Here is a 115,358-nt window from a genome sequence, read left to right as displayed (position 1 = left end):
ATGTCATGAAACATGGCATAAAACGTAATAGTAAAATATGTCATAGTATGATAAATAAGTCATAATATAGTATGTTACAAAACGTAACATACAAAAGTAATGGTATATCACGATATTAAATATGTGATTACAGCCCTGATTATTGTCATAGATGTGTTTAAAGCCTGCCTATACTGCATGTAAACCCTTTATTAGGATAAGCAGTGCCCTCTGCTGGAAAAGCAGGCAAAAATAACTGTCTTGTGGCTTTTGGTTACACTGCAGTTTTGCAAATAATACATGGACCATGGACTGCTGTAAAATACTGAAGTCATGGCTCTCAGTTAATCTCCCACCTGAAAGTCCTTATGGACCTGTGAGTTTGTGTTTAACACACAATTTCTAGTTGGTCCTATCTGTCAAAAAGTGTAACACACGCACTACCCTCATTTACAATCTTGTGTCTCTGGACAAACCAGGTTGTTAAATCTCAACACAATTTAATACAGCTCACAGTCTGTGTTCTGGCACTAGCAGCTGTTTTAAGTTGAACATTCTGTGGCTAGTAGCAACCCCACCTGGGACAGTTATTTTTTTTAAATTACAATAATAGCCAGATACATACACAATATGTCAGAGAGCAAAAACACATCACATAAAATATACATAAAAACCTATAAACAAAAAATACATAAAAGATTCGGATCATAAAAAGAAAGTAAACAAATTTAGAAAAAGATTGCAATAGGATACACAGTAAATTTGTAATAGGATACACAGTAAATCACACTACAAAAGGGATACATTTATTATGCAATAAAAAATAAAAAGAGGATAAAACTGGTATGGTGTCAAGGTTACTTTAATGTCAAGCAGTTACTGCTTGACATCTTTCATCTTTACTCCCCAAATGCCCTTTTGTTGATTGGAGTTATTGGAGTTTAGTTTTTTGATCAGCGTACTATATATATAGCCGGCAGGCCTACTAACCAAGCTAGCGTTATAGCGTTACGCTGCTAATGCAGGATTTTAGGTCTTTGTAAATTATAGAGTGTGGTCAAGACCTACGCTATCTGTAAAATGTCCTGAGACAACTCCTGTTATGATTTGACAATATAAATAAAATTGAATTGACATGAATTGAAAAAACAGCTGCATTTGCTACTTGATTCTCGGTTTATCTTTCCCACACTTTTTTTCAGACATCCACAATTTCTGCCTCCCTCCAACTCCGCCACAGATTCCTATTCCTTCATTGGCTAGGCAAAGCAGTGTTAAACCTCAAAAGTATTTAACTAAAAAAAATAGGAGCATGTCTTGCTTGTGATCTACTGTAAAGCATTAGGTCTCCTCTTGAAAACTAGTACATACATGCTTTATTTTGTGTAGATCATAAAGCACACAGCCTAGGCTAGTTAATTATAATTAGCCTATAGGCTAATAACCTGCTGTGACAGTTCATTTCAGGATGGATTGTTTAGCTATCAAGTGCTCTGAAAGTGTTTTAGGTGTTTCAGATTTCAAACATTCTTCTGCAGTATTGGTTAACTGTTGCTTTCTGCTCAGCTGGACCAACAGGTGTACGCCAGTGTAAATGTTAAATGAGGATTCAGTTACACTGCTGCCTCGAGCTTGCCTGTAAAAACCTAATGCACTGAGAAAATGTGTGTGTGTGTGTGTGTGTGTGTGTGTGTGTGTGTGTGTGTGTGTGTGTGTGTGTGTGTGTGTGTGTGTGTGTGTGTGTGTGTGTGTGTGTGTGTGTGTGTGTGTGTGTGTGTGTGTAAATGAGATTTGGGTCTATGACACTTTTCAGCTAGAGTCAGTGGGTGAGCTAAAGAGCCAAAATCCTCTCTCCTTTCCTAAACTCTTTTAAAATTATAGCTTGTCTGAAAAGCTGAAACATGTTTCTGGGATTCTCAAAATTCAACCTTGTCATTCAGTTGGTTATTATTGGAATTATTCAGACTGCCCCTCCCCTGACAGACCACACAGATTGACAGAGTTGCAGGTCAGAAAAGGTGATTTAATCTTTGGACAACAGTGTAGTACTTTATGTGCTTGCCTCTAACATCTGATGATCTCACGGGCAGAGATGTTCTTGTTTCTGATTGGCCAGTCGAGGACCACAATGGAAATAAATTTGTAACTTTCTTGTGTTATCCTCGGCAGTTCTGATAAATGTACAATCTCACTGTGTTGGCATCTTGTTATGCATTTATTTCTGTTTGTCTAATAAATCAATAAAAAAAAAAGCTATCCAGATGATGTAGGAGATGTCCCATTCATCACTGTAGTGAAGGCCAAAAGGAAGCAGTGGGGTGAATAATAATCCTTAAAACAATTTTATTTTGATTTCATCTTTTGAGGCTACATTAAACAATATTAGGGCTAAATCTCAAGATGGGTGATTGTGATGTTTTTATGCAGAGAAATAAATAAGACCGGTTGTTTACTTTCATTATGTGTAGATGTTTAAGAAAGAAAAGATTTTGGAAAAGTTAAATCAATCAAGAATACTGTTTAAAACTATTACTGCACAATCATAATAAACTAAAGTAAAATATTTGAATGAGACTTTATGATATCTTTAGGATCATCTTTCCATAATAAACTAAATCATACTGAATTTCAAAGGACTCGTCTACTCTTTTGTGTCGAAAGTCAAATAGTGTGTGTCAACGGGGTTACTTCAGGCCAGTCAAAGCAAGTGCTCTCTCATTTAATTAATCTGTGCTAAACCTCTTTGAGGCATGAAATCACCCCAACAGCAATCCAAACAAATCTCTGCCCTCACGCGGTACGGTTAAATTAGCCCACACGCACGTGATATTCCACGTTCTTATAGCCTGCTGTCTATGGTCCAGGGACGGATTGACAATCTGTGCAAAATTACGAATCCCACTATGGCCACGCCAAGACCCGCCCTACGAAGCAGCTCGACTGGTTGGGATTAGGCATTTGACCTCGAGTGGTTAAGGTTAGGTTTGGGTTAAAACGCAGCGCCCAGGATGAGTGCTGCGAGGGGCACGGGCACAAGGGTTAAGGTTAGGGTTAGGGGATTGGCGTGGCCATAGTGGGGAAAGAAATATCGCGTTCGGGAAAAGTCCAGAACGCACCCAGAACGGCCGTCGGCACAAACGAAGTATAATAAAGCGATATTAACAGCCAAGAGCAGGGGGCGCTAATACGATCACTTATATGCTACGTGTAAAAAGAAAAAACAACTGAGGAAGAAGAGTAGGCCGATTTCACTTCTTGAGCTCACTTTTGCTGCTAGGATGAAGACTATGGTATTGAATTAAGCGGGAAAACATCAGACATGCATTGGTACCACTCTAAACGTGCTAACAAACAGGGAAGGGGGCCAAACAATTCACCAAATGTAACCAAAAAAGCCTAGCTTGCACTTTCGGTCTGTGCAGTGTGTGAGTGCAGTTTTCCCTTGTCTTTAATATTTGCGTTTACTATTGTGGAACTGGTAAAGACTGGTGGTTGTTTGTGAAAGCTTCACAGACAAAATTGATAATTGATTACAAGTTTGTGTAATTTGGGGTTTCTGTAGCCAGTGATATTTCATTATTTGTATTTTATTTTCAATACAGATGTAATGGCATTGTACATTTTTTGTTTTTATTTGAAGGCTGAGGCTTCATTAATAAACACAACCCCAATTATCATCATTGGTTTTAAAATGTTACTTGCTGTGAATACCTTGTCTGATAGGCTACAGTAGGCTATTGTGGCATAGTATCAGGACATCCTGGCTAGTGTCTGTCGTGTACGGCTAGGGGTGAATGAGGATGATGGGCCTATTTGGGTAGGCCAGGTAAAAACTAATCCTAATCTGTCATCACATCTCAACATCTTTTCCTGTTGAAGGTTAATATTGATATAATTAGTCTGCCTAATTCTCATCCAATCTGTCATAAGAACATCGTCACAACATACTAATCACACAGTGAATATCAAAAATACCAAAGATTTTCTCTTATGATGAAGGTGTGGGAAATATACAAATGATTGCTGTCAACACCCTTAGCTGCTGTTAATCAAAATTAGTGTCTAATTAAAATGTGCACAATGAAAAGCTGCAACTGTACAGATTTTTCTCGCTCTGAACTGGGATGTTGTTGGTGATGTGACTGTTATTTAAAAGCAGGGGATTTAGAGACTTTGGAGACATGTGCACACGTGTTATCCTACTTTTAGACGACCACTTTACAGTATGAGATCAGAGAGAAAGAAGAGGAGGAGACTGCAGGAGGGACAAAAAGGTCAGCATCTTGCCTATTGAGTTACATTACAGTTAGCGCTGTTGGACAAACAGAACACAAAAAGCTGTGTTGCCAGGGTTACTTTGACTGCATCATTTATAGTATCGGTATTTAATTTATATTGCAAAAGGTTGGAAGAGAAAAATAGGCATCATGACACAGCAGGTCAGTGCCTTACCAGTCCTCAAGCCCTTCTTTCTGAAGACGACTGGCAGAGTGGTTAACCCTCTGCGACAGCGACGACACACACTCCCTGCTAGCGAGTTTAGAAACCTCACGCCACAGGACGCAATCAGTGTGTTTGAGATTGAAAGAGAAGGTAAGTCAAGGGTCTGCTCACCTATAACTTACCTGATGTTTTTTTTAACACTATGTATCATCAGGTACCAACTTGGCTGACTTTCTATGTGTATTTGATAAAGTATAATTCCCACTGGGGAAGGATCACATAATCACATCATATCTTTTGGGTGTTCAATATTGTCCTAGTGCAAGTTTTACCTTGAAAAAGAACACCTTTCTTTCATCCTGTAGTATTTTCCTGATCTTCATGATCATTACTCCCAGCACCCAGTCAACTAACTGGTTCTTTTAACCCCACAGCATTTGTCTCTGTGTCTGGAGAGTGTCCACTTACCCTGAAAGAAGTGCTTAACTTCCTGGGTCAATGCCCTGAGCTGTCGCTGGGTTGGTTTGAGGAGGGACAGCTGGTAGCTTTCATTATTGGCTCTGGCTGGGACAAGGAGAGGCTTTCACAGGTATGAAAACATTTTTGTAAAGAATACAATGTGACAAACCTTGCTTTTCCATGCAAATTACTGATTTTGACAAACTCATGCATGGGAATTTGGGTCATGGGTGCTTTGAATTCATTTTTGCCTCTATGTAATCACTTTTCTCCAGGAGGCAATGACTCAGCATATCCCAGACAACTCCACTGTGCACATCCATGTTCTGTCAGTGCACCGTCACTGTCGGCAGCAAGGCAAGGGCTCCATCCTCTTGTGGCGCTATTTGCAGTACCTGCGCTGTGTGCTGGGCTTTCACCGAGCTCTGCTGATTTGCGAGGACTTCCTGGTGCCCTTCTACCTCAAGGCCGGCTTTAAGGAGAAAGGACCATCAGCCATCTCCATACCCAACATGCAATTCCAAGAGATGGAGTACATGCTCGATGGGCAGGTGTACGCACGGCGGAACAGTGGCTGCTAGTCCATGAGCCCCTGCCCTATTCTACTCCACTTACTCACCTCTAACATGGACTCAGGGCAGATAATGTAAGATTAAAGGTCCCATGACATGGTGCTCTTTGGATGCTTTTATAAGGTGGAGAGTGGGGGTGTGGCCTTGACCAACTGCCACTTTGCTCGTTTGAAAGCCATCATGTCTCTCTCTCATGGGTTGGCCAAATTCTCTGGGCAGGTAAAGCAGAGAAAGGGGAGGTAACCTTGCCCCTTATGACCTCAAGGAGCAAGATTCCAGATCGGCCCATCTGAGCTTTCATTTTCTCAAAGGCAGAGTAGATACCCAGGGCTCAGTTTACACCTATCGCCATTTCTAGCCACTGGGGGACCATAGGCAAGCTGGGGGAACTCATATTAATGTTAAAAAACCTCATAATTTTCATGCCATGGGACCTTTATCAAAACAGAGCCAACAGAGGGACAGATAAGGGTGCAGGGCCAGTATGCACCAGGGGACTGAGTTCTGTATTGGCAACAAGGTCTTGACCTCCTAATGCCAGCACCCCACAGTATCCTACTGTGTGAGGACAGAGGGGACCAGAGTGGATTCATTCAAAAAGAGGAACCAGTGGCTTTGCAGTTATATTGACTTATCAGACATCAAATTATACTCTGGGTCACCATAAGAATTGTGGCTTTTTGAGCTTCTGTTGTTTCTCCATAATTGTTATTTGTCAAATCACTCACAATTTACTATTTGTAATGTAATCGAGGCAATTGATTGTAATATTATATAAATGTAAATTTTGAGCATTACATCTAGAGTTGTGATGTAAATACTATTCTATTTTTGTAAACCATATAAATCAAAAGGTGTGATGAATTCAAGTTTGTACATACTGATCATGCAGCCACTAGCATCCAAGCGTTTTTAACTTGGATTGTCAATTTAATATTTGTAGGAGATATTTGGTGTTTCTTTGTTGCATAATTTGAATAAACTATACAACATCCTTCAACTGGCATTTTCTGGTACTTGAGAGAAAGTCACAGACCACTTTAATTTTTTTAATTTTTTTACTGTTGTTTTCAGTTACATGTGAGTAGACAGGTAGCTAAAACACTACCATGTTCAAAACAATCATCACTTCTTAAGAAGCAATACACAAATAAAAGAAAACATTCGAGTGCTCAGCATAATGTAACAAAAATATGGCAGTAGTTGGTACATTTATCAACAAGGCACCAACGGTATCACTATTGGATTTTTGTCCCTGCTTCTGTATGAGGTTGCCTGAATAATAAAACCTATGTTTCGAGTGTGAATGTAAAAAACAAATCCTTCTCTCTGTACCAGTGCTGGCTCTAATTCCTGCCTTACATGTTAAGGGCAGCTGGGAATTTTGATAAGGTTCAGAAGTGCTTTTGTTTCAATGCACAGTGAAGGAGTGACAATGACTGCCGGTAACAGGAAGGTGATTAAAAGAAGTGTTTAAGATGAGTGGCATAGGTATTCATACTGACAGTAAAAAAAACACAAGTATATTGTCATTGTTTACAGAGAAAGGGGCAGTCCCCCAGTCACACTGAGGCAGAGTGGAGACAGACTGGCATCATCTGTTACTCCACATCTTTTGACATGATGCCATCCTGTTGTGCTCAAACTGTCCACACTTCAGTGGAGGTGAGCGTTGAGGTCGTACTTCTCGCAGAATTTGTCCGTGAAGGGGATGCAGGTGAGCAACTCGCACCATTCACACTTGATTGGGTAGACATAGAAAAGCACCACAAGGCCCGAAAAGAGCCCGACAAACACCAGCATGAAGACGATAATCTGACAGCGTTTGCGGTAGAGGTCCATGCGGCCAAAGCTGATGTAGGGTAAGAAGGCGAAGGACAGGAAGAAGCCAGAAATGAAGCCAGAAATGTGGGCGAAATTGTCAATCCAGGGCAACAGCCCAAAGGCAAAGAGGAAGAGCACCACACACAGCAGCTTGGTAAAGGCCCTCCAGGGCTGGGCAAGGATCTGCCAGCTCTGAAACAACTCCACGAACAGGCAGGCCAGGATCCCAAATTGAGAGCCAGCTGGGCCCACCTGACACAAAGACAGCAGAGAGAGGGGCGTAAGCCTACAAAAACATGTTTACAAACATTTATAACTTCATTTGAAAGTTCTTTGCATTGTATGGTTTTCTTAGTAAAGCTGATGAGCTCCCAAATGGGAAATCGCCCACAAATAATATGACTTATAAATGCACTGTTCCGCACTGGTATTTTGTGGGTGTTAGACTGGTGATCACCTCTGCTCTATAGGGCAAAAAGATGGCTGAAGCTAAGTTGCCAGTGATGCCACTGAGAATGTAAATGATTGAGATGCGCAACCAGCCCGCTAGCTTCTCCAGGTCCCTCAGGATGGTCATCTGGAAAGCCACCGACACCAGGCAGTGAAGGATCCTGGGGGAATGGAAATGGACAAAGTGCTCATGTGTTTGCAATGTGAGGTGTGTAGGAGAAAAGCTGCACGTGTTGGGAAGATAATTCCTCTGTGTAAAGGAGACAAACCCCTCAGCAGACCGATGACTTTTCCCATCAACAAAATCGGTCTCTATCTCATTGAAGCTTAATGAGTTTATGTAGCGAGAGCACTTTGTTTAATTACCCAGGAGACAGATAACAGACAGCATGAAGATGAAGCACTACTCCTTTTAACAGTGAGGTCAGCTCTATGTGCTGATTGACTGAATGACAGGTCTTAACTACGTCAGTCTAAAATATACAGTGCATAACTGCAAATAATGCATCTGCATAGTATATTTAACATATTTGTGACATACAGTACATAAGTACATTGAGAGCAACTCCAGCTATAAGTTAATAAATAAGTTGATTCACTATATTGTACCAAAGTATCTTTATTTAGCCAAACTTATATCAAAAGAAAATGGAAGTACTTTATTCTATTAGACTACCTATATTATATTTATTCCAACAATTTGCAACATTTCATGCACTCTTGCATTTCTATTATACAACCAGTTAACCACCAATAAGCTCACCTGTGCTGTGTGCTTTTTCTTCTGCTGTTGTTTGTCCTCAGTTTTCTCTTTTACATATTTGCTGAATGTCTTTATCTTTCTATGCTTTTGTTTTTTTGTGATGCAAGTATGAATACACCAAGAGCTACTGACAGCTGCAATCAATTTCCTTGTACTGTATGTGCCAAACATATTTGGCCAATAAACCTGACTATGATTCTGATCTTTTAATCATCCTGTTCCTCACCGCTGGGTGCAAACACATTCCTTGAAAACACTGATCTAGTATGCCAGGCTGAGACAAAACTGAACTGATTTATTGACTGATAGGCTGAACTGATCTGCTAAATTGTGCTTCTGGTTAGCAAGGTTTGCTTTCATTTGTACCATTTTTACACAAATAGTGAGTTTTTTTTCCTTTTTTAACCTACTCATGTTTGAAACTGACTTTAAAAAATAACTACACAAAACAACTTAAATATAACTTTTAATAGTACGATCAAATACATGAGCTATACTTTTTGTCTGTTTCTTTTGCCAGGCAAATTTTAGCATAAGCAGAACTACTTGCTGACCACTACTGACTCACCCAGCATGCAGGAAAAGTGAGAGCCAGAGCCTGTAAAACTGATCTGGGATCTCTGGGTTGAGGAAAGGCAACAGTCCACACACATCATCCATGCAGTGCACCTGAAGAAGGACATAGCACAGCATCTTAAGTAATGCCCCTCATTCATACACTATTATACTATTAATGTGACAATCAAAGATCACTAATGACGATGCAAATGAATAAAGACTCATATTGGTATTCAGGAAGTTTACAAAATAGTAAACCAGATTAATAATAGCAACAGATGCAATGCAAATTAAGTTTAGCACTTTTTGCATTAAGTAACTTGTCTCCTTTTTTTTCCCCATGAGAAAATTAAATGTCTAATTTGTGTATATTAAGGAGAAAGTTGCTTACTTGAGAGCAGAGAGTAGCCTCCTCATGAAAGTAGCCTTTCATGAAGTCACAATATTCCCGGGATGTGATTTCACACCTTTAAGAAAACAAGCAGCAATTATTAAATTAGTCAACTAGTCATACATCATGTTTTTTCATGTTTAATAGTCCAGGATAAATGTTTGTCATAGGTTCATTAGCCCTCCTCACCTCCCTTTGGTTCCAATGCAGCAGGGTCGGCCTGTGATGGTACAGTCTATATGAGGCAGGTTGGTGTGGTTCCCTGTGTTGTACCTGGTACAAATCTGAAAGCCAAAGCAGTTTTTTTTGGAGCGATTTAAATTTTTTTTTTGCCATTAATGTATCCCAGAGTTCCATTGATATCTAAATAGTGCAGTATTGACTCTAACAATTCTGCTATCCCCTCCACCCCACCACACACACACAAACTAACTGTATTGTATATGTATATTGAGAAAGAATACTTTTCAAATACTGGAACTAATTAATTCCCCCAAGCATTTCATCAAGGTCCGATTATATGTAAGTGATGACCAGTGACATAACTTTTTAGACAACCTTATTTTTAATCTCCCTCTTTGTCTAAATAAATTAATAATAAATACATTACTGTACTCACTGGCCACTTGCTGATGTCATCAGGCCATTCATGAGGTGATACTGAGGCAGGCTCCAGACAGATCCTGTAATGAGACAAACAATAGACACACCTTATATGTACCAATCAGTATCATTTAATACTGTGCAATGAAGGAACTACTAGTGTATCTACCTGGGATCCTGATGGCACACGGAGCCATACTGTCTGTCTTTTCCATTTAACTGGGGTGTACTGGAATGCCTCGGCCATTTTACCCACACAGCTAGAGTACTCTAGAAATAAAACCACAAAAGAAGGGGTTAGAAATTCCCACAGCCTCTATCTGTAGTTGAATTAAAAAGTTTGAGGAAGACCATTTTTTTTTTTTACAGACCGAGCATTCCTCCTCTGAGGTTTGGACGCAGCCGGAACGATCGTTACGCACACAGCAGGCAGAGTTGCGTTCGATAGCTCTCTTTTCCCTGATAAGATCATGCACCTGTTTGTCCTGCCGCATGCATGGAGAGAATTTGGCCCCCAAGTGGATCAGAGCTTCCTAACAATGCACAGATAAGGGAAAAATCTAAAATGTAGTATTTATTTAAAGACATTTACACATGATTGCTGGTATTCTTGATATTCTATCAAGAGAAGAGTGCTCACCGACCCCGGCCCGATCCAAAAGTTCTCCTGCTGCACAAACTTGACATTTTCATACACACCTTTGTTTCTTAAAACCTACATCAGAAGACATCAAAATCACAACGAGTACAATAATTATGAAAGGAGTCATAATGAGATTAAAATATTCTGTGTTGACAAATCATCACAACTGAGCTGTTACTCACAGAATCAACTGTCTCATGCTGGGAAAAGCCCACTGGTGCAATACCATAGATGCAAACAGCCAGGATAGTGATGAGCAAATGGACAACGGTGATCCAGTATGTAAAAAAAGGTCTAGAGGAAATAGAAAGTATGTATTTCAAAGAACAGCAGCACTCATCATCCATCACTGTCATCCACTGAGGAAAGCAGAGAGAGAGTGTGCTCATTAGTCAGATATGGGAGAGGTGCAGTACCTATGGTCATCCATGTCCTCTATCTGCCTCTTCACGTAGCTGTCAATGCGCTTGCGATAGGTTCGGTTTGTGAGCTTCCCTACCATGCCCAATCCATAAGGCCTCTTCTCTCGGGCAAAAAGCTTCTTGACAGGTACAACAATGCGCTGGCCCCGCCGCTGTCCGGTAACACTCACCACCTCCTGCCGCAAGGGCACCTTTGGTGGACCTGGAGTTCCTTCTTTGGCTTTACGCCACCCTCGCTCCAAAGGTCTGGAACAGTTGGCAGAGGAGACAACACTTGATTACTTTTAAGGGTTCAGGGGCATCATCTGGCTAAATCACCAACGGGATCAATAATATTCATCTTTTTGTCAGATGGGTTATCAATAGAGCTGTTATGTTTACTCATGCTTAGCTTCTGAGTTTGATCAGTGCATCCAATTAGTGTATATCATATTTTCTTATATTGTACATTAATGGTGACTCGTGGTTTGACATTATGTGCAAATCTCATAGTGAAAACTGTTTTCCTGTAACATGGATCGTTATTATTTTAAAAATGTTGGTATCCGCGTAGCCTGAACGACTAACACGTGACCACACTACAGTAACTTACAGCATGAGATGACTTCTCTCTAGCTCTGTCTTATCTAGGGCACTGCCTGTCAGCTCCGTCTCATCCTTCTTGCTGCTGGGCTCTACTTCTTTCACGGCCGCCTCAGACAGTGACTCAAACACCTCATCTGCGTACGTGGACAACTCTTCCTGCATTAAAATATCCTAGGAAGAACATTGTGGCAATAAAAATAGTAAGTAATGCCATGGGTTTTCAAAATGAGAATTATTATTCAATTATAAATAAACATGGTTACACAGTAACGACAACATAACAACATTGTTGTTTTTACTGTCTTACTCTGGCAAAGAAAGATGTGTCTAGTTCATCAGGAAAGTCAACCATGTCCTCCTCCATGAAGCTGGCTGGGGTGAAGCTGCGTCTTTGGGTCCGTCTTAAAGTAGTGCTTTCCCGTATTGAACGCCCCTGAGAAACACACACACACACACACGTAATCTTTCCATCACAGCAGTTTACAAAGTAATACAGTATCAATAATGTCCAATAAAGTACAGTGTTTTAATAAATGTCTTTTTCTGTTTATTTATCATGTTATTTTTGCAAGCATTGCATACATATGTGTATTGAATCTGTTCAGTGGATCTCATCCCTCTCACTCACCTTGACCAACGCTGCTGCGGCCCTAAAGCTCATCTTTGCCACAGACTCCCTCTTACGTCGACGAGGCAGTCGGTTGAGACCTGAGCGGGAGCTGGTGAAGGAACAAAGCGAGGCGGCTCCAGGGGTGATGGGGGTTTGAGGCACGCTGAAGCCATCCACCTCCTCCACCATACGGAAGGCTCGTCCTCGTGCCAATGGGTCCACAATCTGAAAACCAATGGGTTCAACAAGTGGAAGTTATAAAGTATGTGAATATGAATTATCAAGAGACAGACATATTTTACTATTCAACACATGCTGTAGCCTACATAATGTCAATTCAACACTAGAGATAGACTCAAAATAAGGGGAATTTTTGGTCATAATGCACCTTTGTGCAAAGTTCATGTCCCAGTTGATATATTCAAGAACATCAATCTGTAATTTTTTTAGGTTAAAATACATGATTGTCCACTATCTGCATTACATTTTGTCATTAAAAATATGGATTAAAATTAAAACAGCAATAAGCAAAGCAACCCATACATTCCTTTACCTTTTGCATGCCATATTGTGAAGAAGGGACATAGAGAGGAGGCGGGGTCTCCGTGCTCGTTAAGGAGATGTTGTCCTGGCTGGGCAGATCCATCTCTCGGATCACCTGTGGTTTCAGCTTTCCGTAGCGCAGGCTGCAGTGGCGCAAGCTTTTCCTCTGCCATTTCTGGGTGGCATCTCCGTCCTTACTGACCCCAAACCAGTCCGCTGTTCCCCTAACACCACAAACATTGACCTTTCAGCTCTGGTTTGCCAAACACACACACTTTTTTTATTTCTCCCAGAGAGATTAAATGCTATATGGTTACGTGAAAGTTGAGATGTAGATGCACTCATTGATGACCCTCTTAAGAGGCCTGCATAAGGAGGAATGGGTCGGCAAACATGCGTCAAACTGATAAGACTGCACTTCACTAGATAGTGCAAGAAATAGGCACAGTAGAGGGAACAAGTCTGGGCATGTTAATGTCCAGGAACACTGGGAAGGACAGGGAGGCAGGTACACACACACACACACACACACACACAAACACACAAACACACACACTGAATGCATCTCTCCCAAAGTCTATAGGTTCAAAGAAAAAGAGAACAAGAGAGGGATTTACTGGATTCTGATGCTGCAAATAAAATCAAACTTATTCTGAGTTTCCTGTTTTTAATTGACACAAGCAGACAGAGAATTAACAAAGAACTGTGTTTTTTTTTTAGGTTTTACCCATGTTCTACTCCACTCCCATTGAAACATACCTTGATGAATATACATGCAATCACATTGTTGAAGTTGAAGCCTAATAAGTAACAGAGCAAACAATGTTACTGCACCCCGAGGGCAGGAAGTGGAAGTGGAACAATTCTTCAAAGGAAAGCTCAGGGAAGCTAGCTGTTTCTACACTAATTACCAGCTGCAGAGTGAATATTCAGTGAAGTTCAGTTACAATCTATTTCTCACTAGCTCAGCTCACTCTTTCTGTCAGTAAATACATTTTGCTGGTTGTCTGGTTCTCTGCTCTTAAAATATGCCTCAGTGACAAGATTGAACCTAAGATTGTAGCTAATATTCTAGCATATGTGTGCCTTTCTTTGCAGCAGTGGACATGCCCTCGGTAACCTTAGTTTCTATGAATATGATTACGTAAACATGGCCCAGACTTGTCTTATCAGTATCCACAAAAGAAGCCTTCAGACCTGGCATGTCAGCATTAAAACACTGGCCCACTAACAAGTATACTCAGAAGCAACAACTTCTTGTGATGAATGCTGTTTGACAGATGTGTAGGGAAATGTGTAGCCCTTCTCACTGCCTGGCTGGGTCATTACTGGAACATGACAGCTTTTAGTTTCAGGTCTTCTTTTGACTCCTTTAAAAAGAAATCTTTGTGGCGAAGATATGACTCACAGCTGCAACAGCTGATGACTGAGCGAGAAACAACAATTCTTGTGAATCTTTTGATGTGTGTCTCATATGTAACTATCTGTGACAAAGTGACAACATTGGCAAAACCATGTCAGAATTATCATTGTAAACTGTAAGCTAAACAACATACATACAGTGAGTATAGTCCTGACTCCTGACCCTAAACACTTGGAGTCTTGTGAGGGACTTCCTGCCGTACCTGAGCAGGGTTCTGGAGAGAGAGTGGTGTTTCCTGATGCTGCGGCGAGCAGCCCGCTGCCCCTTAATGGGAACCGTGTTAATTCGCTCAAAGTGCACCCTTCTGCTGCTGTGACCAGGCAGAGCAGGGCCGGAAGGTGAGAAGGGACAGAAGGAAGAGAAGAAAACAGAAAAGACAACAACAGGCAGTGAGAAGGAAATATGCAGCTGGACAGGGCTGTAGCCATCATGCAGAGAGAGCTAAGCAGACTGTTGGGTTAAGACTTGTTTTTTAAGAGATTTACAACATTAGTAAAAAAAATTACCAGGCATAGATAGATGATAGAAACAGTCATGCAATTTGGAAAAGGTAAGGAGAGCAGAAACACTGTAGTTACATTGAAAAGTTATTTATTTACATGCCATGGGAAACAGGCTGCTAAAATCTTCCATTTAACTACTGTAGCATTTCATTCCATAACCTACAAACTGCAAAATGTGCAAGTTCTTCATATTTTAATCTTGAAGCATGCTACAACCCACTTATATCAAGACATTAATATATAAATTCAGTGTATTGCTAGCTGTGTTTACCTCTTTATGGTCTGAGTGATGGATGATTGACGTTGTAAGACAGGCCGCCGGGTGTCAAAGAGGTCGCGGGGTGGGGACTGGAGGTGAGAGGTCTCCACTGGCATGCTGATACTGCGTAGGAACCCCTGCCTCTTCACCGGCTAAACAGAAAAGGACGCATAGGAAAAGTGTGAAAACAAGTCATGACAAAAATGACAAAAAACAAGAAGGGGATTCAGCAAAAAAAAACACCTGAACAAAAGTGGGTGGCTCGTCTAGTGACATCTGAGCCGTGGGAATGTCCAGTCTGAGCCAGGGAGGTTTCTTCCTCTGCAGGCTGCTGGTGCTCTCGCGCCGTGGTTCAGCCATGTTCTCTGTCCCACCCCAGGCCTGCCAGCTACACAGATAGAGACGGAGAAGACATTATCATGAGTCTCAATGAATCACATGTAATATTGAGTAACAACACATAATCAAAATTTAAGGGCATTGTTTGCAGTTATAAACATGATGGTTACAAAGATTTTGTGCTGCAAAATTGTTTCACAAGAGGGTGCTAAGGCCCCTTATTTGATGCAGGCATGGGCGTTCACATATTTCTGTTCATTGGATAGTTAAGGGAAAACCACTAAAAAACAGCCTGCAGCTGTTTTACCCCTTCCCCAAAACAGTTCACAGAGCCATTTAAAAAAGCCATAAATATGTGTACTGGATAGTGGGGAGGTTTGCAATCTTAAAAATAATCCCTTCATTCTACAGTTAAAATCAAATGTAATCCCTCTTTGTGGTTAAAAGTTGCTCTGCATCCAGCAGACATCCATCAGAGACTAATGACTGAGTATGCATTCCCACGACGAGGCCTGTGGACCAAAGGAGGTGCACAGTAAACCACCTAAACATCAGACAGCCTGCCTGTAGCTGCAGCCTTGTTATCACCAGGACCTCATTTTATTGTCCCACCATCTAACCTCATTTCTCAGGGCCTGGTGGTTCATTTCCTGTCATTTACTTAATTCCCATTATTCCCATGGAAAACTGAATTCCTTTACCCCTTACTCAGGCATCATTTGCACTTCAAATGATCAAGTGTGTGTATGCATATTTATGCATGTATCATTGATTAAAGCAATCATTCATTCTGCAGCCATGAGGAAGGTGCAAAATAATGACCACCTTTCTGCAAAGCTCAAATGTGTAAACTTGCAAACGAGAGTGTCTCCTCAACTATGGAGCTGTGACAAAACCAAATTAATTTGAAGAATCCCTTTCTCATTTTTTTATTATTTCTGTTTCACAAGATGGAATCGTTACACACTCAGTCTTAATGTCACATCAGGGGCTTTGAGCTTTTCAGCAGGTCATGTCCTCACTTTTCTTGTTACAGATGCAGCTCCTTGAAAAAAAGTCCACGGCTTCTAGTGACCACATCTGCTTCCCATCGCAACGCACCACAAGCTTCTGTTTTAGCCCAAGTGGTGATGGGAAGTGTTGTCAGTGGATCTCAGCAGAGACGCAAGGAAAACCTCAGACTGAGGGCAGCTGGGGTCATCACCAATGTGTTAATATTCAAACACGGTCTAGCTCTCACTGACAGGCATTTTTTAATCTACCAGTTCCCAGAAGGACACTGGTATAGTTACTATATCATATGCTGACATTTCTACCACAAAAACAGTATTGAGCATGCTACAAGAGGCAGAAAACCCTGATGGTATGTTTATAAAACAGCTGTGTGCATTGTATGTTATAGTGGTTTCATATTTCCTTCACTGTCAGTCTGGAAGGTTTTTGGCCTTTTGCACCTACTAGGCTTTTACATTGAATGTTGTCTGACCTCCAGTGACATGGTCTGGACTGTGATACCAGATTAGCAAGGCAGACTGGATCAAAACCGGCTGGTATAGAGTCAGAGACTGCCGAGTGTGGGAAAACGAGAGTGATAGGTGGATGAGGACCAGTAAACAGAGTGCAAACTGATATTTGACATATTCTGTTTCACTATGCTCTACTTGTATTACTAAAGAAAGGCTGTAAATACTGAGTCACAGAGAAGACTCATCACAGACTTCCTCTCTCTCATGGGCCAGCTACTAACATTAGGGAACTGCAAATCCATTATCTCAGCTTGTGCACAACAGCCCTTTCTCTTGCCTCAGGCTAAAACACCCTAACATTTGATTACTTTCACCATTAGTTCAAACAGCGGGGCTCCTGATATAGAGCAGATCAGTAAAGGGATGAGGCATCTGCTTCAGGGTAACATATTTGAAATGACTGGGACTGAACTAAAAGCAGACAGCAAGGGAACCTAATTTTCCTCCATGCTAAACATTGTTTGATTGCTTAAGCTTTGGCACCTCCTGATTTAACTAAGTTTGCCCTGAATGCTGTGTTGATGCTGCTCTGCCGCCAGAGAACGAAGGAGGGACGGGCAGAAGCAAACTAAACAAATCTCAATGTTCCTGTGCTGCGCTTCTCCTCCTGCTTAGGCTTTTTTCCTGCCTACGGTCTCTCACTCCTCTCTTCCTTGTATGCATGTGGTCTAATTTACAGGCAATTAGAGCTTCATAGTTTCTTTATGCCTGCTGTCTACTTGCTAGCCAGATTAAACCCACACAAACTTTAAAAAAAAACTCCAAACTATGTAAATAAAGTGAGAGGGTGGCTGGAATATTTCATAGCTTTAAATGACAGTGAGTACTAAACATCTGTATCTCCCACAGCAGCAAAAACGGTTTTCTGATCATGCCAAATACAAATGAACACATATACATCTAAAAGTAGCCTTGCAGAAGATGCCAGCAAAACATGATGCATCAAATGCCATGCTGCTATTGTTATGGTTTTCCATTAGCTCACTGATCAGTGGGTTGTAAGAGCATTTGGTCACAGCCCAAGGTAAACCTCCAACGTTTGACAGACAGCCAAGCCAAGTGCCTCAGAAGTCTGTCTCTCTCTTTCTCTCTCGTTCTCCTCCAAAGTCAACATGGCAACTAAACTGGCATGGGCCTTGCAACTAGTGTCTCAGGAGGAGTTTAGCTGGAACAGTTGGCATAGTCATTGGTCATACGCAAGCGTGGCTATGAGCGCCGACTCATTTCTCACTTTGAGGGAGCACTCAAAATATCTCTCATCCCCCATTGAGTGATGATTAGAAATCACTGCACAGAGAAGGAGAGACTCAAGGTTGGTGCCTGTCTGAATAAGACAGTTCTTCATAGGCAGAGAGTACTTCTGAAGAACAAATATCCTTGGGGGAAGGAGAGTTGATTGAATTTTGTGTTTGGCAATTATCCAGGCTGGAGGATTAGCCCTCCCTTGGCAGTTATCTGTTCATGGTCAAGTTTGACGGTTAAAGAAAATCAGTTGTAATATAATGGCTTAGTGAGACAAGACTATTCTATTGAATTCATTCAACCTGACCAACTGCTTAGCTAATGCACCACAATGTCTTATCTTACTGTCAAGGTAATTGCGTGTTTTTTTGGTTGAAATGTCGTACAGTATGGCAACAATTCAAAGCGTGTAATAGTTTCCTACAGTGTTTACATTCCCAGCACTGATTTCAGGTTCACATTCTTTAGACCACAATGATTTAATCTAGTTTTTCAAAAAGATTTGTTTTTATTTCACGATACACATCTGAAGAGGGAAAACACCCACACCCATAACTTTGTAATGCGCCTCACAAGATTGGCTTCCTGCTGTCGATTTTGCTCCTTGTGAGAATCTAACACTTCCTACTCAATTACAAGACCCATGGAAACCCTGCATGGATTGTTTTTAATTCTGGGGCTGACATTGCTTCTTTACAACACTTCTTCTCTCCATTAGGCAGGGGAAAACAGACAGGCAGACAAAACACAGAGGACAAACTGACATCGCTCCAGGTGCAGGGACATCCAGCAGGCCATAATGACGGGTTGACAGGCATAACCAGCACTCTTTTTCTCTGTCTGGGTAGCTGCAATCTATTGTATTACCTTCTGCATACAAACTCAAGCTCAATGATGTTTTCCATGCCATCATTTAATATAATCACTTGGTAATGGTCTCCAGTCATGCAGAAAAAGGCACTGGGTTATAGGCACAAAGCCACCTTGAACATATTCAAGCCGAAGTAAAAAAATCTAAGTGAGGATGGGGGCCGTGCTACTGTTTCATTTTGTGCTTGTTCATTGTGCACAACATAACCAGTTTTCTCTGACCACTCTCACGCTTCAAATATGTGCAGAGGCTTGCAAGAGAGCATTGCCCTCCTGTTACATTCACATTCATCATAAATAAAATATTACAGTAATCTGGTCATGGCCTCTTCTATATTGAATCTTTTTTTGCAGATGCCTTGTTTAAAATGTTCAGTCTTGAATTTATTGTGGTACATGAAGAGAAATTTAGAGAGCTATTTAAACTAAACATGTATAATCTAAAATCGACACATGACTTAACATAGCATGCATTTTAGAAAAATAATTTATGGATTAAACATTTCTAAGATAAAATATTTGTACATTCTTGAAATCTTCTACGTATATCCAGGGCCCTTTCGAATCTCAGTGCATGCCATACCCACATTCCTCAAGATCTCTGGCTGAAACTGAACCAAGCTGAAATGGCAGAGAATGAAACCACATGAAGTCTAACCATTACGGACAGGAGCTGGCTGGTTTCCGGGTACTCTGTGTACTCTACTGCTATGCGCTACTCTACAGGAGGCAGGCTAGCTGCAGCCACACTGAGGGTGGCTGACAGAGCCGTGTCACTGAGGCTGACAAAGCCTCAGGTGGCTGGCCAAGCAGGGCCCTGCTTGCTCCCAACAGGGAATATAAAGTCAGGGCGGACAGTGGACAGGAAGAATTGTTGCCTAGCATGCACAGGCAGGCGCCATGATGGATGACCTCATTCATCTGGTAGTAAGAAGGCCGGATACCTCATTCTTGAGAGCTGCAGCGCTTCCTCGCCCCAGGCCTTCTTTTCTCCTTTCCCTTTTCCATCCTTCTTTTCTTCCTGCATGTTGCTTCTGCTTCTTTCTCCACTATGGGTCAACCGTTTGACCACTTTGGCTCAAATAATTATTGTGTTGTTATCTAAACACTTTTCCATGTATTAGCAAGCTTTTTGATATTGAGTGCCGTTGATACAATTCTATGTAATGTATGCAGGTTTCAGATTGATTAACAGATTGCTGTCTTCCTGAAAACCTAATGGCACAAACATATTATGTTTGGTTTTCCCCATGCTCTAACAGTTAGTCATTCACTATAAATGTTCCTACTATCCATTGTTTTCTTATGTTTCACTCCATGCATAGGCAAGGCTTGACACTGGAAACAATGGAGGGAAACTAGGCTATTCAGACAATCACTCTCCCTGTTATTCTCTCACTAATATAACTAGAAACATTCTTGGTAAAGCCTCTTCTCAATATACAGCACAGGCCAAAAGTTTCGACACACCTTCTCATTCAATGTGTTTCTTTATTTTCATGACTATTTACATTGTAGATTCCCACTGAAGGCATCAAAACTATGAATGAACACATATGGAATTATGTACTTAACAAAAAAGTGTGAAATAACTGAAAACATGTCTTATATTTTAGATCCCTCAAAGTAGCCACCCTTTGCTTTTTTGATAGCACTGCAAACCCTTGGTGTTCTCTCAATGAGCTTCATGAGGTAGTCACCTGAAATGGTTTTCACTTCACAGGTGTGCCTTGTCAGGGTTAATTAGTGGATTTTTTTCCCTTATTAATAAAAAAGCAAAGGGTGGCTACTTTGAAGAATCTAAAATATAAGACATCTTTTCAGTTATTTCACACTTTTTTGTTAAGTACATAATTCCATATGTGTTCATTCATAGTTGTGATGCCTTCAGTGAGAATCTACAATGTAAATAGTCATGAAAATAAAAGGAAACGCATTGAATGAGAAGGTGTGTCCAAACTTTTGGCCTGTACTGTAGGAAGAAAACATACAAAGGAAATCAGACTTCTTTTTTTTATAAATGCCATCTAGATCAGACTTACTTAATGCTGCCAATATGATATCAATCTCAATATACAGTAGCTGTAGTTCCCTTAAATGGGATTTCATAATGATGAGCAGGAACCCATGACCACATAGTCATTCTAGGGAATGGGTGGAGGCATGTGGGAAACAAATGAATAAGCAACAGATCTGGCAATTCACCCAGCCAGATGAACTAAACATAAATCATTTGCACTTAAGGCATGTGTCTTGTGTAGTTCTTACAGGCATCTGAGGCCCATCTGTGCATTAATTGCAAAACTATGCTTTTGATCTTTATATAGCACACTGTGCTTCCGACCGGGGTTAAATTAAGAAGCTGAACAAACTACAAAGCAATACACTTTCATTTGTGTGAGGAGAACAAAAACTGAGAAGGAAACAAAGCACTAAAATAAACGTCTTTTACCGCAGAGCCGACATTAATGCAAGGTGACATAACAAGTTGCCAAAGTTGATTTGGATTCAGAGTTACATCTATGATTAAAGAGTAATTAGAGCATTTCTCTAATAAGTCTTTTCATTTCTGGCTGCTCTGGCAAAAATGGAAGCTGTGTGACTTAAACACATGGCTTCCACACATATTGCTCTTCAACAAAAATAAAATTGAGCTCTCTATCTCTCTTTCTGCCCATCTTACAAGGAAGAAAATACTCCGCAGGCCAAAGAGTGAAGTGCAACTGAGCATCAGTAAAGCGGCAGTCATCTGAATTGACCCTAGTGACATGTGACAGGCTGTCACACCAAACCAGCCCTTACGACATTAAAAAACACACAGAGAGACAGCAGAAATATCTGTCGCAGCTGAACCTGAGATCAAGTGTCACAGCTAGCGGAGGGGCAGGCATGGTGGGTGGGTGGGGCTGCTGTGACAGGCAAAGTCAGTGGTTGAGGGTGGTCATGGCTGACGGACCCAGCCTAGGAGGGTGGAGCAGCTCATGCCTTTTCTCATGTTTTCCTCCGTTCTTTAGCTCAGGCTGTCAGCACTCGGTGGGATTTTACAATGAAGACTTAACCTTTTAGTCTCTGTGGTTTGAGTCTGGACTGACAGATTTGTATTGGGTCTATTGCCAGGCTCCCTCGCTGTCATAACAGTGTTTACTAAATGACAGGATCAAGTGCCAGAGATATGAATAGCTCATGAAAGTATAAATGGCCTCCTAACAGCGGGCCGTGTGCATGTGGTATATTTATAGAGCTCAATTGCAAATGTACGTCTGGATGAAACTGTAGACCAACATGAAAAACATCCTGCTCCATATCTCTAGGCAGTGGGCTGTTTTCTGTCAAAAAAGTGCAACAACACCTCTCAAAAGCTGTGCACATCAAACTAGTTTAATGGAACTGGATGCGTTTATTTATCTCTGTGCAAGAAGTAACCACCACCAGAAGCAATATCCGTATTCACCATCTTACTGCCTGTCTGCACCGCTTCTCGTCTTCCTCAACAAAGCCTGATATATTGCCAGGCGAAAGCAGGTCCTAGAAAATTGTGCTTGCTTATTTTATCAGCACAATCCCCATGCTTTTCTACGGGCAGCAATATCCTGCACAGGAAATCAATATGAAGAAGAGGTGAGATGTGTTAAGAGTACACAGGAACAAAGATATACAATTACTTTAATCTCAGTGTGTTGACAAACAGCCGACTGAATATGACCTCTGCCTAGAACAAAGTTTTCCTCCTTTTTGCTGTACAGGTGAAACATTATTACATGCATGGCTAATTCAGCACTTGAATTATTTAGTCATTCTGCGCAGGTGAATTATTTACTACATACTTGGTACTTTCGCGGCTGTGCACATGGCCAAGTCCCCTTAGCTACGGCATCTCTGTTCTCAGGGTTGGTAACGGGCCTGTTTTAGCTCACAACAGATAGTAAAGGCTTGTCTTCACTTCTGTGGAAAAATAAGGTTCACTTAGTAAATCTGTGTCATGTCTCAGTTCAGAGCTGTGTTTGTGTCTCTAATCTTGAGGAAAAAGCTCTATTTTTACTTGGACTATTGCAATGTATTGTGTTACTGCTATACTACTTAGACATCACATTGCACAAACTGTTTAATGACTCTATATTTGGTCTGTATTTTTGGTGGACTCGTTACTGTATTTTGTATGTTTATATTTTGCGTATTTAATGTGTAACTCAATTTTGTCTTGAACGTTTATGCTTTGTCTTGGCCAGAATACAAATGTTAATTTGTTCTCAATCGACATACCTGGTTAAATAAAAAAACTCAGCGTGGGCTATATATATCTCACAGGCCAAGACAACTAAATTTGATTTAATACAATAACAAGGGAGTTGTGTGAATATTTCGGGACCACCTCAGTTAGATCAGGTAACACCCTGTTGAATCGGCTCACAGTTAAACGACCTTCACCACTTAAAGCAGTTGATAAGAAGTTAGTTTTAGTTTAAAGCTGGGACTCCAGCAGCCAGACCTGAAACCTCTTTGTTTACCGTAGAAGCTTATCTTCAACTTACTGTATCTCCAGCTGTACCCTACAAGGAAGCTTGGTGCCTAACACAGAGTGAGAAAATCTAGCAGCCCCTGAAACTGTACAACTCCACACTGATCTAAAAAGAGTATGTGCATGACAAACATGGACAGTTAATGAAATTCAACAAGACTGTGATACTCCAGAGGACCTGAACTCATCCCAGAGGCTAACAGAGACCTGTGGTAGATGTTTAAAACCAACAGCCCCACAAAGGGTTTAGAGTGATGAGAAGCAATACAAATTAACTATTATGTTTGCATATTACCAGGAATGAATAATAAGGAAATTAATATAATTTGATTTAAACGACTCATACATCTGAATTAATTTTCCAAAGCATGGAAATGCTTTCATTTCCATATTCCATCCATCCATCGTCAACCACTTATCCCGCGCAACAGGGTCGTGGGGCTGGAGCCAATCCGCAGCATACGTCGGGCCTGAAGGCGGGTACACCCCGGACAGGTCGCCAGTCCATCGCAAGGGCCACACATAGACGAACAACCACTCACTCACACATGCACACCTACGGACAATTTAGGGACACCAATAAACCTAGCCCGCGATGTCTTTGGTCCGTGGGGAGGAAGCCGGAGTACCGGAGAGAACCCACACAGACACGGGGAGAACATGCAAACTCCACACAGAAGGAGAAGGGCCAACGGGGTACGAACCCACAACCTTCTTGCTGTGAGGCGCCAGTGCTAACCACCGCACCACCGTGTCCCCTTCATTTCCATATTAAATTCCCAAATTAGCTGAGCTGTCAAACCAGACCAAAATAAGCCCTTGTCAAAGCTAAATGTCAAAGATCTCTATTTGCACTACTCGCCATTATCAGGAGATCAATAACATGAGCATCAGCCTTTCTGACAATATTGTAGTGTATTACTCACCCCTTGATCTGCCCTGGTTTGATGCAACATCTTAGATGTATGGCTTACTATGGGAAGACGCTTTAGACAACAAAGGGAAGTAAGCCATCTTTCTAGCAGGGCCCAGTCCTTCCAAACATGTCCTGAGAGTACAATCACCTCATTGTCTACGGGAGGTTTGACATTCTCTCTTTAAGTGAGTAAGAGGAGAATCTCAGAAACAGTGTGCCCTAACAACATGTGATCCCCATCTAAATAGTTTCCAGCATGATATCAGCCTGAATCAAGCCTACAAAAAGCTGCATTGTATGGCCTGATGTGGACTGGGCTGAACGAGAGTCATTGTGCAGCCTGATCGTAGTCAAAAAAAGCAAGAGCAAGCTGAAGTTTTCATTCCTCCATCAATGGAAATGGCGCACTAAGCAAATTCCCAGCTGACATAATTACTCAGGGTGAGGCGCATCTATAACTCCATTATAGTTTAGCAGAGATGTCGTATTGGCGTGCACGGTTAATGGACAAAAGCTAGATAAGCATTGAGTCATAAAAACAGAGAAAAAACAGCACAGTGTCATGCTACTGTCACAACTGTTTAGGTTTATCTTTCTGATCTAATCAATCAACAGGATTAAAAATACTTCACAAAGGAGAGCCATCAGCTCTGTCATCTCACATCCTCTGTGGGAGACCACCAGCATGGAGAGAGGTCAGGTTACTGCTTATTTTACAGAGGAGTGCTGGAAGGAAGGAAGTGCAGAGCAGAGGACGGGGGAGACGTGCAAAACGAAGGCAGGAAACACACTGCAGACCGGGCGCATTCTCCGTGTCCGGTCCACACAACCACGGAAACAACATACACTTGCTCACATGCACAGGAACACAACCACATTGCATGTGTAAACATACACATCCCATCCCTGTCCATGATGAGCATATGTCACTGTATGCAGAAAATGTTAGGCCTTAGGCTTGTTTGAGTCAGGCCAGCAGCCAACTCCGGCCTGGCACAGAGCTGCCAGAGAGAGAGATCTGTGTGTGTGTAGTGTGACATTGAAGTTGACACTTCTATTGAAGAGAGCAGATGATGTGTGGCCTGTAGCCCTGGCACAAAGGGAATTAGCAATATTAGCATGGATTCAAGCAGAGAGAGATTGGCTGTCTGGTTTTTCATGACACAGAGCTCTACAAAGTCAACCCCTAAGTTGGCGGTAAAAGGGGTTTCCAAAGGCAATAAGGAATAATTGAATTCTTATTATCTTACCATTACTATAAAATGTAGCTTCTCAAATGACAGCATCCACAGCATGATGATGATGGACTTTAGAGGTTAACAAATTGCCTAATTCAATTTTCCAAAACACTTTCATTCCACTTCAAAATCATTGGACCAACATATTACTCGACATATTACTTTACTACAGCAAATATCTTCAGGATTTGAGGATTAAAATGTAATTTATGTTGCGAAAGATTTTAATTAACAATATACTTTTTTCTCAAAATTGGTCAAAGAGAAGTGAACAAGTTGGAAACCCCCTCTTCAATTAATTTCTTCCAAGTCCAAAATCGCTGCTAAATGTCTCTAAAAGCACACTAAAGTGAACCTGTATCAACAAGAGAGGAGGAAGAGCCATATCAAGGATTGTGAGATTAAAATGGCATACCATGGCAATAAAAACTAAACACTATCTAGTCATGTTCAAGATAATGAATCATTCAATCTAATATTCTAATATTTAAATGTTTTACTAATGTATTCTTTTGACATGACTGTATTAGGAATGTATTAGGAATTTGATTCAAAGCCTCTTTCGTTTTTTTCATGACTCAACCCTCATAGCAAGGTCTAATTAAAGGTTTTTTACCCTTTCAATCTTTTAAAAATTGCTTATGATACACTGAAATCACTAAAATAAATAAAATTCTCCTTGACAGATTTGCAGACCTGTTACAGCCCAGAGTACAGATTATTGACTGCATTGATTTCACCACTGCAAGCTGTGGGCAAGTGTGCGGTGTGTATATGTGTATAGCCAGAGTTCACAGTCAAGTGAAGGACGGGGGATTTCAATTGAGGTTGTTGTGCCAGCAACCTCCTTTTGCGCCATAACACATTTAGTGTCACAAATCATTGTCACATAGAGGCAGATTTTCTTTCAGAAAATCTGTGACTTGATTTTGTCACAGGTAGGAGAACTTTATTTTATTTTTGCAGAGGCAACAGCCACAGAGACCTATTTAATCTTTAGGTTCCCCTCCCTCCAATACAGAGGGGAACCTTTTGTTCAACACACAACTCATTTGAATCTCTTTCATCTGATACACAGGCAAATATGCGGATGAAAGAAAAGCAGAAAAGGCAGAGAGCCATCATTAAAATGAAGTTTATCTTATTGGGAATGACTTATGGAAGATCAAGTTTGACCAACAGATAAGCGCTTGTTCGTAGCTACAGTAAGTGCTCTAGTTCCCAGCACTGCATGTGGTGGGAAGAGCACACAAATCAATCCCACATAAATCAACTACAAACTACCCTCTGCTCAAACTATAGTGTAGAAAAGAAATAAAATAAAGTTCACCAACAGTGTATTTCTGATATAGTCTCCAACATTTCCAACCCACAGGCGAAATCTGTTGGTCTGACAGTTACTCAGCCATTGTGGGAGGACATAAATGTGGGTCACAATGCATTTTGGCAGGGGCTGTGAACAATGTAGATGGTGGAGCAATGATTCAGATAAATGTGAGATGAGATTTGGGTCTGTGTCAAAGCAAGTGAGAATCACTCATAAAGGTGGCGCCATTTCTATGACTGGTTTTCAAAAGACAGTTCTCAGAAAGACCTTGCAGATAAATAAGAACATTCACAGATACATGTGTTTCTCTGCACATGGTAAATATTTGACTTGAATTGCACTGGATTCTGACTGGTCGCATTAGACACACTAATTCCTATAAGCATCAAAATCATGTTATACAATTTAATCTCATTTGCTTTTTTCCTAAACAATTGAATATTTCAGACTCAAGGGTAAAATAACAGAATTTCTGTTTAGTGTAATTTCACTTCTTTTAGAAATTCCATAGCCTCTGTTATAGGCTACTTTGAGGAAGCGAGGGGGCACCCAGGGGAACACGCAGAGGTGAGTCCAGGGTCTCCGAGCTGGGATCAGGGAGATGTAAAAGCAAGGATGATGGGGGCGGAAGGAGGAAGAATGAAGCTATGCAGCTGGGCCAAAAGATCAGTGGAAAAGTCCCAACAAAAGCACAGGAAAACTGGGAAGGCTCAGGGGCAGGTCCTGTGGGACAGTCACAGCCCCAGTAAGGGGGAGGCCTCCTCAATCCTGATTTAACTTATTTAACCCACCAGGTCACATACACACATGTAGGGATGCTTGCTTACTCTGCTCATGGTTTGACAACAAGCAAATTTTGTCATGCAAGAGTGACAAATACTCAATTACTTACTTGCTTATAAATGATCAGGAAATACAATTGGTAAGGAGACAGAATGTCTAGTTCAGACAAGATGAGAGAAGTGAAACAAGAAAAAAACTACTTCCCAGAGTGGGAGTACAAACCCTGACAGCGTCCAAGAATAAATTACTTTTGATTTGCATTACCGTTTGCCGAGTTCTGAGTGAATATGCTTTACCACATATTACGCTTCTAGCATGATGCCTTCACTATAACTGGGCGTGATCAACTGGGCACCATAAATGAGCAGCTTTACATCATTTTCCCTGGCAAGCGTCATTACAAGCTCTGTCAACTGGCAAATGGAAGGCTTGGCATGGGTGTGAGGAGAAGCAGAGGCAGTAGAAAAGGAAAGTTAAGAGTTACAGGATCAGGTATATGTATCTGATAATATGCCAATGGCGCCTGGCTAGTAAAAAAAAAAAAACAGCAGATTAACCAAAATCTATTTGTATAAAAGCACAACTGAAAAATTGAAATAAGACTTAAAGGTCCAATATGTAATATGTTTACTGTAATAAATCCATAAATGACCCCAATGTGTCATCAGGTATTAAGGAAACATGCTTAGTTGAAATACTATCTTTTCTGACAACAATGCTAGAAATGTCCATTCTGTGACGGATTTTCTGTTTGTGTTTTGGCCTGTGTGTTGTTATCAACTGCCCAGTTTCCCAACCAGGCCGGGTTGCCAGATATACCTGTAAAAACTTAAACCCAGCGCACTACAGCTGTAACGTTAGTACAGCCATGAAAGCAGCAAACAAACGAACGAATGGGATCAATGGAGATAGATTCTACCCAACATAAAAAAACGGCATGTTTCTAACAGTTGTGTGACCAGAGACGTTACAAACCCCGGGTAAATATTGGAGATGTATTTGAAAGATGGAGACAGCTTAGAGCCCAAAAGGACGCAGAGTTGGCTAATTTCCTCCTGAACAGGTAAGCATAGCTTCAGGCTAATTTATCACAGCTACTAGGGACGGGCATTTTATGTCATTTCAACATTTGTGTAGCTACTCACATTGAATTATATAGCTAGAGTACCCAAGTTGGTTAATCGCAAAAACAACTGAGACACAGCCAGTAAAGTGATCACGACTGGTCCTGGCTAACACCTCCATGCTAACCCTGTTAACTGCTAAAGTTACCGAAAGACCAGGCAAGCGGGCCACGGCTGTTTACAACGTGTAGCCTCTTCAGCGGCTGTAGCCGACAACGGTGTGTTATTTGAAGCCAAAAGAGGGGGGCTGTGAATCGGGAAGAGAGGACCTTGACTTTGCAGTGTGTTTAGCGATTGTTGCCGTAATTCTAAGCCAATAAAGAGTGTATTTCAGTCGGGTGGAAAAGGACGGCAAGGCAGTGGTATTTTTAGCGGTTCCTATCGTAATTCTAAGCCAACGAAGTTTCTGTCTGGCGTGTGAAGAGGACGGCAAGGTTGTGGTTTTTTTAGTGGTTCCTACTGTAATTCTAAGCTGAAAAAGTGTGTCTGTCAGTTGGGTACAGAGCTCTGCGTGAGCACGGACTGTCAATATAGCCAGCATCTAACGTTAGCTACTCTGCTGTGCTATGGCGTAATGTCAGGCTTTGTGTGACAAGCGTCTAGCAACATTGTTGGATGCTCCGGTCTCAGCCTGGCAACCAACGTGAACTTTGAGTCTGGGGAGGAGGTGGCGGGGGAGACGACTCGCTCAAGTATTTTGAATTTGTACTGCAGTAACTATTTTAAACACTAGCTGTCAGTATTACATATTGCACCTTTAAGATCCACCATGGGCATATTTTAGTGACACAATGAAAACACTCGTATTTCAACACTTAAATGGTTGAAGTTCAGTCAAAAAATTGCATTCAAACCAACTAAGATCCACCTCTTCCGAAAAAAGCCAGTAAAAGAAAAGTCACAGAGGATTCCAAAACACACCCTCATTTCTGGGAAAGTTGCTGCAGTGAGTTTGGCGCATGGTATGTGATGTTGGTGGGACTGTTGAAACTGTCCAGATATAACTGCATGTTCCATTCAGGGAACAGTCAACTTGAGTTTAGCAGTCTGGTATACAATGAGGATTCACAGCTTCTAGGTATGACGACCAACTGTGCCAAAGATAGAGGAGGGGGGGGCTATCCTATTTAAAACTGCACCCTCATCGCTGTTGTAAAAGTACTAGGATATGGTGTTCCTTGAGTGGGTTTCTGGTCTGAGAAAAAGTAAACAGAATACAACACAATGTTGTCATTACAGCATGTCAGCCCTGTGCTGCACTACAGTCTCCACTGTGGATTAGCAAGAAAAAACAACAACAACATTTTCTGGATATATTTTGAATATTATGTTCTGGTCCGTCTAACTCTTCTGTAAAAAAAATCCAATTTTAGAAAGGTTTTAAAGGTTGTAACTAAACGCTTTATCGATTAAATCATTTAATTACGAGGACAAACCAAGAACTTTTGGGTTGGCAGATTTTGAATCTTTTGTCTTTTTAGGTAGCTTTTTAACTCTTGCAGGACAACCCATCTCCAGTGAACAATCAAAAAGCAAAGTAATAATATTCATCTGGACAAAACTCAGTGCATTTCTAACAATTACACTGCAATGAGTAGCCCATCAAGTTGTACTACTGTTTTTTTAAGCCTGTGTGAGCTTTGAAACAAAACCCTCTGTCAAGTGATTTCACCCAGGTAAGACTACACAAACATATTTGACATATATATTCCAGTCTCGAGGCACTAGGTTAAGAAAGATATTTATTGAGTTATCTGTGGACACACCCTCAAACAGCTCTTCACACTTAAAGAGGAAGATCAAAGTTCAAGGAGCCATTGCTGCTTGTCTATAAGTGCTAGCCTACTGGGAAAAATTCCCACATCCCTGAAAATTAGCATTGTCCTGAGGTTAACCAGACTCGCACAACATGTCAGTGAGAACACAAGCTACGGGAACAAAAATTCCCTAAAAACCCCAAATTAGATGTTTTCATCTCAGCTACAGCCTAATGTTGGCCTGAACCAAATAACTGTAAAAACAATTCATAATAACCTGTATTTTCAATTTAGTCACTTCTCCAATTTTCTCCAAACCTGTGCTTCAAAAGTTTCTAGTAAATTCTGTGAATGCTGGTTCATGTATGGCCGTCTGGCTCATGACAGATGAGGTGCTGACTGAGGGAAGGGCAGAGTTTCATGTGGGCAAATGGAGGCCTTGGAGGCTCACAGGTAGCCCTGAAATAGCCCTGTTCCTGCATTATAGCATTACATCACAACTGACTTCCCCGTCATAGCTGCCGCTGCATCATGCCACCACCAAGATGTCATAGGATGGGTAGAACGGGATTCAACGGCTGCGAGTCACACAACAGAGCCGTCAACAGGGGAAGTTTGCAGGCAAACAAGCAGCCATAAGATGATGTATGAGCAACAAACACACTACACGTCCTGTATAATTAAAACCAATGCACCACAAAAATACATGTTTTTTTCCCTCTGATAATAAGGCAGAATGTGCTTACATTCCATAATGCATATGCATTACGGACACAAGAGACACAACACAGTTTCTGTTTTTCCACAAATGCCATATTATTTGACATGCGAGACAAATCACTGTTCCTGCGGCTGAAAACTTAGTCAAAACTGTAACCACATCAAAGTAAAAAAGGTACGAGCTGAGCGAGTACCAGCGAGAACTAGATCAAACACTGCCTGTGGGATCTCTTACCATCAATCCCCTGTAAAAACATACCTGACATGCTTTTAATGCTAATGTCTGTTGGAGCTCAGTTGTGGGAACAGTTGTAACCAAAATATTTAGCAAGAAAGTATGCGTATTGTCTCCAAAGTAGCAGAACAAGTTGGTTAACATGTTTGACCTCTCCAGATACTGCTGCCATGCCCCACATTTACAAATCAACCGATGAGACAATCTTCAATGTAGCAGTTTTCACACAAAGCTGCCCATGATGACAGTCTCAGAAATATGTAATTCAGCTATATATTACTTAAACTCATTAAGCTTTTACGAACACTTAAACAGTAGGTAGTGAGTAGGTCGATCACAACAATATTAGAATAAGTGGATAAGCACTGTTTAAACCAACAGAAACAGGTTTTATTTTAAATTATATTCAAGACCCTAAAGTTTCCAAAGATAATAAATATCTTGAGCAGACTTTTTGCAAAGGGAGAGTAAAAAAAGGCACACAATATAATATAATGATTCCTGAAGTATAAGGGTGCAGCAATAAAAAAAACATGGTTTCTTGTGTTTTGATATATTTTAAAGTAAGAATCATTTAGGCTCACTGAAGAGTTGGAAAACTAGAAAAAGAAGATACAGATTATAGAATATTAAATGATATTGTCATACAGTTTGGATTTTTTTAAATGCTGCTTAAGGGAACTTTATGTGAAAATCAGCATCCTGTCAGGGTTTAGCAGAATGTGAACATGTGAAATGCTTATATGAAAAGCACGCAGAATCATGAGATTATTCCTAAAGGATAGATCCATATAGTGGACTCATTTATGGAAGTGCCCATTAAATAATACAGAAAGAGACAGACTTAATATGGTATGTTATACCATCATATTATTTATTATTATTTGTTTAACATATGGTCAGAGCAACTTTACCTGGTCAGTAATAAATGTAAACTTCAGGTCGCACCCGAAAACAGGATTCTCAAGTGAACAAACTTTTGACACGTGATACAGATGTGTTTGTTGGAGAAAGAGCCTAAGGTTATTTAGAGAAGCATGTGCTCTGCACACATGGGACTGTTCAACTGTAACGCTCATTTCGCCTGAACTCAGAGCAAACTGTGTCCAGAGACTGAAGAAAATGACAACAATCACAGAGAGTACACCCATGTTCGGGAATAGGCAGATTTCAGATTTCAGAGGGCTTCTTCCAGGAAATCTATCGCTGCTTTGTAGTTGTGCGTCATCTCATCAGAAGAGCATCAAATCTACAAAGAAAGACCATTCTTGGCTAAATGACGGTGTCCTGCTTGAAGGTGGAGCATTCCCTCAGAAATCAACCAGTTTCTGACCTCTGGATTTAAAGGAAAATTCTCCTGCATGTTAACCTATATGAGAGAGTGTTAGAACGTGGTTTGATTAACCAGAATGACCCATATTGGACCACCACCCTGCCTAAAGACACAGATGTCTAAAAAAAATTTACATTTCAGTATGGTCTTTTGATTAATGGACAGCTTACAAACAAGGTTATGCACAATTTCAATACGTTTGGTCCATAATAAATACATCCTTGTCCTTAAATCGGAATTGCAAAAAATGTGTATAACAACAGCACTCATTTATAAAATTAAGGATTCATGTGGTAGACTGACCTACCCACCATACACTCAGACTCAGTCTGCTGAGTTCAACCAATAGCAGGCACAACATGAAAACTGAGATGTAAAGGAGTGTATACCATATAGCATATAATGCATATGTACAAATATGTATAACATATTAACAAAAATAAAACCACATTCTTACACTCTCTCATAGGTGAACATGTAGGAAAAGATTAGTTCAAATAGAAAAGGGTGAGGTCAAAAAGAGATTCAATTCTGATGGAAATGCCCCAGATGCATCATCTTGAAGCGATTAGGCCACATGTGAAAAACATCACTATGGTGCTACTGCGTAGTGATGCATGCTTTGAGATGTATGGCAAGAAATATCTATTAAAGAATGGCAATGAATGAAGGTTGATAAAATCATGCTCATTAGCTCTTTTGAAGGCAACACTGTGAAGAAGTTGTACAGGATTGTGAACTTGGCCAGACTGACAGACAGACAGATACCGCGCCATGAGTCATGCAGGCATGACTACAGTTTGGCCCCCTCAACAGCCCCCTGGAAAACTCACATACCAGCTAGTCAACACAGGCCAGTCTGGATGGTCCACCTGCCTCAGCAGAGCTACTCCCAGCTCCCTCCAAGTATCACGTACCCACATGCACCCACATAAACATCCAAACACACACACACACACACGCACACATTGGGAATACTCTCTCTGGGGTCCAGTTGGATCAGATACAGAGGATGAGCATGACTGCCACTATCACACATCAGAGCCCTGCTTTATTGGTGTGATTACATCATCCGAGCAATGATCCCCCTCCTTCCTTGCGATAAGGTTTCAGGAACACTGGGCACACAAACCAGGCCATGTGCTCCTATGTCCTGTCTGCCAAAATAACTCAGCAGTTTCTAATACAGTACGTCTATGGTTTCACTTCAGTCTGCCCAGGTATTGTAGGACATTGGAGCGCGTAACCTTTCCGATGTCAACAAGTTTGCAGTTTGTTAATATGTGAGCTGCCTTCCTGGAGCATTCAACCTCTAATGAGTCAAATCTAGACATTGAGTTAGCCCCTCCATTTGTATGATTTTGTGGAATTTGTGCCCTTCTGTGACTGTCTGTCATGAGTCACTTTGAGTCAATGTGTGTTAGTGCAAAGGAAAAGAATACTTTCAGGATCAAAGGGTTCGAGTGCAGGGAGATTATATGAGAAGCGCATGCTGTCTGCTGCTCTTTTCATCATAAATTATGTAACATTTGTGTGTAGTCATCAATAGCAAAGCAAATGTGTGGTGCTGCTATTTGTTAATTTAAAGAAACATGCATAAACATTCATTATTGCCTTTGATGAAAATGATGGTGATGGTGCTGATAATAACCAGGAGAAGGTGGAAGGGGAGGAAAAGGAGAAGGACTGGGAGAAGGATGAGTGAGGTCATCATGGTGTGACTTTATGCATGATGTATTGCATGATTAGTCAACAACATAGTAATTTAGGTAGCCTACATTCCTTTGGACAAAATTACAATTAGGCCAGGCCATCTTCCATCAGCCTCCAGTCACGTGAGCTCATGTTGCCTCAACTTGGTTCTAATGAAAGTAATCTCTCCTGAATTTGGCAAAGTTTAATTAAAAAATAAAAGTAATTTAGCTTCTTAGCCTGTGGCTCATTTTGGATATGAGGGTAATTTCACACATTGCCATCTCTTAAATGTTTCACACTTTGTTTTAAAAAAGATGATTGGGCCTAAAGGTAGCCCCAATTATACTACATGAGCACTATAAATAGCCTACTACTTTCACTATGATAACTCCACTACAAGCAGGGCAAACGGCACTGCACCCTGTAACCTAAACTATGCTCTGCTTACTATGTCCAGCCTATATGTGAAGGATTCCCATGTCGACCAATTGACCAATAATTCTATCTACTAGTAGCCTATAAACTCGTTTATCCTCCTCGATCACGACGCGTGAGCGCTTCCTACGCCTGCTGCCTTCCGTATGGGCGACCACAGGAGACAGTCATCAAATAATGACACAACTTACCCTTACAACAACCAGCTCAGATGATCTCCAGCAGTGGAAAAAAACAAATCCGGTTTCACAGATTTTTTTCCTGTCTGGCAGCAGATGAGTGATTTGTCACATCATCCTGATAGAGGCGCAGGAATAAACGCGCTTCTCTTTCCACCCTGCAGATGTCTTTAAGCCAAGCCCGGTGCCGTGGAATTAAATGTAGTCACTCTTGATCACACCAGCAGCAGAGGCAGCCCAGGGCGGTGTGGCCGAAATGTAGGTAGCTGCCGTCCGGTTCTCTGCTTCCCACCTACGGACAGGGCATTCCCACACTGCTCCATGAATCGACCCTGGGTAAGTTTTCTTCTGCCGGTTGTAGCCTAATTCAGTTGGCGGAGAGTCAGCCCCGCCCTGGACTGGAGACGGTCTGTGGAGAAGGCAAGCCCGTCAAGATCACTAACCAATCGGTGTGTACACAGGGAGGCGCTGCTTCTCCCGGTGAACTCCGGTGACTAAGCGATATCCTCAGCCAGAGTTGGGTCTGGGGACTGAAACCGGGGTTTAAATTTCTCCATTTACAGTGATTCTCCCAAAAATGTAAAATCCTCAGTTGGGCCCTTAAAATGGGCTACATGTGTAATGTATATACACTATAGTATTGAAATTGTAGCCTTATTAATTCAACAATATGTTTTATAATAATCATTTCATAATAATTTCGGCATCTGCAGTGGGAGGAATTGGAAAGGATACTTTTAATTTGTTGTGGATTACTTTTAAAAACTGACATAGCCTAAACCTTTGTGACTGAAAATAATGTAAAAATTATTGTGTCAATAAAATCAGGACCAAAGAGGCTACTTAAACCTTCTGCTTGACCAACGTAACAACAGCAGTCACATCACCAGAAGCACCGTACGAGGTGACCTTCTAATTCCATTCAGGAATAGCACATTTGGCCAATTATCATTTTCTGTTACGGCATTACAAAACTGGAATTCATTGGCCACTACAATCAAAGATATACATACATATTCCACCTTCACAAAATACCTTAAAACATGGCAGTCTGATAACTATTACTGTACACATTAATCTATGTGAGGTGTGTTTGATGTGACGTAATCATTGTTGCTGTCGCTCCATCTCTGCTGCCTGCCTCTGTTATGTCTTGTATGTGCTTTCAGTGTGGCCTCTTGAGACTCTTTTCTTTTGTCTCCTTTATATTGTATTAACTGCATGGACTGATTTAATGCCATTGCCACTATCTGTGCTTGTCTGTTTGTGTGCCACTTTTTTTATATTTTTTAACCCTTTTTGTTTAGGCCTGCTGTTATTATAAATGTAATGTAACTAATTTTAATATGTTAATCATTGTATTTTAGGATGCCTATTGTCAGCTGGCCGGGGACTACAGCTGGAAATTAGCCGTTGAGGCTGAAGCTGCTCCTTTTACTGTATAGTTCATTAAAGGGGACTGTCCACAACATTATAAACTAATAAACTAAACTAAACTAAACAATAAGATTGGAGCACTGTAAAAGCACACTGGGTAAGTCAAATTACTTGTTATAAGCAGCTTTTATTGTGTCTGCCCTATCCTCAGCCTGGGTCACCACTGCACCTGTTATCTACACAGATCTATTTGATTAATATGGGCCTAATGCGTGTTTTATGGCGTATATGAATGAGCAAACAGCATGTTGTAACAACAACATATAGGACGATTTCAAAATAAAAGTCTCAGTGACATGCCATGATGATGCACCATTACAAAAAGGTGATATTTCTTATTTTGTGATTTTAAAAGCAGAATTACTTTTATTATATTGGAATTGCTTTTCTTATTTTCTAAATGTTTGCTCTTATTTTAATTATTAGTAAGCAATTTATTAAACATTATAGCACAGCCTTAAGAATATGCCACTCTGCATTTCACTGCACATATTACATAAGCAATAAAGTGTGCAACAAAACCTGGAGATTGGACTTTTTCAGTCACCAGTTGGAACTGTAGGTACATTCAAAGCCTAGACAATACAAAACAATAAGGCACTCCATTTGGTACAAAGGTAAATACGTAGGCAAGTGTTTGCACTCAGAACTTTGTCCAATAAACGGCTGACCTGCACAACCTTATTAGTGTCGTAATCAAAGACCAAAAATAGAATAAAATTGTGACTGACTTCATGATTGTTTCATAGATGGGTACATACTGTACAGAAAAATAAACTTCCCTCGATTCATTTGAGGTTAGGTGTATCACATTCAGCACACTTGAAGGGGTCATCAGATATTTGAGATGTGACGATCCTCCTCCCCCACTTTGCATACTCATCAAATATGTTTATTCTGGGCTTACTTCTTAAATTTAGGGATTTATTTTGTCATACAACCCCATGTGATGGATTTTCTAATATAACTGTTGAGCATCATGTAATCTGTAACCACTTAAAATCATATTTCAGCAAGCCTACAACTACAACTGTGTCTACAACTGAAATGATGAATATAAATAAATAGATGTTGATAAATACATTGTGTTAACATGTCAAAGGACTATTACAAATGTATAATGTAAACCTTCATGTTTTTCCCCAATTGTTGGTCCTTTCCTAGACAAATCATGCAATGTTGCCACATGACATGATGATGATCATTGTGCCACATGATATCACTGAACTCTGTGCTCACATTACATTTTAGTTGAATTATACAGTCGTGCTTTACTTCTGAGCCAATGAAGAAACTGATTGTCTATTAACTATTATATGAATCCCACACATTTTCTTCAAATCATGAGCATATAACACCAGGGTCATATGAGCCTAGGTTTTGGGTCTGCTGATGTTAATATGGCTGACTGAGGCCTATTAAACTAAGCCTGAACACTTGTTTGCTGCTGCTACTGGTTTGTCTTGTTTAGTTTGTCAAGACTTTTAGTATACAACAACATGAAAATAACTCAAAAAAGAATGTGATTGTCAATGTCAGGATATGTTCACATAGGTAGATAGATAGATACAGTATAGATAGATAGATAGATAGATAGATAGATAGATAGATAGATAGATAGATAGATAGATAGATAGATAGATAGATAGATAGATAGATAGATAGATACATACATAGATACATAGATACAGAGATACATAGATAGATACATAGATACATAGATACAGAGCTACATAGACAAATTAATCTACCACAAATGCACACACAAATGAGATTCACGTGTGTGGTATGCCATTGTTGCTGGGATTCCTCCCATACTTGGCTTGTAGGATTCTGCAGTCATGTCTTAATCATCAATTCACACCCAAACCTCATGGGCATTCCCAAGTGTGAGACCATGTACAGAAACCGAGTCAAAGGCATTTTCATAGCAATTATCTCTGTGACTGTATATCTATACATTTTGAATGTATTAAAAAAAACTCTGTTTACAGGCAATGTTCCTCTGAGGAGTCACATCCATTTCTGGGTTTTTGATCTTATTTAAATCTGTTAAAAGAAATAACAAGAGCGCACACACTTAAAGAGTAAAATAATATTTTCAGTAGAGGAAATGGAGCCACTCTGCATCAGGTAATACAGGTGTAATACAATGCTGCTCAATCTAATAAAAAAAGACCATCACAGTGCATTTCATGATGATTTCAGTAAAAGCTCAGATCCACCTGGGAATATTCTCTAGGAAAATGATGGATGTTAGGAAGCTGAAGGTTTCTGAGGTGCTGACAAGGGGCAGCAAGTACGCAGTTTCCCTCAGATGAGGTCTCGGGGCAAAAGTGGCTCAGGTTCCTTGGTTACTTTGATGTAGTTCTTGATTAAGACACTCACCACTGAACAAATATAGGAAGACATAATATGATCCCATTTTTATGCTGAGAGGGCAGGTACACAGTTTTTCCAATATAATAAATGTCTAAAGTGTGGTTGTGAAATTTTGTAACACCTCCTCCGCAGCAGTGAGTAATATCTGTAGCAAGAAACATCCAAAACTTATTTTTTATCAAGACTGTTCAAATGTGAGGGAAAACCAAAATATACAGGCAAACATCCGACAGGTCTCGCAACTGGTCTTGTTTGTAGTTCACAGTATGAAAGGCTAGAGCTTCCTCTCAGCTCATGTCTCCTCTCCGTCTTGCACCCACAGGTCTCGTCCCTGCCAGCATGACATAGGCCCACTGAAAATCAAGCTAATTCAGAGACATGGTCCTAAACTAGGCAAAAGACAGTATATCCACCACAGGAGTTTATTGGACTTCATCAACTCTTTTACATGTACTCAGCTATGTAAGGACCCATCAGTGGCCTACTGGTAGTCTCTGATTGATATACCATGAAGTTGTTCCCCTAGGATTGAGGAGGGTTGAAGCTGGGGCAAAGGCAGCAATTAGGAAGCAACACAGGACCTGTAGGAGCACTCAATGCTCCCTGAAGCCCCATCAATCAGACACAGATAAAAGGGTTGAGTGCAAGGGTAATGTTTAAGCAAAGAGACATCGTCAGACAGTCCATAAATTACTTCCTCTTTCTTCAACCAAGCAGAGAAGTGGAAGGGAGACCATCATTTCTGGGTTAAGACCAGAGAGGTTTTTGCTTGTACATGGTGACATAGTTTACCAAACCAAAGAAATATTCAAAAGAAGCCAAATGCAAGCATGGGACTTATTTATGATGCTTTTAGGGGTCCATTGATAGTATATAATATTGGTAATTTAGGATTTTGTTTGCAACTAGCTATGATCACACAATCAATAGTTGGGTAGAACTGAAGTCACCGAGTTAAAATGCAGTGCATGCTGGTTTACATTCAATGACAGAGCACATACTGTGCATTACTGACAAAAGGCAACCAACTGTACTGCTGCTAAATACCACAGCAGAAGTAGGCTGTTGAAGAAATCAAAGAGGGCAGATTGTTTTTCTTTTTTTTTTTTGCTGCGTGGTCATGTTGAGCAGATTTACTCCCTTGTTTTTGTGATAAGACCAGTGAGCTCCTGCAGACAGCCCTCCCCCCGCCTAAGTCAACGGTTGTTCCCTCAGAGAGCCACAGGTATGAGCTCAGACAAGGAAGCTGTTATCAGACTAGACTGAGAAAGGTCAGGGGGCTGGATATTTTAGTGCAGGCTCAATCAATAAACCAAACAAATGGAAGGCTAAGTTTTTGTCATTTAATGATCTACTAAAACAGCTCTCAAACTGTTATTGACTATTTTTTGTGCTTTTTATGCTTTAAAACTACTATATGGTTTAAAATAACTAATATGGTTACTACTTCTTAGTTTTAAAAAGTAGATTCTACACAGTTGTTTCTGTTTCTCAAGTGTGTTTCTACTGAATAGGTGGAAACTAAACTCTAAACCCAAATCTCAAGTCACCTGATGCAGTTTTATCACATCTAGACTATTGACCAATGATATGGTCAGGTGCTGCAAAGAAGGATCTAAGAAAACTGTAGCTGGCTCAGAACAGAGCAGCTTGTCTTGCCCTTCGATGCACACTTAGGTCTGATGTAAACAACATGCATGTCAATCTCTCCTGGTTGAAAGTTGAAGAGAGGCTATCAGCATCACTCCTGGTTTTTGTTAAAAACATCAATGTATTGAAAATTCCTAATTATTTATTTATATAGTCAACTCACATTCAGCTCTAACACACATACATACTCCACCAGACATGCCAACAGAGGTATTTACACAGTTCCTAAATCCAGAACACAATCAAAGCAATGTACAGTATTGAGGAATGGTTGTATGGAACTCAATTCCAGCTGAGATTGCTAAAGCACAAAATAAAGCAAGCTTTAAAAAACAAGTAAAGCAACATCTAATGGCCCTATGCCTGTATACTTTTTATGTATAGGAATATTTACATGTATACTAATATGTTGTAAGATTTCACTTTTGTATATTGAGTGCTTATGAATTTAGTGTCATATATATACGTGTATATTCAATTCAATTGTATTTATAGTATCAAATCATAACAAGAGTTATCTCAAGACACTTTACAGATAGAGTAGGTCTAGACCACACTCTATAATTTACAAAGACACAAAAATTCCAGTAATTCCCCCAAGAGCAAGCACTTAGTGTGACAGTGGTGAGAAAAAACTCCCTTTTAGGGAGAAACCTTGGGTAGTGAGAAAAACTCCCTTTTAGGGAGAAACCTCGGACAGACCCAGGCACTTGGTAGGCGGTGTCTGACGGTGTCGGTTGGGGGTGTGATGAACAGTGGCAATAATAGTCACAATAAAGATAATGTAACTATAACTAGAAATAGTAGTTGTAGTAGTTAATGTCGTAGCAGGACATTGCAGGGCGTTACAGGGCATAGCAGGGCGTAGCAGGGCACTGCAGAGTATAGCAGAGCGTAGCAGGGTGTAGCAGGGCGCATAGCAGGACCACGGCGACAGCTGCAACCACGATTTAGGTTCCAATCCAAGGAAAACTGCTGGGCGAAAAAACATAAGGACTCGGGGGAATAAGCTCCCCAGAGCTAAGTTAGTAACAAGCATTTCTGGGACATGGATGCACACAGATGGAAAGAGAGAGGAGAGAGGAGCTCAGTGTGTCAAAGGAAGTCCCCCGGAAGTCTAAAACTATAACAGCATAATCAAGAGCTGGTGCAAGGCAAACCTGAGCCAGTTCTATAAGGGAATGATGAATCTGACGACTATGAAGAGAAGCAGAGAAGAGAAGAAGAGCAATATGTATTGTTATATGTTTGAGAGAAAGAATATTGTTAGTTATACTTTTCTTATTTTTATTTCATGTGGTTGTTTTGTTTGAAAATGTTTTATCTGTTGCCATGTTTTGTTTGTATGGACCCCAGGAAGAGTAGCTCCTGTTCTGCATCAGCTAATGGGCATCCTAATAAAATAAAAAAATAAAATCACCAATTTTCTATATTGCAGAACAAAACTATACATGTGGTCTAGACAAATACAAGGAAAGCACATACATACAGTAGACACATGCATGCATGGTATTCCCTAACCTGTTTAAATGTGGTTCTGTTAAAACCTGTGGGCATGAGATCCCAGATGTTGAAAAAGACATAAGTTTAAGCATAAGTTTCTCCATAAGCATGACGTCTCTGTTGTGCAGATGTGTGAATGGAGTCCCCCATGGAATACCCCTCCTGTTTCCCCCTCCCAGTGAGAAACCAGCCACCTGTGCAGCACACACCACACCTCTGCAGCAAACAAGAAAAGAGACTCATGAATCATGAATCGTCAATGAATAATGAATCCCACAAACACTGAGGCTACAGATGACTACCAGGCTCTGCTACTCACTGGCTTGGTGAGGAAGAAGGCTCCTTTGTGTATGAGAATGTTACTTGTCACAAAAATGATTGCAATTAAAGTTACTACTGGAAAGGTTTCTTGGAAGCTATTTCTTTGGAGGTTGATATGGAGTCTTGGTATTTGAAGTATATCCTACCGAAAACTGATCTTTGTGTTTATGCTTTGGTATTTTTAAACACGCGTCATTCAATCAATCTACTTTTTTCCAGACATGTGGTCCAGAAAATGATAAAAGAAAGAGAAGATAAAAGAAGAAAAAGACATATGATAGAAAATTAAGAATGCAGCAATTCATGGTGAAAAGACCTCTGAAAGTGTTGCTGAAAGACCATTTAGACTATCATAAGAGTCTTTACTGCTGCACCTTGTAATGGAATGAGGATGGCTAACACTAAAATCTGTTATAAATATGATGATGTTGTGTAAGCAATACAAATTTAAACACAGTATGGAGGTTATCTCAGCCGTTCAAAAGCTATGACACATCGCCACTAATAGTTTACAGCGTTTATTTACAACCAAGAACATCCGAGATGTCCTTTTTTTAATTACGACTGTCATATAAAAGAAATGCAACAGCAAAGTCTCACATAGTTATGATTACAGTACCTTCTGCTGAAACACTACCACTGTACTACTATACTTGTAGACATGCTGTATGTCACAGTTTATCCGTTTGAGGACGTTAATGCCACACTGTTGCAGGTAAAGGGTTTGTCATTCTTGTAAAATGTGTTACCACAGAAGAAATCTGTAAAAAGTAAAGCTTTAAAGACAATAAATAAAATGTTGGCATTGTGCCAATTTACTTAGGGAAAGCATTTTTCCTTTTTCACTGATGGTACTGGCATTCAGACTTAAGATATCATAAACATGGCAGGACAAAATAGTGACATTATTTTGGTCAATCCATTTCAGTCATGTGTTTGATGTAATGTTTTCATACAGCCAGATATAAACCAAAGATAGCAATGCCAGTCTGTCTCGGTTTTCAAACTATATACAGTACTTGAATATATATTTACAGAATCTTGAAAAGTGAGAAGAAATTGAAACATTTCACTGTGTACATTTTTATTTACATAAACTTTATCAAAAAAATCACAACTTTAATAAAACATTTTACTTTCTAAACACTGCATGACAAGAGGATATTATACCCAGAAGATCAACTCTTATTGTTCATAGGATTCTCTGACTCATGGTGTAGTAAGATATTTTCAGTCTGCCTGCATTCTGTTCGTCCATCTGCACACACAGATGAGTCTCTGGAGTCCCTGCTCAGCGTCACTATCACTGCGGTGACTGCTGGAATTGAAAGTGATCCAGAATGCAACGCTACAGCCAAGTTGTGGCTTCTAAGATTATCAGTGGCAGAAACAATGAAAGCTGCACGGCCCAGACCTCAGCATCACTGCTGACAGGCAGTGGAAACAGTCAAAGCAAACAATGGCCTTCACTGGTCCACCAGCAATGACAAAGTCAACAACCCATGCTCGGACTGTTCTACCAGACATGCTCAGCAGGATTTTTTGTCTGGATCATATCCTGGCTCAATAATTTATGCCATTATTTTATCCATAATTACTACACAACTTCCCTAATCCTACAGTAGCATACTGTTACTTACTCTTATGATTTAAGAATTTGATTTTGAAAACTTTTACCATTTTGACAAAACAAAAGCAAGCAATAAGAGATACTACATAATAGGTGCAATGACATCAAATAACTAGCCATGCAAATATTTGAACTGAGAATTTTTATGGCACTTTTTTATGTTGCTGCAGTATATCAACTTACCCTCATGTGCCCTTCACCTATTTCTGCAATGCAACAGGCATGTATGCATGCACACACACAGACACACACACACACACACACACAGACGGCTGCCACTTCAGCAGCATGCTGCATTTTCTGGCACCTCTCTGAAGATCTGACTGACCAAAGGAGAGAGGCCTCTATGGGGGGAGAACTATTTTTTGTAATATTGCTATCTGTGTTTCTGTGTTTTCCTCTCTTAAATGAATGAATAAAAGACTGAGGAAAATTCCTTATTATACTAAATGTAATACTTCATTAGCAGTATAGCAGCAAACAGTATACAAAAATAGCATAATGTTTGGAATATTAAAAGTGGAAATGAGAAAGATTTCTTTTTCTTACCTTGCATTCATGCTCTTTGACTACACACACAATGTGGCACTAATGCACATGAGGCCTGCTATAAAGTGTGCTCTTTTGTAATCATAGTTTTTGATAAATCAAGTCCACTAACAGACTACTTCTTCCAGATAAGATTATTGTTGACGTGGTGAACAAGTAGCTGCAGGAGCTAAAGCAGAAAAAAAGGCTGATGAACATCAGAACTAAGAAAGCAGGCATAAAGCATTTTAAATCTAACCAATGTGTAAAGCTGCAGCAGCAACTGACAATATGTTGCCTGCAATGTGGGGAACAAAGCCACCTTCCAGCAGGCCAGGTCTGTACAAGCAGGATAAATTGAAAAGGTCAATCTCCAGCAGAAAAGCCTAAAATAAAATACAGCTCAAAATGCTTGGAAAGGAGAAAAAGGCCCCTACAAAATACAAGTGGTGCAAAACACATAAGGATAAATAACTGCAGAATGATGAACTTAAAGAAACCATGCACAACCAGTGTGGGCTGCAGCTACCATAAAGCTCAGCAGGATGTCCAGAGGACTTATTTTTGTTAAACTTTTAACTTAATCTGATGGCTATAATTAGTTCAGTAACTAGAAGTTAAACATGTAAATGAACCAAACAAACCACAATAGCCTGCATGTGAAATATTTGCAAACGACCTGCAAATTGTGTCCATTTTTAAAAATGTAACCAATATTTTTGGTTTCTGTTCTCAAAAACAATTTCAATGGCACAATAAATCCATCTATTTTAAATATAACGTCACTTAATCTATTTTACTCATTTACGCTCTGCATTTATCCATATATCTATAATCAGCCTATCCATCCACTCTTATAGTCAATGCATGCAGTCATGAGCTTAGGGTCAGCGCAGTGCTTAGAAAAACAGCACAGCAAACTTGTACTTTCATGATAAAGTTGTAGTCTGTGACATAACACACACTGTTAGTCTTCCAGAAAGCCACATGGACCCACAGTGCCTGGAGCCAAACTGGCGCCATCCACTTCCTGGGCACAGGCAGGCATGATGAGCACACCAGCTCTATTTATAACCTCTAGAGCGGAGTGTTTTCAAATGAGGCTGAAAAGATAAGACAGCAGCAGGAAAAGGCCACTGTTAGAGGGATTTAACTATCAGCAAATGTGGCTGTTATTTGTAGCAGGAAGAACACGTCGGGCTGCAAAGTCACGTTTGATAATTTTGTGGAAAAAACACAAGTTGGACATTACTTCCTCCTTACAGTGGATAGCCACCATTAACCGGAACCACTAAATCTAAACATAATCAATTAATGATTAACGTTTAACGTTACAGTGATTTACAGTAGGCTAACGTCCGTCAGGAGAAGCTTTCCGTCAGACCGAAATGGTAGCGCTGTCCCTTTAAGAAATACAAAACAATAGTTTACTTCCTGTATGTTAGCACTAGCATTGATCTGCTATGAGCGTGGGATGAATTATAAGACTCAAATAAATAATTAAGTAAATGGTTTAAAGAATATGTAAAAGTGTTGCTGAAATTACAAAAGAGACGTGAGGGTGTCATACATTTTTTGTTATTTTTTGTGTTTCGCGGCAACATGATGTTAAGGAGAAAAAGAAAGATGCTAGCATTGACAACGTTAGCAGCAGCACCCGAACAAGCAGTAAATAAACATGAACACCGGACGGATTTGACACTGAAGGTGTCACCTGCAAAGCTGAAGAAGAAGTGTGAAAATGCTCAAAGTGCTGAGACGGAGCAAAGCAATTATTTAACCAAGAGTGACCTGCAGCACAAACTGGCAGAGGATTTTTTCAACCAATCCTGCATCAGTTTGGCTAAAGCATTCCTCGGCAAGGTAATCTGCTATCTCACCTTAGTTTTACATCCAGTTATTTTGTAAGGATGATTTCTGAAAGCCATATAACGTTAATGCTCTACAGGTAGACATCTTTTGTCCAGTCTGTCAACACTTCAATCTATCAAAGCTACAGGACCTGAGACAACAAGGCAGCCTTATATCTGAAAATCTTGCCTCATATGGTTACTTTGTATGCAGGAGCTTCATTAAGTAACCTGTCAGTTCTCTTCAGTTCTTCTTTGCAACACTGAGACATTGTATTTCATTTGATTACACTTAGCTACAACGTTGCAAAATCCACAATGCATCCAGACCGTTCCCTTTATGTGTAGGACAGCATCTAATTATTATTTACATGCTTGATCGATTAATCGTTTGGTATATTAAGTGTGTGCAAATGTACAATTTCCCAGAGCCCATGGTCACATCTTCAAATGTCTGGTTTTGTAGGATCAACAGTCCATAACCAAAAGATATTCAGTTTACTATCACAGAAGGCTTAAAAAAACAAAAACCCATATTTTTGCCATTTTGGCTTTATCTATCAAAATTGTTGCCAACTAATCTACTGTTGATTGACTAAGTGATTAATAAATTAATCATAATAAAACATAATCTGTCTTGTTTCTTGTCCCTGCAGGTGTTGGTCCGCAGGTGTGCAGATGGTACTGAGCTGCGAGGGAGAATAGTAGAAACTGAAGCCTACCTTGGAGGGGAGGACAAAGCATCACACTCAGCAGGAGGCAAACGCACTGAGAGGAACACAGCCATGTTCATGAAGCCTGGCACAATCTATGTGTATACAATCTATGGCATCTACCTCTGTATGAACGTGTCTAGTGAAGGTAAAAGCATTGCCCACCACAGGTGTTCATTATGATAGCCATTTTGCCTACTGATGCATGTAAACAAAATAAATCTTTTTTGGTTTAATGTGCCCTCCTACAAGTGTTGATTATTAAAACATTAAATCAATACAGCAGTGTTTTTCATCATCAGTGGATAAAAGCCGAAAGGAAGGAGACAGAGTGGAGCCTTGCTGACCGATGCATATTGTGTGCTGTATTCCCAGGGGAGGGTGCTGCCGTGCTGCTGCGCTCCCTTGAGCCCCTGCAAGGGCAGCCCGTCATGAGGCAGCTGAGGGCAGCCAGACGCAAAGAGGGAGCCCGACAACTTAAGGACAAAGAGCTCTGCAACGGCCCTTCGAAGCTGTGCCAGGCTCTAAATATACCCCGCTGTTTTGACCGTCGAGACCTAGCCTCAGACCCAGAGGTGTGGCTGGAGAAGGACCCCCACACAAATCCAGTAGAACCCCACGATATAGTATCAGCACCACGCATTGGAATCGAGTCCCATGGGGAATGGGCCAAGAAGCCCTGGCGGTTTTATCTTCATGGGCACCCCTGTGTTAGTGTAGTGAACAAAGAGGCAGAAAGACAGTCTCTGTCTGGAAATGTAATGAACAATTTAGGTCCCTCAGATGTGCAGTCTGACACAGGACAGCACAATGTCAAAAGGACATAACAGGAATATTCCTGAAAACTACTCTGCCATCTGTTCCCTTTGTGGACTTCACCATTTAGGCACTATAAAAACGTAAAAAGAAAGTCAAGGTGGTAGAATAACTTCTGTGACTGGTTGAATGTCTGAATGCCAATCTGAATAAATTATACAACATATTTTTTCATTTATTGTGTAAGTGTTTTTCAATAAACATACTTGGGAAACTCTCTTCTCAGTGACTCAGTAATTTCACAGATGTTTGGAACGCTCTGCTTCTCTCAAAGCAAAATCAGCCTGTCTGATGTTTAGAGTCTGCCCTTTCTTGCCGTCTTTCTCTTCCCACCTCTGGGATTCCTGAGGAGAGGTAGTTGGAGGTCTGGAATGATCATTACTCAGTGTGCGCCTCTGTGGTTAGTACAGATGAGCTAACACATCTGGGACAGGGGAAGATAAAGTTAAACCCCCAATACACCAATATTGAAAGTAAATACTTGAGGCATTTCTGGTATGTACAAAATAATTTAATATTGTAAACAAACATTTGGCTCATAAAGGACAAACACTTTATTCATTTTGTAAATCTGCACTCATTAACACAATCCTGTCAGTTCACATTAAAACACCGTTGAGCAATAGCACTTAGCTGTGAGCACTGCAGGCTATTAACTCCTCTCAAACAGACATATTTTCCAGTTTGTGAGAGCTGATACCGTCTCTGTGCCTCTACTCCATGGGTGACTGAAAGATGGAAATAATGGGATCCTCATGGTTGGTCACCACAAGGACACTGCGGAACTTGTCAAACAGCGTCTTGAGCTGCGAGCGCCTCATGTTCTCATTGTACATAATCTCTTCCAGGTGGTGATGTCCCCTGAAATAGTGCAGCAGCCTGGAAACACAACAGGCAGACAAATGGGTTGAGAGACAGAGTTTCATTGAATCATTAGCTGTGTAAATCAACCATGCAACAGGACTTTTGCAGCTCTGATGACATGTTCCCTTACTGTGCAGTAGGTAGTACACACAACTGATATTGGATTAGGAAGCTTTCTAAACATTTCCTCTTTTTAAACATGCGCACAACTAACATCTCATAAATTATCTCAATTCTCCAGCCAATAATTTCCAATTCAATTTCTGTGAATGCAAATACAAGAACTTTATTTTCAACACCAATGCATGAATATGTTCTTATTTCCCATGAGTCAAAGCATTAAATGTGATTTATGACATCATGAATCACTGGATCCTCACTTAAAGGTATTCCATCTGTTAAGGCGCCTTTAGACTGTACACAAACAGCGATTGTGTAAGTTTATTGCAAGTCACATGAATCTAATAAAATCTTGGTCGCAATCTGTCAGATTGTTCAATATCAATGAATTGATGACTAAAGATTTCTCTCACGATTGTTAATTTTCTTCTCAGATGGCCAAATATTGTACAGTGTAAAGGGGCCTTTAATCTGACAGAAGCAGACAAAGCAGAGAGCAATGGAGAGTTAAGAAACATTTAATGCACTAACAAAAAAGCACACAATATGCATTAGGTTTCTGGCTTAATTACCTGGCAAACATCCGAAGATCCTCTGGATTTTGTGCCGCAGGGATGTTAAGAATAACCTGCCTCTCGTGCTCTGACAGGCTGGCAAGTAGCGTCTCGGTCATCCTCTTGTTAAGCGGAGAGTCCCCACCAGGCAGTAGCTCTGCACTAGAGTTGTCCATACTGGGACTGGTGAGGGTCATGTCATCACTGCTGGCTATACACAGGAAGCAGACATGATCATTGATTATCTATAACCCTTTTACACCTTTTTAGAGGCAGGCAGAGGAAAGAGCTCAGTGAGAACATACTTGGGGAACCGAAGCTTAGAGCGCTAGGGGTGCTGAGACTGCGGCCTCCTACACGGGCAGCCAGTGGAGGGTCTTCATCCCTCAACCCGGGTTCATCCTCGCTGGGCGGCACTAACAGGCAGACATACGTGTGCAGCTGGATCAGCAGGCGCCGCTGGAGCATCCACACAACCATCTGGATCAGCTGGGCCTGATCAGGAGCAGAGCAGCAAACTGCATCACGGCTGAGCACAGGATAAACACTGAACAAGTAAAGCTGAACACGCTTATGTCCCTAACCAGGTCAAATGTTTAAAATCAGTCGTGGGTACCATACAAGCTCGAAATAGAGCCCTGGCTCTTATGTTGTTCTCATGAAAAATGGAGGCTGCAGACACTAGAGCTGATGTCCCTTTGCCATTTATAATTCATCACCGACGCCCAAGCAAGCAGCTATGCCAAAACAAGATGGGTCGGAGAACACCAGATGGTCTGCTCTTACAATACAGTATCTAGTACATTTACATGAATAGCCCTATATGTACAAGGGATTTACCAGGGAACTATAATTTCCTTTTTGTTTAAATTGTACACATATCTAAAAATGGTATGATTCTTTAAACTAGAAACATTTATTATACTTTTTTTGTCCTTTCTGTGGAGAAAACAATACATATAAATCAAATTATTTCACCAACACAGGAAAATAAAGTGGATTTGCATTTCAAATTAATTAATATACTGTTGTTTATTTTATATTCTACATATAATCAAAAGCAAAAATCATTTAAGGACTTGATACTAATTACTTGCTGGCTTAATACATGTGTAGTGTATGTATGTGTTCCAGTGTGGAGGGGTAAGGTTATTTGTTATCTGATCTTGAATAAAAGTCCTACCTCCTGTGCAGGAGCTTCCAGAGGGTTTCTGAACTCGGCCAGTGAGACAGGCAGTGAGAACTTGGCTAACATGGAGGGCAGATCATGACCATGAAACTGCTGGGCAAACTGCTCAGCCAGTGGTGAGTATCTATCCAGGGAGAGATGGCAGACATTATTCTACAACAGCGAGCTTTTCCATTAACACAGCTTTTTTCCACAATGTTGAAAAGGAAAGGCTATTTAAAGTTTTAGGTATAGAGAAGAAAATACAAGTACTGCCAATGGCCCAATCCAGTTCTTTCATAAGAAAATGTTGAGGTGGTTTAACAAGTACAAATGTGAATTTAATAACCATAAATACATGTTTTTTTTAGACCTATGTATATGAGGCAATGGCATGGATAGGTGCTCAGCAATATTATGGTCCATAAGCTCTCCAGTAATCAGTACAGCCAAATAGCTTACATCACATCATAAACACTCACAGGCAGATGTTGGCATGAGGGGACAGCATGTAGACGTTGTTCTCACACAGTGGGTATATGATGATCGCTTTGCCCCAATAAACCAAGTGAGCAGCAATTTGAAAGATCTGAGAGGGAGAATTATTTGCAAATAATATAAATGATGTGAAATGAGATCTAAACAACAAAATTCTATGCAGTTAAAAACCAACTATAGAAGAAATATATAAGCACTTGTAGACAAAGAGAAGGACTTACTGTGCTGGTGGTCTCGGATTTTCTTTGAATATACATATATTGTCCACTAGATGGCAGTAACACACCATCAACACAGTAACCTCTCTGGGTAAACAACATTTACTGCTATATGTTGTAAGAGATTAGACATCTGATGATATCACTCCAATTGTTGCACTTTTTTCACCTTTTTTCTTTTTCTAATAGTTTTGTCCAGGTGCTACATACAGCTAAAGGGATCAAGATCTTTGATTCTCCCCATGTTATAAATGTACTGCATGTATAACCTTTAAGGAAAAAGTTTAGATGTTAAAATAAATGCACTTTTAAAGTGCAGTGGTGACACAGGTGGTGTGACTATTCTCCACCTGAAGTAAGGCCAGGTCAGCATCCTGTGAGAGCTGCTGCAGGTTTTTCACCGCTGAGCAGGTTTTGATGAGGCGCACCATCGCAGGTGAGCAGTCCAGTGGAAGCTGGCCCAGCAGTGCCTTCTCACTTTCCAGCAGCAGCAGAGCATGATAGGGTCTGAAGGATCAAACAACATAAGATGCAGCATCTGAATCAACAGACCTCCTAGATCTGAGACTTCTTTTTAAGAAAGTCAACCTATGGGTCATCTAAGTGTGTGTTAGAGTAATGAGTTTATCACTCGTTTTTTTTTTCTTAACCATGTTGACTTATACCTTTTATATTCTGAACTGACAAACACAGACTCATTATGCAGTTTTGCATAACTAACTTGCAGCCAAGTCAGATTAAGAAATGAACACTCTGTTGCTTTAAGGTTCTATTATAATTAAAGCAATTAAGAAGAGAATAACTGAAAAATATCCAAATGACAGTAAATAAATGTTGCAATAGATGTTGCATTTGTGGGCAGAAGAAAAAGGAACGTATATTAGCAACTTACAGTAAATGTTATACATTTCTTAGATATTAATTAAAATGTGGAAATGTCTGTGATATCTAAACCTATTTTTAAACATATTTTAAAAATGGATGAGGCTATATCTGCAATAACACTTGCAATAACCCTTCATACACAGGTTTGTGCTTTGAGAAGTTTGGCAATGGGTGGAGTATGTGTGGTCAGTTATGATAGACCATTTTCAGTATCATGCTACAAAACTGCAGATTGAGGTGTTGCCAGAAATGTCAATTTAAAAGTTTCAACCCACATAGAACAGTGTAGAAACTTTATATTCTGCATATAAAAAGTAAAAACTAACCTTATAGCCTTAAGGCTGCGCTCTAATGCCTCAGGGGGGATATAGTTGCCGCCAATCCTGTGGATCTTGTGTGGTAAACAGAAGCTCACCTCAAGCCAGTTGTTAATATGTAGCCGCACCACGCCAGTTGTACAAAGGCTGCAATAACACAACTATTAGAGTCAGCTATATGAACAAAATGGTAAGACAAAGGGAGAAATAATAAAACTAAAATAACAATATATAATGTGCTTAATCACACACCTGTCATAAGCCTCCTTCAGGTCCCTGGCTAGTTTACATTTGGGAAGAATTTGTCTAAATGGAGACTGGGGGCTTCCATCCGCTTAAATCAGGAAAAACAAAGAACACTGTCAAAATATACCTTCAAATATCAACTATAATACATAATCAATGTTAGTATACTGACAAGGTACAGTATATTGTAATATAATAAATAAGCCATTATATACGCTGACTTCTATGAAATCTATGAATTGATTGAGACCAGAGAAGGGGAGCAGTACATTGCTGTCAAATGTGAGGTGTGTCAAGTATCTATCTCACTCTCAGTCATAGTGGTTATCTCATCCTGGACGGCCAGCATCAGTTTGGCCTCTCTGGTCAGGTACTGGCAGCGTCGTTCCTCGTGCTGAAGGGCTATGGCGATGCGACGTGACAAGTTGTGCATGCAGCTGATGACAGATGGGTCAGCATTTGCCTATACAGGCCAAATATGAGAGGGAAACAGTGACATTTTGACAGAAACATGTTGCTAATATGTATACAGTACAACACAGCAATTACCAATGTCACTGAATTCCCAATATCAGTGCTTTAATTTGTGGCTCAATTAAAATTTATGTAAAACATTACCAGCCTACTAACTGCTGAACTGTCAAACATGTATGATCTTTTAATAATTAAATGTCTTTTGAACTCCTTTATGTGAGGTAAAGATCTTAGCATGTAACACACTTATATATGAATGAAAAGATATGAATTTAACACAGATTTCAAATTATGCTTACACTAAATATCTAAGTGTATTTTTAAAACAAAATGATAATAATTTTTATGTTTTTTAAATATTAATATTTAGCCAATGTTAATTGACAGAGTTAACAGTTTATAAGTGTCATCTTTTCAATCATCATTTGTAATGATGATTGAATGCCTCAGCTCTGTGGTATTTCTGCAGTTTAGTGGTGGCCTTTTATTACAATATACAGAGAAGTATTATTAATATTCTGTTCTCCTCAGGTAGGTAAATGAGGTTGGACAAATATATTATGTAAAATGAGTGCTCACTCTTGGTATTGTAAAGTAGATCAGCTGCCGTTATATATACACTATATATATATAGTATTTTGTATGAATGAACATGTAGAAAAATATAAAATACAATAATTTATTAATTATATTTGTGAATCAAAATAAATATGAATGGTTAAATCATGTACCATTAATTATAAAACACACAAAAACAATCCCTATTATTAATATATATTATAATAATATACTGTATACACACACACACACACTAATTTCCAGGGTACAAATTCCACAGTTGCTTGGCAGATATTGTTGACAAAACATGACTGAGCACTTCATTTCCCATTTGAGCTGTATTGGGACTTACTGGGTACAGTGACTCAGCATGGGCAGGAACAGGCTGTGCCTTGTTGGGCGACATGATTAAGCAAAGTAAATTGGCATGTACTCCCTCTGAGTTCCCATGCTCTCACAGATAGAGTATACCAGAATATTATCACTCACACACACTCCTCCCATTCACTGGACACACAGATTAACAGAGCACAAAATATAAGTGTCCCACCCACACCCAGCTGCCTTAATTGTGCCATCATTTAAAATAAAAAAGTTAATTTGTAATAATAATATTATTAACATTTATACAAAACAAAACACAATTTAAAAAAAAATTGTAAGAAGTATTTTCATACCCTTAGTGCAAACACCACATTAAACAAGATCATCGTAGGCATTTCTCTCTTAGGTGAAGGATCTGTCTTAGAAACCTGCACAGACAAGATGTTACATTACAAATGTACAATACAACAATACAAATGGTAACCTACAGTGTGTAGATTTATAATGTATGTATCAACTTAAATAAAAGCAGTTTATTTCACAAATATAACCATAAAAGCTACACCAGCACAATGTTATGCAAGAGAGTACAATAGCTCTGCAATAAATCCACCTTTGTCAAACATGAAATGTTGTTTTGTTGAGACTGTCAACTGAAAGTGTTGATTGAGCGTATGGTTAATTTTAAGTCATGTGCAGTAGGTGTTGTTGTACTGAATTACAGTATAATAGTAAGTTGTTCCTGTTATCTTGTTTTTTTCTCCTTTTTTATTTCCACAGAAGCACCTTATAATAAAATGTTATTGGATTGCAGTGTTTATTACATGTTGTTGTCATTGTATATATGCCTTTTAAATACCTTCATCTTAGCAACATGGGCAGTGAATCATCAGACAAAAAACTGCCTGTAGGGGGCACTCCTGAAGTAAAGACTAATCTGCCAAAGTTCAAAGCTAAGATAAATTTAGAGGGTCACGGTGGAATTAGAAATGGCCTTTGCCAGCTGCCAAGACACATCAATATTACAATAATTGTATTAATAGAATTCCAGATGGGGTTATACTAGGATTATAATATCTTAATTGGCAAAAAGAATAGAGGGACTTTTACCACAGATCATTAGCATAGACCAGACAGCATTTGTTCGCCACAGACAAACTCAAGATAGCATCATAGCATGTAGTTTGCCACATAACAGAGTATAATTTAGAAGCAGTGTTGGTGGGGCTAGATGCGGAAAATGCTTTTGATTGTGTGAATTGGTCATTTTATGTAGAATTTTGGATACATGTAGCTTTCATAGTACTTTTATTAAAACAAAACAAGCTCTTTACGACAAACCGAGAGCAAGAGTTAAGATAAATGGAATAGTGTCCAACCCTTTTGTTTTAAAATGAGGTACAAGGCAGGGCTGCCCAATTACTCCTCTCTCTTTTTTTTATTGAACCCCTGAACTAGTGGATCATGTGATAGATACAGTATTAAGAGGGAGAACTAAATATTTCCTTATTTGCTGACGATGTATTGGTGTATCTGTCCAACCCGGAAGATTCACTTGCACAGTTATTCTCACTAAGTAACTAACTAACTAAAATTAATATTATGCCAAGATTGTTGTCTCTTTTCTAGTCCTTTCCAATGGATTTACTTGACAAACAATTTCAGGAATGGGACAAACCCATTTTGAGGTACAGTTGGCAAGGGCAAAGATCTAGAAGTAGATATTGGAGTCTACAGTTGGCAAAAAAGAAGGGAGGGGCCGCACTCCTGTGTGATTATTATATTGCAGCCCAACTAAGACCTTTGATGTTTGTGTAATCCAGAATACTTTGCTAGGTGAAAGGAGATTTAGGAGGCTATAACAGAGGGTTATCCAATTTAAGATGTAATTGGGGAGGTTTTTACTGAATAACTTGATTTGGGAAATCCATGGATGTTTTGCCACTTAAGCTGTGGAACAATGTAATAGCCCAAAATAATTTAAAATAGGCAATCTAAGTTTTGAGATGGTGAGCACATGACACAGATTTTGTACCTAAAATTAATTTTAAGGTTGGGTGACTCAAGAATTATCTATTTTAACTCAGTTTATTACCTTCTGCTACAACTGTGTTTTACAGAAGGCTCGTATAGATAAAACTATTAAGCCCTATGAGAATGATTACATTCTTTGTATGGACCTTGGTATAACTAAAAAAAAAAAGAATAAAAAAATGAAGAGAGCACATTTTAATTGATAATATCATACAGTTGTCTATTACAGTTTATAAAAACAGCTACTGCAGAATAAACATCCCAAATGGTAATATCTACTAATTATGAACTTTTTAACATAGTGATTCTCCAGACGACATATCACACTTGTTTGTTGTCCTCGTATACTGTCATACTGTCAAACAATTCCTCTTTCACATAAGGAAGAGACAAAATATACTGATTTTCTTAACAAGCCAGAGGAAAATTGCACATCTTGTTTACATTTGAAGTTTAGTTCAAATCAAGAATGACTTTACATGATTTAAGTGGGACCTTTTTTTTTCCTTACCGGAATGATAGGAGGATGCTGAAGGAGAGTAGGGTGACCCACAAATCGAACATTGTCTATCTTCAGTTCAAACTTCTTTCCACATATATCTGATTTGGTGGCCAGAATGGTGGCGAGGATGATGTCAGAGAACCTTAAAGAAGGAAGAACAGCCTCAATAAGAAAAGTGTGCAGGGTTGGATGAGAGGTCACAGCATAGCTGGGACAAGTAAGAAAGTTTAAATTAGCAGTTTGTTTGTTTTTTGCATTTTTCACATTTCAGTCTAGAAGAGGGGTTGTGTTAATCAGATGCATCTGCCTGTAATGTAATTCAACAATGACAATATACGTAAATAAAAAAGCTTGTGTGGCTACTGGAGAGGAGAAAAGAGAAGGAGGCCTCTTTGCAGAAACAGTGAAGTCGCTGTATGAATGAAGAATGTGAAAGACACATGCTGATTTGACTTAAGTAACTCATGCTGCAATCAAAGGGATACAAATCAAGGCATTAACTTCCAGAAAAAAATTAAACACACTATAGACTTACCTCACCCACACAATTTGAAAAGAATGTGCAGTAGTTGCTTTATTGTAGTTTGCATTTGATTTATATTTTGTTTTGTTAATGCTAAGTCTAGTGGTAATATAATCAATGTGAATTAAAATGTAATTATATTTTTAAACTATTGGATTGTTTTTCTTCAAAAAGGCATACAGTACAGAGGACAGCAAAACTGAAACCCTGAATTAACCAAACCACTGATTCACTGGATCTGCTACTAATACTTTACAAGGATTTTACTGAGATTAGGGTTGGGGATCCATATAGGACACAAAATAGGAAAGAAGGGGATAAAAAAGACAGGGGTGATCTAAGCGAAGGAAAGGTGGTTTAGAATGATTTGGTCTTACCCTGCTACCAACTGTTCGTCAGTTAGTGGAGATTGTTCTCTGAAATGGGAATTGGGCCATAAAAAAGAAGAAAAAAGCAAACAAAAGGGAAAATGCAACACACAGTTGGGCTGAATGCATTAAATGGACATCAAAACAACCCGAACAAACATGTTACTGTGATGTGAAAATGTTGGTCTGCATGTTGATTCAAGTTAATTACCAGTTTATCCTGACTAAGTCTTAATGTCATTAATGTTGAAAACTGTCAGTTAATATAGATATGTGAGCTTAAATGCAAGCTTAAAAACTGGCAACTAAAAATGTTATTTTATGCCATCATAACCAACTACTTAAATATTGCAAAACACTTTCACGCCCACTGGTCTTTATAAATCTGTTACTGCATGTATGCTTTTAAACATGTTCAAGATGCTGCTGTCAGGTTCTTAACCAAGCCAAATATTACAGGCCATATACGATATATGGCCTGTAATATTTGGTATTATATTACCGTTTTAGAACACCCCAATTATTTTAGTTTTTTATTGAAATTTTAGCAGTTCAAGTCCAATGAATAGCTTGAAATGGTACAAAGGTAAGTGGTGAACTGCCTGAGGTTAAAAAAAAGTAAGGTTACCCAAAACTGAAAAATGTACATTTCAGTATTTTACAAAAAGGCCTTTTTCAGGGAACAAGAAATGGGTTAACAACGTAAAGCTGTTGGAGCTTGAAAGTTGGTGCTACCAATTCCCACAGGTGTTCCAACTTGTCTGGATTACTTACAACCCCCTCTGTTTGTATAAAAGTATTGTTGGAACACACTGTGGTACCATACCCTCGTGAGCATTATTTGAACAGTATTGTACTGCAGAAAGTAGTGTGTTGTCATAAAAATGGTGGGAAAAAGGCAATTAACAATGGAAGACAGACAGACCATCATAACACTTAAGAATGTTGGTCTTTCCTACAGAGCAATTGTGAAGAAAGTCAAGGTGTTAGTGAGTACAGTATTCTTCACCATCAAAAGAGGCACTTAGAAACTGGGGGAAACTCTGACAGGAAGAGGTCTGGCAGACCCAAAGCCACAACACAACCAGAAGACAAGTTTCTGAGAGTCAACAGCTTGCGTGATAGGCATCTCACAGGACAACAGCTTCAAGCACAGCTTAATAGTGGTCACAATAAGCAAGTCTCAGTTTCAACTGTAAAGAGAAGACTTGGAGCTGCAGGTTTGATAGGTCGAGTTGCAGTAAGAAAGCGATTGTTAAGATGTCAGAATAAGAAAAAGAGGCTTGCCTGGGCCAAGAAACATCGTCAATGGACTACTGAAGACTGGAAGAAGGTGTTATGGACTGATGAATCAAAATTTGAAATCTTCGGTTCATCACGCAGGATTTTTGTACGCCGTCGAGTAGGCAAAAGGATGGTTCCTCAGTGTGTGACATCAACTGTCAAACATGGAGGAGGAAGCGTCATGGTCTGGGGCTGTTTTGCTGGATCCACGGTCTGTGATTTGTACAGAGTGAAAGGCACTCTGAACCAAAACGGCTACCACAGCATTTTGCAGCGCCATGCAGTACCCTGTGGTATGGGCCTAGTTGGTCAGGGGTTCATCCTAAAGCAAGATAATGACCCAAAACATAAGTCCAAGCTATGCCAGAACTACCGTAGCAAAAAAGAACAAGATGGTAAGCTTAAAAACATGGAGTGGCCAGCACAGTCACCAGACTTAAACCCCATTGAGCTGGTTTGGGATGAACTGGACAGAAAAGTGAAAGCAAAGCAACCTACAAGCGCCACACATTTATGGGAACTTCCGCTACAGAGTTGGGAATAACTTTCTGAAGAATATTTGATTTCCATTGTAGAAAGAATGCCACGAGTGTGTTCAGCTGTTATATCTGCCAAAGGGGGGCTACTTTGATGAGTCAAAAATTAGAATACATTTTGGTTTATTAAATTGATCCCATGATTTCTTTTTTAACTTAAATTGTTCATTTGTTCTATTCTTTCATTTCAGAGTACAATAAGACATTGAATTGCATGAATTTCAATAAAAGCCTGGAAAAATTGGGGTGTTCTAAAACTTTTGATCGGTAGTGTGTGTGTGTGTGTGTGTGTGTGTATATATATATATATATATATATATATATATATATATATGCGACCAAAATTCGTAAGGGTGCGACTAAGATTTTTCCTAGGTTGCACCGGTGCACCTAACGTCCTGGCATCCGTTGCCTCTCCACGAACGAAGCGATGCCGTTTAAATGAATATGGTTTAATGTTGCGTTACAGCCCCGCCCCCATTCACACGGCTCCCCTGCAACATGGAGAGACACAGCGCCGCCGGTCCAAACTGCTGACTTTGTCTACAGTTTTAATTGTTATTAATATAGCTGTATATTGTTAAGTATGAGAGGGAAACCTGTATTGGTACCAGTGTTTCCGCTGGTAACTCTGTTATTGCGGCCGCCACGGCGAAAAACACATTAGAAGTTATTAAATGCAACTAACTTCAGTTCGTTGAGTAATAGCGTGTACAAGACGGAGCCTACTGGATTATAGTTCATAAAAATGCAGCGCAGTGATGATACAGACATTTCATAGCCTACACAAGACGTGTGTAACGCTGCTAATGAGTCAGCCGTCACTCTCTGAGTAGCATATGCTTCAGTCCATCACACTTCCCCTGTCTTTCGGTCTTTCTTTTTTTTTATTTTTTTATTTAAAGATTTCGGCCTTTACTTTGATAGGAAAGCTGAAGACATGAAAGGGGAGAGAGAGGGGGGAATGACATGGAAAGGGCCGCAGGTCGGAGTCAAACCTCTATATTTACCAACTGAGCTATCCGGGCGTCCTCTTTCTTTTCTGTCTGTTATTGTTGTTGAAAACAAGTGAAGGAGCTTTCTCATATATATATATATATATATATATATATATATATATACACACACACACATACATACATATATTTATATATCCTAGGCTATTTATTTTAGAAAACTTTCATTTACATGTGTTGCAGCTGTATATTTTTAAACTGGTAAAGGAAACTTTACCAGTTTGCGTTTTATTTTAATCACAATCTGTTTTAATAAAAGAGCTTGTGAAAAGTGGCTTTGACTTAAAACTGAACATTCAGCCCACTTTGTAAAAAAATACAGAGCTATATATCGTGTATCGCCATTCAGCGTTAACGGCGATGCGAGAAAAATTTTGGGTTCACCTAAATTTTGTGCTGGTGCACCTAAATAAAAAGTTAGGCGCACCAGTGCAACCAAGGCAAAAGTTAGTCTGGAGCCCCCACACAACACAAAAACAGTATATATATATATATATATATATATATATATATATATATATATATATATATATATATATATATATATATATATATATACACACACACACACACACAGTATACAGTGAGTACACCCCTCACATTTTAGTAAATACTTCATTATATCTTTTAATGGGACAACACTGAAGAAATGACACTTTGACCTAGAGATTGGCATGGGGTACTTTACATAAAATCATCTCTCTATTGCAAATCAAACTAGCTATTAGACTAACTGACATAAAACCATGCCAATCTCTATGTATGGTGAAGGGTATGTGATGATGTGGGGCTATTTTAATTCCAAAGACCAAGGGAACTTTATCAGGATGCATAGTATCCTGGATCCATGAAATAACTGGCCTTTACAAATAAAAATCTGCCTGCCTCTATGGGAATTTAACATAGGGGTGTACTGACTTTTGTTGCCAGCGGTTTAGACATTAATGGCTGTATGTTGAGTTATTTTGAGGGGACTGCACATTTACACTGTTATACAAGCTGTAAACTTAATACTTTACATTGTAGCAAAGTGTCATATCTTCAGTGTTACTGAAGATATGTTACTAAAATGTGAGGGGTGTACTCACTTTTGTGAGATACTGTATATATATACACATATATATATATATACATATATATATATCCTATCCTACTTAACTCTCGAATCATTTTTATAAGGCTCTGTTGAGCGTTCTTCAGTTCTACATCCCAGTATAATCTTTCTCTAAAAGGTCATATATTTTTTTAAAAGCTATAAAACTTGAGTAAACACTATAAAAGCCTGTTTGAATTGGAGTCAGTAGGGAAAAACTGAGCAAAAAAAAAAAGACTTGTGCCAGTTTTATCTGCCTGGTGAGCTGAATTGATAAAAAAGACGAATTATCTGCTTCTTACAGTCCTGTAACCAAAGTAATTTCTGCCAACCAACGAATGATCAGCATTACCATCCACAAAGCCGAAGAATGATGAAAATTAAATGCTGTTGAAAACAGACAAGACTGATAGGTTCTCATATTTTTTCATTAAGAGATATCAACATCTTTGAGTGTACAAACAGGGAAGAGTTTAAATGATGTCAATGTTTCATTGTACTTCTGCTACAGTCAGTACTGACTCTAACCTACACTTGGTAACTTGTGTCAATTTGTGGCTATATTCAGGTTTTTCTTTTACATGCTGCATGATTGCATGTTTGTACTAATTGTATTGATTATATTAATTCTCATCTGGCTCACCACCAGCACGTTTATACTATAAACAACAGATGAACTTTGTGTTAATATAATTATGACCAAACACATTTGCACACATGATATAGTGATTGTGGACTGTTCTGAACATTACTCAACTTAATTAGGTCCTGAGCACTGACAACAAGGATTGTTATTCTACACCCTAATAATAAACCACTAATAAAACCAATAATATGCCTGAGCTTGTATTTTGGGTTAAGCTGCATTGCTTTGACATTGTGGAAAATAAAATAATAGAAACAAAATGTATTATCCTTTTTACCCGTTATTATCAATCTAAATTAATCTACTGCGAAATATAGGAGACTTTGAGATTTTACTGGGACGTCACGTCACATGCCCCAGTTAAAACACCCATGAGTTGAACGTCATTACCGTCACAATTCAGCGAAAAGAAGACAAAAATGCCGAAGACTTCATCTGTGTTGGAGAACTTCAAATTAAGTGAGGACAAGACAAAGGCAGAGTGTCAAATATGCAATTTGAAACTGGCCTACCACAACAGCACATCAAGCTTGAGAAATCACCTGAGTTCTGTAAGTAGAATGAGCTGCTTTTATCCGCCATTTACACGTGATAAAAATGTGCACTTAATTTTCATGGAAAATAACGTGACTTGCGAATAGGCTACGGCAGTTAATGACGAACAGTAAAAACGTAGTCTACTGTAGTAACAGGGGACTGTGTCCTGCAACAACAAAGCAGTTGCTTCATCTCGCTTGTCTCTTTTACAGTGAAAAAAAGCTGCCTTCAGGTGCGGTTTGGAAATGTTGGTTTCCCCTGCAGCTGCGGCCACCACTGAAGCTTCGAATATTCGCTGTTGAAAAGCACCGAAGCTTCGAAGATCAAAAACTGGTATTCGGTACAGCCCTACTTGGCACTTTAATGGATTAGCTCCTATTTGGCCAACAGGAGCTTCTCTGTAATGATTGGTGACCTTTCCTCGTCACCTGCCCCTCTCTCTTGCGGGGTACCACAGGGTTCCATTAATGGCCCCATCCTCTTCTCTTTATATATGTTACCTCTGGGGCAATTATAGGCAAAGAAAACCATGAAATGATGCAGCACTGCCACAATCCTATATTTGCCTCTATGACCAATTTCTGTTTGTAATCTATGATTGACAGCTTCCTGTCCCAGCATTCATGTTCAGCTTAAAAATAATTTGATGTGGTTTAACTTGTTTATTTAAAGCATGTAGAAACAATCAGTGTTCCCCTTTCTGACTACTAGAGCTAACAAAAAATAGTCATATAAAAGGTAGATTTGTTTTTAATTACCTGTTCAGATAAGCAAGCATTTTCAAAACGCAGCTGGTGCTATAATAAATTTCAAGGTGGTGAGGGATAGCTTTAGTTTTTGAAGCACCGTACAGCATTTGTTTTAGTTTTTTAAAGTAAATTAAAGAGTTTAATGGCTTGAATTAAATATGGGACAGCTTCCAATTCCTCTTGAAAAATACAATGAGGTTTTTGAAAAAATAAAATAAGATCCAATGCCATAGGGAGCAAAAACATTATGAGAATAAGTGGCTCAGGCAGATCTCAGAATTGGCTCCACTCCACTTACAGTCGATTTTACTTTAATGACTTTAGGAACCCAGTAATATCAAATGAAGACCAATAAAATACCTTGAATCACCATCCTGATCTTCAAGACCATCCCCAGTTGTGTTCAGAGCATATGGACTCCGTTGTTTTGCTTTTGGGCAGAAATAATAGTATTAGTTCACACGGTTATTGGTGCCAATTAAAAAAAACTCATTGGTTGTGATTCAGCCCCCTTAAGAGCCACAAAAAAACAAGATGCTCTGAGTTACTACATTTCGCGTCAGAGATGTACACTTAATGCTCTTTTACTGTAGCCACAGTGAGGGTCTGTCTGTCTGTTGGCAAAAGTCTATTTGTCACCATTGTTGGTCTTTATCATATCAGGCGTACCTTCCAAGTTGCCAATTTTGCCATCAACACTAACTTATATAAAAGTCAGACCTCAGATATACTGCGACTTTGTATTCAGCTAATTCAGATAACAAGCAAACAAAAACGGACATTATATTTGAAGTAACTAGCTAAATCCCAGTTTATAGTAAGCTCAAACAACCCCAATGACATATGCAAAACCACAGGAAAACTGTTTCTCAGAAAGGGGAACAGTGGACACAAGTAGGAATTACCAACAGATACTGAAAGAAACGTCATATTTGAAAACTTACAATAATTATTAAAACGGTAAGAGGTTACAGTCACATGATTAATGCAAGCAACATAGAGGTCAAATATATTTCTAGGATGTTGTATTATATTGGAAGGTGTTTGTAGCTGTGTCCAGCTTGTGTAAATGTGTCATTATGTGAAAGTGAGACCATGAAGGCACAGAATTTATTCCCTGAATAGGAAACTGAACTGTGATTCTCTGGCTAATGCTAACGTAGCTAATAGTACGCCTACCTGTAAGAGATGACGGACATTCAGCCAATCTTTGAAAAGGGTATCGAAAAAGTAGTTTGTTCCCTCGGCTGCCAGAGGTAACCAATATGACGCTAATAGGGCTGGTTTTATCGCCAGTTTTGTACACGCTGTTTTGTGACTGACTGTACATGGATTTTCGATCCTCTGGTAACCCGGCTAATGGGTTGAACATCATGTTAACTACGACCAAACAGTGGTCATTAGCTTATTGCAGACGTATTAATGTATGCCATAAAACAAACACCGACCCTGAACAAATTACAGTTTAACTGGAATTCATTTGGAGGAGAAATCCTCCCTTCCACACATCCGGTACTGCAGCGATTGTTTTGTGTCACCTTGAAAAATGTTCGGCTGGAACAGAGTAGACTGTTATAGGACCCCCCTAATAAAATGTTGTCCTACGTAAAAATACACTTGCATTGGTTTGTGTTAGGTTATTTACGTCGACCGTGTGCTTTAATAATATTATGCTCACGGTAAACCATAGCTATTAAATAAATCAAATTTCTTATTTAAAATCTTAAATTTTATTAATTTTAAAGCCTACCTAGCCACGTTTTTGTAAACTGTTCAGTCATAATAACTTCCAGATTTTAAAAAACAAAGGATGAGACACAGTCAATCAAATAAAGAAAGAGACTTAATTAGTACCTAGGCCTAATGACAGTCGGTGTTCCACAATTTGTAGCCCTCATGTCAGGCCGATGCGTTCTCAAAGTGTGAATGTATGTTATTGTTATATTTTAGGTGGTTAACTTTCCATATCAAAGCTAATGTTTTTTTCCTTGGTTCTGAGTTGAATTTAAATGTGTTTCTTGTAGCCTAGATGTTAGCCCGCAACATCATCTTGGTTGTGGCCATGTTTGCTACTAGACAATTCATGTTGGCACTACGTTGCTGTAGAACCTTTGGCTCTTCCGAGAAATAGTCTACCGTAAACGGGCAGAAGCATCGACTGCAGTTGTCACTTTTTTATTCTTCTACTATTATTATTCTACAGTGACAGTGGATAGACAGGAAAGGGGTAGAGAGATGGGGGACGACACGCAACAAAGGGCAGCATGTTGGATTCGCCACGGCAGGACTCAGCCAACATGGGGCGAACGCTCTTACTGGGTGAGCTAGAGGCCACCTAGCATCCCTTTTAAAGGCTTTTATAGTAATTAAAAATGTGCCTAAAATAAAACTCAAATCATTATTACCCAAATATAAGTTGATTATTAATGTTTTCATGGTAACAGAGTTGTATTATAGCCTGATACTTATATAGCTTAATTATTTATGTTAGCCTATTTAGGGATTTCTTTCAGTAGGCTAACATGTTGTATGAAATTGATGTTAGGTGTTTACCTAATTCACCGTTCAGCCAATCACATATGCCTGCACACTCCCTTGGCTCAAATCTTATTCGTCAAACATATCAGTGCAGGGATTGTGCCTATGCAGAAAATAAGACCTATGACCTTAACAAGAATAATGTTGGCAGGATGGAGAACTTGGGCAACTCATTATTAAATCGTTACTTGCGAATTACGTTGTGGTGATATTCAATGTTTTAAAGACAATTGATATACCGGTATACACAAAATAACGTAAATAGCCTACTTTAAAGTGTTTTATTTTTTAAGTCGATTTCATTTTCAGACACGACTATCATCGGGCTAATATCAAACAACAATGAAACTGCATACAGAGAGGAGGTGCATAACTTGACAACATGGTGCGACATCAAAGACCAAAGAGATCATTGTGGACTTTAGGACCACTAAAAAGTTCAGGCACTCACAGAACCATCAGGGGAGCTGATGTGGAAAGAGTCTACAGCTTTAAGTTTCTGGGAGTTACCTTCACAGAGGACCTCTCCTGGGCTGACAATACCTTGGCAGCAGTAGGAAAGCACAACAACGCCTTTACTTCCTGAGACAGCTGAAGAGAGCTATAACCTCCCCCAGAAGCTGCTGGTAAACTGTACGATAGAGAGCACCTTGGCAAACTGTATGATAGCCTGGTACAGTAGCTGTACCAAAGCCAACAAAAAAGCCCTGCAGCGTGTCGTGAAAACAGCAGAGGAAATTGTGGGAACTGATTTGCCATCACTTGATCACCTCAATAAGACCCACTGTATGATAAGGAGAAGCAGTGGCGGCAAAACACTGTCCGGTGACTCCCATGACTGTCCCGGGACAGTCAGACACTGTCCTGTGTCACTCCTCAGGACACTACTAACAGGACAGGACAGTTTTTGCTCCCACTGCTGCTGGAGAAAAGGACATTGACAAGGACACTACCCACCCTGGAAATGGGTTGTGTAAGCTTCTCCCATCAGGCTGGCCCTACAGATTACCCAGGATACGCACTAACAGACTGAAAAATAGCTATTTCCCAACTGCCATAACACAACTGAACTCTGGAAATGGCATATAACAATAATCAGGAGGGCAATGTGCAATACAAATGTCGTTGCTTATTTATTTCTACTGTGCAATATTACCATGTGGCAATAAGAAATCCTGATGCTCTAACGCAACTTTGCACTTATGGTTAGCTGCTACTTATATAATGTTAGCTTTTATTCATATATAAATATCATATACATTTACATATTTCAATACTTAACTTTTATCTAATATTTTCAGCTCATTATATATTATAATCTGATGTTGTTATTTTATAGTATATGTGATTCTAGATAAACTTACATTTATTGTATTATTATTATTATTAGACTTGTTGTTTCACTACAATCAAACATGTATTTTATCACTTTCAGCGCACCCTCGGGCTGTCACAAAGTAATCTCGTTGTGCTACACAATGACAATAAAGTGTATGAACTTAAACTTAAGGATCAAACACTGTTATCAGCTGATATGTTGTGCTGTTTTGACAGGACAGTGTGAATCTTTGATACATACAACATTAATATTAGCTAAAATTCAGTTTTGCCGAATAATGCATATCAAGTCACTTTTATTTATTTTAAGCTGCCATTGTGTCCAGATTTAACCATTATTTAGGATACAGACTAAAATAAGCCACTATTCTGTTATAAGAGTCAAATTCAGGGGCAGAAGTATTATAACAGTATTTCAGGCCAAAGTAGCCTATTAACATCAAAATATATTACTTAAAGCCCCAGAAGTAGGTTACTTATTTTAAAATGGCCCACTCAAGAATATTGTATAGTTGTTTACATGGTTGGATTATTGATGCATTAATGTGTACATCACTTTAATGTTGCAGCTGGTAAATGTGGAACTAATTTAATTACTTTATACACTGCTAGTGAATGCCTCCCCTTATCGTATCTTAATAATGGACTACAAGCTATTTATTGTTTATTGCATTTTGTATTATTAATCTGAATCTGAAAAGTAACTAGTATCTAAAGGTATCAAATAAAGTGGAGTAAAAAGTACAATATTGACCCCTAAATTGTAGTGGATTAAAAGTATAAAGTAGCAGAAATGGAAATAATCAAGTAAAGTACAATCAAAAAACTGTACTTGTACAGTAGCTATTGGAGTACTTGTAGCCTATGTACTTAGGTCAGCCAGAAATAATGTGGATCCCTGACCTTTATGCCAAGATGTTTTCCAGGGCATTGCTGTGGCACATCCATCAGGTCCTTACATCAAAAGTGAACTGGGAATAACAATTTGAATTTGGGGATGACGCTATATAACAAAATAAGACCATAAATATAAGATTTCTTTGTGTAGAATTTCTTTTGAACATAAATGATTACAATGCCGTCGTATCACGTACGCCTATAGGCAATACAGAAATTGTTTAAGTTATTGTGTAAACTGTGGATCTGCAAACGTATCACAGTCTAATAAATGCATATACTATTGAGCTCGAAGAAGGGCAATTATCGATTGTGATTTTTTTAAACACGATTTTATATTAACTGATAATATTTCAATGTAGTAATATAGACCATATGATTCTCATCATGAGCAGATTGATACATCAAGTCCAGTCATGCAGTGGTCAAGCTTCCTGACGTGTAGGAGCACCCTCTATTGGATGTATTCCTTTATACACTGCTAACCTGTGAAACGCCCCCTTTATCTTATATTTAATACATGCTATTTTATTCATTGATTAGCTTTCTATTATTAATCTTAATAATAAATATTAATACAATTAAACTTGTAACTAAGTTATCAAATAGGTGTAGTGGAGTAAAAAGTACAACATGTGCCTCTGAATTATAGTGGACTAGTATAACGAGTATGCAAGTATAACGTTGCAGAAAATGGAAATACAAATACCTAAAAATGGTACAGTAGGCGATTTGAGTAAATGTATTTACCCTACTTATGTTACTTGCAGTGGAGTAAAAAGTACTGATGGGAAATATTGTCATTTAAATTCAAGCTAAATAAGATACTGTATATTTAAAAAAATAGTTTATTAGGCTATTGAGCCTACTAAAAATATTTGAAATGTAAAATTGAATCAAATCGGTCTGCATTTTTGGGGCTAAACACTAGAATTCGTTTTGAGTAGGCCTACTGCATCCCGTCTTCTTTTGACTGCAATATTTTCTTTATTTCTGATAATGGAAAGTTGCTTAATGTTATTGCAGAATACAGCTTTGTACACAATCTAAGTATTGCAGATTATTTCTTTCCTTATCATTTTTGGCAAATCCGTAATAATTGGCCAGCCCACTTCCCCCACTTCATCCAATGATTGGATTGGATTACAGTCGTATATTTTTGGGAGGAGTGAAACGGTTCTTTTAAAAGTTGCATCTGGTAGGCTACTGACCAACACAGGACTAGTGGAACAAACCTAGAGCCAGCAAAATGGTCGTATGGACAGACTTCGAGCGCGCCACCATCGCGGACATCTTCTCCAAACTAGACTATGAGGCCGTGGGCGGTGCAACGCTTGCCAGGTGAGTCTTTGCAACTTTGCATTAACAATGGTGTGCTTGAGACATGTCATGTCCTTAAATGCAGACAAATAAATAATTTGTTTATTCATTTAAAAAAAAAAAATGAGTGTGAATAGGGCTAATGCATATGTTTACGTGTTCCCTCAGGTGTCTGATCGTCTACCCCTGGACTCAGAGGTATTTCGCCAACTTTGGAAACCTCTACAACGCCGCTGCAATCATGGGAAATCCGATGATTGCAAAACACGGAACAACTATCCTCCACGGTCTGGACCGGGCTGTGAAGAACATGGACAACATCAAGTCAACCTATGCCGAGCTGAGCGTGCTGCACTCTGAGAAACTGCACGTGGACCCCGACAATTTCAAAGTAAAGTTCTGGAACTAATGCAACTCTTGTTATTCATATTCAACGATTATTCAAAAAAAAAAACGGCCAACCTTTCATGTTGCTGATGTTTCCTGATACTTGTTGTGTTGCAGCTCCTGTCCGACTGCCTGACCATTGTGGTTGCATCCCAGTTGGGTAAAGCCTTCACCGGTGACGTCCAGGCAGCTTTCCAGAAGTTCCTGGCCGTGGTGGTGTCCTCCCTGGGAAAGCAGTACCACTAGAGAGCTGCAACAGAAGACCGGCACATGCTGATCATGAAAAGCTCTTTTTTGACATGTCTCCAAGGCATAAATAAATAAAGCAATACGCATATTTAACAAGTTTGTTTGTCTGTGGTTATGGTAATAGCAGGACGATGTAAAATTGATATTGTGAAAGCCCTTTTCACAATGTGTATATATGTATGTTTAGAGGATTCAAGTTTTAATACCACAATGTAAAAACAGGATTCAAGTAACACGCATTAAAAATGTACTTAAGTAAAAGTAGGCTACATTAGTATTATCAGCATAATGCACAGTATCAAAAGTAAAAAATAATCATCATGCAGAAAGTAAGTGTTACAATAATGTATTATAATAATTTGCCTTTATAATGTGGTATATGTATAATGATTACCTTTTATAATAACATTTCTCTCTGAAATGAAAATATTCAAGTAAAGCACAAACATCTTAAGCACTGTAGGCCTACTTGTAAATGTATATACACAAATATGAGCTAATAAAATATGACGCATTATTAGACCATAAATGAAATGCTGATGCATCAAAAATAATATGAATATTTTTAACATAATAACAATAGTGTGATTAATTAATTCATTCTTATAGACATATTAATAATAATAATACTTATAACAATCAGAGTCATAATGTTTTTATTCGCCAAATGTACAATACACAACAATTTGACTTGAAAAAATAATAAAGATAAAAAGAAAGTTAACAAGTTAAAGAAAGTTAAATACAAGAAGGAATGATATCAATATACACATACAATAGATACAAATATAGCCTATAGTTAAGAATGATTATTATTATTTCAATATACTTTAAATAGGGGAGACCAGGGACAGTTGTAACACTTTTTGCAATTTTTAGCAATACCTCAAAAACCATTTACACTGGAATAACCAATGTGTTACATCATAAACTTCAATCTGTCAATTGCTGAAAGAATGTATTTAATTGGTTTTATGAAATATGTACAGGTTGCAAAATGGATTTGAATACAGTCTCTCCGCTGTTACAACTGTCCCAGTGTACAGGGACGGTTGTAACACATGTCAGGGACGGTTGTAACATGTCTAAAATATACACAATGAATCAATCATATACTCAAAATGGAAAATATAATTTATCAGTCATGTTATTATGACTATTCATTTCATGTGTTTAAGTAGTGATTACTTTTTTTTCATACTACATGACAAAAAAGAGGTAAAGCCATCAAATTAGAATGCAATAAAATGATTTATTGGGTAGAACACCAAAATAAAGTTTAAACATGAACTCAAACATTCTTAACAACAGCGAGAGGGGGGATGGGGGGCTCGGTAGGCCTAGTCCGAGTCACAGTTGTGGCAAGTGTAGAAATCACGTCCATCTGTGCAGTCCTTGTGTGCCCAGGCTTTACAGGACCAGCACTGGAGCCAGACCTCCCTTGGCCTGGAGAAGCTCTCCAAGCACACAATGCAGTATTCATTTTCATCATCAGACGAGTCCTGAATTTTCAGCTTCTTCGGTTTGGATTTTTTGTTGTTGCCGAAATTCACTTTTCTTTTAGCTGCAGACCTGCTTTTCTCAGCCTCCAGTTGTTTTTTCACGGGAGTTTCTGTTAGGACAGCGGTTTCCCTTCTTTTCCTGCCCTTTGTCGTCTGCTTTCTTGGCCCAGCTTTTGGGTGTGGACGGATGGACACGGGTGAAAAAGTTGTGTCCATAGCAGAGGAGGTTGGCTCAGGCTCAGACACCATAGGTGTGACAGGGGATGATGCTCTAAGTGGCATGGAGGATGCCACCGTTGCCACAATGGGTGAAGGAGTTGTAGAGGTTGACAGAACCTCTGGTGTCACAGCAAAATATGCAGTTTTTTTAGCTTGATAAGTTTTTAAGATATAATAAGAAGTTGGTTGGTGATACTGGGACGGTTGTAACGTGGCGTTACAACCGTCCATCCAGTATCACCAACACACTTATCTCATGTGAGCTAGCTAAAATGCTAGTTTGACACTTGTTAGCCATTTCTAATTTTAGCTTACAAAACAGTGATCCTAATAATACTTGTATGAATTCATGGACACTTGATCTCATAACAGCATCCAAAAAGTACATCACAAAGAAAAGTAGTTTTTTACCTCAAAAACAACTTTTGTTGATAAGTCAGTCAGGAAGTTTCAAATGTGGCTCCCTCTTTGGGAGAATGGAGGGAAACTGACAGAGCACAAGCACAGTGAGTGTCATCACTCTAGGTTGTTTCTGATTGGAGGAATTCAAGGTGTTACAACCGTCCCCTGTTACAACTGTCCCTGGTCTCCCCTACTTTTGTCTTAATTAACGAAAATTCAAATAGCCTAGGTTTTTAACCCAAACAGCTATACTGCTTCTTTAGATGCTGTACGAAAAACCTTGTACTCTGCATTTTTCTATAGGATTTTATGCATGGATTAATATTGTTGAAATATGGCTGACATGCGTTTTTCCAAATTTAAATTCCAATGAAATGATAATATGCGTGCTGTTGACCGGACTTAAACATTTCAATCTATTCCTGCACGATATAAATTCACTCCACCACACACTGTTTCATTGCATTTGATCTTTTATTTATATTTATACAGACAAAGAGTATCCAAGCCGCTGCAGTGTCCGTCATCTGCTCCTGTTTGCAGTTTATCTGTATTTTTCAGACAGGGCACGGGCCAGAGCAGCCAGGAACTTGTCTAGAGCGACATGGACCTCAGGGGTGAAGTCGTTGGGGAACTTGATGGACATGACCACAAGGATGCAGTGAGAGAGAATCTGTAAAAAGAGGATAAAGGCATTTACTCAATCGTTACTTAAGATTTAGCCTACATGATGACTGTAGACATTGGACCTTGTGTATAAACCCCAATATAAAAATTCTAAGTGACTTTTTTTAATTGGATTTTGAAAAGGACAACGAACAGCATGTTCTGTGCATCACTGATATCTAACTTTCTCCTCTGCTCTCTCCTCTCTACTGCCATGTGTTAATCATCATCAATTAGCTACCTTGAAGTTGGCAGGGTCCACTCGCAGAGTGAAGGCATGCAGCTCACTGAGGGTCAGAAGACCCGCATTCAGGTCGTCGATGCTGGCCACAGCTTGTCCAACTCCAAGCATGATGGTCTTTCCATGCTTATTCACCGGCGCAGAGCCGGGGCTCAGATCCTTCCAGTGGCTGAAGTAAGTCTTGGTCTGCGGGTACACCGCCAGCATCCTGGATAAAAAATATGAGTAGCCCCGAGTAAGTATTTACATGGATAAAAAAATGAAGAGGTATTTAGGAGCAGGTTACATCAGTCATTTTGGGATGGTATTTACCTGGACAGAGCATCAGAGCCGACCTCCTCTGCCTTGTCAGCCACTTTAGCCCAGAAGAGCTTGACTGTGTCCTTGTCCTTAGCGCTGAGACTCATCTTGCTTGCTGATTGCTTGGTTGAATTGTGATCAACCCTAACAACCCTAACCGTGTGTTTTATACATGAAACATGGCATGGGCACACCCGTGCCAACTCCAAGATAGGCTGCAAATGTATTTGGATTGGTTCCAAATAACATGTTGCAGCTTGCAAGAGATAAACTTATCGGGATGGTTCTGAAGACTAGTTTGAAATACATGACCACACCAAGTCACAAGTAATTTTCAATTTGAATTTAATAAACTAAAACTTTAAGCTTATATTATTATTATTAATTATTATTAACTATTATTAATTATTATTAATTATTATTATTATTATTATTATTATTATTATTGTTGTTGTTATTATTATAATAGCCTCCTGTGTGCAGCCTACCTAATAAGCTTTGTAAGATTTATCACAAAATCTAGAGTTAACAAGAGGTCTATGTTGTTTAAACAACTTTTAATTAGCAGCATATCCCAAATTATTTGGCTTGTGGAGAGAGAGAGAGAAAGAGAGAGAGAGAGAGAGAGAGAGAGAGAGAGAGAGACACCACAACTACAATAATGGCGAACTATAATAATTAGGCTATAGAAATATGACTAATAGTAATTATAGCAGTGGGTATAATGGAATTACATGATGAACAGTGGCAATTCTACAGTAAAGATAATAAAACTATGACTAATAATAATATCCAGACCAGGTGCCACCTCAATCCAAGCAAATCTGCGATTCAATATTCTCATAGGCTTCTCTCATAATTCATATGAGAAACACTTATTTGGCCTTTAATATCTATTGAGCCCCGTAGAACACAAAATAGAAGGTATTGGCTTGACACAATCAATTGTGTTTTTCTTACAAACTATTAGCAGCTCAACCATCTGTTACGTGTTCTCAGCAGTATCATTGTGATCCATGAATTGTTTTTTTCAGATTTACTGCATCTGCACTTATAGTAGCTATTGTTCATATGCTTGATACTGTTTATGATGGCTCAACTTCCCTTGAAGAAAACCTTGGTTAGAGAAATCAAAGTACAGCATTGCACCATCACCATTCAACTCAACAGTGGAACCACAGTCCAGTCACTAGCTCCCTGGTGGTGTGCAATTAGGTCATAGGACGCACTTTCATCAGTTGCCTTTATTTCACCTTTTCAAACAAAGCCATGCGTATCAAACATCTCAATTCTCAACTGGCAACCTTTTTTTAAGAGCAGCAATCTGGACATTTGGGATTCAGTTGTAGTCCTTTGGAAAATGAATGACATAAAAGCTCCACATCCATGACTTAATGCATTGATTTACTTCCAACACCTCACCTACTGTGAAACAAAAGTCACTATTAAAGTGCTCTAAAATAGCTTTATAAGTATATTTGTAATCAGTGTAAATACCCTATAGAGAACCATTTGAGTATCATGGTTATATGACTGTCCGCAGTCTTTTGAAAACACTGCACAGTGAACACGTGGAATGGTATCTGAAAATACAATATACAAAATAACTAAAATAATATGATTTATGTAATACGAAATATTTAAAACTGCTCTGGCTTCTCCACATACATCGACATACTGTAGAAGGGAAGAGTGGTGAATAAATACAGCATCAGCTGGCTTATGCTGCCCTCTATTGGATGAACATCAATGCAGGATAAATATGGAAAATGGTGCCGAAAACAACAAAGAATAACCTAGATATGAACTATACAAATACCGAATAGCCTATGTACAACACAAATTGATCATGTAGCCTAGCTAGCCCTCTCCTGTAAACACTATGGTTTGTCATTAAACAACATATTATTATATATATTACGTAACGTGTTACTTTTTATTGAATTTCTGCAGCACAATGGAGGGAAGGACCGGATGTGCCACAGGCAACTCAGTCCGTCTGTGGACCTCTTAACATGGTGCAAGACTCCACTCTACGTGGATTAATCACTCTGTGGATATAGGACCTCGGGAGGTCTCCAACCAGCAATTTAAGAATCACTAAAAAATATATTAAAATGTCAAAGCTGCAACTTATTTTACCGTTGTATATTGACGTTGTTATAACATATGCAAACTGTATTTTTAAGCAATTACTCAAAACTGAAGAGATATTTAAACTGCTTCAGGTGACTACCTTGCATGAATAGGCCTGCCTGCCACTAAGACAAACACACATCAAGATTTATTTTATCTCTAGCTGTTTGTTCAGCTCTTCAGTAGTAGCCTAGCCTACTGACCTCAGCAGATCAAGGGTTCAGGACGCTCCCGAGTTTGCAGGCGATGGCAATTGTGATGCTGTCAGCCAACAGCTGCGGACAAGACAAAAGAATATGATTTAGCTTTAACGTATAAGTATAAGTAACATGTGTTTGCTTTGGATTCCAGTGCCTTTAAGCAACACCTTGCCATGGGCTTCAACTTTGGCTGTTATTCAAAACAGCGCAGTCACAGTGAAGATGTCCCCAAATGTACTGAAATACCGTCCATGGGTAGATGATCAAAACCATGTCAAGCAGAGCGATATAGTTATTTTGCATGCAGGGTTTTTGTATGGTGATACATAATTGTCAGACCATATATGGTAAATACAATACAATACACAATAGACCATAAAAATTAAACAAAACAGATTTGCCAAACACAAACGATGAGATATCATTAGTTTTTAACAGTTGTGTTGCAAAAAAAGACAACCTGCCATAGAGATTAATTATAAAATAACTTCTTAATTTAAATGTTAATATCATATAAATCCTGCATTTTATATTGCCAACCAGACTTTTAGATTAAAACAAGCCTCATCCTACATATCAGGCAATAAAAAGCACAGCCGGTTTGTAATTGGTCACTTTTTGCCTCCACACGTTTGCCTCCACTCATTAAACCGAGGATTCATCGGCTCTTCTGTTCAATGAATAAGCCAGCAGGGAGTCAGAGCTCATACAGAGAAAAAATATGTGTTATAAGGATTTGGTATAAAAAAAACGGTTGTAATTATTGGAGCTATAGTACTTTATTATACTTTTTATTAGTCTATATCCTCGACTGAAGCGCCCTGTGCTGGTGATTTGATATGAACTTGGGTTGAAGTTGAGAGCTCAAGTCGACGAATTGCAGTCATATTACTTGATTTTGGGGCACTACATTTGTGAACTGCTGATGTAAAACAAACCCTATAACATTTCCTATATGCATATCCCTACCCTATCCATTTCCATTGTCTTTTTTTCTTTTCATTTCAAACTGCACCATTAAGAACAAAAATATGAATTGTATGTTGACAGTGGACAAAAATAGTTAATTGTTCTGAAACACCACCACTAAACCGTTTCCATTTCTGTCTAGAAAATTCTAGGCGGTGCATATAGGCTACCCTTATCATAGCTGCAAATCCATGACACAGTACCATGCAAGCCCACCGCCCATACAATCGCTTGCTTATGGGAGGGGAGAAGGGTTGCTTTAAAAGTAGCATCTGGTGCCGGGGATCTGCAGACCTGCACAGGAAAACCTAGAGCCAGCAAAATGGTTGAATGGACAGACTTCGAGCGCGCCACCATCGTGGACATCTTCTCCAAGATGCAGTATGAGGTCGTGGGCCCTGCAGCTCTTGCTAGGTGAGTCTTTGCAATTTTGCATTAACAATGGTCTGCTTGAGACATTTTTGCGGATGTACTGTTTTCTGTCATTGTGCATGTTAATTTTTTTGCACACAGATTACATCCTCTCCTAGTCCAAGCCTGTAACATGTATGTGCTTACGTGTTCCCTCAGGTGTCTGATCGTCTACCCCTGGACTCAGAGGTATTTCGGCAACTTTGGAAACCTCTACAACGCCGCTGCTATCTCTGGAAATCCGATGGTTGCAAAACACGGAACAACTATCCTCCACGGTCTGGACCGGGCTGTGAAGAACATGGACGACATCAAGTCAACCTATGCTGAGCTGAGCGTGCTGCACTCTGAGAAACTGCACGTGGACCCCGACAATTTCAAAGTAAAGTTCTGGAACTAATGCAACTCTTGTTATTCATATTCAACGATTATTCCAAAAAAACGGCCAACCTTTCATGTTGCTGATGTTTCCTGATACTTGTTGTGTTGCAGCTCCTGTCCGACTGCCTGACCATTGTGGTTGCAGCCCAGTTGGGTAAAGAGTTCACCGGTAAAGTCCAGGCAGCTTTCCAGAAGTTCCTGGCCGTGGTGGTGTCCTCCTTGGGAAGGCAGTACCACTAGAGAGCTGCAACAGAAGACCGGCACATGCTGATCATGAAAGCAAATAAAATAATAAGCAAACCAAACAAGCTCTTTGTCTATGATGATGTCCAAAAATAAATTATATCATGACAATATACAAACAAAAACAGAGACTTTTAGACACATAGTTTAGAGAGGAACAAAGGTCAAATTTAAAACTGTAACAGAGCAACTATGTTTAATCATGCATAGTCTGTTCTGTTAGTGTTTATAGGTCACAGGATCACGTAATATCAAATCTATTATTTTAAAAATAATTAATGACGTTTAATTTCCATTACAAATCATAAGAACAATAATACAAGTATTTATACAACAAAATTTAAATTGGGTTTGATTTACAACATCAAATATGAAATATCAGTTTAGCCCTTGTAAATATTTAATACAAAATATTACTGTAGTTTATGTTTTTTAAAAATATAATTATTATAATAATTTGGTAGGCTAATATTTATCATATATTATAGGCATAACATTGAATCGAAAACACGGAAAATATGAAATAACAGGTTATAAGAGGTAATTTTGTACAATTTTTTTTTGTGTGAAAAATATAGACTACGACTTCATGTAGTTTACACAGACATCAGCTCTTCTTCACAGCTGCATGCGGTAACACGTTATTCCAGAGTGAATACTTCCAGAGTGGAACTTTCTTGCTGTGAGGCAGAAGTGATAATCACTGAGCCACCGTGCTGCCTACAGGTCATATTTTTGTCATATGTCACATTATGTGTTAATTGCAACAGTATGCAATTAAAAGATTCAAATATTCACCAACAATCAACAAAAGTACATTTTCTCATTCTGATTACTGTAGTAGTTGCCAAAGGCAGGGTGCTACATACTACAGGTAATAGTTTTCTCATATGTCACATTATAGTGAAACAGTATGCAATTAAAAGATTACAATATTCACCAAAAATCAACCAAAAGATATTTTCTCATACTGATTGCTGTAGTAGTTGCCAATGGTAAGCTGCTACTTACTACAGGTGAATTTTTGCGGATATCTTGCATTATGGTGAAACAGTATGCAATGAAAAGTTACAAATATTCAACAAAATTCTATAAAAAGACATTTTCTCATTCTGGTTGCTGTAGTAGTTGCCAATGGTGGGCTGCTAGTTACTACAGGTGACATTTTACTGACATGTCACAATACATTGAAACAGGATGCAATCAATTGTTTAAAATTCAATGAAAAGACATTTTCTACTCCGCTGTGCTGTGGAGTAATGTCTGGCTATGTGAGACTAGCATCTAACGTTAGCTACTCTGCTGTGCTGTGAAGTAATGTCTGGCTATGTGAGAAAAGCGGGGGAAACGACTCTCCAGTATTTTGAATTGGTAGTGCAGTAACTATTTTAACCGCTAGCTGCCAGTATTACATACAATATTACATATTGCACCTTTAAAGATCGCTGTCCAAGGTGCTGATGCTGGGACATCCAGGAATGTGGAAGCGGTCCGAGGTACCCGCTGTTTTAATGGGCAGGATTCAGGTTCTGCCGCGTGGGATATTCAGCTATCATTGTGCCAATGTCCTTCTCTGGGTAACTAACAGGCATTTGTTTTTGTCTTGGTCATCTATGTGCTTATATCAGGCTGTGGCTCCCTGCCAACAATTTGTGATCTGAGGCCCTTTGTATTACTTACAAACTTACTCACGAATTGTTGAATGGAGATTCGCCCTTCTCTTATCATTGTTGCAAATCCATCACATACTTGCCAGGTCCATGCACCGCCCATCCAATCATATTGTTTTAGAAGGGGAGATGGGTTGCTTTAAAAGTTGCATTTGGTGCCGTAGAGCACAGAATCTACTGAGAACCAGCAAAATGGTTGAATGGACAGCAAAATGGTTGAATGGATAGACTTCGAGCGCGACACCATCGTGGACATCTTCTCCAAGATGCAGTATGAGGTCGTGGGCCCTGAAGCTCTTGCTAGGTGAGTCTTTGCAATTTTGCATTAGAGACATTATTTTTGTGGAACTCTCGACCATATTAATGGATCATGATACATACTGTTTTCTGTCATTGTGCACAATGCGTTCAGACCATCACAAATGTTCATTTTCTCTCCTAGTCCAAGCCTGTAACATTTATGTGCTTACGTGTTCCCTCAGGTGTCTGATCGTCTACCCCTGGACTCAGAGGTATTTCGGCAACTTTGGAAACCTCTACAACGCCGCTGCTATCTCTGGAAATCCGATGGTTGCAAAACACGGAACAACTATCCTCCACGGTCTGGACCGGGCTGTGAAGAACATGGACGACATCAAGTCAACCTATGCCGAGCTGAGCGTGTTGCACTCTGAGAAACTGCACGTGGACCCCGACAATTTCAAAGTAAAGTTCTGGAACTAATGCAACTCTTGTTATTCATATTCAACGATTATTCAAAAAACGGCCAACCTTTCATGTTGCTGATGTTTCCTGATACTTGTTGTGTTGCAGCTCCTGTCCGACTGCCTGACCATTGAGGTTGCAGCCCAGTTGGGTAATGATTTCACCGGTGAAGTCCAGGCAGCTTTCCAGAAGTTCCTGGCCGTGGTGGTGTCCTCCTTGGGAAGGCAGTACCACTAGAGAGCTGCAACAGAAGACCGGCACATGCTGATGATTTGTTTAAAAGTTATTTGTTATGTCTCAAAAGCAAATAAAATAATAAGCAAATCCACCAAGTTGTTTGTCTGTAACTATACCCAAAATAGATGTAAACATGAAAAATAATGAAGCCTATTTGAGATAATAAAAAATATCAAGACTGACCTTTAGACACTTGAAGAACAATAGTGCTGATAAAATGTGCTAACAGTGGATCAATTATCTCAAAAAAGATAGCTCAGATAAAAAAACATGAAGTCCTGAAGATTGCCTAACCTATCATTAAAACTAATAAACAATGTTTTGATTATAATGCTGTTGCTGGTATTGTTGTTATAATTAGCCTATAGCCTAGATGAAACGTAGCGCAGGTTGCCTGTGTATAAATGAATAGCTCCCATTAAATGCCCATGATTTGGCTTTTGGTTCGTCACTTTAATAGATTACAAAAACAAAGTAAAATTTAAAGAAAAAAGACAAAAGTGTCAGTTTTATCTAAAGTCACAGCTTTTCTCTTGCAGGTAGTTCATGTATTCCACTATTCTATGACAAAATGTTTCACAAAAAACTGTTTTTGAAACTTTTAAGATTTGTACAAAGAAACAATTTTATTTGTTTTTTCACTCCCTTTTGTATTCTAAAAAACTGAAAAATATGAAATGTCCCTATAGGTTTAACAATACAACTGCAAAAAGCCATTGTTTTCTTTATGATTACTCTGCTGATTGTTTTGTAAATTAATCAATTAATCGTTAATTGGACAATAACATGTCAGAAACAATAGTCTGAGGTGAGGTCTTAAAATATCTTGTTTTGTTATATTATACCAACAGATATTCAATTCCCAATGATATAAAACAGAGAAAGGAAACACTTTCTGACATTGGAGAATCTGGAACCAATGTTTGGAGTTTTGCATAAATGTTAGGTGTAAAATTTGACTTGCTTGACTGCTCAGATTTTGGCTGTAGATGTGACTTTTGATCTACTCTCACTTAAGACACAACTCATCACAAACAAACCAATGGACAACAATTGCTTTGCTTTTGGCATGAATGCATTTATTAATCATTATGCAATGTAAGCTCATGCTGCAGTCTCCTTCATCTTCTCCTGCTGTTTATCGGTATTTCTCAGCCAGGGCCAGAGCCAGAGCAGCCAGGAACTTGTCCAGAGCGACATGGACCTCAGGGGTGAAGTCGTTGGGGAACTTGATGGACAGGACCACAAGGAGGCAGTGAGAGAGAATCTGAGAAAAGAACACAATCACACAGATGTTACATATATGGAGTTTTTAGCTCCCCATTCACTTATCACACATCTATCACTGAGTTTTGCTGTGACAAGTAATGTTCAGTATTCCGATGTTTCATAGACCTATTTTAACAACAACAGGTATAACTAACTGGAACAGCATTATCTACGCTGTACATGGGGGCATCATGTACATGGTAATAACAGATGGACCTGTTGCAGGTCTGGGAACCTCTCAAGGCCCTAAGTTGGAGGAACATTTTGTTTAAATGACATGCTATTATCTTGGGATCAGTTTGGCTCTGCACCTTGAAGTTGGCAGGGTCCACACGCAGAGTGAAGGCATGCAGCTCACTGAGGGCCAAAAGACCTCCTTTCAGGTCGTCGATTTTTGACACAGCATCTGCAACTCCTTTCATCACAGTTATTCCATGCTTCCTCGCAGAGGGAGAGCTGGGGCTCAGGTCCTTCCAGTGGCTGAAGTAAGTCTTAGTCTGCGGGTATACCGCCAGCATCCTGGGTAAACAAATGGGAGTGATATATAAATATATATAGCCTGAATGAATCAATGAATGTTGGAGCAGGTTACATCAGTCAGCTTTGGTTATATTTACCTAGCCACAGCATCGGTGCCGATGTCCTCCTCCTTTCCAGACACTTTAGCCCAGAAGGTTCTGACTGCGTCCTTGTCCTTAGCAGTGAGTGTAGTCATCTTGTCGGTTGGTTGAGTGTTGCTGAATGCCACAATGAGGCCAAACCGAGAGGGGTTTTATGCTTGAAACCGAGCATGGACACACCCAGAACCTCCTCCAAGATAGATGGTGAACAAGGCGTGTTAGGATGTAGCCTCCATGAGATAAACAAACAGTCTTATCATGATGACTCAAAGCTCAACCTCAAAGCGAGTCGTGACACAATATTTTCAAATCATCAGCATGTCGATCTATGTGTGTATTTGAAAATCCAATCTAAAAGTTCCACTAAAACTTCATGAACCAGCCACTCCTGGTGATGTGACCTGAAAGGCTGCAGTCCGTCTTCTGACATAAGGCACTTAAATTAGGAAGGAGATCTCCACCAAACAAACGGGGTCCGTTTTTTAGAATACACATAACTTATGTTGCTATGTTATAAGGATGGTCCAGTCACTTCTATGGCCGGTCATTTAAACGTATTCATTATTGCCTCTCATGTATGAAATTGTAAAGTTGAAAACATCATTCAAAATAATTGAAGAGTTGCATTACTCAGTATAGAAGACAGTCAGCATATATATCTATTATTTTTTAATGCTTCACACTGAGACACACATCTTAAGTAAATAAGCTCACGCCTAAATTAATTTGGCTATTGTTTCTAATCCACGATCAGATAAATGTTTTAAGATACAGTGACAACTTTTAATATTTCTAAAGGAAGAGTTTAAGCTTTCATAGAGAGCTGTGTAGTTTATTATAAATCTCACATGGGGGAATCTTATTTTCAAGAAGGATCAGGTATAGATTTGACTTTATTAGGTTACAAGTTCAACTAAGACAACATTTAAAGTCTATCACTCAAACAGCCTGCAGTTTTGCTCCGTCCTGAGTTCCTGCTCAGCTCAGCACTCAACATTCTGCTCTTAAATTTAAGGATCGCTGTCCAGGATGCTGATGCTGGGACCTCCAGTCCAGGGATGTGGGAGCTGTTCAATGTACTCGCTGTTTCTATATGATTACTGTAACAATTGCCTCTGTCGATGAGATAATCAAGGTGGAGCAGATACGCCCTTCTCTTATCATTGTTACAAATCCATAACACACTACTTGGCCAGCCCATCGCTTGCTTATGGGAGGGGAGAAGGGTTGCTTTAAAAGTAGCATCTGGTGCCGGGGATCTGCAGACCTGCACAGGAAAACCTAGAGCCAGCAAAATGGTTGAATGGACAGACTTTGAGCGCGCCACCATCGTGGACATCTTCTCCAAGATGCAGTATGAGGTCGTGGGCCCTGCAGCTCTTGCTAGGTGAGTCTTTGCAATTTTGCATTAACAATGGTCTGCTTGAGACATTTTTGCGGAACTCTCGACCATAATTATGGATCAGCTATGTACTATTTTCTGTCATTGTGCACAATGCGTTTCAGATCATCACACACACATGTTCATTTTCTTGGCACACAGATTACATCCTCTCCTAGTCCAAGCCTGTAACATTTATGTGCTTACGTGTTGCCTCAGGTGTCTGATCGTCTACCCCTGGACTCAGAGGTATTTCGGCAACTTTGGAAACCTCTACAACGCCGCTGCTATCTCTGGAAATCCGATGGTTGCAAAACACGGAACAACTATCCTCCACGGTCTGGACCGGGCTGTGAAGAACATGGACGACATCAAGTCAACCTATGCCGAGCTGAGCGTGCTGCACTCTGAGAAACTGCACGTGGACCCCGACAATTTCAAAGTAAAGTTCTGCAACTAATGCAACTCTTGTTATTCATATTCAACGATTATTCCAAAAAAACGGCCAACCTTTCATGTTGCTGATGTTTCCTGATACTTGTTGTGTTGCAGCTCCTGTCCGACTGCCTGACCATTGTGGTTGCAGCCCAGTTGGGTAATGATTTCACCGGTGAAGTCCAGGCAGCTTTCCAGAAGTTCCTGGCCGTGGTGGTGTCCTCCTTGGGAAGGCAGTACCACTAGAGAGCTGCAACAGAAGACCGGCACATGCTGATGATTTGTTTAAAAGTTATTTGTTATGTCTCAAAAGTAAATAAAATAATAAGCAAATCCACCGAGTTGTTTGTCTGTAACTATACCCAAAATAAATGTAAACATGAAAAATAACGAAACCTATTTGAGATAATAAAAAATATCAAGACTGACCTTTAGACACTTGAAGAACAATAGGGCTGATAAAATGTGCTAACAGTGGATCAATTATCTCAAAAAAGATAGCCCAGATAAAAAAACATGAAGTCCTGAAGATTGCCTAACCTATCATTAAAACTAATAAACAATGTTTTGATTATAATGCTGTTGCTGGTATTGTTATAATTAGCCTATAGCCTAGATGAAACGTAGCGCAGGTTGCCTGTGTATAAATGAATAGCTCCCATTAAATGCCCATGATTTGGCTTTTGGTTCGTCACTTTAATAGATTAAAAAAACAAAGTAAAATTTAAAGAAAAAAGACAAAAGTGTCAGTTTTATCTAAAGTCACACCTTTTCTCTTGCAGGTAGTTCATGTATTCCAGTATTCTATGACAAAATGTTTCACAAAAAACTGTTTTTGAAACTTTTAAGATTTGTACAAAGAAACAATTTTATTTGTTTTTTCACTCCCTTTTGTATTCTAAAAAACTGAAAAATATGAAATGTCCCTATAAGTTTAACAATACAACTGCAAAAAGCCATTGTTTTCTTTATGATTACTCTGCTGATTGTTTTGTAAATTAATCAATTAATTGTTAATCGGACAATAACATGTCAGAAACAATAGTCTGAGGTGAGGTCTTAAAATATCTTGTTTTGTTATATTATACCAACAGATATTCAATTCCCAATCACATAGAACAGAGAAAGGAAACACTTTCTGACATTGGAGAATCTGGAACCAATGTTTGGAGTTTTGCATAAATGTTAGGTGTAAAATTTGACTTGCTTGACTGCTCAGATTTTGGCTGTAGATGTGACTTTTGATCTACTCTCACTTAAGACACAACTCATCACAAACAAACCAATGGACAACAATTGCTTTGCTTTTGGCATGAATGCATTTATTAATCATTATGCAATGTAAGCTCATGCTGCAGTCTCCTTCATCTTCTCCTGCTGTTTATCGGTATTTCTCAGCCAGGGCCAGAGCCAGAGCAGCCAGGAACTTGTCCAGAGCGACATGGACCTCAGGGGTGAAGTCGTTGGGGAACTTGATGGACAGGACCACAAGGAGGCAGTGAGAGATAATCTGAGAAAAGAACACAATCACACAGATGTTACATATATGGAGTTTTTAGCTCCCCATTCACTTATCACACATCTATCACTGAGTTTTGCTGTGACAAGTAATGTTCAGTATTCCGATGTTTCATAGACCTATTTTAACAACAACAGGTATAACTAACAGGAACAGCATTATCTACGCTGTACATGGGGGCATCATGTACATGGTAATAACAGATGGACCTGTTGCAGGTCTGGGAACCTCTCAAGGCCCTAAGTTGGAGGAACATTTTGTTTAAATGACATGCTATTATCTTGGGATCAGTTTGGCTCTGCACCTTGAAGTTGGCAGGGTCCACACGCAGAGTGAAGGCATGCAGCTCACTGAGGGTCAGAAGACCTCCTTTCAGGTCGTCGATTTTTGACACAGCATCTGCAACTCCTTTCATCACAGTTATTCCATGCTTCCTCGCAGAGGGAGAGCTGGGGCTCAGGTCCTTCCAGTGGCTGAAGTAAGTCTTAGTCTGCGGGTACACCGCCAGCATCCTGGGTAAACAAATGGGAGTGATATATAAATATATATAGCCTGAATGAATCAATGAATGTTGGAGCAGGTTACATCAGTCAGCTTTGGTTATATTTACCTAGCCACAGCATCGGAGCCGATGTCCTCCTCCTTTCCAGACACGTTAGCCCAGAAGGTTCTGACTGCGTCCTTGTCCTTAGCAGTGAGTGTAGTCATCTTGTTGGTTGGTTGAGTGTTGCTGAATGCCACAATGAGGCCAAACCGAGAGGGGTTTTATGCTTGAAACCGAGCATGGACACACCCAGAACCTCCTCCAAGATAGATGGTGAACAAGGCGTGTTAAGATGTAGCCTCCATGAGATAAACAAACAGTCTTATCATGATGACTCAAAGCTCAACCTCAAAGCGAGTCGTGACACAATATTTTCAAATCATCAGCATGTCGATCTATGTGTGTATTTGAAAATCCAATCTGAAAGTTCCACTAACACTTCATGAACCAGCCACTCCTGGTGATGTGACCTGAAAGGCTGCTGTCCGTCTTCTGACATAAGGCACTTAAATTAGGAAGGAGATCTCCACCAAACAAACGGGGTCCGTTTTTTAGAATACACATAACTTATGTTGCTATGTTATAAGGATGGTCCAGTCACTTCTATAGCCGGTCATTTAAACGTATTCATTATTGCCTCTCATGTATGAAATTGTAAAGTTGAAAACATCATTCAAAATAATTGAAGAGTTGCATTACTCAGTATAGAAGACAGTCAGCATATATATCTATTATTTTTTAATGCTTCACACTGAGACACACATCTAAAGTAAATAAGCTCACGCCTAAATTAATTTGGCTATTGTTTCTAATCCACGATCAGATAAATGTTTTAAGATACAGTGACAACTTTTAATATTTCTGAAGGATGAGTTTAAGCTTTCATAGAGAGCTGTGTAGTTTATTATAAATCTCACATGGGGGAATCTTATTTTCAAGAAGGATCAGGTAGATTTTACTTTATTTGGTTACAAGTTCAACTAAGACAACATTTAAAGTCTATCACTCAAACAGCCTGCAGTTTTGCTCCGTCCTGAGTTCCTGCTCAGCTCAGCACTCAACATTCTGCTCTTAAATTTAAGGATCGCTGTCCAGGATGCTGATGCTGGGACCTCCAGTCCAGGGATGTGGGAGCTGTTCAATGTACTCGCTGTTTCTATATGATTACTGTAACAATTGCCTCTGTCGATGAGATAATCAAGGTGGAGCAGATACGCCCTTCTCTTATCATTGTTACAAATCCATAACACACTACTTGGCCAGCCCATCGCTTGCTTATGGGAGGGGAGAAGGGTTGCTTTAAAAGTAGCATCTGGTGCCGGGGATCTGCAGACCTGCACAGGAAAACCTAGAGCCAGCAAAATGGTTGAATGGACAGACTTTGAGCGCGCCACCATCGTGGACATCTTCTCCAAGATGCAGTATGAGGTCGTGGGCCCTGCAGCTCTTGCTAGGTGAGTCTTTGCAATTTTGCATTAACAATGGTCTGCTTGAGACATTTTTGCGGAACTCTCGACCATAATTATGGATCAGCTATGTACTGTTTTCTGTCATTGTGCACAATGCGTTTCAGATCATCACACACACATGTTCATTTTCTTGGCACACAGATTACATCCTCTCCTAGTCCAAGCCTGTAACATTTATGTGCTTACGTGTTGCCTCAGGTGTCTGATCGTCTACCCCTGGACTCAGAGGTATTTCGGCAACTTTGGAAACCTCTACAACGCCGCTGCTATCTCTGGAAATCCGATGGTTGCAAAACACGGAACAACTATCCTCCACGGTCTGGACCGGGCTGTGAAGAACATGGACAACATCAAGTCAACCTATGCCGAGCTGAGCGTGCTGCACTCTGAGAAACTGCACGTGGACCCCGACAATTTCAAAGTAATGTTCTGGAACTAATGCAACTCTTGTTATTCATATTCAACGATTATTCCAAAAAAACGGCCAACCTTTCATGTTGCTGATGTTTCCTGATACTTGTTGTGTTGCAGCTCCTGTCCGACTGCCTGACCATTGTGGTTGCAGCCCAGTTGGGTAATGATTTCACCGGTGAAGTCCAGGCAGCTTTCCAGAAGTTCCTGGCAGTGGTGGTGTCCTCCTTGGGAAGGCAGTACCACTAGAGAGCTGCAACAGAAGACCGGCACATGCTGATGATTTGTTTAAAAGTTATTTGTTATGTCTCAAAAACAAATAAAATAATAAGCAAATCCACCAAGTTGTTTGTCTGTAACTATACAATAATCAAGCCTATATGAGATAATAAAAAATATCAAGACTGACCTTTAGACACTTGAAGAACAATAGTGCTGATAATATGTGCTAACAGTGGATAAATTATCTCAAAAAAGATAGCCCAGATAAAAAAACATGAAGTCCTGAAGATTGCCTAACCTATCATTAAAACTAATAAACAATGTTTTGATTATAATGCTGTTGCTGGTATTGTTGTTATAATTAGCCTATAGCCTAGATGAAACGTAGCGCAGGTTGCCTGTGTATAAATGAATAGCTCCTATTAAATGCCCATGATTTGGCTTTTGGTTCGTCAGTTTAATAGATTAAAAAAACAAAGTAAAATTTAAAGAAAAAAGACAAAAGTGTCAGTTTTATCTAAAGTACCAGCTTTTCTCTTGCAGGTAGGCTAGTTCATTTATTGTAGTCTTCTGCCTCATCAACAACATTATTAATTCAGTGACAAAAGTTTAATATTTAATTTTTTTTAATTGAACACTTAAAGTCCAACGCACCTGCACAGAAGAATTGTTTGGATGTGCAATTTTTTTTCTGTTAGTTAAATTTAACAACAACAATAAGAGGCTAATACTAGTACTACAACTAATAACAATAATATTAAGAATATTACATTTATTATATATATATACATATATATATATATACATATATATATATATATATATATATATATATATATATATATATATATATATATATATATATATATATATCGTCACCTTCCTAAAATAATTGCCCAGTCATTTTTTCTGGTTTTTCAGAAAACACAAAAAACTAAAAGTCACATAGGCCACATAGTGACATAGGCCATTATACTAAAGGTGTAGAATCACATGACCTGTTCAACTGAGGATGTATATATATATATATATATATATATATATATATATATATATATATATATATACAATGTTTTTGACAATTTAAAGATTTGTACAAAGAAACTTTTTATTTGTTTTTTCACTCCCTTTTGTCTAAAAAACTGAAACATATGAAAATGTCCCTATAAGTTTAACGGTACGACTGCAAAAAGCCATTGTTTTCTTTATAATTACTCTGCTGATTGTTTTGTAAATTAATCAATTAATCTTTATTCGGACTATTACATGTCAGAAACAATAGTCTGAGGTGATGTCTTCGCATATCTTGTTTTGTTATACCAACAGATATTCAATTCCCAATGATATAAAACAGAGAAAGGAAACACTTTCTGACATTGGAGAATCTGGAACCAATGACTGCTCTGATTTTGGCTGTAGATGTGACTTTTGATCTACTCTCACTTAAGACACAACTCATCACAAACAAACCAATGGACAACAATTGCTTTGCTTTTTTGCATGAATGCATTTATTAATCATTATGCAATGTAAGCTCATGCTGCAGTCTCCTTCATCTTCTCCTGCTGTTTATCGGTATTTCTCAGCCAGGGCCAGAGCCAGAGCAGCCAGGAACTTGTCCAGAGCGACATGGACCTCAGGGGTGAAGTCGTTGGGGAACTTGATGGACAGGACCACAAGGAGGCAGTGAGAGATAATCTGAGAAAAGAACACAATCACACAGATGTTACATATATGGAGTTTTAGCTCCCCTGGGGCTTGGGGCATCATGTACATGGTAATAACAGATGGACCTGTTGCAGGTCTGGGAACCTCTCAAGGCCCTAAGTTGGAGGAACATTTTGTTTAAATGACATGCTATTATCTTGGGATCAGTTTGGCTCTGCACCTTGAAGTTGGCAGGGTCCACACGCAGAGTGAAGGCATGCAGCTCACTGAGGGCCAGAAGACCTCCTTTCAGGTCGTCGATTTTTGACACAGCATCTGCAACTCCTTTCATCACAGTTATTCCATGCTTCCTCGCAGAGGGAGAGCTGGGGCTCAGGTCCTTCCAGTGGCTGAAGTAAGTCTTAGTCTGCGGGTATACCGCCAGCATCCTGGGTAAACAAATGGGAGTGATATATAAATATATATAGCCTGAATGAATCAATGAATGTTGGAGCAGGTTACATCAGTCAGCTTTGGTTATATTTACCTAGCCACAGCATCGGTGCCGATGTCCTCCTCCTTTCCAGACACTTTAGCCCAGAAGGTTCTGACTGCGTCCTTGTCCTTAGCAGTGAGTGTAGTCATCTTGTCTTTCCTTGACTATTGTTGACTAGTCCGCCTAACCGTGGGGGTTTTATGCTTGAAACAGAGCATGGACACACCCAGGACCACCTTGATGATCGAAGATAGGCTCCGTGAGACGGTCCACATGATGAGTTGCAGTTTGTTTTTGAGATAACATAAAATAAACTTCCTACTGCGGCTCTTGAACCGAACCTCGATCATTGTCAGCAATGATTATAGGCAAAATCTGAAATTACTAGCCCATTTAAAATATATTTCAGATGTATCCTAATTTTATATGAGCAGGTCAAAGCATTAGGCAGCACATATAGTATAGCCTATTTTATTTTCATGAACAACGGATCTTGCAAAGTTTCAGCAATCGCTCCAGAGAAATAGCCTATGTTTACTCACTACCCCCAAACTGAAATAAATAAAATGTTTCATTTTAGTGACCGCAATTATTATTGTATTGATTTATTTTGATTTGATTTATTTTGCACAATAAAACAAAGCATCAACAACACAAGTAAAGTTCTGCAGATAAGTTTAAAAAAAAAAAAACCTAGAGGCTTGTAGAAAGAATCTCACCTCAGTAAGTATTATCAAATACAAAAGTCATGTAGAGTAATCCTTAAAAGTAAACAAATATGCAGAGACCAAGTCAAATCCAGGCTCTGCAATCAAGTAATATTATTTTTTGATTTTTTTATCAGTTGAAACGCTTCCAACATGATGACTTAAGTCAAGTGTTTCTTGCCATACATGGTGTGTGTCTAGCTTATCTAACCCACCAGCTGTCAGGGTGGATCCATTCAAAAAGAAGAAATAGATAAGATGTTATTCCAGGGTGTTTTTCAGCTAATAGTGTATAGTTACACAATGCTGCCTAACATAAATGGATATTGGCCGTTAATTGTAACCAAATGAACAGAGTAATTGTTTTAGGGCTAAAAGCTTTTCAATGTAGACAGAGTTAAGAGCTAAATAAGGCCACTGTTCATTTTGTTACTGTACAGACAGTTTGGCTTTACATACTCATAGTGGTCATGATCCTGATTAGTCCTGTTAGAGAATATAAAACTAATCTAAGAGAAGTGATCTATCATTTAACTGACATACTGTCACACAACAAAGGCTGAATCACTGAGGTGTGCTTGCTGTAAAGTCAAAGCTGAAGTGAGTGGACATTTTGCCTGACTAGTATTACATATAGCCAGATCTTTTCTGATTGGCTGATAGATGTGTCCTCTAAAATGTTATATTGTCTCAAACATAGTTCATAACAGCACTGTCATGGTGCAGACTAAAGGAATTTCTTTCATTGGCATGTTATCTTTTGGACTCCTCCCAAAGACAAGCAGCTGTCTGAGGAACACAGCTGGTGCTATGTCAAGTGTTTGTTTGAGATTATTGCAGACTCTAAAACTAAACATTGTTGCAGTCTTTTAAAGGAATGTACATTACATAATAAAAATAGACCACAACACCACTTGGAAACCCAAACCTATCTTAATTTTAGTGATGGTTTCATGTTGGTTCTATCTTCCAACAGCCGTGATTCAGGTTGCTTTTTTTGTGCTGAAGCCTCAAACCCAGGATGACAGCCATATGTGCACCATGCGGGACATACTTACGGTCTTGCAGGAGCTGCCTGAAAAGGGTCAAACCGGCTCCAAGGTGGGCTGGTTTGCAACTGTGATCACAGCTGGCCCAACCCAGGTTGGCTGGCCACAACTGGTGAGGATCGTAGAAGCAGAGCAGGGATTTCTGGCACAACTTCACCTTCTTCTAAGGTGCATGAAGAAGGAAAAATGTCCTAATGGGTACAACACCAGCAACACTTGTAGTATATAGAATAACTTTATTGTTAGACCAACGCGTTTCAGCTTGTGACAGATGACCCTGATGCCACAAATTGACACTTGTTGGTCTAGCAATAAAATTGTTCTGTATACTACAAGTGTGAGTTTTACCTCTTAACAACTGGTGAGGAGACATCAACGTGTTTAGCCATTTTTGCATCCCGTTTCATGATCGGACAGCGTCGTTTCAATACAAAGCATTTATGCCTAAAAGCATAACCAGTACTTAAAGTCCAGGTTATTTCACTATGGAGGTTTTCCCTAATCAGATGAATGAAGAGGTTTCTTTCCAGTGCCTGCTCAGTGCATGCATTGTCATAATACACAACATGCGCAGCAGCTTTGACAGTATCATTTCTTGTGTCCAAACTACAGGGAGCATCCTATAGGACATTTGCATTGGCAATGTAAATCATTAATGCAGTTTCCTCTGGGTTGGTTTCCCTGAAAGCATTCAGGGTACAGTACATTGCACCATCATATTCCTCTGTGGCTTTCCACAGAGGAATGAGGATGTAATACATTGCATTGCAGCATCCTGTTCCTCCAGGTAGAACTATGCATTCACAACCAGTGTTGATCATCATACTTTAAAAAAGTAATTAGTTACAGTTACAAATTACTTCTCCCAAAAAGTAATTGAGTTAGTAACTCAGTTACCACATTGTAAAAGTAATTAGTTACTCAGCAAAGTAACTGACGTTATTTTTTATATTCTATAACGCTATTACGTTCTGTAACATCTTTAACGTCAAAGATGTTTATATTAACTGATTGAAGAATAAAAACGCTATATATCACCTGTTGCTGACCCGAAAAATCGAGCGTTGCTTGTTTTAACCATAGACTGTAAATTATTAACAGTCTATGGCTTTAACAGAGTGGCTCCGTCTCCTTCGCTGGAGCTCATGCTAGCTGCATTTGGGCTTGGGTTAGCAGCAGCAACAAGTGTCGTGTTAGCATGTGTTGATGTGAGGTGCTTCATAAGATTCGAGTTTTTCCTGGGCATAGCGTGCATGTTACATAAACATTCTTGCCTTTAATTTCAATGAGCGAGAAGTAGTGCCGGTACTTCCAGTTCAAGAACGCTACCTTTGAATTTCCCTGGCTCGTCGCTATTGTCGCTGTCTTGTGTTTAGTGGTAGTCTGAGCGTGCAGCTGGTGTGTAGCCAAAGCCTGACACCTCGCGCTTCATTCAACCAAGTACGCGCCACTCTCAGTAACAATATAACGGCCTTGCAACAATGGGAAAAGTACTTAATTAGATTACTCTGTTACTGAAATAACGCCGTTAGTAACGCCGTTACTCCCAACACTACTGTTCACAACATATCCCCAGAGAATTAAGGACCTTTATGTTCTAGATTGGTTTATGTTTTAATCAGTGTTGTTAAACATTGATTATGCAATTGTTTCATTGTTTTACCACTTCAGGAGAATTGTGTGAGAGTGTTTTACTTACCCTGTTGTGAGAGGGAACTGTACAGCATTCTATCATGTTGATTCTATGTATACTGTATTTGTTTTTTGTAGTATAGAAATCACTGAGTATTGACTGCCACAGAACAAATATCCTAATAGCTACCAAAATGTATTAATGTCATTTTGTGTTGACATACATCACATGACAGTTTTGATCCTTAAGATACTGGTGGGCCAAGGGAAAAACTAAACCAGTTTATGTTGGAAGTTAAAACACCCTCTAGTGGAGATTAATAAAAGGTAGGCTACTAAGTGTATTGTTTTTGCAAACATGGATGCTTCACACACATCTTCAACCCCCGCAGCACAGAAGATACAATCACCATAGTTTCAAGGTTGGCACCATTTCAGTATATGACAAAATGTCTCCCCTTCTGTTCTTGAGTAGCGCGTTGAATAATGGCCAGAAAAGCATTTTTTGCAGAACATTATGATGTCACAGTGAAGTTGAGCTTTGGGATATAAAATGTCATGACTTCCTCTATTAGACATCTCTGTTAAATGTTGTCATAATTAGCCTAGATATTCTTGAGTTATGGCCCAAAACACGTTTTGTGAAGTCAAAGTGACCTTGACCTTTGACCTTTCAAAAGTGGATGTTTGTGCCAAATATGAAGACATTTCCTCAAGTTGTTCTGAGAGATCGCGTTCACAAGAATGGGACGGACAACCCGAAAATATAATGCCTATGGCGCAAGGGCATAACGAGAAAAGAACAATGTTTCCCCCCCTAAGAGACCCATTGTTATCATGAGCTCAACATGCAAACAAAGTAATATTGCAAAAGTATAAATACAATAGAAACAGTGTGGTCCACATTTATTAATTCATTGGTTTTCCAAAATGCACAAATTAGAAGAGGAGAAAGACAATCTAGAATTTTACATAAACCTTCATAAAACATAAACTAAAGAGCTTTGCGATTACATAAAGTAGGTGTGAGCTTAAAAAATCTAAATGTATAAAAAGATAGATAATTAAATAAAAAAAGTGTTTAGTTTATAAAATTTCAATTGCTTAAAAGAGAATATGAAAATCGTGAAAAAGTCTTTAAAAAGTAATAGAAATTTTGACATCAATAGTCTATGAACTTTTGTTCAAGGCATAATAACTACCAGTTTATATTGACATATATTATTTTGATATTCACATCTTACACGGCACATCCTTTAAAGACCCCAATCAGTCACTTTCTGGTTCCCTGACAAAACTTCTGACTACAGCAGAGGTGGCTACACCAGTGCTTTCAGTCATTTCTCAACCAAGTCTTGTTAAATCTTATAAACACAGAATATTACAAACACAGATACACTCTAATCTTTCCATCTTTTCCATCCAAAATACCTTCACGTATAAAAATACAAAGACCATAGTACCGTAGCCTTCAGAGAATAATGTTGACCTCTTTCCTTCTTCACACTGATGCTATGCCTCTGCTAATACTATCACCACACATACAGTGTCACAGAGCTGATAGGAGAGATACATCTTTGGGTACATTTTGGGAAATGTGGCAACACATAAAATAATATTTTTTCCTCTGGTTAAAAAGGTGTAATAAGGTAACCATTGCTTGTGAAATAAAAATTGTAATCCTTGGAGGTCCTGAATTTAGTCAACATTTAAAAAATCAATATCAAAAATACTCTAGAGTAAATAAACCATGTGTATAAATATTGATATACTGTTGAAGTTGTGTTTTCTGTATTACATTTTTGTAGCACCAATTAGCTACTTGATGTAAGGACACTTATCCATGAGAGGGGTGGCTTTTGTTATTCCAAATGACTGCGATGGTCACACACACATAATGATGCTACTGTGTAAGAGCTATTGTACGCATTACAATGAAAACACATCGCTCTATAAATCAACTAATATGAAATTCACATGGAATAAAACAACAAGTGTATAATAATGAACTGTGAAATTAATCAAATTAACAGTTTTGACTTATAAGTGCCACTAAAAACAGTGCTGACAACTGGATCACTGCAAGACTGGACTTTTCAGATAGTACCACACACACATACAAAGACAAAGAAATCCATGTTTTAACCACCACTGTGATTAAAAAAGACCACAGTGTACAAAGAGCAATGGATAACAACGGTGCAAGCTATCATGTAATTATCTGCACACTATAATGTACTTAAATTATGGAGGGTGAAAACAAACGCACACACAAATTAATTAATTAATTAAAGTTTCTGGTAAGTACACAGATGAAAAAAAAAAATCACATTGTTATATGAGTAGGTACTGTGGAGTGGCTGAAGCAGGCTTTATTTTGTTTCACCGGCAGGAGGAGAGGAACCCAAGAGAGGAGACTTCGGTGAAACCTAGACAAGTTTAAAAAACAAGGTATTGTTAAAAACGTTGATGTCATTCATGAGTGTTGATGGGGTTAGGGTTATATAAGGTGTGATTTGGAGGTGCAGCTACTTATTTACTTTGCTGGGACCAAGTAAACTGCAAAGTTTTTATTGCATGTGAACTGTAGGAACTGTTTCCGACTTTGACCTCGTTAAAAGCGAGTTCCAAGGTAAATAGAACGCAGCATAACAGTAAGTGTGCGTTAGCAGTGTATCAAAGTACTCACAGGGGAAGGAGGCTTCGCAAAGTTGAGGTGAGCATACAAAAGCACAGCAATGTCGTTCTGGCTGGCCTCCAGGGCTATGGACAGAGCAGTGCTGCCGTCCTGTAAGAAACAAGAGGATGATGGAGAGATGATGGATTTTGGGCAGGATTTGTCATAAGAACAACTGAGAGACAAAGAAAGGTAGACAGAAAGGAACAATATGCTTACATTGTCAGTGAGAGTGGCATCACAGCCCGGCACAGACAGTAGCTGGCGCACAATGTCCACGTGACCGTGTTCACAGGCACACATGAGCGCTGTGGAGCCGTCGTCATCACGGATGTTGACCTGTGCCCCGCAGGACAGCAGCGCCCGCACCATGTCCCCTCGACCGTGGCTGACTGCTAGCATTAGCGCCGTCTGACCGGCCTACAAACACACATTTAAAACCTTTAAACTCATCTTCAAACTAAACAAAATTGCTTTCATTTAGACAGCATTTGTTCACATGCTGCAGCATGCGTCTGGTGACTAAAACTCTGCAGTATAATCAGACATATTAGTGCAGAGTTCTGAAAAGCACATGTTAATGTTCTCTAAGTCACATTGTTTTGTTGTGTGTGGGGGTGCAGTAAAACCTAATAAACAGTAGAGGGCGCACCTGGCTGGCCTTGGCGTTGACGTCCCCTGTGCGCAGGAGCTGCAGGACGGTTTGCAGGTCATTGTCAGAGTGGAAGGCGGCCAGAGCTGTCAGCATGATGGCCGTGTAGCCCGCTTTATTCTGCTTGTCAGCATTACACAGGCCTGTCAGGTATGTAGGGCAATCAGTGTGACAGGTGATACAGCAGCAGTACAAACAATGACTGGGATGTGTGACGTGTTGGAGACAGGAATGTTTTAAGATTTGTGGCACTTCAACCTGATTACCTTATGTAATCTTGTCTCTCCCTTCACTCTTTCTCACGCACATACACATATATACACACACTGACACTCACCGGTGTCCAGCAGCAGTTTCACCACGGGGAAGTTGGAATGGGAGACGGTGTAGTGAAGCGCTGTATTCCCGTTGCCATCTGCCATGTTGATCACAAACTCCAGCAGCTGAGGGGAGACTAAGTCGAAGGTGTTCATATAGGCCTTGACAACAGTTGTGTCCGCTGCTTTGTGACAGGACACGCGCAGCCACTCCTGCAGCACCGTGGTGTAGGCTGCCCTCTGAGACAGGACACAATGAGGACGATAAGAGACACATACACACGACAGACTGTTAGAGAAATGCAAGAGCACAGCTAACATGCAGACTGACCATTATAAGCATATAAAAAATTAAGAAAGGGTTTGTTGGAAACCAATCCTCTGGAGAAACACACAGTTGTTTGCTCTTCCAGTACTTCCAGTTTTGCAAAAATGCTGAGAGAAATGTGGAAAAAAACTGGGTCTCGAGTTCAGTTCAGCAAACCCTTTCTCGGTTTCTTTGTATTACAAAAGCTTAAACTCTGTTTTCTAGACTAATTTAAACATTTAGATATCTTATATTAAAAGAACCCTATAACATCTAGTTTAAAAAGCACATAGTAAAAACATGCCTTTTTTAAGAGTCAGGGCAGAGTTCATGATGTTCTATAAATGTTTAGTGTGCACTGAAGATAAATCAATTTATCTTGATCGTGCTTTTGCTTGTAGTTGTCAGTGTGATAGCTTTAAAAAAAGGACACTCCTGGATTTGCTGGAAAGCAGTATCAATACTGAGTGGATTATCCTGGTTAAAAAAGTGAATTAAAACACCTACTGCTCCTTGTTGGCTGAAAGCATTGGGTTCCCCCAGGGCTTTCTGCAGGGCATGAAGAGCTGACATCAGGCTGTCACTCAGGTCCAGTCTGAGACAGACGAGGAGACAAAATCAGTCACTGATGCTCATACGCAGGCTTAATAGTACCATTATTACTATTATCAGTCTGTCCGTCAACCATGTGTATATTTACCTGACTTGCTTGGTCGGTGTTGTGGCAGTGTCATTTGCGAGGCTTTCCGCTGCCAGGTTTGGCTCCGATTGACTGGAGAGGACAGTTGTTTCTGACTGGACGGTGTATTTCTGCTTAGTAATCTCAGTGGTTTCAGTGACACACAGCGATGAAGTACAGGTAGCTGAGGATGTTATGGAGCTTTGTTCAGGAGTGGATTCAGTGCTTGATATTGTGGAGGTGATCTCCTGGGTGACTGTGAGTTTTTCTGATGACTGATTGACAGTCTCTTTAGAGGCAGCATCGTTTGATGGGCATGGAGGAGTTAAAATGGAGTCGAAGGCAGCGTCCGTTGCTGGTGACCCGGGGGCTTTGTCTGGCAGTCTAGTGTCTACAGTTGCAGACTGGTTGGGACTCTGCTGTGAGTCTGGAATGACGACTGGAAGTTTGACAGCAGTCTGTTGAGGTACACTGTTGCTTTCTGGAGGTTGGGAAGCCTTGCTGTGGGTTATTTGCTTGAGCTGGACTGCTGACTCTGGTAGTTTTTCTTTGGCTTCATGATATTCGCTGGAATCACTCCCCTCATCTGAGCTTTCGCTGCTGCTATCGTCTGATGATGTGGACTCGTAGCTGCAACACAAGAACAAGTTTCACTGTCAAACAACTTCATGTCTTTGCAAGTCATACACTGGATCAGTGGGTGAAAATGACACTTACCCTCCATTGACTCCAATGAACTGTAGGTTCTTCTTTGTAGAGGGAGATCCTGGTTCACCTTCTGCTTTCCGCTTCATGATGGACCTCAGAGAAGACTGGGGAGATGAGGCTGGAAAAGATACCAGTGATCATACATAAAGTAGAAACTTTATGTTGTTGGAACAAGTTAGAGTGATGGTCAAGGGGGGTTTTGAACAGAGTTCAGTCCAGTTACCTGTCTTAGGGCCTTCTTGTGACTGAACAGTCTCTGTGGATGTATGCAGGTGTGTCTCTTCTTCTTTTGAATGCAACAAACCAATCTGATTACCAGACGTGCTTACTGCAATGGCAGGATTAGCTACAGGTACCGAAGTGGACAACTCGCTCTTTAGGATGTCACGCACCTGCTTCGAGCTGACTGCAATCGGAAACTCAACTGGAACATCTGTGAGACAGAAAGAAGACTTCAATTTTTCAGCCTTAATTAATCAAATATCTTATGGAGGAATACAATAAGATAAAAGTAAACTACTTGATCCAACATTTTTCATAAGACCTTGTAAACACAAGCTCATATACCCTGATTTGTCAATTTACTTGTACAGTCTGATGCAATCCAATGGCAATGCAATAGATCCTGGTTTGTAATTAAATTTGAGTGTCAGAGACCTTCAGCTTGTCCTCTGTGGCCCTCCCCGACTCCACCAGCTGGTTGAAGGTAGGGGGAGCTGCAGGTCTCTGCTCGGAGCAGTGTGCCCACCTCCACGACAGTAGGTTGCTCCAGTGTGTACACCTGGATTCCCACAGTTCTCTGTTCCCTCTGTTGGGGCAGTTGTGTGAAACTGACCAGAGTGTGCAAGCTGCAGCCTTGTGGCTCCTGCCAGCCCACGCTGGTAGCCATGACTGGATGCTCTGCCCGAGGGGCCTTCTGGACTGCTGCAACCTGCTGTTGGCATTCCTGCAGTTCCTGCACCGTCCTCTTTAGCTGGACCTCAAGTTGACCCACTTGATTCTTAAGAGCCTCTGTCTCTGGCAGCAGCCCCAGATCCTCCTCCCGAACGCCGACTCCAACCTCACGACCGCCCCTCACGTTCTCTGGTCCCACTCCAATGGTGCGCACTTCCCGCTTCGCATCTGGTCGCGCTCCACCCACAATCACTGTGTCCTCAATCTCACACCCTGAGTCTTGAAGCTTGGAGCCCTCGGGTGTGGTGGGAGACAGTGGCCCTGCAGACCTTTTGCTGCTCTTAGCTCCAGTGCTCACATCTTCTTCAGGGATGTCGATGTAGAGCTCTCCTCTGGAACGACCTCGGTTGAAACTCAGACTATGACCCAGGAACTTCTGGCTCTTCAGCTGGACGCTGAGTTGCCGTTTCTCCTCCTGCAGGACAGAGATTTTGACCTGCAGCACAGGGATGGTCTTCACCTGCTCCTCAAGCTCCCTTATCTTCCTGAGGGCTGCAGCCATCTGCTCCCTGACGTGCTGCAGGTGTGCTGGTGTTGGGGTCACTGGGGTGGACAGGCCAGAACTCAATGGGGTAAAGGATCCGCCCCCACCATGGGCTCGGTTAAAGCTGTGTGCACTGCTGAGAGAGGTGTTAGAGCCTGCGATGCTGCTGTGCATGCTGCCCAGGTTGCCCAGGTTGGAGAATCTGCGGCCCTCTTTCTCCTCCTCCAGCTTCCTGCGTGCATCCAACAGGGTCTTCTCCACCCGGGCAGAGCTGAAGCTGGGCCTCTGCGACGTGTGGTAGCCTGGGGCACAGTAGGAGAAGGAGGAGTGTCGGCTGTCCATGCTGGTGTTGGAGCAAAGAGACTCTGTGGAGGTCCACCAGGAGCCGGTGTAGCCATAGCCACGGGGCAGGGAGCCATAGCGTGGCCGGCGTTGGATAGGCACCTTCTTGATAGTGTTTCCCTTCTCTATGTCGTTAACATATTTGAGAAAGTCTAGGTCCAAACGGTAGCCATAGGGGGTCTCCACTGAGTAGGGCGCCGCCTCCTGTTCTTTGCCATGCAGGGAAGGGGGAGCAGGCGGGTTGAGTTTCCCTGAGGGGGAAGGAAATCAACTCTTTAAACAAACGGAAATCTGCGTCTAATCTTGGGCTCAGACTTTAGAAAATAGCATTAACTTTGGGCTACTGTGTATTTATATTTACTCTGAAACAATCAGCAGATTAGGTAGGAAATGTAATTGCACAGTTACTATAACCTGACCTTATACGTGTCTAGATAGTTGTTAAATTATTTGGAATTTGTTTGACAGTTTAAATCCAAACAAAAATAATGAATTATCTCAAAATAACTTTTGCGTATTATTATAATATTATTATTATATTATTTAGTAAAACTAAATGAAACTGCACCTGGGAAGCCGGGGTCCATATGAAGCACCTGAGCCATAATGAGCCTGGGGCTGCTATTCAAACAGTCACCCAACAACTCTCACCTGTGTGGAGACAGACATGTGATGAATTTATAAATGAGCATACCAAATATCTTTAATGAGAATAAGAGTTGCTTTTCTTGCAGAGATAACAAGACAGGGGTTAAAGCAATAATACATGTTTGTGTATTCCCAACAGAAACCTGACAAGATCAGTGTTTATATGACCATCTTATAAATAGGCCTTTCTCACAACAGACATTTTGACTTGTCATAGTAGTAAAAGCACAGGTTTTATTCACGATGGCTCTGTTATATTAGTGTTCCAGTGAGAGTGACAGTGAGCGAACATCCACGATACAAGGACCCTGAAATCAAAGCAGCCATCCTTCGTTTTATCATTTACACCAGTGCTTTTCCTAATGTGACAAGTCAAAATGTCTTCTGTGAAAAAGGCATATGGACTACATAGATGCAAGTACTCAACTACATATGGTTTGCATGCCAGCAATAAACGATTGCTCTTTTTGACCACATAGTTGTTTTTTGTGTGATGGTCATAAATAGTTTTACTGTTTCTTTCACTACCTCACCATACTACCCTCCTGCCTCCCTGTCTAATTGTATCTGTTCATTTTTGGGAGCACAGTGGGTCACAGTCGATTGTGTGTTTGTTTCTGTTCTTAGCGTTCAGAGAAGAGGAGTTACAGAGGAAAGTTTCCTGGCAGCTAATACCAGGACAGAGGTTTGAGACTGCCAGTTACAACCTTATTAGGAATCATCTGTGCACGCTAACTTCGCCTCTCAATTTAGGGTTTACAGACTCTCTCCTCTTTCTCTCCCTCACTTTCTCCACAATTTTCACCCTCCTATGTCTTCTCTTATGTTTTCTTTTTATGTTTTTTTTTCTGCTGCTTCCTCCCCCTCTCAACATCAGCTGACAATCAGGAGGTTTCAGCTGGTCACTGTCTCTCTCATTCCCTCCACATTCACTTGCTCAGTACTTCGACACAGAAAGCATAGTGAATTGCTGAGAACTTCAATACATTTTTTCACACAGGGGTAATGCATTTTGACTCTTTATAAACAAAAGATTGTGCTTTTTCCTCCCACAGAGAACACCACAGTGCCAGCAACGACATAGAGCCCAAAACGCCAATGCCTCTGCGTTTGTGTCTGCTTGGAAAAGATTAACTTTCTAGGTCATCACTTTGTGGGAACTGAGGATGTAATGTTTAAGCCATCCACAGCATACCCATTTGAACCTCGTTATATTACTTTTGACTTCAGGGAGCTAAGATCAGAAGTTTAGACTGCAATCTCCACTTGTTTTTAGGGCATACTCAGTTCACTTCATTTTAAGGCTGTGTTTCTGTTCCCAGTGTTCAGCAACTGAGTTGAGCTTTCTCCCTTGCCCGCTATCTTGTGACCCTAGTCAGGGCTTGCTCGTTTGTGAAAAGTAGGGCACTTGGAAACGCTGACTAAATTCACTTGGTATTTTTGAAGTCCTGTAGTCAGTTTAATGTCCTGGTGCGATTCCCCTTATCTGTGCCCCTTCATCACCCTCTCATACCAAGATTGCCACACACTATGAAGCATGGAAATACTGTATGCATGCACATACAGACCCATTTTAACACTGACAGTAAAAGTTCTCCTCACTTCATTGTGATAGGAAAATATTACTACACTGTTAGCTTTATAGGGCAGCATCACTAAGCCAACTATATTTTAGCTTACAGTTAAGGAATTTATCAGATGTCCTGGATGTCAATTTGAAGACTTGCTTTACATTAGCACTGCCAAGATCCGAAAAAACAAACAAGAAAATACAAGTTGTTATGGTAAAAAATAAGAATTAAAAGACATCTCAGGCATGGCAGTGTGAGTGTCCGTTTATCTCCAGTATGGAATGAAAGCATTAGATAGATTATGTGCTGCATGTTGTACAGTGTGATCTGGGTATGCCTACATGTGTGAGAAAGTGAGAACAGGACAGAGAGAAGAGGAGTGGTTGGGAGTAAGCGAGCATTTCTCTGTGTGTGAGAGTGTGTGAGAGAGCATGCGTACAGGAGGGTGGAGGACAGCACTGACAGGGGACAGTTGATGAGATATAATTAGAATCTGCAGTTTAGCAACCAAACGTCCCAGCCCAGCAGACGAGACGGCTGACACTGTCCATTGCATTCCACTTTGAATGCAGTTTTCTACTCCTTCAAATCATATCTGAAAGATGTTTTATTCTATTATCTTTCCTGACTCTTGTTATGTGAAGCACAGTGGTCAACTTCTGTTGCGTTTACTTAAATAATAAATAAATAAATGAAATGAAAATGAAAATCTACACACACAAACTCACATTATTCTCTGCTTCAAAATGTCACTCTCCTTATTGCATCTCCAGGTGCCATTCGTCCCACATCACCCCCTTAAAGCGCCCACGCTAACAGGCCTCCACATCTGCTTCTCCAACAGTGGCTCATTTGGGGTTTCAGATCTGTGATGCATGTGGACGTACTCCCCCTGAGTGTGTATATGTGTGTGGCTGGGGTGGAGTGGTTGACCTTCCTCCCTCTATCTCGGCTCTCAAACAGAGTTCCTTTGAGAGGACATCTGAACAGAAACCAGTGTGCGTGCTTCCCCAGCGTCACAATACCATTCTTTCGACGACTTTCCCTTGCCAGCTTCATCCAGGACAAATGCCTTGCCCCCATTACACCCCCCTACCTCCCCATACAGCTGTATACCATACTAACGGAAGTTAACATTGCCTGGTCTACTCCCTCCATTCCCTGCTATTAAGATTAAGACAACCCTCAGGGGGTAAGATGCAGGTCACCCAGCACAAATTACATGTCTGTGGTATGTCCTGTAAGATGTCTGAATAACTGCATTATACTGTAGCATCTTTGACCCCTTGCAGAAACCAGTGCAAAATGTACACGCAATGCAGCTTCAGGTTTATTCATTTACAACCAAACTCTTGTATCTGGAGGATTAAAAACTGGATTTGATTTACAGCATGTGTATATATTCTTGTGCCTTTGGTGTATCAGAGAATTGAGACCACCCTGAAAAGTGATTTAAGATGCCAGTCTTCATTTCGAGGTCATCTCTCTTCGGTTTATCAAACTCATTGCTTCCATTCATTGAGTCACCTCATTATTATTGCCATTACAAAGGATTAGACCTTAGTATTGCTAAGTCAGAAATACCACTCTTCCCACCACCCAGAGAAGATCTTTATGGATTTTTCCACTGCCTTACTGACTTTCTCAGCCTTTGGTGATTACTATTCTGCTCTAGCTTGGGAATGGTTTGTGAATTAGGAAAAGAGGGATTTATTTTCCGCTTCATACCAGCTGCTTGCGCTGCAAGGATGGGATCTCTACTCCCCAGGCTCCTTGCTCTCTCTTCCTTTTCTTGCACTCTTACAGTCAGCACCTGTGGGAAACAAGTATAAAGGAAACTTGAGCTGAAAACTCAATTTAAAAGGTGTGTAGCTCTGTTGACAGAGATCAAAATAGACAGGTTACAAAAGAGTGGCCCCCGCAAGACTATAAACACAGGTTGCAAAGCTGGAAAAAAAACATTAAAAAAATCCAAAACATTCCAGTGGTTTTGACTGACACGCCGGATGTGAACAATATACTCCAATGACATGCCAATCACTCTCTGACCTCCTTGTAGTGCAGCCTGGATGAAGCCTGATTCATGCATAGCTGCTCCCCTCCTCTTCCAGCTTTCTAGAAATACTCCCCCCACCCCATTCCTCTCTCCAAGTCAAGGCTCTCTAATCAATTCAAGGTTGTGAGCCTCCCTGCCATGTGATTGGGCAATGTTTTCTGTTTTCTTGCCTCTGTGACTCGCATCCCCAAATCCATGGGCAGACACGCCCTCAAGTTTTGTGGGAACATCCATCATCTGCACAGATCACCTTAAAGCCAGACTGATTTCATGGGCCTTATAATGCGTTCCCTTCATGGACAACACATACTTGAAGCTTGCGCTGTAACCTCTGCGTGCATGTCCACCAGATAAGCTGCATGACTGCGTCTGCTGATTCTCATACATTCTGCTCTGGCTGCTCAGAGCTAGGCTGCTGTGTAAGAGTGGTCGACATTTTGTCGGGGGGTCTTGCAGCCTAAAAAACATTGATGGATGACCTTTGCATAATATCATAACAAAACTTGTTGTTGTTCAATTCATTGTTTCATATTGTTGTCATGCCAATACCACAGAGGGTGGAGGGGTAGGGGGAGAAACAGACCTTTTAGACTGGAACGACAGCCAAATCACAAAGAGCCATTCATTCAGCCCCTAGTTCCACAGCTGGTTCTAATATAAAGCAAGGAGGGGCAGCTCAGAGAGAGAGAGAGAGAGAGAGAGAGAGAGAGAGAGATAGAGAGACAGAGAAAAATTATGTGTGCATGAGTATGTGGTAAGGAAATCTGCTTCAAAACAAACAAACAGTTGAAGAAGTGCTGTAATGGACCCACACACTGACATAAACTGGAAATAGAAGGACTTTGTGATTGATATCTAGATCTAAAAGTGCCTTAGGCTCCAAAAATGGCCAGCTATCTGTGATGCTAATTGTGTAAGATAATACAATATTATGAATGCATCCCTACACGATTTTAGAAACTTATATATCAATGCCATAAACTGCTCTCAAAGGATAGGATTAAAGACAGTGAACTATGTGGTTGGCAAATACTTGTGTAAGACAAATACCAAACGTTACAGGAGACAACTTGAACTCCCATCGACTCCCACACAGCACAAATGAAAACACACAGATCTCCTAACACTGTCTGAGGCCTGAAGACTCCCACAGATCAACAAACACAGCTGTAGCTTTTAAGTTGATTTATTCAGGTAAGGGCACCAATGATATGAATGCCAAGTGATTTAGATGTGAAACCTGATGGTATGATTATACATTTCTGATGTATTATCCCCCTAATAAGTAGCAACATTTTGACAAAAGATGCACCTTTTTTCGAATGTCAATTTAGCATAAAAAGGCAGTGCATGTGTCACTTTTCTCATACCAAGCTAATTGATGTGACAAAACAGAGACGATGTGGCAATAGTCTGAAGTCTGATGAAGAAAGGGTTACAGGAAAAGGGAGCTCCATCTTTCTATTCCCAAAGGATCCAGAAACAACCCAGTCACTTCCTCCCAGCCCAGAAGAAAGAGTAACAAGGGGAGAGCGCAAACCAGAAAGAAAAAGGGGTAAGAAAGAGAGAAAGCAGAGGAGAGCAGTACAGTATGGGAGGGAGGGAGGGTGGGAGAGAAAGAGTGGGAATGTGAGGAAAGAAAGGCAAAACTGCAGGAGGAGGGGGGGAGAAAAAAATAAATGCTGCTAAAAGTTTTAGATGGAAACTTCTCGAATAAGAAGACCATGACTGTTCGCAGAGTTGGACTCCACCAGTATGAATCACTGCTGCTGACACCAGAATGTATTCTGCTGCTGTAAACGCAGGAAGAACATCAGAAAGATCACACAGGCTGCAGGCTCCTCACAATGAGAATATACAGTTTCAAAAGGACCTTTCCTCATAATCTTAAATGGCTCCGCCTAAAAGATTACCATCATTTGGGCATTCCACTCCTAAAAATAGAGCGACAATAGAGAATCCCTATGAGAAGCTGCACTTTGTCTAACTAAATAAAGCTGATTGTTGTTCAGAGGTTTTCTTCTCAGAGTAACAGGCCGCAAAAACCTTAATATAGATATGGAGAAGAGTTTTAAATGTTAGGCTACATAAAGATCACAACAGGACACACGGTTGTTAATCTATCTACCAAGACTTCTTTGTCCTCCTCCTCACTCTGCAGCACAGATGGCTTCATTCAGCCAAATGGTCCTGCATGAATAATAAATCAAAAGAAATTACAACAAATCTCTCCCCTGAACAGCTGAAGAATGCTAAATGTAGAAGCAACAACAGCCATTTGTCACTAAGCATAATGTAGCTGAACGGTGTACGTCACTGCTCAACAGACAGGGCCTTCACCACGAGGCCAGATGATCTCATATCAACATGGCAATACAGTGTGTTGTTATGCTGCTGGTGGACATGTGGTTTTTGACTAATTTGGGCTTTAAATTCAGGACAGTGAAATCATAACCCAGAGTGACGTCCCCTCCAGGATTCTCTGCCCTTTTGCAAAAAGCCCTGTTTTTTACATTAAGCAGTGGTGGTATGGAGGAGCAGACGGCGCTGGGCTGAGCAGTCTGGCTAGAGTACGGCCAAGGGGAGGGGCCGGCCAGCTCCCATTACTCCTGGAACAGGAGCAGAGTAAACACCCGCAAGTCTCCTATTGGTCATTGTGCTGTCCTCCAACAGGAAACTGAGCAAGGGTGGGGCTGAGCTGCAAGGAGCGGCCCCGGAAAAAAACATAGAAATTTGGGAGAGAAATTCCGGTGCAGTTGTGTGTGGAGGTGGGGATTAAAAATGATGCCGAGCAGAGAGGCCAGATTGCTGTTTTAAGGAAACTGTGGGGTCTGGAGGGGAGGAAGACAAAGTCCAGATGGCAGTAAGACGGATGGTGGAGAGCCGGTCAGAGCAGTGTCGGGGTTAAAAGCTCAGGTCAGCGTTTGTTGTGGTACTGAGCATACATAACACAGCAGAGCAGAGGAAGTAACCTTACTGCAGCAGTGATGTAGTAAAGTGGTTCCCTCTCAGGAATCTAATCAATTACTTCCTGATTCAATGAGAGCTGTTGATCAAAAGACTGCGGACATAAATAAAATAAAACAGGCCAGGAAAATATCCACAACATTGACTATTCCAACACGTGGACAGAAAAGTCCATCTTGCTTTTCTTGTATTAATGTATTAAAGAAGATAAAGTGAGATTATTTGGGCAGTTAATCACTGTCCTTACTGCCTCAAAAGCCAGATTAGACCATATGTTCACTGAACATGCTCCTATACTGGTTGCCCTAATCAGTATAGTTAAGTAGGATCATTAACCCTCTCTGTCTTCACCAAATCAGGCTGATGCTACTTCTGCAATTTACTGGGCCGAAAGTTTATCCCTACTTTATAAACTAATCAACCTCTAATACAACTAAGAACTTTGGGTTTTATCATAAGAAATGATGTTGCAAAAAAGTTTAGGGTGCCTTGGAGGGTAGAAAACATGAACAAGATACCTATTTATTTCTGATCTAAATGGGGTAATGGTGCAAATTTTATAAAAAGAAAAAAAACAACCTGACTGCATGTATATTCACTGAAAAGGCCTGTTAACATTATAGATCATTTTATCACTAACTTTCAGTGATGAAAATGATCATTAATGCTGTGTATTGTTTTAACAGAACAGTTCATTCATCATGCAGTAAAACTGTCCAGAATTGCTTGTCAGTGGTAGACCCTAGACAGTGACAGGCAATCTCATACAGGTTCAGGGTGTAATTTCATTAGCCTCACTAAACCATTTAAATGCCCGGCGTGTGGCCCAGTGTGCAAATGGGGTTTATAACCCTGCATTCCTTAACAGCACCCCTGGGTCCAAAAGCTGTAATGAGACAATCACATTCCAGTTTGGTTTAAAAAAAAAAAATAATACTGCTGAAGGAAACTCCTGCTGCACACGAACCTGACCAGAGAGATTCCCAAACTGCAGTCTGGGGGACTCCCAGGGGTCTCCGTTAGGATTCCAGGGGGTCCACAGACAAACGAGGAAGAGTCAGGTTTCACTGTTACACTAACACTCACAAGATCTCAAAACAATAAGGAAATATTCAGTTGCCTGTTTATTAGGTACGCCTGGCTAAAACTAATACAAGATTCCTAGAGTATACTAAATATTAGAGCCACAAACAACGGCCATGTAACAGAATTAATGACAACACAGAGCCCGCCTGAGTGCCATGCAGCTGCTACAATCTTTGGCTATCTGCTGGTAGGTGATTTAATACAGCTAGCAGCCCATTACACGACAGCAGGACAGTGGTGTATTGTATGATCCAGTGTAACAGGCTGATGACTACCCCCACATCCTGCCAACTTCTGCATGTCCTTCATCATAACAACATCTGATGTGTTTACTGATGAATCAGGACCATCTACCACACATATTATGAGACATCCTGTCACATTAAGTTAATTCTTAAAACAGCATTCCTCCATATTAACATAAGACAAGGGGGAAACATTCATGTTTGCCTATTAAGACCTAACATATTAGTTTATTAAAAGGAAATCAATGAGGGTCATCAGTTTAGAGCAAGTGCAAATTATCACAAATGCAGTTAAATTGAGTTTTAAGTTGGTTCCCCCTCTCCCTGCCCAGCTGACATATACAACCCCATCAGTCCTCATCCATCTTCTGAGGGTAGAAACTCCTCAGTGTCCACTGACCGGCTACAGGCGGCGAGACGAGCACATTTGAGGGCAAGAAGCGGCAGCGAAAAGCTGACGAACATCTGGAAGTAATGAGAGCTTGCAGATTGCACGGACCCACCCTCTCCCCTGAGTCTTTAGACTTTACTGAGCTTTCCCTTTTTTGTTAATGAAATTAGAAAACGAACATGTGTGAGGCATTTGGAAAAATTTCATAATCAAGGACAAACAGAAACAAATGCGTTGCTCTTTCAGACGTGACGTTGGGGGAAATATGGCTTTGCAACATGCAGTAAGCTACTGTCTGTAAGCTCGCTGCAACACCGAAACTCCTGCTTTAATTCACGAAGACAAAAGTTGAGGTAGGTCGCGTGGCAACCCTGTCTCTATGAGCCCTCTACGAAAACATCACTGTAGGCTGCATGAATTTAATAGATAGCATTCTGTATAGAAAATGCAAAGCTTTTGTAGAGACATTTCACCTATTTTATAACATTCAAACTCAATGAACGGGTCGCCGTAAACAACACATCAGTTTGAAAGATTCACTTTTAGTACATACAATAGGAATATCATTATTCTTATATTATAGAGATTTTCCGTTAACGGCGCTTCTCGCCGCCGTGCAGTTAGCCTCCAATGATGCTCTGAACAAAAAGGCACGCACCGGAGGAGGATCAACCGTGAGACTCAGTTTAACATTCCTCTAAAGGTTAACGCTCATGTGGAATTATGAAACCTAATTAGTCTGAACAGTAGTAATGGGAGTATAACTGAATCTGGGGTGGTTTTGGAGGATAAAGGACCCGTTACTTCGGAAAGACAAGACCGGGGGAATGGGCAGGACCGACGCTTCACAAAGAAGTCACACTCACAAGAAGACGCCTCGTCTGGAGCGCTTTAAAATAACAGTTTGACAAAGAGAGACTAATGCAGTTATCAAACAGAGAAATTGTAGCTTATAAGCTGTTCTTACCTGCCCTCTAGAAATCCTTTCAGCCGCCTCGGCCCAGGAGCGCTCACACTGACAGAGAGACAAAAACACTGCAGCCAAGATGCTGCTCGCCCCCCCTCCCGCTCTTCTTAAAGGGCCAGCGGCCACGAGGCCAAGCAGCGAGCTCACACCTACGGCTCACTCTGTACCTCCATCATCTAGATTCTACACTACAGGGGGCATCCAGTCATCGGAGAGGGCTTCATTTACCGCCAAGGATCCTCGCTTCTTCGTGGACCTACAAGAAAGAGTCGTTAAGTAAATCTAAACACCTCCACCTAAGTGAAAGTAGTTACTTCAAGTTACAATTACTCCACTACAAGACCTGCATTCAAAATCGTAGCTACTTAATTAAAAGTACAGACGTATTAGCAGCAAAATTTAGGCTACTCATTATGCAAAATGACCACTGTCATATAGGATGTAGCTGGATTATTAGTAGGTTATGCAGCATTTTATGTTGTAGATGGTTAAAGTAAACCTAATTTTAACTACTTACTGTTGAGTAGTTTAATACAGCAGTGCATGATATTTTGATGAAATAGTTTGGATGTAAAATTCACAATATTCGCCTCTGAACTGTAGTGAAGTACAAATATAAAGTATAGCATCAAATAAATGATCTAGTATGCAACAAGTAGGCTATTAAATGTACTTAGCCCTCTAAGCTCTTAGTATAGGGCTTACCAAGGGAAGTCCAAGGGCCTCCAAGGTTCTCCATGGACATCAAAGAACCTCAGTGGAAGAACCTGCCAGATCCCCTTAACACTTTTGGATGTACCTGCAAGTACAACGAGCTTCCCAGAAAGTACAATAACTTTGAAGAACCTTCAAGATTCCTCAAGTACCAGTCAGGAACTCCAAGAACATTTGATGACCTGCACAAACATCTAAGTAGTAGTAAAAAGAGAGGGGGAGGGAGAGACCGACGCACACAAAAATCCAATATCATGTAAATGTTTTTCACATGCAGGAAATATGATGAAAGGCTGAACACTCACAACATATTTCACTAAGACGAGTCTATAACTAGAAACAAAGATTTTGAGATTCACCGTTTTTATTTACTTCCCTACAACTAAACTAAAGTGCTGAGAATTGAGCGATCTTGTCAACTGGAAAACTTCCAGTCCTCAGCTCTGATTGACTGAGCAATCGCAAGTCTTTGTAAAGTACCTGAATATAAACGCGGGGCCCTTCATTCTGGTAAATGACAAAAACATTGCAGGCTATAATGTGGATCATCATACCGCCACAGGAAATGAAGACTAATGGTACGTGTTGAGTCTCCTCACTCCACAACCCAATATCAGTATGGAAAAGAAAGGACAGGAAGACATCTGGATCAAATTTACATCTTTGCCTTCTTTATAACCATGCAACACAAACTTTAGTGAATAATGCAGGTCTGTGTGGATGTAGAAAGCAATGTGATTTAGCAGAGGGCCCTGAGTGCTATTGTCTACCAAAAGCCACAGTAGGTGAAGTTATAAGTCAATCCCAAATCACTTTCATTTATTCTATCAGATACTGCAGGTAATTCATCACAGAAATTGGTTTTTGGTCATTAATTACAAAGCCAGAAAACCAAAATGATAAAAACAGAAGGGAGTTTACCGCACTGAGGTAGTCCTGTACCAGAAGTGGAAAATTAAAATATTCAAAAAAATATATGAATACTGCAAGTTTTTAACTGAGAAAATAACTCTTTAACATAAGAATACGATTTGAGGCAAGCAGCTTGAAATAACTGTAAATGTGTACGAGATTGGGTAAGACAAGGGATTTGTTTTATTTACCTGCATGTTTTTTATTCATTTATTAACTGTTTTCTTTATTTTTGGGTGATACTATCTGTATGGTTAATCTCACTGTCATATCCTTGTTGTGCGTTTGTTTTTGCTTTGTTCTGTGTGTCCGTTTAAAATATACAATAAATAACTGACCACAAAGAAACAAATTTACAAAAATAACATAATAGTAGAATATTAAACAGGCCTACTATATTACAATGTGATACCAATAGTATAAAGTCACTATTGAGGAGCACAGACTGAAACTTTAAAAGGAATATATTACATATTTTCAGTTATTGTCACTACAAAACAGTTTGATAAATGTACAGTGCCTTGCAAAAGTATTCGGCCCCCTTGAACTTTTCGACCTTTTGCCACATTTCAGGCTTCAAACATAAAGATATAAAACTGTAATTTTTTGTGAAGAATCAACAACAAGTGGGACACAATCATGAAGTGGAACGAAATTTATTGGATATTTCAAACCTTTTTAACAAATAAAAAACTGAAATATTGGGCGTGCAAAATTATTCAGCCCCCTTCAGTTAATACTTTGTAGCGCCACCTTTTGCTGCGATTACAGCTGTAAGTCGCTTGGGGTATGTCTCTATCAGTTTTGCACATCGAGAGACTGAAACTTTTGCCCATTCCTCCTTGCAAAACAGCTCTAGCTCAGTGAGGTTGGATGGAGAGCGTTTGTGAACAGCAGTTTTCAGTTCTTTCCACAGATTCTCGATTGGATTCAGGTCTGGACTTTGACTTGGCCCTTCTAACACCTGGATATGTTTATTTGTGAACCATTCCATTGTAGATTTTGCTTTATATTTTGGATCATTGTCTTGTTGAAAGACAAATCTCCGTCCCAGTCTCAGGTCTTTTGCAGACTCCATCAGGTTTTCTTCCAGAATGGTCCTGTATTTGGCTCCATCCATCTTCCCATCAATTTTAACCATCTTCCCTGTCCCTGCTGAAGAAAAGCAGACCCAAACCATGATGCTGCCACCACCATGTTTGACAGTGGGGATGGTGTGTTCAGGGTGTTGAGCTGTGTTGCTTTTACGCCAAACATAATGTTTTGCATTGTTGCCAAAAAGTTCGATTTTGGTTTCATCTGACCAGAGCACCTTCTTCCACATGTTTGGTCTCCCAGGTGGCTTGTGGCAAACTTTAAACGACACTTTTATGGATATCTTTAAGAAATGGCTTTCTTCTTGCCACTCTTCCATAAAGGCCAGATTTATGCAGTATACGACTGATTGTTGTCCTATGGACAGAGTCTCCCACCTCAGCTGTAGATCTCTGCAGTTCATCCAGAGTGATCATGGGCCTCTTGGCTGCATCTCTGATCAGTCTTCTCCTTGTATGAGCTGAAAGTTTAGAGGGATGGCCGGGTCTTCGTAGATTTGCAGTGGTCTGATACTCCTTCCATTTCAATATTATCGCTTGCACAGTGCTCCTTGGGATGTTTAAAGCTTGGGAAATCTTTTTGTATCCAAATCCGGCTTTAAACTTCTCCACAACAGCATCTCGGACCTGCCTGGTGTGTTCCTTGTTCTTCATGATGCTCTCTGTGCTTTAAACGGACATCTGAGACTATTACAGAGCAGGTGCATTTATACGGAGACTTGATTACACACAGGTGGATTCTATTTATCATCATTAGTCATTTAGGTCAACATTGGATTATTCAGAGATCCTCACTGAACTTCTGGAGAGAGTTTGCTGCACTGAAAGTAAAGGGGCTGAATAATTTTGCACGCCCAATTTTTCAGTTTTTTTATTTCTTAAAAAAGTTTGAAATATCCAATAAATTTCGTTCCACTTCATGATAGTGTTCCACTTGTTGTTGATTCTTCACAAAAAATTACAGTTTTATATCTTTATGTTTGAAGCCTGAAATGTGGCAAAAGGTCGAAATGTTCAAGGGGGCCGAATACTTTTGCAAGGCACTGTATTGTAGGGAGTTAAATTAGCATAAGACTACTTCAATACAGTGTCTATTATTCAGCTCTGTAACCACACACAAATGAAAGCTGACCAGAGTTGTCAGAAGAAAAATTTAATAGAAGGCAGTAAAAAAGACAGTGTAAATAAATAAAAAAATTTTCATCTAATTGGTAAAAAAAAGTCTCCAGCCTCGTAAAATAACAAAAACATGGATATTTTAGTAGTTACATTGTTAATGTGCTGCAGTTTGTTTACAATAGTGCAATATAATAGAAACAGTAGTTGGAAATAGCTACAATGAATATAAATCTGCTACAACCAGGGTGTTGGACACACCTCCTTATGCCACACATATGCATATGCATATGCAAAATGTGTCAGTAATTCAGTTATCAGACTGTACTGCAGGGTGATAGTGCATGTCACAGTTTGAACATATTTGTGTGGGTGAAGGAGAAGGCCTGGCCAACGGCAGTGTTACTGTGATGAACATCTGATGTGACTGCAGTGCATTACAAGAGAATT

The 115,358-nt window shown here is 39.9% G+C and overlaps 13 protein-coding genes across 22 annotated transcripts; 6 read left to right on the top strand and 7 right to left on the bottom strand.

Annotated features, from left to right (window-relative positions):
• The first annotated feature begins 4,209 nt into the window (after nt 1-4,209).
• On the top strand, nt 4,210-5,607 carry aanat2 (arylalkylamine N-acetyltransferase 2). Its single transcript, XM_039823848.1, has 3 exons — nt 4,210-4,572; nt 4,857-5,011; nt 5,157-5,607. The coding sequence occupies exons 1-3, from the start codon at nt 4,407-4,409 to the stop codon at nt 5,460-5,462; spliced, it is 627 nt and encodes a 208-aa protein (XP_039679782.1). The 5' UTR covers nt 4,210-4,406; the 3' UTR covers nt 5,463-5,607.
• An 881-nt stretch (nt 5,608-6,488) lies between these two features.
• On the bottom strand, nt 6,489-35,676 carry rhbdf1a (rhomboid 5 homolog 1a (Drosophila)). Of its 4 annotated transcripts, none has more exons than XM_039825490.1 (19): nt 35,278-35,676; nt 15,274-15,418; nt 15,043-15,182; nt 14,471-14,578; nt 12,856-13,069; nt 12,321-12,527; nt 12,000-12,125; nt 11,700-11,863; nt 11,102-11,353; nt 10,868-10,979; nt 10,683-10,757; nt 10,414-10,575; nt 10,212-10,312; nt 10,059-10,122; nt 9,629-9,723; nt 9,440-9,515; nt 9,059-9,159; nt 7,735-7,888; nt 6,489-7,529 (listed from the first exon to the last, which is right to left on the bottom strand). In XM_039825490.1, the coding sequence occupies exons 2-19, from the start codon at nt 15,388-15,390 to the stop codon at nt 7,110-7,112; spliced, it is 2,688 nt and encodes an 895-aa protein (XP_039681424.1). In that variant the 5' UTR covers nt 15,391-15,418; nt 35,278-35,676; the 3' UTR covers nt 6,489-7,109. The 4 variants fall into 4 exon arrangements, with proteins under 4 accessions (XP_039681424.1, XP_039681426.1, XP_039681425.1 ...); XM_039825492.1 differs by having other exon boundaries at nt 14,471-14,575; XM_039825491.1 differs by lacking the exon at nt 35,278-35,676 and adding an exon at nt 24,450-24,636.
• Nucleotides 35,677-45,787: 10,111 nt separating this feature from the next.
• Nucleotides 45,788-48,314, top strand: mpg (N-methylpurine DNA glycosylase). The gene is made up of 3 exons (XM_039823705.1): nt 45,788-46,579; nt 47,223-47,427; nt 47,655-48,314. Exons 1-3 carry the CDS (start codon nt 46,319-46,321, stop codon nt 48,104-48,106), a joined length of 918 nt encoding a protein of 305 aa, XP_039679639.1. The 5' UTR covers nt 45,788-46,318; the 3' UTR covers nt 48,107-48,314.
• Nucleotides 48,315-48,588: 274 nt separating this feature from the next.
• Nucleotides 48,589-65,151, bottom strand: nprl3 (NPR3-like, GATOR1 complex subunit). Of its 4 annotated transcripts, XM_039824193.1 has the most exons (15): nt 64,789-65,151; nt 63,970-64,039; nt 57,758-57,796; nt 56,867-56,999; nt 54,675-54,749; nt 54,350-54,388; nt 53,275-53,428; nt 52,972-53,053; nt 52,729-52,866; nt 51,868-52,024; nt 51,284-51,390; nt 50,817-50,946; nt 49,939-50,128; nt 49,652-49,844; nt 48,589-48,974 (listed from the first exon to the last, which is right to left on the bottom strand). In XM_039824193.1, exons 1-15 carry the CDS (start codon nt 64,982-64,984, stop codon nt 48,809-48,811), a joined length of 1,869 nt encoding a protein of 622 aa, XP_039680127.1. In that variant the 5' UTR covers nt 64,985-65,151; the 3' UTR covers nt 48,589-48,808. The 4 variants fall into 4 exon arrangements, with proteins under 4 accessions (XP_039680127.1, XP_039680128.1, XP_039680129.1 ...); XM_039824194.1 differs by lacking the exon at nt 54,350-54,388; XM_039824195.1 differs by lacking the exon at nt 57,758-57,796.
• Nucleotides 65,152-69,563: 4,412 nt separating this feature from the next.
• On the top strand, nt 69,564-70,434 carry LOC120574104 (hemoglobin subunit beta-like). The gene is made up of 3 exons (XM_039824188.1): nt 69,564-69,723; nt 69,871-70,093; nt 70,207-70,434. The coding sequence occupies exons 1-3, from the start codon at nt 69,632-69,634 to the stop codon at nt 70,333-70,335; spliced, it is 444 nt and encodes a 147-aa protein (XP_039680122.1). The 5' UTR covers nt 69,564-69,631; the 3' UTR covers nt 70,336-70,434.
• Nucleotides 70,435-72,916: 2,482 nt separating this feature from the next.
• LOC120574106 (hemoglobin subunit alpha-1-like) lies at nt 72,917-73,838 on the bottom strand. The gene is made up of 3 exons (XM_039824192.1): nt 73,681-73,838; nt 73,369-73,576; nt 72,917-73,134 (listed from the first exon to the last, which is right to left on the bottom strand). Exons 1-3 carry the CDS (start codon nt 73,773-73,775, stop codon nt 73,006-73,008), a joined length of 432 nt encoding a protein of 143 aa, XP_039680126.1. The 5' UTR covers nt 73,776-73,838; the 3' UTR covers nt 72,917-73,005.
• Nucleotides 73,839-74,143: 305 nt separating this feature from the next.
• LOC120574105 (hemoglobin subunit beta) lies at nt 74,144-80,679 on the top strand. Of its 3 annotated transcripts, none has more exons than XM_039824191.1 (4): nt 74,144-77,349; nt 79,945-79,982; nt 80,161-80,383; nt 80,492-80,651. In XM_039824191.1, the coding sequence occupies exons 1-4, from the start codon at nt 77,296-77,298 to the stop codon at nt 80,618-80,620; spliced, it is 444 nt and encodes a 147-aa protein (XP_039680125.1). In that variant the 5' UTR covers nt 74,144-77,295; the 3' UTR covers nt 80,621-80,651. The 3 variants fall into 3 exon arrangements, with proteins under 3 accessions (XP_039680125.1, XP_039680124.1, XP_039680123.1); XM_039824190.1 differs by lacking the exons at nt 79,945-79,982; nt 80,161-80,383 and adding exons at nt 77,544-77,766; nt 77,877-78,029 and having other exon boundaries at nt 76,818-77,387; nt 80,645-80,679; XM_039824189.1 differs by lacking the exons at nt 79,945-79,982; nt 80,161-80,383; nt 80,492-80,651 and adding exons at nt 77,544-77,766; nt 77,877-78,036 and having other exon boundaries at nt 76,818-77,387.
• Nucleotides 80,680-81,677: 998 nt separating this feature from the next.
• Nucleotides 81,678-82,640, bottom strand: LOC120575003 (hemoglobin embryonic subunit alpha-like). The gene is made up of 3 exons (XM_039825563.1): nt 82,507-82,640; nt 82,201-82,408; nt 81,678-81,887 (listed from the first exon to the last, which is right to left on the bottom strand). The coding sequence occupies exons 1-3, from the start codon at nt 82,602-82,604 to the stop codon at nt 81,759-81,761; spliced, it is 435 nt and encodes a 144-aa protein (XP_039681497.1). The 5' UTR covers nt 82,605-82,640; the 3' UTR covers nt 81,678-81,758.
• Nucleotides 82,641-83,776: 1,136 nt separating this feature from the next.
• LOC120575001 (hemoglobin subunit beta-2) lies at nt 83,777-84,602 on the top strand. Its single transcript, XM_039825561.1, has 3 exons — nt 83,777-83,896; nt 84,110-84,332; nt 84,443-84,602. The coding sequence occupies exons 1-3, from the start codon at nt 83,805-83,807 to the stop codon at nt 84,569-84,571; spliced, it is 444 nt and encodes a 147-aa protein (XP_039681495.1). The 5' UTR covers nt 83,777-83,804; the 3' UTR covers nt 84,572-84,602.
• A 1,023-nt stretch (nt 84,603-85,625) lies between these two features.
• LOC120575002 (hemoglobin embryonic subunit alpha-like) lies at nt 85,626-86,593 on the bottom strand. Its single transcript, XM_039825562.1, has 3 exons — nt 86,455-86,593; nt 86,149-86,356; nt 85,626-85,835 (listed from the first exon to the last, which is right to left on the bottom strand). The coding sequence occupies exons 1-3, from the start codon at nt 86,550-86,552 to the stop codon at nt 85,707-85,709; spliced, it is 435 nt and encodes a 144-aa protein (XP_039681496.1). The 5' UTR covers nt 86,553-86,593; the 3' UTR covers nt 85,626-85,706.
• A 1,142-nt stretch (nt 86,594-87,735) lies between these two features.
• Nucleotides 87,736-88,608, top strand: LOC120575000 (hemoglobin subunit beta-2-like). Its single transcript, XM_039825560.1, has 3 exons — nt 87,736-87,842; nt 88,056-88,278; nt 88,389-88,608. The coding sequence occupies exons 1-3, from the start codon at nt 87,751-87,753 to the stop codon at nt 88,515-88,517; spliced, it is 444 nt and encodes a 147-aa protein (XP_039681494.1). The 5' UTR covers nt 87,736-87,750; the 3' UTR covers nt 88,518-88,608.
• Nucleotides 88,609-89,967: 1,359 nt separating this feature from the next.
• LOC120574999 (hemoglobin embryonic subunit alpha-like) lies at nt 89,968-90,808 on the bottom strand. Its single transcript, XM_039825559.1, has 3 exons — nt 90,685-90,808; nt 90,379-90,586; nt 89,968-90,188 (listed from the first exon to the last, which is right to left on the bottom strand). The coding sequence occupies exons 1-3, from the start codon at nt 90,780-90,782 to the stop codon at nt 90,060-90,062; spliced, it is 435 nt and encodes a 144-aa protein (XP_039681493.1). The 5' UTR covers nt 90,783-90,808; the 3' UTR covers nt 89,968-90,059.
• Nucleotides 90,809-94,903: 4,095 nt separating this feature from the next.
• On the bottom strand, nt 94,904-111,162 carry kank2 (KN motif and ankyrin repeat domains 2). Of its 2 annotated transcripts, XM_039825466.1 has the most exons (13): nt 111,073-111,162; nt 105,089-105,173; nt 101,710-101,792; nt 100,019-101,392; nt 99,585-99,794; nt 99,371-99,479; nt 98,675-99,283; nt 98,482-98,569; nt 97,688-97,907; nt 97,351-97,493; nt 96,918-97,118; nt 96,711-96,809; nt 94,904-96,450 (listed from the first exon to the last, which is right to left on the bottom strand). In XM_039825466.1, exons 3-13 carry the CDS (start codon nt 101,744-101,746, stop codon nt 96,394-96,396), a joined length of 3,147 nt encoding a protein of 1,048 aa, XP_039681400.1. In that variant the 5' UTR covers nt 101,747-101,792; nt 105,089-105,173; nt 111,073-111,162; the 3' UTR covers nt 94,904-96,393. The 2 variants fall into 2 exon arrangements, with proteins under 2 accessions (XP_039681400.1, XP_039681402.1); XM_039825468.1 differs by lacking the exon at nt 105,089-105,173 and having other exon boundaries at nt 111,073-111,148.
• Nucleotides 111,163-115,358: the final 4,196 nt, after the last annotated feature.

The sequence above is a fragment of the Perca fluviatilis genome, chromosome 15 (assembly GCF_010015445.1).
Source record: "Perca fluviatilis chromosome 15, GENO_Pfluv_1.0, whole genome shotgun sequence".
Lineage (NCBI taxonomy): Eukaryota > Metazoa > Chordata > Actinopteri > Perciformes > Percidae > Perca > Perca fluviatilis.
Note: the sequence above shows the minus strand (reverse complement) of the source record. Positions and strands in the feature narration are given on the sequence as shown.

What these genes read in the sequence shown, in the direction of transcription:
- aanat2 (XM_039823848.1), top strand. Translation starts at nt 4,407, where the DNA reads ATGACACAGCAGGTCAGTGCCTTACCAGTCCTCAAGCCCTTCTTTCTG. An exon ending in GTTTGAGATTGAAAGAGAAG is followed by an intron (nt 4,573 to 4,856) that starts GTAAGTCAAGGG and finishes TTAACCCCACAG; the next exon opens with CATTTGTCTCTGTGTCTGGA. An exon ending in ACAAGGAGAGGCTTTCACAG is followed by an intron (nt 5,012 to 5,156) that starts GTATGAAAACAT and finishes ACTTTTCTCCAG; the next exon opens with GAGGCAATGACTCAGCATAT.
- rhbdf1a (XM_039825490.1), bottom strand. Translation starts at nt 15,390, where the DNA reads ATGGCTGAACCACGGCGCGAGAGCACCAGCAGCCTGCAGAGGAAGAAA. An exon ending in GAGGACATGGATGACCATAG is followed by an intron (nt 10,980 to 11,101) that starts GTACTGCACCTC and finishes TATTTCCTCTAG; the next exon opens with ACCTTTTTTTACATACTGGA. An exon ending in TTTGGATCGGGCCGGGGTCG is followed by an intron (nt 10,576 to 10,682) that starts GTGAGCACTCTT and finishes GTGCATTGTTAG; the next exon opens with GAAGCTCTGATCCACTTGGG.
- mpg (XM_039823705.1), top strand. Translation starts at nt 46,319, where the DNA reads ATGATGTTAAGGAGAAAAAGAAAGATGCTAGCATTGACAACGTTAGCA. An exon ending in CTAAAGCATTCCTCGGCAAG is followed by an intron (nt 46,580 to 47,222) that starts GTAATCTGCTAT and finishes TTGTCCCTGCAG; the next exon opens with GTGTTGGTCCGCAGGTGTGC. An exon ending in TATGAACGTGTCTAGTGAAG is followed by an intron (nt 47,428 to 47,654) that starts GTAAAAGCATTG and finishes CTGTATTCCCAG; the next exon opens with GGGAGGGTGCTGCCGTGCTG.
- nprl3 (XM_039824193.1), bottom strand. Translation starts at nt 64,984, where the DNA reads ATGATGTTCAACCCATTAGCCGGGTTACCAGAGGATCGAAAATCCATG. An exon ending in CGCAGCCTTAAGGCTATAAG is followed by an intron (nt 52,025 to 52,728) that starts GTTAGTTTTTAC and finishes TTGATCCTTCAG; the next exon opens with ACCCTATCATGCTCTGCTGC. An exon ending in TCTAAGCTTCGGTTCCCCAA is followed by an intron (nt 49,845 to 49,938) that starts GTATGTTCTCAC and finishes TCCTGTGTATAG; the next exon opens with CCAGCAGTGATGACATGACC.
- LOC120574104 (XM_039824188.1), top strand. Translation starts at nt 69,632, where the DNA reads ATGGTCGTATGGACAGACTTCGAGCGCGCCACCATCGCGGACATCTTC. An exon ending in GGCGGTGCAACGCTTGCCAG is followed by an intron (nt 69,724 to 69,870) that starts GTGAGTCTTTGC and finishes GTGTTCCCTCAG; the next exon opens with GTGTCTGATCGTCTACCCCT. An exon ending in TGGACCCCGACAATTTCAAA is followed by an intron (nt 70,094 to 70,206) that starts GTAAAGTTCTGG and finishes GTTGTGTTGCAG; the next exon opens with CTCCTGTCCGACTGCCTGAC.
- LOC120574106 (XM_039824192.1), bottom strand. Translation starts at nt 73,775, where the DNA reads ATGAGTCTCAGCGCTAAGGACAAGGACACAGTCAAGCTCTTCTGGGCT. An exon ending in GGCTCTGATGCTCTGTCCAG is followed by an intron (nt 73,577 to 73,680) that starts GTAAATACCATC and finishes TTTTTTATCCAG; the next exon opens with GATGCTGGCGGTGTACCCGC. An exon ending in TGGACCCTGCCAACTTCAAG is followed by an intron (nt 73,135 to 73,368) that starts GTAGCTAATTGA and finishes CTCTTTTTACAG; the next exon opens with ATTCTCTCTCACTGCATCCT.
- LOC120574105 (XM_039824190.1), top strand. Translation starts at nt 77,296, where the DNA reads ATGGTTGAATGGACAGACTTCGAGCGCGCCACCATCGTGGACATCTTC. An exon ending in GGCCCTGCAGCTCTTGCTAG is followed by an intron (nt 77,388 to 77,543) that starts GTGAGTCTTTGC and finishes GTGTTCCCTCAG; the next exon opens with GTGTCTGATCGTCTACCCCT. An exon ending in TGGACCCCGACAATTTCAAA is followed by an intron (nt 77,767 to 77,876) that starts GTAAAGTTCTGG and finishes GTTGTGTTGCAG; the next exon opens with CTCCTGTCCGACTGCCTGAC.
- LOC120575003 (XM_039825563.1), bottom strand. Translation starts at nt 82,604, where the DNA reads ATGACTACACTCACTGCTAAGGACAAGGACGCAGTCAGAACCTTCTGG. An exon ending in GGCACCGATGCTGTGGCTAG is followed by an intron (nt 82,409 to 82,506) that starts GTAAATATAACC and finishes TTGTTTACCCAG; the next exon opens with GATGCTGGCGGTATACCCGC. An exon ending in TGGACCCTGCCAACTTCAAG is followed by an intron (nt 81,888 to 82,200) that starts GTGCAGAGCCAA and finishes TTCTTTTCTCAG; the next exon opens with ATTCTCTCTCACTGCCTCCT.
- LOC120575001 (XM_039825561.1), top strand. Translation starts at nt 83,805, where the DNA reads ATGGTTGAATGGACAGACTTTGAGCGCGCCACCATCGTGGACATCTTC. An exon ending in GGCCCTGCAGCTCTTGCTAG is followed by an intron (nt 83,897 to 84,109) that starts GTGAGTCTTTGC and finishes GTGTTGCCTCAG; the next exon opens with GTGTCTGATCGTCTACCCCT. An exon ending in TGGACCCCGACAATTTCAAA is followed by an intron (nt 84,333 to 84,442) that starts GTAAAGTTCTGC and finishes GTTGTGTTGCAG; the next exon opens with CTCCTGTCCGACTGCCTGAC.
- LOC120575002 (XM_039825562.1), bottom strand. Translation starts at nt 86,552, where the DNA reads ATGACTACACTCACTGCTAAGGACAAGGACGCAGTCAGAACCTTCTGG. An exon ending in GGCTCCGATGCTGTGGCTAG is followed by an intron (nt 86,357 to 86,454) that starts GTAAATATAACC and finishes TTGTTTACCCAG; the next exon opens with GATGCTGGCGGTGTACCCGC. An exon ending in TGGACCCTGCCAACTTCAAG is followed by an intron (nt 85,836 to 86,148) that starts GTGCAGAGCCAA and finishes TTCTTTTCTCAG; the next exon opens with ATTATCTCTCACTGCCTCCT.
- LOC120575000 (XM_039825560.1), top strand. Translation starts at nt 87,751, where the DNA reads ATGGTTGAATGGACAGACTTTGAGCGCGCCACCATCGTGGACATCTTC. An exon ending in GGCCCTGCAGCTCTTGCTAG is followed by an intron (nt 87,843 to 88,055) that starts GTGAGTCTTTGC and finishes GTGTTGCCTCAG; the next exon opens with GTGTCTGATCGTCTACCCCT. An exon ending in TGGACCCCGACAATTTCAAA is followed by an intron (nt 88,279 to 88,388) that starts GTAATGTTCTGG and finishes GTTGTGTTGCAG; the next exon opens with CTCCTGTCCGACTGCCTGAC.
- LOC120574999 (XM_039825559.1), bottom strand. Translation starts at nt 90,782, where the DNA reads ATGACTACACTCACTGCTAAGGACAAGGACGCAGTCAGAACCTTCTGG. An exon ending in GGCACCGATGCTGTGGCTAG is followed by an intron (nt 90,587 to 90,684) that starts GTAAATATAACC and finishes TTGTTTACCCAG; the next exon opens with GATGCTGGCGGTATACCCGC. An exon ending in TGGACCCTGCCAACTTCAAG is followed by an intron (nt 90,189 to 90,378) that starts GTGCAGAGCCAA and finishes TTCTTTTCTCAG; the next exon opens with ATTATCTCTCACTGCCTCCT.
- kank2 (XM_039825466.1), bottom strand. Translation starts at nt 101,746, where the DNA reads ATGGCTCAGGTGCTTCATATGGACCCCGGCTTCCCAG. An exon ending in TATGGACCCCGGCTTCCCAG is followed by an intron (nt 101,393 to 101,709) that starts GTGCAGTTTCAT and finishes CTTCCCCCTCAG; the next exon opens with GGAAACTCAACCCGCCTGCT. An exon ending in CCACAGAGGACAAGCTGAAG is followed by an intron (nt 99,795 to 100,018) that starts GTCTCTGACACT and finishes TCTGTCTCACAG; the next exon opens with ATGTTCCAGTTGAGTTTCCG.